The sequence below is a fragment of the Dryobates pubescens genome, chromosome 30 (assembly GCF_014839835.1).
Source record: "Dryobates pubescens isolate bDryPub1 chromosome 30, bDryPub1.pri, whole genome shotgun sequence".
NCBI lineage: Eukaryota > Metazoa > Chordata > Aves > Piciformes > Picidae > Dryobates > Dryobates pubescens.
The window spans coordinates 3216351-3360529 of record NC_071641.1 but is presented as its reverse complement, the minus strand read 5'-3'; the positions used below and the strand labels follow the sequence as shown (position 1 = coordinate 3360529).

The window sequence follows — 144179 nt, the reverse complement described above, 5'->3', positions numbered from 1 at the left end:
GGCATGTGCCCCGGCGGCGGCGTGGGCTGTGTGCGGCGGTGTCGGGGAAAGCACTTGAGGACGGTCTTGAGTCGCCTGTCCGGGCTGTGGGGGAAAGTCGCCTCCCCGAAGTTGAGCCGCCTTTTCCTCCTCACGTTATTCTGCCTCTGGAATTTCTGCCTCCGAATGGATCAACACGTGCTTTCCTTTCTGCGGGCCGAGCGGGATGTTTTACTGCAACTTGGATGTCAGCGAGCGAGCTCTGCTTGGTGCTCCCCATGTTTGGGGGTCTCTCATAGAGGGACTGCAGCCCAGGGGAGCAGTGGATGTGGTTGAGCATCACTGCAGAGATGCTTCCCAGCCTAACTCGGGCCGTCGCACAGCTTCCTGTGGTGTCTTGCGGTGGTTTTCACACCTGGGATGTGTGAGGTAGCTCATGGTGGTGATGACTTGTGCTATGAGGCTTTGCCAGCTGCGCTGTGCCCCTCAAGGGGGGTCTCCAGCACCAAATGAGAAGTTTTCCTTGCTGTGGAAAGTGTTCTGGCAACCGAGTTGTCGTATACAGTCTTTAAGTCTTATTTCTTCATTCAGTGACATCATGTCATTCCAATTGTACTGTGCATGAGGTCTTCACATATAGCTGCATGTGAAGATTCCATTAATAAGGGTTTTCTCCTCAACAATTTTGAGATTTGATTTACTTGATGGAGACAGGGAGTATGCAGCAGCTTAGTGCCTGTCCCTGGGCAGTGCCACTGTCTCTCTTGGTGCTATGTGGTCTCCCCAGACGCTGGTGTACCTTGCCAATGCATGCCCCCCCCCCCGCCTTAGGAAATCCTCTAGAGCAAAAACTCAGTGTAATTTGTTACAAATCAGGCTGATAGACCAAACTTCAGCTTGTGATTGAAACCAGATGTGCATATTTTCCTTTCCAATCCTCAAACAATAATAAAAACTCTGTTTTGACAGATTAAAGACTGATTAAAGACTACTTGCAAATTGCAGAGGTAGCAGCGTCAGGCGAGAAAACATTGGAAGCGGGGAGGGCTGTGAGCATCTCTGCTTGCCTCTCTCCGGCATTGGGTATCCTGGAGTGCAGGAGGCTGCTGCTGCTGCCGCCGTGCCTCCCATCACAGGTTCCCTCAGCCTGCCTCTGACACAGGCAGAAATATTTATGAGGGCTTGGCTGAGGGCTGGAAATACAGAACCCCCAAAACAATGTAGATAATGTTTCTAGAGAAAATATTTGGGGTGGGACACCAAACAAGATTAATTAGAGTGATAGTAAAACAAACCGTGAGTTTCAGAGTGGTTTGCTCTGTCCTTACCTGTCAGAGAGAGCTTCTGATTTATTTCTTCATTTTAAAAAGTCTTCCAGAGCCCGAGGATGCTTGTGGTGGTGAGTGTGCAGCCAAGCTCAGGGGTGCAGGATTAGGGCTGTTCACTCCACGTTGGAGGCACTTTACTGGGAGAAGGACCCAGCCTTTTTGCTTTCAAAAGTGAAGGGGAAAACCCAACCATAAAATGCCAACCCAAGCAACCTGCCATGGAATTATCTCCTTCTTTTTATTTCAAAGGAGATAAGGACACCCCCACCAAGCACAGCCCTGCTGGGCATGGCCACACGTGTCGGTGGTTTTGCAGCTGAATCCCTCAATCCAGATTTTCTCACTTCCAGGTTAAATCCAGAGGAGGGAGGGAAACTTTGGCGACTTCCAACTCTGCACAGGGCCAAAGTCTTCAAGAACCGCTTCAGTTATAGAAAGCAGATGGCCTTTGAGAGGCAGATCAGGAAGAGCTCAGGCTGTTAAATGCAAAACTTTGCATGGAAAATCAGGGCAATTCAGTAGATAATTGACTCCATGGGTGAGATCCAAATATTTATGTATGGAGATCAAGCAGACTGTGGGACAGTCAGCTCTGGTGTAGGCCAATTTTTAGGTATGGATACCTGCATAAATAAATAGGTGTGTATAAATATGCACACATGCAAATAAGCTAACATACTCCAATATAAATCCCCAGATCCATTTCAGTTAATTATATGTAACATTAAGTATCAAAGGCTTGCTTCACTTTCAGCAAAGGTATAGGTGGAACGAGACCTACAACATTTTGCTGAAACACATTTTGTGGACTCATCGATGGGTTGGGTTGGAAGGGATCTTAAATATATGTAGTTTCAACCCCCCTGCTATGGGCAGGCACACCTTCTGTTAGACCAGGTTGCTCAAGGCCCCATCCAACCTGGCACTGAACACTACCTGGATTGGAACCTCCACAGTTTCTCTGGACAGCCTGTTCCAGTGCCTCACCACCCTCATGGGGAAGAATTCCTTCCTAATGTCGAGTCTAAATCGAGCTTCTTCCAGTTTGAAGTCATCACCCCTCATCCTGCCACTCTGTGTCTTTGTGGAAAGTCCCTTTATATCTCTTCTCTAGACCCCTCAAATACTGGAAGGCTGCTCTAAGGTCTCCCTGGATGAACAATCCTTCTCTAGGACAAACAATACCTACTCTCTCAGCCTGTTCCAGCCCTCTGATCTTCTTCATGGTCTCCTCTGTGCCCTCTCCAGCAGTTCTGTGTCCTTGTGCTGAGGGCTCCAGAGCTGGACTCTACTCCAGGTGGGCTCTCACAAGAGGGGAGTAGAGGGGTACAATCCCCTCCCTCGACCTGATGCCCACACTGCCTTTGATGCAGCCCAGGCTTTCTGTGTAGAGCAGGCACAATGGACCATGTGCTGAAGGTGGATAGAGTGTAACAAGGTTTATCCAGTTTGTCCATTTTATAATTACTGGTTAACTTAGGATTTCTCAAATGACAGCTGTGTGGCTTGAAGCTGTTCTTTCTTGTAATGTTGTATAGAGTTTCTTTTCTTAATCTCCATGGGGACACAGGTAATTTGTGCTTCCCTTGTAAAATCTCAGGCAGAAAGGAGACAGCCCAGGTTAAAAGGGCTGAGTATGGGTTTGTTCCCTTACCCCTCTTGTGTCACGTAGTTTACAGAGCGATTTTGCTGGGAAAAAGTCCTAATGAACGTTAATCTGCAACAGAGCAGACTTTGGACCAACAGGCTAGGGCAGGGCAAGGTGCCAGCGATGCTCTTAGGAGAGCTCAGCCTGGAGGAGTTGAGTCTTCTTCCCATGTCCTAGGAGGGGGAGAGGGGAAGCAGGGTCTTTTCATTAGGTCTTCCCTCACCAAAACTAGGGTTGGAAAAGTTGAAAATGCCTCATTTTATTCTTTATTCATTATTATTAAAATGCCACATTTTATTCTTGTGGCCATGTGGGACCGGGTTGGTAGAGGAGGTGGGGAGGTAGCTCACTGGTAGCTCCTCAAGCAAGATCTCTTTGTAGCTGACTATTTTTCTCTACTTTCTCTCCCAAAATGGGGAGGAGGAGGAAGAGGAAGCAAGCTTGCTGACGTGGGGAAACAAAACAAAAAGAAAGAGGTCTGATGGGTGGCAGAGGGCTGTGACTGTTGACAGTCTCACGTGCCTGGTCCACGGTGGTGGTGGAGCGAGGCGGTGATGGCTGTTTCTTGGCAGCCTCCCCCAGCACGCCACAGTTCACGTTGCAGGGGTCCCTGTGGGGCCGTGCAAAAAATACCACCAAAACAACAGCTCTTTGGCACGTCTGCTCCCTGGAGAGCTAAATATAAATTCATTGGGTGAAGAGAGGGGAAATTTCCACCATGCTACTCATCTGTGCCTGTGAGCCTGCTGGGTCATGGATTCTGATGGTCTGCTCCACCCTGGGGAACCCTCCCTGCCTGAGCCTGCTCCCCGGCACCGCATGAGTGCCGCCACTCTCTTTAGAGATGGCATCTTCTATAAATTCCTTGAAAGCTGTCAGAGCAGTGGCAGACCCTGAAGCTCTGGTTCTGCACTCAAGTATCCCTATGAGCAGCGGCTGTGTTAGAATTCTGAGGAAGGACTTCTGCAAGGTCACACAACGCGTTCACAGTCGCTGCCCGCAACCCAGCTATTTGCTTAGAGCAGCAATGCAGAACGTAGCTCTGGTACAGTGAACAGATCCTCGGGCTGTTTTGTTTTTCCAAACTTTTTTGAGTTGGCTGCCTTTAGGGAGGGAAAAATTCCCAGGCAGGAGGTTATTTCTGATGACCTGCCAAGCTGGTGTGAGCTGTGATAGTGAAGGCTGTGGTGGTGTGAGCTTTTAGTCATCCACAAGTGAAGTCAGTAGTGAAAATTAAAAAGTATCATCACACATTTAATTTCTTGGCTTTGGGTGGTTGATCCATGAGTTTTGAAGTCTATAACATTTGATATCTCAGATATGTAAGGTGTTACATGATATGGGAGATATTGTCCCAGTAGATTGAAGCTTGAGGAGGGTAGATTTAGGCTGGATATTAGAAAGACATTCTTTACAGTGAGGGTGGTGAGGCACTGGAATTGGTTGCCCAGGGAGGTAGTGGAACCCTCCCTGGAGGTGTTCAAAGCTAGGTTGGGTGAAGCCTTGAACAATCTGGTCTAGTGGAAGGTGTCCCTACCCATGATGGGGATGGTTGGAACTAAATGATCTTTAAGGTCCCCAACACAAATCATTCTGTGCTTAAATAAGATTTAATACGTTAGGACTTTGTATCAATGTATGAAAAGAGGAAACGGTTAGACTGACCTGGAGGAGCATCAAAGCCTACATGAAGTGTGGTTGCTGATGGCACTGCAGGCTCTGGGTCCCCACACAGGCAGGTGGGGGGTACCCAGCTGTGTTTGGGTCCATAATCACTATATTTGATGAACAGTTTAAGGACTGGTTGAGTGAGTGCAAAACCAAAAAAATCGGTTCTGGAGCATTTGGTTTCTATACTCCCCCTAAAAAACTGTGCCCAAGGGAGACTGTCAGGGTTTTTACTTTTAGAGGATTAAATATAGCAGCAGCATCGGTGTCACTCCTCTGTAGTCCATTTGAGGCATCCCTTGGGTTATATAATTCCCTACATTTGTGGATCCTGGCCATAGCTTTTGGTTTCAACAGCCAAAGCTCAGGGCTCGTGCTGTGTGGTAGGTATGAGACCCCAGCGAAAGAAGAGTTCTACTCTGTTTCGTGCTTAGGCATCATTACATCTCCTGTGAAAAATGAAATCTGGAAAACTTCAATCTGGCAGCTGGAAAACCTGCTCTGCTCGAAACCAGCCCTCAGAAGGAAGGATGAAAAAGCCTTTTGATGGTAGAGAAGCAGGATGATGCTCCTATCAAGATGTACCTGCAGCTTGCTCTGGTGCCAGCAACTGGTCTGGAATGAAAGGGGTTAAGAGATATGAGGTACTCCTCATGCTGTTCCTAAACCCAGGGTATCCTCAGGGATGAGTTAATGCACTTACTTGCTTTTAAGAAATTCTTTTTTTTGTCCTATGACAAGTCTCACAGTGGCCTGAGGCAAGTCTTGGTGCTCCTCTGCCTCAGTTGTCCCGTTGTACAACTGCTGTTATCATTCTGCACTGCTAGGAAATTTGAGGGAAGGAAAATGACATTAATTAAACCCACCTGGATATGAACCTGTGCAGCCTGCTCTGGATGGCTCTCCATTATTATGGGGGTTGGACCAGATGATCTCCAGGGGTCACTTCCAACCCCTACTATTCTGTGACTCTGTGTGGTTAATGAAGATGACTGTTCTTGTCTGCAGTTAGGCCAGCCTAGCAGCAGTGCAGTTAGGCCAGGCAGAGGTAGCAATTTCTCCTTGTCAGTGATGTGGGAAAGTCAGAATAACTGAGTGTTGTATTTGTGTGCTTACCTTAACGTTACTGAAAACAACCTCCTGGTGTGCTGGGTAGTCCTTGTCAATGCTTTAAAATGACTTCTAAATAATATATATCATTACATATTTTATTAGCCCACTTATCACATACTTTTTTCAGTCCCAGTCGTTACAAATGAACATTGTGTGTTATTTTTGAAAGGACAAATTTTAATGCTATTAAACAGAAGCCAAAAGCTACAATTGTGTCCTGAAGCTGAAGAGCCATCACAATTATGAAGATATAGAAAGCATTAAAAAAAATCCACATCTGGTTTTGTAGCCTCTCTGTTAATTCAGGAAAGTAAACAAAAATACTCTCTCTTTATTGGGCTATCAGTTGTGTTATAATTGAAATACAGTGCCATGGGTGGTACTTCTCAGAGCAAAAGCATTGTGGTTAATGAAGATTTACAGTTCCTGATAGCTTCATTTAGAAACCATCACCCACGATTTCAGTTCCACACGGTTTATGTTGTTGGTAGAAGATTGTATCTTTCCCATGGAGGGACCTGGGAACCACGCTGGGACATAAGGGCTTCTGGGCATGGGGGTGCAGCAGCTTGCTTGCAGCACTGGACACTGAGCCAGGAGAGCTGCACTCCTGGAGACTGCTGTGTCCATCACCAGTTTTAATATTTTCCCAAATTAATTCTTACTGGAGCATGTCTTTTAGAAAAGACATTCAGTGCAGAGATAAAAATGTAGCAAGGATTGAGAACCCACTGCAGTCATTTATGATGCCAGTATCTTATTGCAATGGTTATTGTCCTTGCTGCTCAGGAAAATATTACACTTTGCCCTTGCTCTGAATCTGCATAGTTTCCATTTCCTGTAGCACTGGGTGGTGTTACGCAGCTGGTCTGCTCGCTCTGAGGGACCTGCTCTGCATCTTCATCCTTCTCTGAAGGTAGCCAGGTCATTCCTGAGCAGTTACTCCTCCATGTTTTCTCAGTTTTGCCCTGTACCCATTTCTTCACATCTCTCAGTTCCATCTTGAGTCTTCTCCAGACCTTAATCAGACATGGCAGAAGGCTCCAGATGCCTGTAGTGGTTGTGGATTGCAGACCACAGAGGCAATACTCTTTTCTTCATGGAGGTCCCCAGTTCATCCAGTCCAAAACTGGACACAGTATTCCATCTGTATTTAGTGCCTGCTGCTGAAAATCATTTCAGGTTACTCTTGACAAACATGACTCCATCATTTTGCTCTCTTCTGTGTTAAAGTACATACTAACCACCTCTCCCTTTCCTGCATCGTGATTCATCTTTCTGACTCCAGAGTAAGACTGTCAGTGGAGCTTCTAGTCCTTCATGTCTATAAAAAAACCTCTGTGTCTTGTTTTCTAACAGACCCTGATGTTTAGCTCACAGTTGAATGCATTTTAAGGTGGTGGTGTTATTTTAGGGCCTTCATAGTGATTTACAAACTGAAGGATTAATTCCGTCACACATTAATGTGTCAAGTTGATACACATTTTTCCATGTGCTGAAGGTGGATGTTTTTGCTACCCTGTTTGTACTGAGCAATCATTCATGTCTGTGCACCGACAAAATACCTGGCATGATTCCCTTCCCGATAGCCTGCTGCCAGCTTTGGAACCAAGATGAGTTACAGCATTTAGGTTGGTTCTCCTCGGGATGCCCTTTTGTGTAGGGGCTTCATGGTTCACACTGTGCTGGTGCTGGGACCCTCCTCTCTGTCCTTTGGGCTTCCCATTTCCATAGCACCAAGGAATCTGTTTTCCCTCCTGCTTTTCACCTGTGTGCTGGGAGGGAGAGCAATATATGGAGAGTCTCCAGATACGGAGTGGAAAATGCAAATTTCTATAATTTTTTTCCCCTTTACTGCATGTTCACACTCTCATAAATGAGCTCAAGGAAGGCTGGGCAGCATGGTGTTTCTGCCAGCCCAAATAAAAGCATGGACTGTTTTCATTTCCACTTCCTTTTTTTCCCTTCTCATCTCCGAGACAAGCTGTGAAATCTGGGCTTTTCTGGGTTTCAAGCTATAGTGGGGCTCATCCTGACCTGGTCCAGCCACATGAGAATTGGGCATCCCCAAGGGATAAATCATCCTAATGCCAGGAAAATTGTCCTCTGGGCATTACTTCTCCATCTGGGTGGGGCAGCTCACTGCTTTGGGGTAACAAAATCCAGCTCACGGGAGCTGGACTCAGGCTTGCAGCAGCACAGGGGGAAACGTTTCACAGCCCAGCCCTTGGAAAACCCCCAAAGGAGGCAAACCTGCAGGAAGTATGGACTCTACGTGCTTCTGACACCTTGCAGGAGCTGAGAGTGTGTTATAGCAACAGATTGTGTATTATTCCAGTCTCAACAGCGTCCCCCTGTGATATTCAAACTACCATGTGAAACCCAAGTCCAAACTCCATGAATGACTCTGTGGAAATGCTGTCGGGCGCGTTTCAGGGCTGTCTTGGCTCTGATTTCAATGAGTAAACATGGTGAGTGGGTGTTTGCTTTGACTTCTTCCTCCTAGCCAAAGACTTGCTTTGAGGGAAGGTGAAGCCTCCAGTGCTGTTCACAGCATCAGATTGTTTTGCCCATGGCTTGGTGTTGGCAATGCCGTTGCTGCGTGCCCAGGCCCTGTGCTGCCAGGCTTTGCCCAGCAGCAGTGGGAAATCCCTGATACCCAGAAGTGTGGAGGAGTTCACAGGTATGAATAGCCCTCACAGAGCCTGGTTTCTCCATCTGGATGCAGCATGGTCACCCCATTTGGGGTGATGCTGCGTGGCATCCTTCAATTTTGAAGGCATCTTCCCCTGCTTGTCCCACACTCTTAAGAGCTGTTCCCCTCAAACCTTCCCAAAATCACTTTCCAACTTTGGATGCACCATTTTTTTGCATTAAAAATAGTCTTAATGTTCAGCAGGCAGTTACTGGAGAATGCAGAGCGGGTGCAACCTGTACTCTCCTTGCCCTGCTGTATTAGGAAGAGCCCCCCTCCCCTCCTTACACATTCCCCCATCTCCAGCAGAGCCATCAAAGCTGGCTTCTTGGCAGCCTGTGCACGTAGGCACTGTCTTCTGGTAACAGATTGTTATGTATTTAATGAACCTGAGGAAAACAAGAAATTTGAAAGCTGCAGGGCGATACAAGTTTGCTGTTCAGTCTGCCAAATTCACACTAATGCAGACAACTCACAGACGTTTGGCTCCTCATTCGTTCAAGAGATTTATGGAGAACGCAGGGCTTGGATATTTCTTGTTGGTGTACCAGAGAGATGAAGGTGGCAGCACGGGCAAAGGCTTCCCAGCCCCACAGGACTCCTTTCCTCCCTGCTGCCATGGCTTCCTCTTGCCAATGTTGATGGCAACAAATGGACAAACAGCAGAGAAATGTACCTTTCGGTTGCTAGGATTAATAAAGGCTCTAGGTTCATCTTTCAGGAGCCAAAGAGCTCTTTGAAAGCTATTTCTCAGCTGAGGAATGAATCTCAGAGATTGCCAAAGAGTTGAAGTACTTTGGTCTAATGCAAACAGGGTTTGCAGACGATGGCAGACACCTGTGGTACTCTCTGTTGGCACAGAGACCATCCACTGAAAGCTTCTGAAACTCTTTAAATTTTGTCTGCCTAGTTCAGGTAGATAATTTCAGTTTTTGGAAGGTTCTGAGGAATCATTTTGCTTGGCTTCACATGAGGGTTCTGCAATCTTAAGGTATTTACCCATAAAGAAGTGGTAGGGGGTGATGTGAAGTCTGGCAGTCTCAGCATACATCCAGTATTTCCCTGCTTACATTCAGACATTTCTTTAGGGACCATTGGTTTCTACTGATTCTCCAGCTCAGCCTTGAAAAAGGGAGAAATCCAAATGAGCAGCATCCAAATCTGCTCTGAGAGTACTGATGGTGTTCTGGCACTTGATGAGCTTTCCTCCATTACACTACAAGATGTCCTAGATCTTGCCTGTGCTTGGTCCATGCGGTGGTTTTTGGTGGTGACTGATGAGCAGAAAGCATTGAAGTCAGTGTTGCAGCACTGAGCTTGCTTTGCAGCTCCAAGACTTGCTTCTTGCAAAGATCCCAAGAGCTCTGGAGCAAGCAGGGAATCCTGGGTTGGCCAAGAAGCCCCTCTAACCCTCAGATCATTAATATCTGTTGGATCAGGTCCAGAGGAGGCCATGAAGATGATCAGAGGGCTGCAGCACCTTCCCTATGGAGACAGGCTGAAAGAGTTGGGGTTGTTCAGCATGGAGAAGAGAAGGCTCAGAGGAGACCTTACAGTAGCCTTCCAGTACCTGAAGAGAGCTACAGGAGAGCTGGGGAGGGACATTCTACAAGGGCTTGTAGTGATAGGACAAGAAGGAATAGATTTAAACTGGAAGAGGGAGATTTAGACTGGATATTAGGAAGAAATTATTTACAGTGAGGGTGGAGAGACACTGAAACAGGTTGCCCAGGGAGGTGGTAGATGATCCTTCCCTGGAAGTGTTCAAGGCCAGATTGGATGGGGCCTTGAGAAACCTGGCTAGTGGAAGGTGTCCCTGCCTGTGGCAGGGAGGTTGGAACTAGATTATCAGTTTGGATTATATATGGGAAAAGAATGTAAGGAAGGAACAGGAATTGGTATTGTGTCTGTTTACTAGAGCAGCACACTCCAAGCAGTAATTAAAAGTAAGCCTGGGCTCTGCTGGCTTGTTCAGCATCTCTAGTTGTTGAGATTAAGCAGCCAAAGCAATCCTCAGTTCAGCAATTCCTCAGCTTTTGGGAGCATGGCCAATACTCACAGTGTCTCACAGACCATTGCAAATTCTTGTAATAAATCTCACAATTGAGGGAAAAAAGCAAAATCAGAAAGGTAAGATGGTTTCTTAGACCAGCTGGCTGGATTGCTGCTGCTGCTTCAGCTCTGCTTCCCCAGAGACCACCTTTTGTTCAATATTTCCAATATTCCTTGGAAATAGACTCAAAATTAGCAGCAGTCCCCTAGTGAGCAGACTAGGCAATGATCACAGGTTTGCTTAAAGAGAATGTGACTTTTCTATGGTAGCTGGGACTAATGTCCTGCAGGATATGTCTATATGGTCCAAGTGGTGCAGGAACACTGGCAATGTCTCTCCCCAAGCCAATGTAGCTGCTGGGAAGACTTCTGTGGGGCCAGTCCTGCTGGGGAAAGAGGATGCTGGGCTTGTGGAGCTGAGCTCTGCCATAGCAGGTCTGGGCTAAGCTGGCCACAGCATTCCTCCTTGGCCAGGTGATATGCTGGGGGTGCACCCACAAGCTGCACATGGCCAGCTGAGGAGTGATCCCTTTGAAGGTCTGATGCTGCTCCTTTGTGAAAATACGTGTGCAGGTTGGACGTGCAGCCAGGAGTTACTGAGCCCCATATTAGCTTTTAAGTACCATGCATGAGTTTTTGTGCAAGGGAGCTGGGCCCTGTATAGGCGCTTTGCACTTCGAACTGGCAGCTCTCCACTGGAAACCAGCACCTCGCTCTTGCTGGCTGCTGTTTTGCAAAGACTGATTTTACTTTCTTCTTTTCCTTTTCAGTTGCCAGGGAGGAAAAGGCAAAGTCACTGCCAGCACCATTTTCTTCAGAGCTAAGATGCTGAGACAAAGCACCTCTGCCCCTGCCCTTTCCCTTCAGTCTTGTTCCATCACTCTTGTGTAAGAGAGTCCTTCCCCTGCCACTCCTATTCCCTAGGAGCATGGGGGCAATAAACCTGATGTGTTTTCCTCAACTAGCTGCTGTGTAGTTTTCCTTAACTGCTGTTATTTCATTTTGGTGAGAGCTTGCACACAGATGAGGTCCAACCATAGCATATAGGTGTGGGTATGAGCTTGTAGCTTGAACTTCAGGATGTCCCTAAAGGCTGGAGATATTTGGATGTGTGTTTTGGAGCTAAGAATCCTGAGGACCTACTGCCTTGCATGACTTTGGTGTCAGGTTGAGGTAGTGCCCAGGCACTTGGCCTGAAATTAGAGATTTTTCTTTTCTTCATAATGAATTTATGGTTGTGGACCGTGGTAGCAAGGGTTGTTGTTATTCCTGATGTAAGGGTTAACCTCAGACATCCTTAAGCCAGGTGAGCATCTGTGGTGGCTGCACATAATATTTTCAGTTCCTACTGTGGCCTCTTGAGACGGGTGCCGTTGTAGCAAACCGTGGGCCCCTTCTGGCTGCGAGTTTTGCTGCTGTGGCTGTAAAGGTTGGCTCCACCCGGGCTGTCCTGTGCCGGCAGGAGTGCTGGAGTGCATTAGTGAGAGCCTCCATTTTTGCTTGGAGCTGTTGGTTGTAAGCAATGAGGTGGTCTGGTTCTTAAAGTCATGCAGGCCTATGGAGTGATGCTCATCTTAAACACAACCCATTACTGCTTTCCCCTTTTGCTATGCCAGCTGTTACAAATATTAAGTGTAGGCAAGTGTTTTACTTATTAACACTATCTTGTTAGCCCTGGAATAGTCTAGTCTAGCTGCAAGCAGGAGGCAGAGAAGGACATTTCTTCATTCCTTTTCTTTTGCTGGTAATTTCCAACTGCCTTGAGTGACATCTTTCATATTTATTGAAGGCTGTTACCCAGTAAATAATCCCTGATAATGATGCAAAAGAGTGCCAAAGCATGGGGAGCAAGCTGCCCAGAGCTGAGCACCTCTGAGCCCTGCTGCAGAAGGCAAACTATTGCCCAAGTGAGAAAATGAGCCCATGCCTAGCTACCTGCAGATGACAGACTTCAGAGATGTTTCCAAATTCGTAGTGGAATAAATCACAAATTTGAGGTACCTCATGGTGTTGTCCAAAGCAGCCTGTGCAGTGAGGAGATTCAGTGCAGCCCCAAATCCCTCCAAGAGAAGTGGAAGGATGGAGAGGGGGCCATGTTGTTTAATGTGGATTAAAATTGCAACATGATGCTCTGGGTAAAGCCTTAAACCCCACAATTTTCAACTGTGGTAACCAGTTTGGGCTATTTCCTCCAATTGCTTGTAAGTCACCTGTAACGTTGGGAGAGGATTGGGCTGGCTGCCATGTGCCCAGGCTCTGCCTGCATGGAGAAATCAGGATCTGCATGGCAGGAGGGCAATTTCTGTTTAATTGGTGAGAGGAGGAGGGTGGTGGTTAAACCTTAAAAACACTCTCAGAGTTTGGCCTGGAGGGATTAGGTTTGGTTCTTCAGATGTGTGGATCTAAACTGAGTTAAGTAAACTCTGTGATCAGGGCGGCTCTTTGCCCAGCCTGTCATTTTTCCACTTGGAGGAGGTGAGGTCGGTGTTTTCCATTGCCAAGCTGCTTTTGCTGCTTTTCCTCTGGGAGAGCTGTTTATATATGTTTGGTGGAGTCACCATCTCTGGGGGTGTTCAAGAAATGCATCAACGTGGGTTAATGGCCATGGTGGTGTTAGGCTGATTGTTGGACTTGATGATCTTAGAGGTCTTTTCCAACCAAAACAGTTCTATGATTATATATTGAGCTGCTCTATCTGTCCTCAGTCATATTCATTGATCCTTTGGTGGTATTTGCAACTTGTACACCGGTGTTACTGAACCCTCTTTCCCTGGGATAAACCTTGGGGCAGTGGCTGCCAGAAGATGGGCTGAGCCAGGAGACTTGCCTTGCTCCAGCCTTGCCTCCCAAAGCACCTTGTGCCTGCATGTAGCCTCAGTGGTGGCTCTCCAGAGCTTACAGCCAAAGTTTGCATTGTGGTGATGGGAATATTTTTTACTGGGCCAAAGTGTGTGCTTGGTTGCACTGTGGCATTTGGGAACGATGTTCATTGCAAAATTGTTTCCAAAATACATCAGATGGTCCACTGTAATAAACTGGAAGAGAAGCAGGCTGATCTTCAGTGGATGGGCTTCACCAAAAGGGTTGTCAAGCGTTTGAACAGGCTGCCCAGGGAAGTGGTCAAGCCTCCATCCCTGGAGGGTTTCAAAAGACCTGTAGATGTGGTGCTGAAGTGGTGGCTTAAAGTGCTGGGTTAATATTTGGACTTGATGATCTTAAAGGTCTCTTCCAACCAAAATGATTCTGTGATACTTCTGTGGCAATGGAGCCAATCCTGCAGCTATGCTGAGGATGAAGAATAGGCTTCAGTGTTTGTCCTTCCTCTTCTTTCACTGAGTTTGGGAGGAATTTGGAAGTGGCTGGAAATCCTCCACCCAGAGAGGGACAGGCAGCTCTCAGTTCCATGCAGAAAGCCAAGGTCAGGAATGCTTCCCATTTCCTCTTGCAGGTGTTTAAGAGAACTTTCTGTGCAGTATAAAGGCTGCCTGAGTATTTCTTCAGGGACCAGTGCTGGGGTGTGGAGTAGGGAGCAAGGTCCTACATGGGTTGTGGCTTTGTCACTGAAGGCTTTGAACAGCACTAAAAAATGGATGAGGGCAGATGTTTTCTGTGCTCTGAGTGGTCCCACTGTGCTGCTCACAGGGTATACCAGTGAGTAAAATATGGCCCTGACTCCTCATTCCTGTGTGCCCTTGCTGCTTGGAAATAGATTTTCTGTCAGTGTGTGTACCTGGAGATGGATTATTTGGGCTGGACTGTGATTGAATGGTTGCTGTACAGAGGATGGTGCCCCCACAACAAGTGGAAATCTGTGATGCAGGTCCTCAGTTGTCTTCACGAAGAGTAGTGCTGAGGGTCAGAGGAATGGGTATATGATACTGATTGCTCTTCAGGCTCCCTCCAGCCTTGGCAGAGTACCCAGCAGAGAGTTTTCTAAATCCTGAGTGTTTTTCCATACATTTCAGTATAGCAGGTGAATGAGGTGCTTGGAGTCCGCTGTGGTAGCACCAGTTGTGATGCAGGGAATGGAGCTTCCTGCAGGGAAGGGCTGTTTGCCCATGGTGAGCAGTTCTTGGGCTTTGCTCCTTGCTGTAGATACTCCTTGCTTGTAAAGTACCATGTGAAGAGCTCATGTCTTCACAGACTTACCTTTCAAGTGTGTGGGTGAAAGTTGGATCATTTGCCTTACTCTTTGTGCAGTGTAATTTTTTGCCAAGCCCAACATTTGGTTGCTGTGATACTGCCCAGAAAAGAACTCTGAGGGAAGCCTCTTTCCACCTTTGCAACTGCAAAGATCACAGAGGCTTCTACTCTGTATTTTGAAGGAATACCTACAGAAAAAGCACAACTTGCTAAAACTTGGTGGTTTCCATGTACTAATGCTGCTCACGAGTGCTCCATGCAGCTCAGGAGATTACATTGATTCCAGTGGCCATGGTCCAAGTCTAAACTTAACCTTGACAGAGGGATGGAGATAGTTCCTTTATCTGATTGCAAATGAGGAAATGCATTTCTTAAAATAATTAATGGTCCCTGAGGAGTATCTTTTTATTAGCATGTGTGTGTGTGAAAGCCTCCAGTCTATAAATACATCATAGTTTCCTCCTCAGAGGCAATAAAGAGAACATCCCAGATCTGCCTAAGCGTTTCTGTCCCGCTTGTTGTAGGACATGATGGGGCAGGAGGACCAGATAGAGTCACACCATGTGTCAGGAGGCTGGTGAAGCAGGATGGGGGGCCAAAGATCACATTTCACTGGGAAGTTTTCCTTTTTATTGCCGTGTCTTGGTGGGGATGATTTCAAAACCCAACCAAGCAGTAGATAAAAGAGCCCAGACCTACAAGCATGCCTCAGACCTGATGTTGGGTGATGTGAACTGCCAGCTTACTGCTGGTTTGCTATCATTAGGGTTGTGTTAATTGCAGGAGATGCAGTGGAGCAGGGAGATGGGCGGTGCAAGGAGCATCTGCCTGTACTTGCACACTGCCACATGCCTGGGTGTGTGTAGGAGTCTGCTGCAGCAACTTTAACCATTACCTTAGGGAAAGATAATTATTCCTGAAGAAATCATAGCCTGTTAACAAGGAACTCTGCTTAAGTGCTTTCATGCTGTTCTCAATGCTTCTTTGATCTTTGTATCCCATGCTGCCAGCAGTGGCCCCAGTGGCCTCCCAAACACAGTCTGACCCCATGGCAAGCATCCCTGTCTCTGTGTTGGGATCAGTGACAACAGAGATTGTGGCAGATCAAAATCATAGAACTGCAGTCATTGGGTGAGTTGGAAAGGACCTTCAAAGGTCTCTTGCAGTGAGCAGGGACATGTTCAACTGGATCAGATGGACATGCTTATCTAGGTCAGCAGTTGGTCTCGATGATCTTAAAGGTCTCTTCCAGCCTGAATGATTTTCTATGATTCTTTGGGAGGTTGCTGGCCCTGCAAGTTTGGCAGGAAGGGATTTTTTTTCTGTGGGGAATGAGAGCTGTATTCTGGCAACCAGCTCAGATATCGTCGAGGGCAGCCACTGCCCTGCTCCTTCTCCTCGGTCTGCAGCTCGACCGTGGCAGCTGATGGAGCTGGACTTGCAGGGAGAGCACTCATTAGAAGTAAAAGGAGATGAGGTATTTTGCAGCTGCCACCACTGCAACGTTGTGCTGCTGGGGCCCTGCACTGGTGTTGGAGATCTTGCTGTAGAACACCAGAGGCTTCAGCAGCAAACATGCCACCATGTTGTTTATTTTCCCCTGTCCCACTGTTTCCATGTTACTTGGTTCTCACTGCCACACATCTTGGCAGTGCTGGGTTAACAGTTGGACTTGAGGATGTTAAAGATCTCTCTTCCAACCAAAACAATTCTATGATCTTCCATTTGTCCCCATCTGTTCCCTGTTCCAGCCCTTGTGTTTGTTCAGCACCTGGTGTAAGCAGCCACCCCCCCTGAACAGGACCTCTAGGTTTTGCTGTGTACCACTGTATTTAATGCAAGGACCATTAAAATGAAGAGATGTAAAGCTCTTCTGCAGCTTGATAATGACCATACAGCAAAACTGCTTGCTCCTGGAAAGCAGCTTGATGTCCTCAAGCTTTCCCCAGCAGAGGGCTGGGGGAGCCTCCTGAGCATAACTTTGGGGTTCCATATGCTATAACAAGGTGTCTGAACTACCTCCAGGATCACTCAGGGTTTTGCAGCCCTGTGTTTGTGGGGGCATGTGGCTGTGTTAGTCAACTGGTCCTCCAGCCACCTCACCCTCCTTTATGTTGTCCTCTTCTTGCATGAACCCAGACTATAGTATAAATATATGATCTGAGGCCACAAAATATGTTTCATTGTGGTGGTCTGAAGTGCTTTGCTTTTCTCTTAGACTGTTTCCATTTGGTCTTTGGGTTACCCAGAGGTTTGTGGTGAAATTACCAGTAAATTGTACATTACAAGACCACTAATGTGCCCCAAGAAGCTGGAGACTGCACCAGGTACCCCTGAGAACAGTAAATCTTTGTAAAATGTATTGATTCCCAATCCTGGCTTGACACTCTGGATGAACTTTGTCCTCACAAAATAGTAGAAGGTGATTTTTCTTTACCAGCCAGCTGGCCTTCAAGTGAGCTACTCAAAACACCATCCCAAGCTCTAATCCAAGTAAACACAGAAAAGATGATTTAGTAGTTGGGAAGAGAAGCCCTATCAGCTCATAGGGAGGTTTAATACTTAGCAGCCCGTTCTCAAGTGTTGTCCCTAAATATCGCAGCTGGGTTTTGATCGTGTGTTACAAGATCAGTGGTGTATGCTCTTTGGATCATAATGGATGGGGCTTTGGTCTCTTTGGATCATAATGGATGGGGCTTTGGTTGTCTGCACTAATTGCAAGACAAGAAAATAATGAAACAGGATTAGAGGAGTGGCTTGGGGAAAACACTGATTTCTATAATCAGATTTGAATTGCAATCTGTCTGCTGTTACACAGGAGTAAGTTTATCAGAGAGGATGCCAGGAGGTGAGGCAGAGCTCATGGTCAAGTCTGTCTGGTGCCAGATGAGCATGGCTGGCTGTTTGTTTTTTAATACACACTCCTTGTTGTGCAGCTTTTAGCTTTTCCCACTTAAAACCACCTAAGAAATAGGTAAGGATCAAGAGGCATGGTGTGATCCTTAGGATTTTGGGGCAGGGAGCTTTCTCCTTCCTTGAAGGCAACTCTTTGCCTTGTTTTTTCCCCCAAAGGACTCTTCATGGATGAGGAGTAACTAGGGTGGGATCTCACAGCCTTAGTCATGCCAGAGCAGCTTTTTCTGGTGGACATCTGCTCCCAGTTGTACTGAGGGCAAGGGCTTCTGTGAGATCAACCTGGAGGCTTTAACAAGTCCTTCTTTCAAAGCTTTGCTATCTTCAATGTAGTCCCCTTTTTCACAAGGAGAATTCAGAGGAACCTTCAGTTATTGGTTTATTTTATTTAGTTGTTTATTATACTTCTGTGCTTCTGGATCACCTTGTGTATCTTACATACTTTCCACAGCTCGTGTGAGTGCCATGGAAGACCTCTGTACTGATGGGTACAGGGGCACACCACCACTACTGAAGAGTCTAAAACAAGTAGTCTCCTGGGCTAACCACTGTTGGGGGGTTTTTGGAACAGTGCTCACCCCTTGGCCACTGCACCCACCCTTCATCCTGCCATCTCTCTGGGCAAGTCCTCTCAAGCTGTTTCTCTCCATGCAGGGAGTTTTCTGTGCTCAGAGGCGGTTCCTGCACATCCCCCTAGGAGCTGGTGGGGCCAAGCCTTTCCTGGGGAAACATGAATTGAAAGAGGAGCTTCACCAGACCACAGCTGCCAGTACCCTTCACCTGGACCCCAATGGACTCCAAGGCAGGATTGCATTACCATGGTGATGATCTTAACCAGAACTGGGAATAACAAAGGTGCTGACTCTGTAACATGTGGGACTGAGCTGGTAAGCTTCGTGAAGTCCTTCTTCACAGCTCTTTTGCTTGTAGCTTTATGATGAGAAACTTTTATGCTGCAGGACTGTATCTTTAGATGGTTTATAGCACTGGTTTCTGCTGAGCTCCATTAATATCCAAGGAGCAGGTGATGAGGAAATGATTGGAGTGCTGTGGGTTTTGCATATGTGAATTTCAGTAAGCATTCAATGGAATAAAAAGCAGGAAAAGATAAAACTAACGCCCTGAAAAACAGGAGTGAGAAGTTGCTTCACTGACAGCAAACAGATGCTCCTCATTAATAGGAGGATGAGCAAGCAGGGAGCAGGATTAAGAGGGAGATGGCGAAGGGCAGTGCTGTGGTACTTAACAGGCTCACTGGCAACCTGGAGAGATGTAAATCCAACCCTGCAACATAAAAACCCAAATCAAGGGCAGCAAACAGACTAAATCTTGCTGCAAGGGGTGAGAAAGGGCTGCATATATCTACTGTAGTAGCAAATGAGGGGCAGTGTCTTGTCTGGGATCAGTGTCAGAGCAGGCAAGGATGTGGAACAGGAGCAAGAGGAGGAGATGTGGGACGATGGAAAGATGTCTTAAAAAGCCCAGAGCAAGTCTGTTTGATGTTTACTCTGTTCTCCAGAAGACATGGTCATAGTCTGAGAACAAATTAGAATGAAAATCTGTTCCTTGCAGGGTTTGCTGAGAGTCTCAGATAAGGGTGTACAGGAACACAGCAGGAAGCATCTGGCAGGATTAGCCATAAATGGGAGTTTTGAGCAGAAGAGAAATAAAAATTGTATTAATGCCTAAATTTGAGGATGACAAACTGTCCAGCTGGGCTTCCTGGGCGGGTAGCAGGGCATGCTGAGGTGAAGGCAGGCTGCCCTGGCACTGTCTGGTGGAGGAGAAGACCAGAAAGCCAGAAGCAGCTTTAAATCCTACCTTAAAAGGGTGCAGTTTGGGGAGGAAGGTTATTGATATGTTAGAAGAAAATCCTTGGTTTAGTGTTGGCTCCTGCTGTAAAGGCAACATCTCCCCCAGATGGGGTGGCGAGGCGGGAGCCTGAGCGTTCAGTGCCAGCCATGGCCTCGGAGCTGTGTGGGGCAGGTGGAGGGGAACTTGCTGCAGAGAGGTGGATGAGAAGTATTTTGTTCTACTGCTACAGGAAGGGATGGGCACCCAGGCTGTCTGATGGCAGGGGAAGGGGTGGGCACCCAGGCTGTCTGATGGTGGGCAGTGCAGATGCAGAGCTGGAATGTGAAACTTTGCCCTCGTGTGTTTGCCAAGTGCCTCCTGCAGCCCTGGGCTGCGTCAGTAGTGCAATGATAGTCTTGCTTGCACAAGTTGAATTGCTGGGTTGTCTGGGCTGTTAAATTATGGCAGATGTTCACAAGAAGACTGAACCACTGAAGAAAGCAAGAATTCTTCTGTTGGCTATCATAGGAAAGGCCAAAAAGCAAAATCTAAACAAAACAAATGTCTGAGCAGTGGGACACTGTCACCTACCAACACCTAAGAGGCTCATTTGGTTTGGTTCCCAGAAAAACTCTTACAAATTGGTAATGATGTTCAATATGGGACATATGTCACCTAAAAATGTTCCTCCCCATTCTGTTGGTAGTTGGTCTCTGAGGTTGGCAGATGTGTAATGGGACAGCTGCTGCCTTCTCTGGGGCATGTCCCACTTCCATCACTGCTCCACTTCGGCCAGCTTTTGGAGACCACTGCTTGTCCTCACTGTCTCCATATTAATTCTGTCTGCTGATTCATAAGGTGGGCTTGACAGATAAATATATCCTTACTTCACCTAGAAATGTGATGTGTGCTCCAAAGAAGGTGACCAATACTTGTTTACCTTGTGCACATCTGCACCTCATCTTTGTTTTCTGCCTCCACATCCCTCTGTGTTCAGTCTTTACAATATTCTGCATATGAAGTGGGTTCCTTTTGTTGGATTGGTCTGTACAGGCAGGTGCCAGCATTTGGTTAATGATGATGATCATGATGATGATGATTATGATTATGTGAGGAGGCAACAAGTAAAACATGGATCAGGAGAGAAGATGATGTGAATGTGGTGGCCTAATGCCAAATAAAACACAGGTATGGCAGCAGAGATGAACGTGAAGGCCATGCTGGTGCTTCCCTCAGTTGATGTCACATCTCAGTCAGATGGGATGGTGTTGCCAGGAAAGACACTTCAGAAGCTGGATATGGGTATTTGGGGGGATAATAAAGGGACAATTAGTTTGAAAGTATGTTTTTGCAGACATGGCTGAAATGGCCTTTAGCTGCAGATGACATATTGATTTAGTGTGTATAAAACTGTCCATGCCCATTTTTATAAGTCTGATGTTGTCTCTTAATGCTGGAAAAGAGGGAAATTCTTAGGAAAAAAAAAGAGTTTAAAAAGCATTTTGTACCCATACAGTGGAGGTTTTCCCTATTTTTAGTGTAAATCAGCACAGTTTGAATGTGAACTCCCTAGAAGTGCTGGAGGGAGGGCATCTTACCTTACAAACACATTATATGTTTAAAGAAAACCCCAGCAGCCTCTTTATACCTAGATAGAAGGCTTAATGGCCTTGGATGGATTCAGATACCACTGATACCTCTTTCTTGCCTAGTCCAGAATTAGCATTGAACTGGAGCTCCCAGTTTAGTTTCTGTGGTGTTTTGGGTCCTGGGGCTGGGGACCTCACTGCAACTATTCCTATGGGTCAGGGCTAGCTGCAGGACTCATGATCTGCAAACTCGAGTCTCACCACCAACTCTCCACAGCATTTAAGTAAACTTGATTTCTTTGAGAGAAGGTGATGGGATCTGGCCCTTGGGTCCTGCCAAAACAGGACCATCTTGGTGCTGGAGGCTCTCCTCTCTGCCAAGTGCCATGAGGCTTTGCCAAGGCTGGAGGCAGGGTGGTTTCTGGTGCCCCTGGTTGAGTCTGCGAGAAGTGAATAGTTTTTCTGGTTGTTTGCAGCACACTCCAAAGATGAGTCAAGGATCTACCCTCTTCTCTTGTGGCGTGATGGGTAAGTAACAGACACTTCCATCCATATTTACTCCACTTCTGCTTCCACTTCCTTAGAGAATGAGCAGGAAGATGCCCTGAGTAGTTGGATCTCTCACTGCTCTCTTGCAGACCTAGGATGAGCGTCCACCCTGCACAGCAGGAACAGAGGGGCACCTGCCCCACCACCTACTAGTGGTGGCCGTCTTGCCTATGCCACCCTCCTTCCTAAAGGTGGTTGTCCTGATCTGTTGCCATTGCTGAGTTCCTTGCTTATCTCCTTTCCCTTCCCCTTCAATATATCTGCTTATTTTTAGGGTAACTCATACAGTTGAGATTGTCAGGATTTTGGAGGATGTGCTGTTACATTGTGCTCTTTGGGTTTTGTAGGAGGAAGGCAGTCACTACATGAAGTGTCAAAGCCTAATTAAAACTGTAGGTCAAGTTTGAGCCAAGTTACTTGCCCTGAAAGCTAATACTTGACAGACAAAGAGGCTGCCCCTTTTCTTCGTGGGCACAACTCTCATTTAGCGTTAATGGGAGCCAAGCACATCCATTGACAGGAGGTATTTCCCAAGCTCTCTGATAACTCCAGTTATTAGGGGGGGTTGGGAAAGATGGAAAGCATTTGGATTTTTTCAAATGAAAGTCACAAGCTTCAAAGTCCAGAAGAGTTAGGGACAGCCCATTCCTTTTCTCCTGCCTGCCAAACGTGAGTGAGAAACAAAGAAACACGATCAGATGGTGCTGTCTTGTGCTGGGGGACTGGCTGGCTCTTCAGTGGCTAGGAAGAGCCTACACCTAATTGAAAAGCCTCTTGTCCTTAAGAGCTTTTACAAAGCTGTCTTCCTAGTGCTGTGCTGGTCTTGTTTGGCTGCCAAATTAACCACTGTCCGAGGGAACCTTGCAAGGTCACCTCCTGGACCACAGCTTTCCTTGTAATGGTCTTTGTCATGCTCAGGCAAGGGAAGCCAGTCTCGCCAGCATGCAAAGGCGTCAGCTGGCTTGGGTTTAGTTTTAGGCTTCTTTCCCAAGTGTCCTTCCTGATGTCTCCAAACATGGACCATGATTGCAGACTAATCCAGTGTCAATACTTGACATTTTAAATCCCATGGTTATAGTGGCACCAAATTCAAAACTAGAGTGTTTCAGATCAAAGGGCCAAGTCCCTGTTGGTGGAAAGCACTGAGATAATTGAACACAGTGACGTTTGGACTGGCAGTGCAGCCGGTGAGAGGCAAAGACTCACAGTTCTGTGTCCAGTGCTGGGGGATGGAGGGACATTGGCTGAATTTTCTGGGTTTTTAGACAGAAAGGGCTGTCTTAGCACTGGGTCCTCCTGGTTGCCTTTGAGGATGAGGACAGCCAACTGAATATCAGCAAGTGTGTGCCCAGGTGGCCAAGTATATGTTGGGGAAGTTGCAGCCTTGGGTCTTGTCGTTGCACACCTCTTATCTGGAAGGGACACATTCAGGTCATAAACTCTTAACAAAGTCCTCATGTGCAACCTTCCCCTCATCAGATGAGCCCAGTCCAGGGCATGAGGCACTCACAAGATGAAGTCCTGTCCAAAAAATCAAGGAGTCAGTCATTCTACACCTTGTCACTTACAACATGGGTGGTAGAGGAGAGCAAAGAAGCCAAAAGAAAGGCCAGCCCATAAGGGGCAATGCCCCTTGATTACATCCTGAAAGCAGCTGCAGGGCTTGCACGCCTTCTGGTCTTGAAGCAGGATTTCCTGTGACTTTGAGGATTTTTTGGAAGGGCCACCGGCACAGAGTAGCATCTTTGTGCACGTTCAAGTGCAAAGAAGAATAGCCACAGAGGGAAAGCTGGCAAGGCATAGATGAAGCAGGGAAACCTCACCGGAGGATCATGTTGAAGAGCAGGACATGTTTCACTGCCAAGGTGGGGAATTTCCCTGCCTCGTGCAGGCTGCTGGCACAAGGAACCCACAGCCCGCTGATGTGTTTGTTCTCCAGGGGTAGACTTGGGAGTTGTTGTCTTCAATTCCCATGGAAGCAGAGCTCCATGCATTGTGTTTTAATCTTCTTTCTGCAGTAGGAAGGCTCTGTAGCACTGCCGTCAGCTAATTACAACCATTACATTTGTTCCGCATTTAGAAATAATCATCTCCTGAACGCTGATGTGGGGCAGTGGAAAATGCAGACTGGCTTTTCCCCTGTGCATGGGCACCAGGAGCCCGAAATTCAGCTTGAACAACATGTGAAAAAGGGAATTGTATGCACACCCATGTGAAGACAAATGTTTGGGTTTGGATCCAAACAGAATTTATCTGCCAAAAAGGAGAAGAATTGATTGAAACCCATAATTACTTTACAAGTTGCCGTAATAAATTATGTATTAATGTAAATTATTTCAGGGGAGAAGAACGTAGAGAGGCAACTTGAGCAGAAGGATCATGCATTATGTATAAAAAAGAACTGTTAAAATATTATAGCAGCACATTTGTGGCGCTGTAGTTGAAGTCGTGTCAGCGTTTTGGTTTTACACCCTTCGCTGTGGCTATGAACGCGGTCATTAAAATTTACTGTGTCACCAGAGGAGCACAGCACTTGTTCAAAAAGCCTGCAAGGTGCCTGACATGTCCATGCTCTACTCCTGCTAAACCTGGAGCTCAGCATTGGGAAAACTGGCTGCGGTGCTCTGAGGCTGAATCCTGTTCTCTGGGGGGTTGAGAAAGCTCTCAGGGATGTTTGGACAGCACCTATTCCCCTGATTTTTGGGATGTGAGTTCAGGCTGCAAGTGCCTCATGTCCTGGCCCGCTGGGCTTGTTCGAGGTAGTGAAAGTTGCACCAGAGAACAGATGGACCTTGTAAGGATTCACAGTCACTCAAAAGTGAGCGTCTTGGGTTTATCCAAAGGAACTTCAGGAACAGGTAGTGGTGCTGATAGTATTTGAGTGTGATGATCCCAGCATGGATTGGGCTGTCCTCACATGCTGATGGCCTCTGTCTCATCCCTGAAAATAGGAGAGGACAGGAAAATAGAAGATTAGAGGATAGTCTGGCAGCCAGAACCTGGAACAGGCTGGGGCTTGTTGCCGCATGCCCTGCCTGGCAAGTGGAAAGCAGGTGCTATGGCTGGCAGCAAGGGCCACTCTTCACCCACACCTTGAGCACTGTGCCTGTTTGACACCAAACAGCTCCCTCCTGGAGCAGCTGGGTTGGCCCCCACTACCTTGGGCTCAATGACTGCCACCAAACACTCCTGGAGGCCAGGCAGGGTGGTGTGAAGGCACACAGGCTTGGGACAGTGTGAGAGCTGGGGCTCAGATCACTCTTTCTGGGGCAGAATCTGATCTAACTATCGCAGCCTTGCAGAAATAGTTTAACTTTGAGCTTGGGTCCTCCTAAGGCTGGGCAGTCTGGGAAGGTTGCAGCTGTAACTTGAATTTCTTGTTGCTTCATATGCAACTTGCAGCAAGGCTCAAGATCCTGCTGCCACAGTCAGAGAGGGCAGGACAAGAAAGCCAGTCATCCCCAGGCTCCCTTAGAGTCTTGAGAGCTGGAAAGCTATTTCACAACCAAAGAGATGCCAGAAAATTCGCTTTGTGTTACCTCTCCCTGGAAATGTAGATTTGCAGATCAAAATGCCTCAAGAGAAATTTGCAGCTGAGTGACTTGGAGTGGTGGGTTTTGCAGTTTCAAGTTAAAATCCCAACGTAAGATGCAATTTCATCCAAGGACACTACCAACCAGGAAAGACTGGTTTGGCCAGGGGAAGAGCCCTTCATGCCTTACGTACATTGTGCTAAGGGAGGTTTAGATTGGATATTAGGAAGAATTTCTTTACTGAAAGAGTGGTCAGGCATTGGAAGAGGCTGCACAGAGAGGTGGTGTTCAAGAAACCCGTGGACATGGCACTTGGGTGTGCGGTTTAATGGGCATGGTGGTGTTGCGTTGACAGCTGGACTTGATGATCTTAAAGGCCTTTTCCAACCTTTCTGTGATAAGTGTTCTCCTGTTGTTTTCAGAAAAAGCAAAGGAGAGTTTGCAAGCAAAGCAGCTTGCATGTGTACTGAGGGGTTCTCACGGTGGGTTTTATCCTGGAACAAATTAGTGCCTGAGGGTAAACCACGCTGAGGTTTGTAATTTAAGAAAACGAATACATATTCATTTAATACAGGCTTAACTGCAGCCATACTAATGGCTCCACTGAGATTACTGACAGCAGCGTGCCCAGGATGTGAATCTTAACAAAACTGAATGGAAAAATAACAGAATCACAGAATGGTAGGGGTTGGAAGGGACCTCCAAAGATCATTGAGTCCAAACCCCCTGCCAGAGCAGGATCACCTAGGGCAGGCTGCACAGGAACATACCCAAGTAGGTTTTGAAAGTCTCCAGAGAAAGAGATTCCACAATCTCTCTGGGCAGCCTGTTCCAGGGCTCAGTCACCCTCACAGTAAAGAAGTTTCTCCTCAGGTTGAGGTGGAGCTTCATGTGTTCCAGATTATACCCATTGTTCCTTGCTCTTTTACTGGGCACCACTAAGAAGAGACTGCCGTCTTCATTTTGACACCCACCCCTCAGATATTTACAGACATTAATAAGATCCCTGCTCAGCCTTCTCAAGACTAAACAGCCCCAGGTCTCTCAGCTCAAAAAAAAAATAAAGCTTTCCCCAGTCCTTTAAGGGTTGAGACAACTCCATGAATTTGTTTTGGAGCAAGCAGTTTTCTTTTTGCAGTGAAAAAACCCCCAAACATTATAGAGGCTATCAGTAGTGTGGGACCAGTCAGTCGTTCTGGGTAGTTTGGAGGGGACGGTTGTGCCAGGCTCTTCTCCTTGCCCTGCCTAAGAACCATGCTGCAAGGGGATAACAGGGAAGTTACTATTTTCTTTGCAAGATTTATGTTGTTTGTGCCAAAGCAGGGGTGAAAGAGGAAGGTGTCCCGTATCCTCCTCGCCAAGGCCTTTTGTACAGTGAGACGTCTCCAGCCGGAGAATCATGGCAGCTTGCCATGAAAAATCAGCTTCTATTTCTGTTTCTTTTGTCTGCTGACCTGACCCATGAAATCTCTCTGCTGGCAGCAGAATACAAAGGGAAAAATAATAAAGATCTAAACATAGATGTAGTTGTTTAGTGCAGACTTCTCACTATTCATTGTGTTTATTAAAATGAGGACAACAGCAGTTAAAATGTCCTGTGGTTATTGAGGGCAGAGACAGGCTCTTTATGGCTGGAGCTGTTATGGCAGCATCTGGATGCAGTGAGAAATGAGAAAGCTGGCCAAGAGTGGCGTGAGGGGCCTCCTGACATGGAAGCTAAGCTTCAATCAGAAATATTCTGCACCTTTCTATCTTCTCTATTAGGCTGGTACCTGCAGCTGCGGGCTGGGTATGGCTTTTAATTCATCCTTCAGCTGCCTGAGTGGAAAACCCCCAAAATCCCCTAAAATATATTGCATGATTTAGATATGATCACATGAAACTTGGCAGCAGTGGTGAGCTAGCACCGTTTGCCCTTCTGTGCAGCAGCCAACAACAAAACCAGTCACCAGAGAAGGTCTGCTGGATGATTACTTTTTTCCATTGCAGCAGCCAGTGGGGTTGTCCTATCATGGTTTTCCTGTTGAGGGTAACTGCAGAGCCCTGTTCACCTGCACTGTGGAAAAAGACCTTGATAACACTTTGCTTTCTTCTCTCATTGTCAGCAAGACCATGTGCAGGAATGACCCTTAGTCCTCTCTTTCACCTCAGCCATCAGTGGGACTTCTGAACAGAGATGTAGCTGAGTTTGCAGTCTTCCTACGTGGAGCTGCCCATACCATATTTGTTTGAGCCTGTGGACTTTGGAAGTGCAGGTTTCTTAGAGCTTTACCCAAGTACCACAAAGCCCATCTGGCAAAAGGAATTTCTTGATGCTGACCCCTAAACCGTGCAACAGGTCACAGCTATGTTGTTTTGTGCTGCTTTGTAAGACTATTAATCACAGAATGGTGGGGGCTGGAAGGCACCTATGGAGATCATGTAGTCCAACTCCCCTGATAAAGCAGGGTCACTGAGAGCAAGTTACCTAGGATCACAATGTTCAGGTGTGTTTGGAATGTCCCCACAGGAGACACCACAGCCTCTCTGAACAGGGGCAGCTTGCTCTAGGAAGTAAGTTTCTCCTCATGTTTAGGTGGAACCTGCTGGATTCCAGTTTGTGCTCATTTGCCCTTGTCCTGTCACAGGGCAGCACTGAAAAGAGTCTGGCCCCATTCTCTTGACACCTGCCCTTTAGGTATTGATTAGCATTGAGAAGATTCCCAAGTGCAAGCCAAATTTGCAGGAGGATCGAATTCCCATGTCAACAAGCTGAATGAGAGGGAGAAAATGTTTAAAAGTATCTTTTAAAAAATAATGGACCTATTAAGCAATTTAAATCACAGGATGGTTCAGGTTAGAAGGGGCTTTTAAAGGTCATCTAATCCAACCCCCCTGCAGTCAGCAGGGACATCTTCAACTGGATCATGTTGCTTAGAACCCTATGCAGCATGACCTGGCATGTTTCCAGGAATGGGGCATCTATCACCTCTCTGGGCAACCTGGGCCAGTCTTTCACCACACTCAGCATAAAAAATGTCTTCCTTCTTTCCAGTCTGAATCTCTCTCTCAGTTTAAAACCATCACCCCTTGTCCTGTCACAAGAGGCCCTGCTAAAAAGACTGTCCCCGTGCTATATTTATTACAGAAATGCAACAAGAAGGAGATGGCCTCACAACAGGAACTTAAGAACAGCACCTTGCAAAGACCTGCTGGAGTGTTCTGTGCATCTGTTACAGCAGCAGCTATCTTAAAGCTGATTATGTGCACCAACTTTTGTTAGACAAAGTATTTTTGGGTCAATCAGAGATGCTCAGAGCCTTAGTGGGAATAAGCTGGTTTCATTGGAGCAATGCAGCAGCTGCTGAGCAATGGGGTTTGGAATGATTTTTATTGGGATTTCTGTGCTGTGACAAGCAGCTTGATGCCCAAGGTCACTCCCCTTTCTGTTAGGACCATCCTAACTGCTGTCACATCTCCTTTCTGGCATTTTGTCCTCCACGGTCCACCTCACCCCAGCTTTGTGCTCTTGACTGCTAGTTTTTGTAACCTCTCAGGTAATTGTTGCTTGTGGAGCCCAGGACAAACCATAAGCATCCCAGACAGGATTTAACACAGAGATAAAGCAATGACCCTGCCATGTTACATTGCTGAATTTCCCTTAACTACTGCAATCTGAATATCAAAGGCAGGGTTTTCTCCTCTTCTACCGGTTTTGCTCCTGCTGCAATTTTCACTTTGTCTCTCTCTCTGTCTCCACTGCAGCCACCACTCTGATGGCAGTTTGGAAAAACCATATTCCAAGAGTTAATTAATTTGTACTGGAAAACGTCCCATATGCTACTCTTTGTGTTTGTGGACGTCAGAAGCGAATTGCAGAATTAATTAACGCTAATGCCTGTGTGTGTGTCTCGGTTGTTTTGTTGGGTTTTTTTTCTCTCCTTTCTGAACCAGAAAATGACAGATGGAGAGATCTCAGTAGGAAATGTCCACTTCAGCTCGAGCAGCCAGGCACCAGCATTTGGGACTGTTTGTCGGACAAGGGCAAAGAGGCCTCACGCTGGCCGCGGGAGACAGCCAGCACCTGCTCCGTCACCAACCTGATCAAAGACCTCAGCCTCAGCGACCCCCACGGTAACCCCTCCGCCCCCCCCAGCAAGCGCCAGTGCCGCTCGCTCTCCTTTTCGGATGAAATGTCAAGCTGTGGGACCTCGTGGAGACCCTCGGGCTCCAAGGTGTGGACCCCGGTGGAGAAACGGCGATGTTACAGCGGGGGGAGCGTGCAGCGTTACTCCAACGGCTTTGCCACTATGCAGAGGAGCTCCAGCTTCAGCCTGCCGTCGCGGTCAAACCCGCTCTTCTGTGAGCATCCCACCTTCAGCAGCCGGCTGGGCTGCCAGCCGCGGAAATCGGCCCCCGGTGGGCACGGAGGAGGCCGGGTGGACATGCAGAGGTCGCTCTCCTGCTCGCACGACCGCTTCTCTTCCTCGGAGTACTGCCCGCCCTCCGCCAGCAGCACGCCTGCCTCCACGCCGGAGCTGGGGCGCCGGGCCGGCGGGCTGGCCCGCAGCCGCTCGCAGCCCTGCGTCCTCAACGACAAGAAGGTCGGGGTCAAGCGACGGAGACCCGAGGAGGTTCAGGAGCAACGGCCCTCGCTGGACCTCGCCAAGATGACCCAGGTAAGAGGCGGCAGTGCTGTCCCTGCCAGGGCCCTACAACAACCCAGCAGCAAGGTGATGCTGTTTTCTGCTTTCCTAAATACCCTGTGGGCTCCTCCCGAGGCAGGTCTGTGGCGTGCAGAGTAGCCTGAGTATCACAGGGAAGTGTGTCTTCCTGTCTGAGCAGAAATCCCCTTCCCCTCCAAATGGATTTATTTAATGAACTTCCACATTGCTGGCTTGCACTGATTTTTGCACATCAGCTCCACCATGGTGGTGCTTCCTCCTGGCACATGTTTCAAACAGGAATATGTTAAACCCCACGCTTTTGAGTTCAGGAGAGAAGAACTCCAGGTCTGCCATGGTAAGGTGAAGGCAACAACCCAAGGCACCTAGGCCTGGCTCCATTAGGAGCCGAATTCATACCACTACAGGCCATGCACGCTCTTATCCTCTGTAATTTTCCACCCTGGAGATGTTATCACATTTCATTTTCACTTGCAACACAGAGCACAACCTCCCTCTTCAATCTGCTGCACAAAGCCAGATAACAGATCTGAAGTGCAAACCAGGGAGGATTTTGTCCCCCAGTCCTCTCCCAAGGCCAAGTGACTGGGGTGATACCAGGGGAAAAGCATGACGGTTGCTCCTGTCTTCTGATAAACCATGCCAGCAACATTTAATATGCTAAGCTTATTTTATTAGCTAATAAACTGGACAGGCAGTAAAAATAACTGATATGTGTTAGTGTATTTTACTAACCACAGACTGGGATAGCAAAATTGCCCCCTCCTAGTTCCTTCTCTACAAGCATCTGCTGGTTGCTTCAACTCTTACGTGTAGTGCAGGAGTTCCCCAGCGAAACAAAGCCTGCAAAAGCCCCAAACCTGCCTCAGAACCAGCCACAGGGAAGGTAAGGCTTTTGCCTTTGCAGCCACACACTGATAGCCATAGCTTTTCTTGAGTCTCTGTTAATAACCCACAGGTGGAGGAGGAGGTCAGGAATGGGCTGTGGAAATGGGCTGACCAGTCAGAAAACCCATGGCGCAGAGTGGCTGGGGGAAAGAGGAAGACATTTTTTACACTGAGGGTGGTGAAATACTGGCCCAGGTTGCCCAGAGAGGTGGTAGATGGGAAGGGTGTCTGCAGGTGCTTTTTGTGCTGATGTAGAAGGCTCATGGAGTAGATAGAAAAAGAGTGTCCAGGCTCTGGTTTTCACCTTTTGGGAGCAAAAGGTCTGAGGCGTGATGCAGAACTGTGACAGTGGGCCAGGAGCCACACATGGTGTTACCCTCAGCGCCCTCATAGCTCCTTCTGCAGCCTTGCATTCCAGCCCCATGTGGAGCAGGGGACATGATGAAGAGACAATGATGCAGGACCTTGAGGCTTGAAGCAGAGCTCACAGCTGGGATCAATGTTTTCCAGCATCTCTGTCCTTCAGCTGCTCCCTCGAGGCTCCATTGAGGCTTTTGGAGGACACAGATGGGCACCTTCACACAGAGACAGGAGACACACATGCATTCTGCTTGTAGTAGATGTGCCTGAAATAGCTGCATTACAACTGCAGAGCTAACATTTGGTTATCCCAGTGGGCCCAGCTAAGCACTTCAACAGGTAGGCTGAGCTTAGCCAACAAGCTTTGCAAAACCCAACTGTATCAGGCGGCAAATCTGACCAAAATATTTTACCAGGTGGGATCCTTGGGGCAGTGGCACTGGTGCTCCTGGCACAGCACTGACCTTCCTTGCCTTCTAAGGGTGCTGTGGGACAAAGGAAGCTTCTTCATCACATCAGACCAAGGGGAAGAGTTTGTTGGCTGGGAAACAAAGGGCTTGGCTGAGAACTGGGAGCTTCCCTTTCCCTGGAGTGGATTTTGAGGCCAGGCACACATTTGTGATTTGGATAGCCATGGCTTTGTCATGGACAGGTGTCTCAGGGATGACAACAATCTAATCACTGGTACATTCAAAAGCAGCTCGGTCCACATTCCTGGAACAGCTTCAGCTTGAGGAGTAGTTGTGTTTTCTCTGGCTACTGCACAGCAAAACATCTCTCAAAATGAGAAAGCAGAACCTGAACACCCTGCATTGCTCAGCTACCCACAAGCATGAGTTTAGACAAAAATAGCTGTTGGGGGTGGTTTGTCCTCTCCAAGAACCCAGACCATCAAGAAAAGGCCATGAAGCCCCTTGCTGCAAGGCATGAGCACTGTAGAACAAGATAGGGATTGCCTGGGTGCAGCATCTCCCTCTCCCATCCTCTTCTCACCCACTGGTCCAGGCTGGGTGGCCAAGGGCCCAGCAGTTGCCAGCACAACCAAACACCACCATCAGCATCATGTAATTCTGCAGCTGGGATCCAGCCCAACCATGAACTCTGCTTTAAGCCTCAAGGTTCTGCTCATTGTGTCCTATGGAGCATTCCTGGTTTCCAGGGAGGAAACCCAGCCAGGTCCAGACACCCATGGCAACAGGTGGATTCCTGAGGCAGGGACATGCTGCTGGGTTTGGGGCAGTAGGGGTTTAGCAGAGTGGGAAGAAAGCAGAGCCAGGAGCTGTGCAGAGGTTTCATAGCTCTTCAGTTACAAAAAGCAGTGCTGGCAGGCTGCTCTGGCGTGGGAGGACTGGCACAGAGGGACAAGCAGGATTAGGCAAGTTATGATGAGCATTCTTGCCTTTGGTGGGGCGGGCTTGCAGGGCAAGGGGAATGGTCAGAGCCCCCCTGCCAGGATGGGAACACCATGAAAACCATCTAGTTGTGCTCAGTTAACGGTTGGACTCGATCTTAAAGGTCCCTTTCAGGCTGAACAATTTTATGGTTCTCATTCCTGTGGGCAGTAGGAGATGGGGGATAAGTGTTCTCAAGGAAAGCCACAGGTTTGGGTATTCCTTCAGGCTGCTTTTAATGACTTTCTAGGAACAAGACTGGAAAGGAAAGCGATTTCAGATGAAGAGCTGAAATAATGGCAAGGTGTCCACGTGGCTGCACACGTGCCCTAGTCTGTTGGTACAAGGTGCAAATAGCCTATGTGTGGTAGTCTTTGTGATTCAAAGACAAGGAAAGCCAAATGGTCCAGACTGAGCTTTCCAGTAGACCTCAGAACATTTGCTTTACAGATGGGGAAACTGAGGCCTGAGGCACACTGTGAGTTACTGGGAGCTAACGGCAGAGCTGGGGATCAGCACCTGGCTCTGGGAGCAGACTGGTTAATTTTGTGCTTGTTCTGGTAACCACGTGTGTTCATAGGCCTGAAACTCCCTACTGTCATCAAAATAAAAATACTTTGACCTGAAAGAAATGTTTTCTTCATACCAGGAGGGATATTTAGGCCAGGCAGGAGGGGAAAGAGCTGCTCCTGGAAGCAATTACATGGCCACATAACTGGGCTAATTAAGAAAGAGACTTAAATGTTAAAGTTGTGCTGGGAGGAAAAAGTACTTGGGAAAACATGGCCTTTAATTCCTCAGGATGCTGGGTTTGTCTCTTCTCTCTGCAGTTCCCATAGCTCAGAGAGGGGAGGTGAGCCTAGATTGCTCCCCTTCGTAGTCACTCATATGGCACCAAGGCAGAGAGACTTCAACTTCAGGCACGATCCAAACCCTGAACGTAGTTGTCGTTGGTGTAACAATTATTAAACCCACAGCACCATGAAAATCTTTTTTCCCTAGTATGGGCACTAGGGGAACTGTTTGGCATTTCCAACAACCCCCTTAAACCATCAGCCATCCTTTCATTTTGGTGCAGGGCTTGGGAATGCTTTCCAGCTTTCCATGTGAAGCGCAAGCCAAAGGAGGATAATCTCCGACCTCCAAAATCCCAGCAGTTGTTCTGACAGGATGTTAATTAATCTAGTGGCAATGTGGTCTCCTTACTAGGTCACTGCTCTCAGTCTCACAGCTCCAGGGACCGTGTCCATACCAGCAGGATGCAATCAGAAATGGCCAAGATCAGATTTTTCCATGAATCAGAAGGTTTCTCAAAGAGCTGGTTTGCTTTTTTTTTTTTTCCTATCTAGGTACAGCTCAAAAAATAAGGGAGATGAGCAATCTTGCAAGGGGGAAGGGAAAGCACCCTTCAGAAGGAAAACCTTCTTAAAGAGTTACAGAGTCCTGGGGCAGGCTGCCCAGAGAGGTTGTGGAGTCTCCTTTTCTGGAGTCATTCCAAACCCACCTGGACATTGTGAGCCTGGGCAACCTGCTGTGGGTGATCCTGCTTTAGCAGGGGGGTTGAACTAGATGATCTCCAGAGGTTCTTTCCAGTCCCCACCATTCTGTGATCCTTTGGGCTTGGACCCCAGCTGTCCTACCAGCTGGGCTGTTTTGGGCAAGAATGGGTGGTCTAACCCTTTGCAAGACACCAGAGGAAGCTGTCTGGGCCTGTTGGGTGAGAAAAATGAATGTTCTAAAAATGACCCAGATTCTGCCAGAGATGCTATGTGACCTCCTTGGTTTTCCTCTCCCATGGTCTGCTGCAATTCTTCTCCAAAGGGCACCTTGTTCTGCAGTGACCTGGGGTTTTGCCATTTCCCACCACCACCTCCACTGCTTTCCAGCATCTCTGTGAGAACATTCCTTGCCAAAGCACCTCACGGCAGGAGCACACTGGGTCCCTTGGCTTGGTCTGAGTCATCCATCCACGGGAAGCCGAGCCATGGGCCAGCCCTGCTGTTGGCATGTGTGTGTGCTGGCTGAGCAGATTGCTTTCCTTCACACAGGCTCTGGGGAGCTGCTGGGGGGATGTAACGTGTCTGTCACAGAGGCGGCAGCCGCCCCTCCTTGGGAATCTGCAGTCCTCCCTGGGCAGGGTGGTGAAGCCAGCCCTTGCTATCTCCTGCCCATTCTGTTTCCTGCCTTGTAACATTCTGATAGGGCTGGTACTGAAGAGTGGCATTTGTGCTCACGTTTCCAAATGCAGGCATCCTTCTTACAGATGTTCTTTAAGTCCAACAGAGGGCTACGAGGATGATCAAGGGACTGGAACATCTGTCTGATGAAGAGAGGCTGAGAGACCTAGGCCTGTTTAGTCTGGAGAAGACTGAGAGGGGATCTTAATAATGTTTGTGAATATCTGAAGGGTGAGTGTGAAGAAGGTGGTGCCAGTCTCTTGTCAGAGCTGCCCTGTGATAGGACAAGGGGCAATGGAACACAGAAAGTTCCACCTCAGCATGAGGATAAACTTCTTTACTGTGAGGGTGACAGAGCACTGGAACAGGCTGCCCAGAGAAGTTGCAGAGTCTCATTCTCTACAGGCTTTCAGGACGTGTCTGGATGCGTTCCTGTGTGGCCTGCCCCAAATGATCCTGCTTTGGCATGGTGATCCCTGGAAGTCCCTTCCACCCCCAACATTCTATGAGTCTGTGATTCTGTGACTTCTTTCCACAGCAAATTGTATCCAAACACTACAAGACCATCCTCCATTTCCACCCAGACTCATAGTATCCTAGAATATTTTGGATTGGAAGGGACCCTGCAAGGTCATCTAGGGCAACCCCCCTGCAGTCAGCAGGGCCATCTTCAACTGTATCAGGTTGCTCAGAGACCTGAACAACATTATATGGAATATTTCCAGGGATGGGGTATCTATCACCTCTCTAGGCAACATGGGCCAGTGTTTCATCACCCTCAGTGTACATTTCTTCCTTCTATCCAGTATAAACCTCCCTCTTTTACTTTAAAACCATCACCCTTTGTCCTGTCACAACAGGCCCTGCTAAAATGTCCACCCCCATCCTTCTTATAGCCCCACTTGAGTATTAGAAAGGTGCTCTAAGGTCTCCCCAGAGCCTTCTCTTCTCCAGGCTGAACAACCCCAACTCTATCAGCCTGTCCTCACTGCAGAGGTGTTCCAGCCCTCTGATCATTTTTGCAGACCTCCTCTGATCCCTGTCAATCAGGTCCATGAAAGGCACAAACATCTTTGTGGCATGTAAGCCATAATACTGTTGGCAATAGTTGTCACACATGGTTCCTGCCAGCAGGGCTATGGTCTATGCATAGATAATAAATGAAGCCTTGGTTGTCACCTGTGCATCGTTTCTGATGGGTTCACAAGGTTTTGGCTTCTCTGTGAGCTTTCAAAGCATTTGCAGTTTGAAGAGCTGCATCTCTCATGCCAAATACTGTAGTACTGATGTCTTCTGCTCCTGAGTTTTCTCTGGCATCTGTTGACTTTCCTGCAAGGGTTGTACCCAGGAACGCTGAGGAGTCTGAGGCAGCCTCCAAGCTACTTCTCCATGAAGCTTCTATTTAGAGTCACAGAATCATAGAATTGTTTAGATTGCAAAAGACCTTTAAGATCATTGAGTCCAACCAGTAACCTAGTGCTGCCAAGTCCACCAGTAAACCATGTCCATAAGCATGTCTAGACATAGAATCATAGAATTGTTTCAGTTGAAGAATACCTCTAAGATCAACTCCAGCCCTCCATCGAGCACTACCATGGCCATGTAGCAGGGCATATAGTACATGGGACAGAGACTAGTTGCTGTAGAACAGACTGACATACCCATGCATCTCCCCAAGGTTCTGGAGAGCTTTGCATGGTCATGAATCCACCATTAGTAGCTATCTGCCTTGTGGGTGGGCAGTGCAGGGTGGGTGAGGGGGTACTGGCATCAGTGGACACCAGCTGAGAGGGTGGTGAGGATGAAGTACAGGGTGTGCTTAATAAGGAAGACTTACAGAGAAGACTTTTTGCCTGAAAGTTACCTGTTACTGGAAGGGAGCTGATTTGTTGGAGCCAGGAACAACAGGACTATTCAGGTTGCTCTCTGACAGCTCTGGACAGTGCCATTGATGGGGTGATTTCACTGTCCTCTGAGGAGCACGTGCCTTTGCAGGATGGAGTCATCTGCACTGGCAATCACAGGAGAGTCCTCCTGAAATATGGGTGGTGGTTCTTGTGTTGTTCAGGATTTTCAGCTTCAGCCTGGGCTGGACATCCAGAGGAGTGGGGTGTGCAATGAGGTTCCTCTGGTGGCTGTCAACCAGGCTGTCCTCTGCCTTGCTTTCCCTTCCAAACTAAGGAATAAGGGCGGCTGCTGTGGGGACCCACGCATGAAGGAGCTCATACGCTCCTAAAGCTGACATAAACAGCTCACCAGCTTGGAAATGCTGACTGAGGAGAAGTTTCAACCTGCAGGATGGGTGAAGTAGCCTCTCATCTCTGACCACCTAGCTCTTTCATTGAGGGGCAAAATTATCTACATTTTCATACAAGAAGAATTTTTTCTTGTTTTAATTTTAACAGCTTGCAGGCGAGGGCAGGAGGGGTGGCAGTGAGCTTGCTTGGTGCCAGCACCCGCTCGAGTTGGTGCAGATATTGCACAAAGGTAGTGACAGGCAAGAAAAACCCAGAGGTGTTTAAATTCCAGACGTAGCCCAGGAAATAGTTTGCTGTTGATGTAACTTCTGAGACAGATTCCAGCCTCCAAGCCCCAGTGCTTTTTAAATAAACACGAATCAGATCCTGCAAAGGTCACTTTGTGGCTTGGTGGGAAAAAGCCCTTGGTTCAGGATCAAAAGAGGTTTGGAGGGTGCAGAGGACCTCAGAAGCTGGCTGGTTTTAACTTTGGTCAGACTGTTACACATGCCACCATCCTGATTCATTGTTCTGGTATTTTTTTATTTAGAAACACAAGTAGTTGAAAGAAATTCAAGTCAGTATTGAAGATGAGGTTCATAATGATGTTTACTTCTGGCATGAACTGTTAATGGGGATTTTTTTCCCTCCCTATTCCTTTGACAAACTGTATTCCATGGTAAGTCTAGCAAACCTCATCTTCACCAAAGCAGGATGGACCCAGTGGCAGTCATTGAGATTGCCACTGGTGTGAGCCCATGTTGCTGATGCCCTCCTGCCTGTGTTGCCAAGGAAGGTGCTTGCAGGCTCTGAGGAGCTTCACCCCTGAAGATTTCCATTGCTTTCAGAGATACTTTGCATTCATTTTTCTCTATGCTGTGGTTGAAACAAAAGCTCTTGTTGGACATCATAGATTGGCCTAGTCAAAGAGTTTTACCAGATCCATGGCATTGGCTTATCAATATCTAAAGGCTGGGTATCAAGAAGATGGGGCCAGACTCTTTTTTCAGTGGTGCCTAGCAACAGAACAAGGGGTAATGGGCCCAAACTGGAACCCAGGAGGTTCCATTTGAACATGAGGAAAAGATTCTTTGCTGTGAGAGTGCTGGAGCCCTGGAACAGGCTGCCCAGTGAAAGGCTGATCTGTTGGTGCAGCTCTCGAGTGACCATTTCAGGCAAGGTACTTCAGTAGTCAGAGGACACTTGTAGGAGGTGATTTATTGTCACAGGCTCTATTTTAGTTACCCAACAGAGCTTTTAATAGCAGGGCCCTGTAATGCAGTGACATCCATTGTTTTGATTTTACAGCCAAAGCGGTCCCATCTGCCCCACTGAGAAATTTGTGAGTCACCAAACACAATGGGCTGAAAATAAATTCAGCTGTGGAAGCAGAAATGGGCCATGCCCAGGGACATGGGTGTTCTGCCATGAAATCACTTTCCCAGTGTGGGCTGGGATTTGTGCACATGGATGGGCTCCTCTGGCAGCATCCCTTGACTGGCTGAGGGAGGTCCAAGTACTGAAGGGTCCTATGGTACCTGGGGATCATGACCTGCTACTTTGTGCTCCTGACTCCATCCCCCACTCCCAGCTCTATCCCCTGCTCCCAACTCTACCCCACCACAGGGCCCAGAGATGTAGAGTTGGGGTTGTACTCTTGTTCATGCTCACATGGTAGGACAGGGCTGGAAACATGAACAAAGCTTGGCAGTGTCTGTCCCAAAAGCAGACAAAATCCAGTTGTGTCCCCAGGATGCACATCTGATTCACCACGTGCTGGTTAACCCTCCAGTCCCCAGGCTCAAACGCTGTGTGGACCCAAAGAACAGCTTTTGTAAAGCACAGGGATTCATCCTTGAACCAACTGACATGCTCAGAAGTAGCAACCAACAGCAGCCCACCCAAATCCCAGCACTCCAGGAGATTTGCTGCTCCCTCCCTGGTTTAGGTGGCTGCAGCAGCATCAGGATCTGCAGACAGTGGTCAGATTTTTCTCCTCTTGAGGGTGCTTCATTGATCAAATCTTCTTCTGCCAGAGGATTCTGGAAGCATTTGAAGCATAGAGCAGGGTGCAGATTTTTAATCTGCAGCTAAACACAGCTCCTCTGGGCATGAGGTGATGTGGCTGTGGCCAAGCAGGCAGCCAGTGATTTTGTAGAAAACATTTTTCCATTCAGAATTTCAGTAGTGATGGTCAGAAGTTACTTGGGAGCCTCCTGCCTTGCAGAACTCTCCCAGAACATTTCGGGAAGCAGGAGGGAAGTGCAGCTTTCTTCTCAAGAGAAGGATGCTCAGGGTTAGCTTGGAATTGTGACTGTGGCAGAAAATACATTTGTTCTTGGCAGAAAATAAGGATTTCCTCCAGTTATCATTAGGAGTGGGAATGGACCAGGAGGCTGCTCTAGGATCAAGTCCCCATGGATAGGATGCTGTGCATGGGTGGGAGCATTGCTGTTGTCCGATTCCATGCATAGCTGAGCCTGCTGTATTTCTTCTGGGATTTGTTTCTCCAGCATCTCCCTGCAGCTTTGTAGCACCAGAGGGATTCCTGTTGGTGGGTCGTGGAACCGCTTTTTCTTTGGCATTTGTGGAAACTCACTAAATGTCCTCACTCTCACTGGGACAGCTCGAGAGTTCCAAAGACAAGAGCAAAACTGAGTAAAACCAAATTAACTCCGAAGGTAGGCTCCGAAGGCAGCATTGGGCTCAATGATCTTAAAAGCTGAGGAAAGCATGAGAAAAAACTGTACTGAAAGTGTGATGGAGCACTGGAACAGGCTGCCCAGGGAGGTTGTGGAGTCTCCTTCCCTAGAGACTTTCAAGACCTGTCTGGATGCATTCCTGTGTGCCTGTCCAAGGTGATCCTGCTGTGGCAGGGGGCTTGGACTCTGATCTTTGAAGGTCCCTCCAGCCCTTACCATTCTATGAAAAGCTCTTTCTCAGCCTGAATGATTCTAATACTAATGACTTAAAGCTTCCTTCTTGCTTTTTAGTTTGGGTTAGTCTGTTTGACACTGTGGTGTGAAGCAACTCCGGAGGATAGTTGGTATTTTTGAGCCTGCTCATGAAAGCTGTTTTCCACTCAAAACAGGATAAAAGCAAAATTGTCTGCTAAAGCTCTAGACTTTCAATGCCCATCCAAGCACTGGTGCCTGTTACTGCAAGAGTGGGATTGGGACTATGCAAATATGATTATTCTTTAGTGGATGAGAATCCCAGCATCATGGGGATTAAAAGGGACCTCTGGAGATCATCCAGTCCAACTGCCCTGCTAAAGCAGTCACCCACAGCAGGTCACCCAGGATCACAATGTCCAGATGGGTTTGGAATGCTTGCAGAGAAGGAAACTCCACAACCTCCCTGTGCAGCCTGCTCCAGGGCTCTGGCACTTCAGAAGAGAAGAGATGAGAAAGCAGACCCTGAAAACAAGGGCAGCGTCGTGGTACCCACTGTGAGGAGGGCAGGGAGCCATCACCTCCATCCAGGGGCTGCTGCTGCAGGCACGTTGGCCTGACAGGATCCAAGGGTGTTTGCAAATTGCTCAAAGCCTCCATAGATAAAATTTGAAAAAAAAAAAAGACACTGCATAGGTTTGAGCTCCCTGAGATGGCAGCACTGTGCCTAACCCAGCGCCGGCTTTGTGCCAGGCACACGAGCTCTGTTTGCATTTCGTGTCCCCCATCACTGCCTCCGGTGTTCTCCTTCTCAGGTGTTCCAGGCGTCGCTTTCCCAACACTTCATTCATTGCTCAGAGGCTCTTTCCCTTCACAGGGGCCGTGTAAGACCCACAGCCTCTCTCCCATGCCAATGTTGATCCTGGCAGCTGGTGCTGCTGTTGCATGTGGCAGCCGTTGCCAGCTCTGCATCTCCTTGTGTCTGGGGAGGCCAAACAGCAGGGAGCGAGGTGCTGGTGAGACTTGTCGGAGGCATCTGCTGAGCTGCAACTGTGCTGCAGTCTGGGCAAAGCTCCTGAGATGTTCCTCTTGGTTATAAGGAGGAGAGAGGCTGGCTATTCTAGCCTCAGGACTGAGCAATGCCTGGTGCAGCAACTTCCCCATCTTCATTCGTGAGTGATGTGTTCCTGTGTCCTGCCCTAGGTGATCTTGCTTTGGCAGGGGGTTAGACTCGATCTTCAGAGGTCCCTTCCAACCCCTACCATTCTATGATTCCTCCCCTTCCTACTCACTGGGAAACCTGTCTTGGGGACACCAGCCTGGAGATGGAGTTGGAGAAGGTTGTGGGTGCTTTAAAAGTGGTGGAGAAGATTGAACCTGAGTGATGTGTGTGTGTGTGTGCCCAGCCCAAATAACAGCAGATGCTACTAATGGAGCTCTGCAGAGCTTTAAAACCAAGGAAAGCCATTTCCCACTCTGAAGCATCTGGCCATTCTCCTTGACAGCATGAATAAGTCCTTTGCATAACATGAATGGCAGGTAGAATCAGAGAATTGTGGAATGGTTTGGGTTGGAAGGGACCTTTCAAGGACATCTAGTCCAAACCCACCACAGTTAATAGGGACATCTTCATCTAGAGCAGGTTGCTTACAGCCCTGTCCAACCAGCCCTGGAATGTTGCAGCATCTACCACCTCTCTGGACAGCCTGGGCCAGTGTTTCCCCACCCTCAGTGTAAAAAATTTCTCTTTAGTCTAAATCTGCCTCTTTTAGGTTAAACCCATCACCCTTGTCCTGTCACAACAAGCCCTGCTAAAAAGTCTCTCCGCATCTCAAGCTGTGCCAGGGGATGTTTAGGCTGGATATTAGGAAGAAGTTCTTCACAGAAAGAGAGATTGGCCATTGGAATGGGCTGCCCAGGGAGGTGGTGGAGTCACCATCACTGGAGGTGTTCAAGAAGAGACTGGATGGGGTGCTTGGTGCCCTGGTTTAGTTGATTAGGTAGTGTTGGATGATAGGTTGGATGATGAACTCAAAGGTCTCTTCCAACCTGGTCTGGTCTATTCTATTCTACTCTATTCTTTCTTACTGGCCTCTTAAGTACTGAAAGCCACAATAAGGTCTTTCCACTTCAGCATTCTGTTCTCCAGGTTGAACAACCCCAACTCTCCCCACAGCAGAGGGGTTCCAGCTCTCTGACCATTGTTATGGCCTCCTTTGGACCTGCTCCAACATGTCCATGTCTTTCCTGTGCTGAAGACTCCAGAGCTGGACCCAGCACTGCAGGTGGGATCTCACCAGAGCACAGTAAAGCAGCAGAATCCCGTTCCTCTACCTACTGGCCACCTGGCAGGACGTTGTTGTGATGCTGATAAGCAAAGTGACAGATAACAACCCAGGCTGAAGGTGTTTTACAGGAGATGTTTGCCTCAAAATGTGCTTTTACCTCAAGCTGGGCAGAGAAGCCCCCAGCAGAGGTGACTTACTGACTGGAGCTGGGTGGGGAGGTCTAGCAGAGGCACATTGTACCTGCACGGAGCAGCACTGCTCGCCACCCGCTTCCCACTTTCCTTCTGGCACTGGGTTATTTTCAGCTTGCTGAAGCAACTGTAGCCCAGTGTGCTAACGGGAGGTGATGACAGCTCGGGAGGTAGGGCCGGTGGCGCTGACAGCTTGTAGGTTACACCTTCCCCAGGAACATTGCAGCAGTCACCTGGCAGGGTGGAAAAAAAAATGTTTGCTCAAAAGCTGTGGTAACGGCAGGGATCACACTCCTGCCAATATTGATTCTAGCAGATCCACCGTGTTTGCAGGGACGGCTTGCAGGGACAAGCTCACAGCTGGGCTGTTGTATGAGGGGAAGAGTTACACCAGAAATCATGCTGAGGGATTTGTCTAGCTTCTTCACTTTAAGGGCTGCCAGCCTCTCCTCCCCGTGGGGACACAGCTCAAGGCATGCAAAAACCTATGGAAAAGGATGGATGCTAGGGATGGGTTAGCTCCTGCAGCTTTCCCAGCTTTTAGTGTGTGGGTCCCTGCACCCTGCAGAGCATCGTAAGAGCCCTGCAGGAAGGCAGCGTGGCCTGAGCGTGGCCATCGGAGGGTGACTGGCAGTGTGTGGCTCATTCCACATGGCCAAGGGTTTCTTATCTGCATTTTAAGAGGATTTTTCAAGTGCTTGCTGTTTGCAACATCGCATTTTCTTCCTCTGCGTGAGAGATGCTGGATTGCTGAAGCTTCAGGGAGAGTTTGGGGAAGGAAAACCAGCACCTTGTATTATAGAATCATAGAATGGGGTGGCTGGAATGAACCTTAAAGATCATCTAGTTCCAACCCCTCCACCATATACAAGGACTCCATTCCCTGACACCAAATGCTCAGAAATGGGTTATTGTGGTTGTGAGTGAAGGTGTTTGGGGTGGAAAGTACATTTTGGAGGCTCCCTGTGTGAAATCAGGATGGCCAGAAGCATCTCCCAAAAGCCACCTGTGTCATATCTTGAGGGTATCTGCATTCCCACAGTTTCCTTGAGACCAACAGCATTTGAGATGCCTGATGTCCCTTTCAGCCTGGTGCCAAAGGACAAGGTTGTGGAGAGGCTCGGAGGGGGCCCAGGGCTGCCTGGCCATGGGGAACAAGCACAGCATTGTGCCACCAGAACAACTCTTTGGCCGATGTCAGTAGAGGACTTGACTGCCCAGTTCTGCCAGCTCAGCACTTCAGCACATGCTAAATTCACCCAATAAATAAAAAAATGAGCAAAAACCCCTTGATGGGCTGAGAACAGACGCTGCATTGATGGTGGTGGCTGATCTACTACTGCTCCACAGCCAGCTCAGGCGATGCTGGCTCCAGTTATCACCATCCTGGGAGGACCCTGCCCCAGTATGTTCCTCCTTTTGAACCTTTGCAACAAGCTGGGAAGGTGAGGCATGGGATTTCGTGGCAGCTGGTGCCTGTGAAAACTTGTTTTGCCAGCCAAGCAATGGCAAACCTGCGTCAGGAGTGCCTCCACCCATCACTCGCACGTGGCCTTCCTCTGGCAGCAGATGCTGCAGTTCTGGAAGTAATGGGATCATTGGAGAGCTTTCCCATCCTCTTCTTGCAGGGAAAGCAGAAATGTTACTTGGGATGACTGAAGGCTGTACATGGAAGATGTTGGGTTGCAGTATGTGTGGAGCTGAGCAGGGAAAATGAGGCTGTTGGCTTATCTTGCCAAAGGAAAAGTTCCCTGAAAGTCATAGAATCATTCAGTTTGGAAAGGACTTTTAAGATCATCAAGTCCAACCATTAACCCAGCACTGACAGGCCACAGAATCCCAGCGTGGTCAGGGCTGGAAAGGACCTCTGAAAATCATCTAGTCCAACCCCACTGCTAAAGCAGGGTCACCCACAGCAGGTTGCCCAGGATGTCAGTGTCTGGGTGGGTTCAAAATCTCTTCAGAAGAGGAGACTCCACAACCTCTCTGGCAGCCTGCTCCAGGGCTCCAGCACCTTCGAAGCAGAGTCTTTTCTTCACATTTAAGTGGAACTTCCTGTGTTCTAGTTTGTGCCTATTGTCTTTGTCCTGGCACTGGGCACCAATGAAAAGAGTCTGGCCCCATCCTCAAACCTCCCACTCTTTAGCTATTGATCAGCATTGATGAGATCCCCTCTCAGTCTACTCTTCTCCAGATTAAATATCCCCAGGTGTCTCAGTCTTTCCTTGTCAAAGAAATACTCCAGCTCCCTCATCATCTTTATAGTCTCTGCTGGACTCTCTCCAGTAGTTTCCTCTCTTCTCAACAGGGCATCCCAGAACTGGATACCATACTTCAGATATGTCAAGTACCTTCATGGATGTTCTCTGAAGCTTGGAAATGCTTTTCATTTGGATGGGAAGAGTGTTTGGTTGCTCTCCAGGTTTCATCTTCTTCATTCTTCATTACAGACATCACCCATCTCCTTCTCTGAAATGCTGCAGAGCTTCCTCCATCCTGACAGGATGCTGTGGCCCACTTGCCTGTACCTGCCAGTACCCAGCACGCCGGTGCCTGGGTCCTGAGCCCAGGGAAGCACCAAAGCAGGCGATGAGCTCACTTAGCAGCAGGAGAAAACCGAGTGTTGTCGGACGTGCCAGAGTTTTGTTTGTAGAAGGGATTTGCACTCCTGAGAGGGCTGTTGACTTTCAGGAGACTCAGGCTTTCAAGTGCCTAAATAACTGCTGGAAATACGCTTGCAGATTTTTGTAAGCACTTAGAAAATATTTCTCCTGTGTCCTCAGGCCTCCTCCAAGTGCAAGTGGTAATTACGAGTTGCCCATTAACCACAATGTGCAGATCTCTGTTTGAAACTGTTACACATGCAGCACCTGGAAGGTAGACCACAAGAAGGATGACATGGGGACTGGGTGCAGCTGCATTTTGGAAGGACAGGTGTCTTTTTTTCTCACATGGGCTTGGGGCTTGTGAGTGTTTGGAAGGTTGCAGAGGCTGAAGGACGTGTGAAATGTAGCCTGGGAAGTGGGCAGCTCCTTCACGGGCAGCAGGAGCTTCTTTCAGATACAGCAGCACCTGTGTCATCTCCTGCAATGACTAATTGTACTGTGGTGTGTCACTGAGTGCAGCACCCAAAGTCTCTCAGCAGTGTGAGGTCAGCACAAATACCTTGGAATTCTTAAGAAATGGGAATAGACTTGTTTTGATTGGAAGATAATTTTAAGATCAACAAATCCAACCATTAAGCCAGCACTGCCAAGTCTACCACTAAACCACATCCCTCAGCACATCTTTTAAATCCATCCAGGGGTGGTGACTCCACCACTGCCCCAGGCAGCCTGTTCCAGGGCTTGATAGCTCTGTTGGGAAGAAATTCTCCCTAAGTACAACCTAAACCTCCCCTGGTTCAGCTGGAGGCTGTTTCCTCTTGTCCTGTCACTCACTACTTGAAAGAAGAGACCAACCCCCACCTGTCTACAACCTCCTTTCAGGGAGTTGTAGAGAGCAAGAAGCTCAGCCTCCTTTCCTCCATGCTGAGCAACCCCAGTTCCCTCAGCCACTCCTCACCAGAGCTGTTCTTCAGACCCTTCTCCAGCTTCGTTGTCCTTCAGTCATGCTCTAGCACCTCAATGTCCTTCTTGTAATGATGACCCCAAAACTGAACCCAGTCCTCCAGGTGTGGCCTCACCAGCGCTAAGTACAGCAGGATAATCACTTTCCTGGTCCTGCTGGATGTCCCCCTGGTGGGGCTCACGCATTTGGGGGCCAGGGTGGCTCTCAGCTCACCTGGTGCAACTTGTAGCCCAGCACAGCTTCAGAATTCTCTGCAGTCCCCATCCCCACCCCTCCCTCAACTGCCTCTCTCCTTTTGCCTTTGCAGAACCGACAGACTTTCAACAGCCTTACCTGCCTTAGTGCCGCAGACGAGGACAGCTCCCAGCGTCTCCTCGGCCCTCAGCCGTGGACCCCCCGCTCCCCGGAGGTGATGCCAGGCAGAACACCCGCCTGCACCCCAGTACCGGAGCCGCCACCTTCGCGGGCCGACGAACACCGGACCAGCAGGGATGACCTCTCCTGTGAGGAGGAGGAGGAAGGTGGTGGGAAGGAGGACAGGGCAGCATGGCAGAGCAGTGGGACAGGCTCTGAAAGCCTCTTCCAGCTGGATGGCGAGATAGATATTGAGCAGATAGAAAATAACTGAGGGAGTGGTGGGTCCTCTCGCCCTGGGGTCAGGAGGCTGCCAGCAGAGCCGTGGAGGGATCCCCACTGCCAGCACTGGGTGTGTGGGGTCCTGCCACCGCTCTCCTCCTGCCAGCTGGAGGGGACGGAGCAGCGTTGCCAAAATTTCATCAGGTATTTAGAGCAATTTGTGTGCGTGCGTGTGTAAACCTGGAGATTTGTAGTAACTACTGTAGCCAGAGATCAGCTTGTCAGAGGAAGCTCCCTGCCTGACTGGGGAAAGCCAGCACTGGGGCCACCAAAGCCTCCCATTCAGCGAGTCGTCGGCTTTCGCTGACATAGGCTTGGAGCCAGTGGGGCTGGCTGCGCTCTCCGGGTCCCAGCTGCATTTGTTCAGACAGAAGCCACCACCCCTGGGACTGGAAACAAGGGGGAAAACCTGGAATGTTGAGCCTTGCAAAACAAGTGCTGGCTGGTGGCTGTGGGGGCAGCTGTGGCTCCTCTTCAGCTGCATCCATGTGGCCTTGGCACCCTCCTTACTCCCCATGTCCGTGGCAGTGCCATGAGAAGGAAATCACAAGTGAAGTGTTTTGTTTAACTTTGGTAAGAGATGGGGTTTTACTGCATTTTTTTTTTACTTGACTTCTCCTTTCCCTGATGAGGAATTAAAGGGATCCCTGGCCCACGCAGCTCCAGTCTGGGGCAAACATCCACAGTGGCACTCAGCAAGTGCTGCCCAAGGATGCTCAAATGCCTTTCTCTCCCGTTTTTATTCTTTTTCCACTCCCCTTTCTCAAACTTGCTGGGGAAAAGCCCCACTGAGGCTCAGTGCCAGCCTTGCTGGGCTCCCAACTTCCGGTTTGGAGCAGGGCTGGGCTGCTTGCCCACTTATCAGCGGCCGTGCCCCTTCTGCTACCCAAGGCATGGCTGCCACCCCCATGTTTTTTGGCTCTGTCTTACTGTGAAGAGGCTGCACGCCCAAGGCACACCATGGGGTTACTTGACAAAGTCAGCTGATGAAAGGCTGAAAACCTAGGTAGCAGCACTGAAAGCTTTTCCTCTTCCTGTGCCTTTCTAAGCACAGACAAAGTGGTGATCGTTAGGTTTGTATGATATGAGTTCTCCTCAGCAAAAAATAAGCTGTCCACTTGCTAACAGGTTTAGAAGGACAAACACACTTTTTGTTCTCCCTGTCTTTTGTTGTTGTTGTTTGTTTAAAGCTCTAGGAAAGCTGTACAGGTGGCTTCCAGCATCTTCTGCAGGTTCCCTCAAGCTTAGGGTTTACTTCCTGAGCTCTGCAAAATTGATCAAGGAAAAGTCATTGAGACCAACAGTGATTGAGGACATCGCTTTTTTAATGGGGTGCAGCACCCCCATCATTGGACCTGTAGGAGTCTGCAGCTCAGAAAGGCCTGGGAGCTGCTGGTACAGGTTTTAGTCATCATTTCTGGTTATGTTAGTGCACTTTTTTCCTGTGGTGGTTTGGGATGTGTATGACATCTCCCATCACAGTGGAACCCATCAGCTGTTATATAGCTTTATCCTGGCACCGCAGAGGTTTTGCTCACGGCAGTGGCCACATCTACTCCTTCCAGGCTAGGCACAGGCAGGACCATCCCCAAATATCTGGGGAAGGGCTGACAGAGATGTATTTTCATTTTGGGGAGCCCTGCAGCTCTTTAAAGTGTCACTTAATGCATTATAGAAAAATTCATCCTGGCTTCATTTTTAGCCCTCCTTTAGTGGAAGGTGCTGCCCATCTCAGACTTTTTGGGAAGGTTCAGCCATGCCAGCATTTCCCCAGCCCACTGCTGATCCGTGACACAGCCACAGCATTGTTCTCAGCTTGGAGTCTTCCTCATGCTCAATACTCATCACTGACATGTCCCTGATCTCAGGGTGCACAGCTCCTACTGGCCACAGGCACCTCTTCACCTCCCAGCTGACCGAAAAAGGGTAAATTCACTCGAATCCACGTCGCAGAGCTCTGGGTGGGCTCTCACATGTGCATCGCCGGGGCTGTAATTCCTAAGGGCTTTTTTCTTTCCAAGGGCTGCTACCGGTGCCATGCTAACCCCATCCTGGTAGGAAGGTGACCAATGGACCACTCACTACCCAGCTGTCCTCAGCGTAGCCGTAGCATTCAGTTTACATACAGCACAACCCACTTGCCTTACTAAAGATGCTTCTCCAATGAGTCATGGCCTTACACTGGGCACGTTCCTGTAGGCACAGACTAGTTAGCGACAGTTTATGAGGCCATGGTGGTGTTCTCTTGGGTCTTTCGTTGTTGGGTTTGTATGATTTCATGTACTTATTCTCAGTTTAAGAAAGCCTTACTTTCCCCCCCCTGCCCCCCCTCTTTTTTTTTTCTCTCTCTGTAGAGGTAAAAATGTGTGGATTTATATATATATATATATAAATAATTAAAAATATTAAATATAATATAGTATGTGCCTCAGATTCAGGGGACATCCTGTTGATTGTAAAGTCAGAAGTGGCGTTACTCCCCAGTATCAGGAGATCCATACCTTACTCCTCCAGTAGCTGAGCTGGGCATCCCCCCGGGGGTCGCTGCTCTGGGGTTGGAAAGGCCTTCACCTATTACACAGATGCTTTGGGACCCCCACCCCCCACCCCCCCCCGGTAAGTTCCTGCCGGCTGCCAGAATGTGATATTAAAGTAATATGCAGACAAGGGATGTTGTTTCCTTGGTAGCTAGCTCAAACAGGCTCATGATTGTGAAGAGACTCAGTGGCTTGCCCCAGCATGGCCAGCAGCCATTTCAGGACGGCAGCGAGCTGTGTCCACAGCAATAAGGGTTCATCATCCTGGAAGAAGAGAAGGATTTTAATAGGAAAAGTCTCAGCACGTGGAGGGGGAGTTTGCTGTGTGTTTGCAGGTGGCTTTTTTAGCCTGTTCTATGAATGATTGCATTCAAGCAAAACAAAACCCAGTTATTTGTAAAATAGATTGTAATTTTTTCCCACGTTCTAGCATAGCCTATTCTTGGGCCAAATAAAGTTGTGTTTCAAGTGCATTGTTTCAAAAGCTCCTGGCTGAACGGGCTGACAGATGTATGTAGGATGTTCTAGGATTGTAGCAGTGCTTCACAGCATCCATGGGTTCGATGTCCAAGGGATCAAAAGAAGAGGGTGGCCAAAAAAAGAGTAAAGTAGAAAAGAAGGTTAAAAATGAAACAAAAGCCTTCTGAAGCTATGAGCTGTAGTAGCCAAGTCTCGCTGGCACTTGCACAAGCACGGCGAGATGCACCTGTCCCCAGGGAGGGGCTGCCCGAGGTGGCCCCACCAGTGCCGGCTGCCCTCTCCCCAAGCGGGCGAGGAGGCTCCCGCTCATCCTCCCCTCCATGACTTGATTGCACTAGAGCAGCTCAGTCTCAGGAAATTGCTTGTTACTTTTACTGTGTAAATAAAGCTTCCTGGTTCAATAACCCCTGGATGGTGTCTTGCCTCTCTGTTCTGTCCTCATGGCTGGACACTGCTGTGGGCTTGGGGTCACCAGGGACAGCCCTGGCCCTGGGGATGTGGCACTGGTTGGGGTTTGATGGGGCAGAGCTGGATGTGGGTGCAGGAGCCCCACATGCCTCTCCTCTCCTGGTAGTGGGTCTAGCTGCACCTCCTTGACATCTCCATGGACGCTGGGATGGGGAGTGTCCCAAAAATGGGTGTGGGTGGTGGTTTCCCAGCCTTGGATTGCACCAGAAAATGGGGATTTTGTGATGGTCATGGACCGCATCCCTCTGTGGCGGGGGAACAGCCCATGGTCCTCCAGCTGGACACTGGCTGTTGTTTAGCTCTAATGCAGTCAGAGAGGTAACAGAAAAATGCATGGGAAAATTTCTTCCCCCAAAAGGGTTGTTAAGCCCTACAGCAGGCTGCCCAGGACAGTGGTGGGGTCCCCATCCCTGGAGGGACTGAAAAGCCATGGAGATGTGGTGCTGAGGGACGTGGTTTAGGGGTGACCTGGCTGTGCTGGGTTAGTGGTTGGACTCAATAATCTTAAAGGTCTCTTCCAACCAAACTGATCCTACATTTCTACAATTCTAGGATTCTATTTAAGTGCCAGGTGCTTAAGGACAGAGAGAATGCTCCAACCATTAAAATCCAAACTCAAGGCAGGAGGCCACATCAGGGTGAGGCCATATGGTGGGGGTGAAATAAACTGGGGAACTGGGATGACACCTCCCTACAGCCACTGTAGAGAGCAAAGACAGTGGCTGCGTTTCCTTGGGCAAGCAAACACTGTATGAAGTTTTCATGACAGATGGCAGGATGCTTGTCTGCCTAAACTTAGTCAGATTGCAGTGATAGGTTTAGTGTGCTAGAACAAGAAAGGAAGAATTACAGGATAAAAAAGAAATCCTCAGTGATCCATCACAGCCCTGATGTTCAAACAGCACTGGTGGCATTCTCCACGTGCACGCGGATACACACGGTGCTGTCCTGTACACTTTGGCTGAACTGCTACCCAGAGGATAAAAAAGCAGCCCCCAAAGTTTGCACTAAGGTCATTTTCCCAGCTGTGGTTTATTTTGTTAGAATTTAATGCCTAGCCCACTTTCCCTTGGTGTCCCCAAGGGGTGCTGTGCAGCTCAGCAGCCAGCTGGTAGCTCTGAAAAACGTGTTTCCAATGCTTGGAGCATCTCTTTGGTGTCCTTCAGTGACCAGGGTCATCTTCAGCTGCTGGAAACATCTACCTCCTGCTTGAGAATGGACTAAGCAGTGGCTGAATGCAGACAGTGGCCAGAGCAGGCTGCCTATGTATCTATAAATACATGTTACACATACAGAACTGCACACTTTTCCATGGTCCTGTGGGAGGTCTGAAGCAGGTTAAATCCAAATAGTCTCCGTCCACTCCAGTCTAAAGCACAAAGTCTTGCCCAAAAGAGTGCAGAGTTGCTGACATGGTGGTTAAAAAGAGACTTTTGCCTATAAAAATGTGACCCTTGGTGAGCATCAGTGAAAGTGAACAGCCCTTGCTTCCCTTTGGCCAGAGGACATGATGGAGTAACCCTCACTCTTTAATTCTTCTCTCTGGTTTGAGTCCCTGCTGCTGTCATGCTCTTGCCACATGCAGCATGTCTAGCTGTTAGCACGCACACTGCAGAACTGTTGGGTGAGAGAAACTAAAACCCCCATGGATCTGCTGGAGCACTGCAGTGCCCAGTGGCAGGGAGCAGCTCATCTAAGCAATGCTCATTCTGGTTAGAAAAAAAAGGCCAAATCTCACATCCACCTCTGCTTAGTAGAGCATTGCTTGGCAGCCCTGCGGGTGCTGAGAGCTCTGGCAACAGGATGGGACTGATCAGAGGCTAGAAGGATGAAGCAGGTGTTTGGTGGGCACATGTGGCTGGTGCAGGATCAGTCCCAGAGGATATTTGGTGAGCAGACCAGATTTGTCCCAGTCGGGTAGCTACAGCCATCAGGGACGTGGTGGATGCCTCGGTGGTTTTGGTCTCCGAGGGAACTGGAGGGAAGTTTAGGAGTGGCTTCCAGAAAGGAAATAAAGTGGCTGAACACTTCCACATAGTGTTTCTAACACAGAATTTGTAGAATTGTAGAATTGTTTAGGTTAGAAAAAAACTTTAAGATCACTAAGTTCAACCATTAACCCAGCCACACCAGCAGGACTGCTGGAGCTGCTGCTTTACTGAGACTGGAAACTTAAAGCCAGGTGCAGCACAATTGGCTGGAGCCAAGCTGCCTGTGCTGCCCTTCATAGCAGTACTAAACATATCATGCCATGCTGCTCCCCACCAAAGCAACCACTGGTGGGTGGGCCAGAGCTGTGTGGAGCTCAAGGATGAGCACAGCCCCTAGATGGAATCTTAATGAGAAGGGGCAGGAAAGCCACATGTCCCACCCCAGCCACACTTACCTGTAAGATCCCACATGGAGAGAAGGAAAACCTATCAGTCCCCAGCTTATTCCAGTCAGAGAAAAGCATTTCAGATCCCCTGAGCATCCTTGGCAGCACTGATGTGACCAAACACAACACAAATGAGCCAGACTCACAAGATGAGATTTATTCCCAACAGGACAGTGTGATTCTTCCATAATGTGTTGCAGCATTACCAGACCCTCAAGCCCTAACCCCAGGTGGTGCTGGACAGGGGCTAGTCTTGGCAAAAACGGTGGTTAATGGCTTGCCAAGGGCGCGAGGGCTGTCCCGCTCCTCGGGGTTTTCATGCCACCCACAGCGAAAGGCACACAGAGGACCCAGCCCAGGGCTTGGTGGCCTCCATCACCCCTCAAGGAGATCCTCCATCCCATCTCAGGCACCTCAAAAGGCACAGAAAGGGTGAGTTAAACAGAAAAGTCCAGATGGGAAGAAATTGTCGCTTTTGGGAGAGCTAATTTTGCTCCCTGTACTGGCAAGGGCACGGCACCAAGGGAAAGACATTCAAGACATGCTGGAGGACAGCAGGGTTGGTGTTCACTTTGATGAGGTCAGTAGTACTGTAAGCTAATTAATCAGTCACTTAGTACTGTTACACTAAATATTTAGCAACACTGGGTGTTCACCACCCTGGGAAAGTCTGGTTCTGGGTTCATTAACGTCAGATGGAGGTAAGAGAATACAAAGTTGCCTCACAAAGCTGCATGTGAGAGATCCTCCTCATTCCTTCCGACCATTCACAGTGCCACTGGCTTTACATCTGATGGAGGATAATGTCAACTGCTTCAGCGAGGTTGTTCACGTAGGCATCAGGCTTCACATCGGGGTGGTTTTCATCACAAGGCCTGCAAAGGAGCCAGAAGGGAAAGGCTGAGCAAGGACAGGCTCCCAACCAGCTCCTGTATCACCAGCTGTCATAGCGTGATTTGGGTTGGAAGGGGCCTTAAAGATCCTCTCATTCCAACTCCCCCACCAAAGCCCCATCCCCCTGCCAACCTTCCACTAGAGCAGGTTGCTCAAGGCCACATCCAACCTGGCATTCAACACCTCCAGCTTCCCTGGGCAACCTCTTCCAGTTCCTCAACACACTCACAGTGAAGAATTTCTTCTGAATATCCAGTCTAAATGTAACCCCTTTCTACCCCAAAGCCATTCCCCCTCACCCTGTCACTACAAACCCCTGTAAAAAGGTCCTCCCAAGGGGACCAAGTGGCTTTTAGGAATACAGAAACACCTGTAGAAGTACTGTGAAATACTCATTTCTTTGTAATAATCCTTCATTAGAGAGGAGATCTTCAAAAAGCAATGACCAAAACTTCTCTCCATTTTACACCCTCAAATGTGTTTCTTTCCTGGCTGATACATAAGAGAAACATTTGGGAGGCTGCTTGAAACAAACTTCTAGAAGAAATCTTCAGTGATAGATCCAGCACTCTTTGATCTATTAAAAGGATTTGGTGATGGCTATCTCTGCTGACCAGACACAAATCCACCTGTGTACCTCAGTTGTTAGACACCAGTCAGCAAGGAAATGCCCTGGATACACTAAAGGTGTGCTGCAGAAGGGGTGGGTGGTGTGTATACACATGTGTGTGTGTATGCACTGCAGGAAAGCAAACTAGGAAATGTTATTTTTACCCATTTGTCCAAATAATGTGTGGTGACAACACACAGACTGCCCAGCCACCTACTCCTAGCTCCAGTGAGGTTAATGTTCAAACCCTCCTTAGATCCTGGGCATCTACAAGTTCACTGCTGCATATTGCCCAGCCACCTCCCCACTCCAACAATATTGCTGGAGTGCACCTGGGCTTCATTTTTATCTGCTTTACCCCTATCCAAGCCAAATTACTTCTCTTCTCCTTTGCAGTTTGATGCCCAACAGGGTTACAGTCCTCTTCTGCTACCTGTGGTGGAGACAGATGGCCTCACAACTCAAGGGTTTCAACAAGACCCTCAGTATATGCAACTATATATAAAATACCCTCCCCCTCAGCAAGTTTGCACATGACACTAAGTTGGGCAGGAGCATGGATCTGCTTGAGGGTAGGAAGGCGCTACAGAAGGACCGGGACAGGCTAGATCAACTTGCCGAGGCCAATGGCACTGAGGTTCAAAAAGGCCAAGTGCAGAGTTTTGTGCTTAAGCCACAAGAGCCCCATTGAACCCACCAGGCTTGGATTAAGGTTGAACTTGATGATCTTAAAAATATCCTACAACCAAAATGATTCTGTTTCTAATAATACTTTACCGGTTATCCAGAAGACAATGAGAGGAATACACAGCCCTTACACAGCAGACATCTCCCCTCAGAGCAGATGAGGCGCAGCAGAGCCCAAGCCTTCCCAACCCATCTCCAGCCAAGACTTTGCATCACTCTCATGGCAGGGACCAGCACCATGACACCACCATGTCCCCACACCAACAATCCCTACCCCTGGACTTCATTTCAGCCTATGGCAGTTCAGAGTTCTACTTCTGAGACAGGTCATATATCACCTGGAGCAGGTCCAGAGAAGGGCCGCAAGTATGACCAGAGGGCTGGAGTGCTCCTACTACAAAGACAGGCTGAGAGTTGGCACTGTTCAGTGTGGAGAAAAGTAAGCTCTGGGGAGACCTCACAGCAGCCTTGCAGTACCTGAAGGGTATCTACAAGGAGGCTGGGGAAGGACTCTTTACAACAACTTGTAGTAATAGGACAAGGGACAGTTAGACTTAGGTTGGACACTAGGAGGAAGTGCTTCACAATGAGGGTGGTGAAATACTGGAACAGGTTGCCCACAGATGTGGTGGAGACCCCATCCCTGGAGATATTTAAGGTCAAGCTTGATGGGGCCCAAAGCAACATGATCTAGTTAAAGATGTCCCTGTTCACTGCAGGGGGCTTGGAGAAGACGACCTTTGAGGGCCCCTTCCAACCCAATGCAGTCCATGATCTTAGATGACCTATATGCTCACCACTGCCAAGTGGGGGGAAATGAAATAAATAAAACTGTCTGAATTCTAGGAAAAGAGAGAACTGGCACAAAACAAACTTCCCTTCTCTCTTGCCTTTTTCCAGGGCTGTGCCAAGGAGCTTTTCTTCCTGTCAGTGCCACCCCAAGAGCTGTTTGATGGGGCCTCTTCCTTTGTCTTGCAGAACAGTTTGTAACTCTGTGCTGGGTTACACCCATCCTGGGGGGTGGGAGGGTTGGGAGAGCCCTGCTTCCCTCAGGGGACAAAGGAAACCTGATCCAGGTGGACTTGGCTTCCCTCCTCCCCAGGAGGAGGGGTCCCCCGGGTCTGAGCTGGTCTGTTCCTCTTCCCCTTCTCCTACTTCCAAACCGACTCCAGATTATTTTTTGGTAGATTACACTCCAGTTAAGGCTTAAACCACCACAAACTCATGCAACTGCACACAAGTAGCCATGTGATGTTTTTTCCACCCCCCAGTTCAGCGTTGCTCTTTTAAGCATCTGTTGTAAGGAAGATGCAAGCAGTAACCCCCAAACACTAATGTCAAGAAGGGACACTCCAAATGTAGCAAGCAATTCAGAGGACCCAAGACTGGGTGCCAGATTGGGGCAGAGAAGAGCTGTGCCATACAAACTCTAGGCAAACCCAAGATGCTGGAAGATGAAGTTTTCTTCTGCTGACCAGAGGGAGCAGAGCCCATGGCTCCACACCAGCCTCTCCTCCAGGGGATTTGGGATGTTTCCCAGGTGAAATCCCTGGTTATTAAGACTTTTAAGATACCCTTCATTGAAGCACTGCTCTGGAGCTCAGCCCCCATGTCCTGAACATTGCTTCTGTGCATCAAAGCCTCTATGGACAGAGCAGAACAGATGTTGCTCTTGTGGTTTCAGCTTGGCTTCTCTTTTGGCGACCATGACCCCTGCTGCATTACACAATGACAGACAGGTCCCAAAACTGACAGTGGAGGTCATTTTTTAGTGCTTTTCTTTTCTGTATTCCAGAAATAAACCCCCCAAAAAAATCTTACATTTGCTAGGTCGGTTGAGGAATAAACTTGCACTGAGCTAACTTTAAAACAGACTCCTTGTGCTTTGGATTTTTCCCACATGGGACTCTGGCTACAGAGAAGATCATAAATCAAAATGACAGAAAATTGTATCCTGTAGCTGAATATTGAGCTGTCAGCAGTCTTGGCTGGAGCACAAGCTCACTTGTGAAAAATCAACTGCAGCCTTGGGAGACACTCTTCTCAGCAAAGCAGGGCTCCTTAGAGTTGCCGAGCACCACAGCCTGGATGGTCTATACAAGGAACATCTTCCAGCCCAAGATGGCTATGACAGCCATGACAGCCATGAAATGTGGCACTTCATTTCTGTGCTGTCTCTTGGTGGCCACCTTGTTGGTGTACAAAGTGATGAGGGAAAGGGTGGGCTTAGCGCAGGGAACCTCTGAATCTGGGGTGATCCTTCATGCTTGCTGCAGGGACATATGACCTGTAGCCACCCCTCTGTGCACAGAGCAGCATTGGAAGAATACATTCTTCAAGAGAAAAACCACCCAAAATGATCTGTACTCTACAATACATTAGAGAGATGAAATAGCTTTAGCATAGACAGACATCTTGAGCCTTGGTAGTTACTTGTGTCTGTCAAACCATCCTCAGGAGATGACTAAACATCCTCCTCACCCAGGGACCATTTATCAATGTCAGTGCTGCAGAAGCTGAGCAGCTATCTATAGTCCCATGTGTTCTGAGCCAGATCCTCCACCCATACTAAACTGGTTAGTTCAGATCAATGCTTCAGCTGGAGGCATCAAGGAAGCAGCAGGCTCCTGCAGCAAATTGACTCTGCAATTTTAACTCTTCACTTGGTCACTTGGTAAGAGAAGTTCCAGCACGGTATGAAGGTTACTGACCAGCAGAAAGCAATAGCCTCTTCCTGCTGAAGCACAAAACCAAATCCCAGATCATAAGCAGCAGCAAAAAATCAGCTTCTGCAAGAATGGGAAGGTTCACTTATTGTCTGGGTCAGATTCCCACTTGGATGGGCTCTTTCTGACAAGCTAAATTCCCTAGCTAGGGCTGGCTATCAGTAATGGCCTCAAATTACCCTGCCCTGCTAGGTCATTTTCTGTGATAGTTCACCCAGATGCAGGCGACTATCTGTGAGGGATGAAGGGATCTACACTGGTTTGCATCATCCTCTGCAGGAACTACTGGAGGTTTTAAAGCAAGTGAAGCAAATACATGCAGAAGAGAGTATTGCTAGGGACATCATACAAAGATGTCCTAAAAAGCACAGACATTGAGTTAAGCCTTTTCTTTCCCATACTGGCTGGGATTCTGGGTTTTGCCTGTGGTTCAAGGCGGGCAATGGATGCTGTTGGCAACTGGCTGTGAATGTCACTGTCACAGGGGACCATTTTGGCAAGGGGAATTGGAGCTTCAGATCATCTGTGAAGAAAAACTTGTGTCTGGGTGCTGAAGATGTCCTGCCAAGCCAGGAACCAGTCATGCCACTGAAGCAAGGAAAGGGCATCTCAGCACCGAAGCCTCACATCATGCTGTCCCAGGAAACAGGAAGGAAGTTCTTTACAAGGAGAGTGGTGGCCAGAGACGTGGTGAAGGCCCTATCCTTGGAAACATTCAAGGTCAAACTTGATAAGCAATCTGACCTAGTTGGACATGTCCCTCCTTACTGTAGGGCAGTTGGACAAAATGACCTTCAAGGGTCCTTTCCAACCTGATGCATTCCGTGATTCTGTGAAACTTCGCATACCAGTTGGAACAACTCTCAGTGCCTCACTTGAGCTCATTTCCAACAAAACATATGGAGTATAAAAAAGGAAACAGCTGGATTACTGCAGGGACAAAACATTTATCAGATAAAAGTCTAGGGGGAGGCAGCTAACATGGAGAGTCATGGCCACAGGGATGGAAACAGCCCCGGAATCCAGCTGAACCCAAGACCTGCTGAAACTTGACTTCAGGGAACCAGAGCATGTGGGGATTGATCAACACATTAATCTGTGTTGATCATCACAAGCTAAAATTAGCTTTTGCATATTTCTTTAAAAATAGGGGTGGGCAGGAAAAACAGCACACAGGGCCAAAGCAAGGCACCAAAGTTAATTTGAAAAAGACAAATGATGTCACATTCCAGCATCCAGAGCTGCAGTCATTTGGCAAACCTGATCTGCAACACTGCATGTCCCACCACCAACGATCTTCCCAGCTTTCTGCATGGCCCCAGCCCACCAACTCTCCCTCTGCAGAGGTATCTATCTGGGTCACCACACTGACTTCCCACTCACTCCCCAGTTAAATACCATATACTCCTGCTACATAAAATCAGATGTCAAAAGCTTGAAACCCTTTCTTCTGGTGGTGTGTTCTTCAGGGACTTCTACCATGGCTGTAAAACACGTGAGACAGTTTAACAAGATTTTCTTCATGAGGAATGTAAGCAGACACTGTAACCTTTGCTAGCTGACTTGCACAGATGCAATGCTTTTACTTGGTGCCACAAGTGAAACTCTTGTTCTTGTGAAATGTGCAATTTAATCAGCTTGGCACCAATAACCCAAATAAATCAGAGTGACTGACAGCACGCTGATGGGCAGATGATGAATGGCTGTAGAGCATGTTTCCTGACGTTACAATGAGAGACAAACCTGCACCAAAGCTACTAAATGCACCCAGTGCTGGAGCAGCTCCCAGAACTTCAGGGAACCACACACCTGGTCCCCATATGTCATAGAATCGTAGAACAGAGTTATAGGATATTGAGATTGGAAGAGACCTTTGAGATCAAGTCCAACTGCTCTCCTAGAGCTCACAGTCCCACTGCTACTGCTATGCTACTACCACTAAACCATGTTCCTAAGCACCACATCAACATGTCCTTTAAATAGCTCCAGGGATAGGGACTCCACTACCTCCCTGAGCAGCCTGTCCAATACCTGATAACCCTTTCTGTGAGGCAATTTTTGAAACTATCTATCCTGATCCTGCCCTGGCACATCTTGAGGGCAGCTACAGACAGATCTCCCTGCAAGAGGAAAAAGAGGCTGTTGTGCTTAAAAACACCAGCTTTTAGAGAGCTGCTGTGACAGCATGCGTGACTCAGGGCAGGTCTGTCCTCACAAAGCAGCTAGCACCTTTCCTTGCTCAGAGAGCTGGCTACCATCAATAAAAGCTTCTAATCACAAGCCATGCAGCTGAGAGTGCTTTCCACATTGCTGCAGAAGTTGATGGCCTCTAGAGACAACCTTGCCATGCCACCTTCTCTTGGCCTCCAGACCATCAAACCCATATTACAGATCTCCAACAATCTCCATTACTCTTTCCCTTGCCTCTCAGAACTGCAAATACAGCTTACTGTGTTTAATTGCAACTCATTTAAATTCAAGCATCCACAAACAGGTAGAAATTAACAGCATAATTGTTTGCTGACACCTGAAGGAAGTCTGTAGGCTTTCTTTCCTCTTAATTGTGCCTATTTATGTTAAGCTGCTGCAGCTTTAACTGAGCAGAATAAACCATCTTAGGTACAACACCTCCCCAGGCAATGTACCTCAATATACAGGAAAATATGAAGATTGAGGGGACAGGGGTTCTCTTTCTGCATAAATCACCTTAAAAACAAACATTAAAAACTAATAGAAACCTTGGCAAATGTTAGCAAATATTTCCCAGATCCTTGTTTTTCCGAATTTCAAAGTACTTCCCAGGGTGAAGTCCAAATGTTCGTGTGCTGAAAGTTTAATTTGGAGTTTTGTGCTAATTTGTTTCTAATCAGTTGGCTGCACAGTGATGCTCTCATGGGCTCACAGGCAATTCCAGAAAAAAATTACTTAGAAGAGGATGCTGAGAGTGCTGGTAGGGCTAAAATAAGGGCATGGGGCATGCTTGGCCTCCCTGCTGCAGTTTGCTCTACCAGGTGTTCCACTAGGTCTTTTTAAATAGACAGTTGCTAAGACCTGGGGTAGGATATCACACTACAGAGCAAGAAGGTCAGAAATGGAAACTGTAACTGCAGATACGAGGTGAGGCTCTGTCACAATAAGGAAGTAAAAGGAACAGCAGTGACCAGGACAGATCACAAGAGAGAAGCTGGCAGTGTCAAGTTTCCACAGATACTGTATGTAAAGCTTGTGAGATGGTCAACACAAATATCTCCAACACTTCTTTTCACAGTCATAACCTTACACCAGTTACAAGTTATCCCTCGAATAATCCAGACTCCTGCCACATCTGCAGGATGCACCACGCCACCAGCCCTGGAACATACAACACCGAGGAAGCAGTTGTTTTCCTCCACCTATCCCTATTTATTTTCTCTCTCAGGAAACACAGGACATGTGAACACCACAAATTAAGAGCTTTGGAGATGGGAAGTCATTAAATTCTTCATACAGGCTGTGGATTGGACATACACAGATTCATCTTAAGAAATGCAGGACAGTGATGAAAAGACATGATGCTAAGAGCTGCTTTGCAGACAGAGAGTACTGATGGCTAAATGCTCTCATGTGATTATGCCAGAGCATGAGATTACTAGAACTGACTTCTTTCCACCTCTTCCAAAACCCCTCATGCAAAAATGCACTGGCAAGTCAAGCTGGGTTGAACAAATATTTAAACAAGCAGAACACTGGCATTGAGGCATCTGGGCAGCAATTTTCCTTATCATAACTGCAGAGCTCTGTCATCTTGTAAAGGAAACACAATTTGCCAGGGGCCAGGCATTAGAAGTCTGTGCTACGGTGGAGAGGGAGCAGCACACATGCTTGTTCTGCTTTTGGACTGGTTCCCAGCCCGTTTGTCCCCACATATGGCCTGTGGACAGCTGGTTGCTATCAGGATGGGGGGACACTCAAACAGCTCCTTTTGCCACACAGGGCTCTGGTGCCTTCTCTGCCCATGCTGAAGGCATCATGTGTGCTCTCAGCTAGGATCTCCTGCGGTCCCATCCAACCCTGATTCCAAAGGTTAAGCCATCATGGTTTAAAAGCCAGTATGGCTCAGTGCTTGGGATGACACATACTTGATCAGACTCCTGGGAGAAGAATCAAGTGGAAGAGGGTTACTGTCATCCTTAAGCTTCTGGACACCATTTTAATTCATCTCATGCAGTGAGGGTATGCACTGATACTATTTGTGCAACACACATTGTTAGGCCAACCAACAGCTGAAGCAAGCAAAATAACGTCAGACAACACAAAATGTGGGTTACCCCTGTCACACTGGCCCAGACCTGTATCACCCAGCACTGTCTGTCCAAAAGCAAGATTCTATTCCCAGGCTGGTCACCTGAACCTCCTCAGAAGCCTTTTCCTCATGACAGACAGATCCTGCTGAGGTGAAAGAGAAGAGTATTCATAAAATCAATCTATAATTGCTTAGGTTGGAAAAGACCTTTAAGATCAGGTCCCACCATTCAACCAGCACAGCTGTTAACAATCTTGGAGGTCTCTTCCAACCTGGTTGATTCTGTGATTAACCTATCACACAAGCAAGCATTCATCTCATGTTCATCCCATCTTCTTAGATAACAAGTCTGGATAGGAAATATTCTCTGGAAGACATGATTTTTTTTCCCCTATTGACAATTTAAATCAGATGACAAGCTCATACCCCAGAATTAGTTCTTTGACAACCAGGGCAAGGTGTAAAGAATATGGTCTAACTTTTAACTAGAGTTTAGCAGAAGCTAACCATGACTAATCTTACCTCTTGCATTACTGCAGTCTGTGAGCACATGGTGGAACCAAACCATATATTCTTGTTAAGTCCAGCAGCCCCCTGGTTGGATGGGGGTGGACTGAGAGATCAGAAGCTCTGCACATATGGATGCATCCAGTTTGTAATGCAAGCACAGCACAGATGTTTTCAATAACAGCAAGTCTCTCTCTCTCCCTCTCAAAAGTTAAATGTACATTTGCTGCTTGTTGAGAAAACCTGAGAAATGCCCATGCTTTGCCAGACCATCCCGTCTGACAGGGTGTTTGCAAGCACCCTGAGACTCAGCGCTGCCTGCCTGGATTAATTATTGATGACCTGTATGACTGTGCCAAATGACCTTACTCAATTCAGTAGAAAATAATTTTAAATGCCCCTGAGAAAGAATTTGGACATCAATATTTTCTTTGTGCGCACAGATGAACAGATGTGCATCTTAAATGCAACTGATGCATTAATGGGATTTAATAGTCCCTCTCGTGTAAAGATTACGTTTCAAGGGCTGAATTTGAAGCTCAGTGGTGCTCAGGCATCTTACTCTGCTAGGTATTTTTAAAGACCTTAACCTAAGAGAGTATTTTATTGCTTTCCTTTAGTACATTGCTTACAAAATCCATATGAAATGTGTAAAATTAATGCTGGCTTATGCCCTTGCAAAGCATTGCACGGAGATTTAAGTTGCATCCAGATACTAGCAAGAAAGGAGCTTTGCAGATTATAGAAGAAAGAAGTCTTAAGATTTCAAATGCTGTTTGGAGAAGTTTAATTTAAAAAGTATTAGGCCAAATCCTCACCAATAACGTAACCCTCCAGACAAGACACTCCGAGACACAGCATTAAGGCTCTCTCACCAAGAAAGAATTTGAGCTACTCTAAGGAGAATAATATTTATCTTCAGATGGTGTTCACTACATCAGTCTTAATTTTAAATGAGACTGAAACTATGAGGTATCTGTGCCACTCCCAGGAAACCCCAGCAGACAGGCAGCCAGCTCTCCACCCAAAGAGCAGGAACAGCCAATGCACACACGGCTTAGGAACCAGCACCTCCCTGCTCCAAAACTTTTGGCAGATGAGAAACCGAAAAAGCACCTACATGGCAAAATTAAGACATGCTCCACGTCTTTGGCTGCCAAATTTCTCAGCCTGGGCAAGGCAATGACATGGTCATGTAGCAGGACCTGTACACAGGGTCTGCCTGACTTCTCCTCCTTCCAGGCCAGACAGGAGTATTACATTCAGCCTCACCACATTCAAGGATATCAGGAACCTGTTTCTAAATAATCTCATGCTATTAACTGATATAACAAAGGGAATACACATCTGCACTAAGACAAGAATTCAGCCTAAGCTTTAAGTCAGTACTTGATTTGTACCTTCTGAAAGAGCTCAGAGCCACGTGAGCACCCACAGCCTGCCCAAACTCCAGTGGGCTCCTCAAACTTCTGCCCCTTTCAAAGCAGAAACTTTTCTACAGCTATTCCAAATTCTGGCTTCTTTGCTAAAGCCATTCTGTAACTGAGAGTGGTTTAAACTTCTGTCTACACTTAGCCTGTATTTGAGGCTAAACCACAGCAGTCGCTCTATCACCCAGTGATCTCTCCCCAGCAGAGGAGGACTGGGCAAAGGAAAGAAGACCCATAGGTTGAAATGCAAACAGATTTAATGAAACAACCAAACTAATACCAATTTGAAGTGTATAAAGTCACAAGCCCAGCAAAGGTACGATGATGAGAATAAACGGAGTCAGTCATCAGAAGCAGAAGAAACAAGAAGAGCAGGACCAATAGGAGACTGAGCAACAGTGCAAGCACAAAACTCACCTCTCTTTAACAAACTTCACCCTTTAAGACTGAGAGGGACATTTATTATCTGAGATATACCTGTAGCCAACTCAGGTCAGCTGCCCTGGCTGACTCCAAACCGCTAAAGGCCTGCAAACCATGCCTGGCCTAGGATGCTGTCCCAGCAGAACCAGAACATCTCTTTAGAAGCTTGCACACTTTAAATGCCTGCCTACCTTTGCTAAGCAGATGTGATTTTATTCACCTAGGAAATACTTTTGCAATATCTACACACTTACAGGTATATCCATACAGCACCATTTGCATGAAAGCAATGAGCTTTTGGACAAGGGAGTATCCTTTTCTATCTGCATGAGGCCTAGGGCAATGGTGATGTTGAACTTCTCCTACAGTATCTTTTTCTTCTTTTAAATAACACATTTCCATGCATTATTCTGAACTCTTTCCAGCCTCTGCCAGCGGTTTTTCTAGAGTGAGGATTGCATGAGCAAGGGAAATGGCTCCATGCACATCACCAGAAGAGGAGCTCTTCCAAATCCTCCATCATACAAATCCCCAAAGGTGGGAGCCCACAGAGATATTTATTTTTCAGAGCCTGCATTTGCTGTTCCAAGTGGTGAAGCTAATCAGCAGCTTTGCTTTTTGCTTTGTTTTTGTGATGAGAACACCAGGCCCACCTGGCTGCTGGGCAGGTAATGAAACAAGCCTTGTGCCATGTGCCTGCAGCTTCTGGGCTACTGTATGGAGCTGCTGGGAAGGGATTTTCAAAATCCAAGAGAAAACAAACCAATCCTGTATAGACCAGCAATAGGAAGCCCACCTTGGATCCCTTTTCTTTTTTTAACTGGCAACGGAGAACTTAGGCTGGGCTGCCTCCCGCCAGAGACACACAGGATGTCCTCTGCTGTTTACATTCACAAAGAAGGGAAGCTGTTCAAAGAATGACATGCTGCCTTTATGGACTATGTTTCACCCAAGTGTCTTGAGCTCTTTGGAGGTGTAGCAGGAAATGTGCAGCACCACTGCCCCGCTGCTCTGGAAACGCACTTACTGCAGCCACGCAGAGGTGGCCATGGCATCTTCCTTCTCCTCCTGGCTCTCTTCCACCGGGTCCTCACATCAGGAAGGATAACAGGGCTGAGGAAAGCTAGCTAGCACATTTTTCAAGGTGTCAAACCACATTTACATTTGTGTTTAAGAATGGATTACAGAAAGTATGCTCAGCTAACATTGTTAGCACAAGTATTAAATCCTCAGCACTCCTGGCGTTCAGCCCTCTGCCTGAATCAGGAGAACAGCCCAAGGCTTATACCCACTTCCTTCCAGCTTTGAGTTACAGCTCCTCAGATGAAGGCTGCTGGTGTGTCCAACTTGCTGTATGCTACAGCACAGATGTAGTACAGACTCAGCATGAACACTTAACCCCAGTGAAGCCTTCCAGAGTTGCCCTAGTCAAGTCAACAGGGATTTTCCTCTACGTTGTCAAATCCCCAATTTGATCAAATCCCCAATTTGAAACAACTGAAGAGCATAGCCAGAAGGTCAAGAGTGGTTCTCTTCCACCTCTACTCTCTCCTGGTGAGGCCACATCTGGAGTACTGTGTCTAGTTCTGGCTCCCTAGCTTAAGAAAGACAGGGAACTACTGGAGAGAGTATAACAGAGGGCCACAAAGATGATTAGGGACTGGAACATCTCTCTGACAAGGAAAGGCTGAGAGACTTGGGAATGTTTAACCTGGGGAAGAGCAGACTGAGAGGAGATTTTATCAATACTGATCAGTACCTAATGTGTGGAGGTCACAAGGATGGGGTTGGGCTCTTTTCAGTGGTGCCTAGTGACAGGACAAGGGGCAAACAGGAATGCAGGAGATTCAACTTAAACATCAGGAAAAATTTCACAGAATCACAGACTCACCAAGGTTGGAAGAGAACTCAAAGATCATCACCACAGACCTCATGACTAAACCATGGCACCAAGTGCCACATCCAATTCCCTCTTGAACACCTCCAGGGATGGTGACTCCACCACCTTCCTGGGCAGCCCATTCCAAAGGCTAACAACTTTCTCAGTGAAGAACTTTCTTTCCTGAGAGGGTGGTGGAGCCCTGGACTAGGCTGTCCAGAGAGCGAGGTTGTGGAGTCTCCTCCTCTGGAGAGATTCCAGACTTACTTATATGAGTTCCTGTGCAATCTGGTCTAGGTGAACCTACTTCAACTGGGGGCTGGTCCCTTCCAACCACTGCCATTCTGTGATTCTGTGACTTGGTGAATACTCAGGCTGGTGCAATCAAGAATTTGGGACACTTGGTTTCAACTCAAGGTGCTGTAGCCCGTAAGCTCTGCACAGGTAAGGTCTGTGTCCTGTTCTGAACTTGCACAGCCTCCAGCACCGTCTTCTTCATCAGTCTCCAGCTGCCATTTTCATAAGTGGCATAACTGATAAACACTGTGACCACCTCTAAATAGATTTTTTAAAACAGATTGTGTGGGACTGACTAGGTACTTCCCATGGCAGTTTATTACTGACTGTTACACATGCAAGCCACAGCTTGTAACCACAAAATCATCAGGCCTCTGGTGTTACTGGTTTTGTACTGCACACAGCATGCTCAGAACAATGGGACCAGGCACTATCACTGCCATCACTTTGTTTTCAGACCCTACCACATTCATCCTCAGAAGGCCAAGATGGTTTCTGAGTCAGTCCTACACAAACTCCGATACCTAGAAGTCAACAATCAGGCTGTGTAAGGTGCCCAGAAGAGCTGTGAATGAAAGGAGGGAATGACACCTCCACCTCTGATGCAACACACAATGGAAGCTTTCTCCATTTTATATATTTGACCTCTCTCAAAGGCAATTGAAAGTCTGCAGGCCACAGGAGAGATGGGAAAGCACAGAACTGTATTTCTAATGACAACCTCAAAGCACCAGTAAGGTGCACCAGTCCAGTTTTCAATGGTGTACTACTTGCTTAGGGATGGTACTTTTCTTACACATTAAATCAATAAAAAAGACATACAGGTTAAAAACAGAGGAGGAGAAACCCCACATCAGCAAAAACAGTGGCATGAAGACTACTTTACCTTCTCAGTATCTTAGTATTTGCTTTACCTGAGCATTTATGTGGAGACTAGATTCCTACCTTTGCATCAGCTTCAAATGAAGAGCAATCCTTTAGAGAATGAGAGGCTCATAACACTGGTTTTAGCTGTGGACAAGGTGCTTCTGTAACCTAACTGGGCTTGAACTGAAGTTTATTTACATTGCTTGCATGATACCTTTGAGAAAATCTACTACTTTAAATAGTTTAAAGGAGTGTTTTGTACCAGTAGCAGAACAGCCAAGCAGACTGCATTCTCTGCACCTATTGCTAAATTCTTGCAAGGCATCTTAGGGTGGAGACATTTATCTACAAAGTTGAAAACAGCCCATCAAACCAAATCCCTTTCCAGCTACATTTAAGACAGCACAAAACAATCTCTGGAGGGCTCATAAATCCTTTCTGCTCTTTCTTCACAGTCTATGCTGAAGCAGCAGCCTGACATGGATGCTTGGGGTGTTTATGGAAGTATAATAAAGATACTTCTGAAAAAAACCCACCCAAGCCCTTGTGTGGAAATGACTTAACTAAATCATAAAGAGAGAGACTTCATCTTCATTAAGTAAAACATTAAAGGAAATGTTCTAACTTACAGCACTACACATTAATGCTCAGCAGTGTAAGTGGTTTAATTGCCTGCTGCTTTCCCACCATAAATTACAACCAGCAGCTAATGGAAAACCTTCCTCCAGACCTGTTTATGGACCTTCTCTCCCATTTTATATGTTGATGCTGGATGGAAACAGCAGGGCAGCCTGAACTTCTCCAAAGTCCATACAAATGGGCATGTCTTGAGAAAGCAATGAACATTTCAGAATACCACACATTTGGTGTAAGCTGTTTTGGAGGAGCTCACTACATATGCAACACTCTGCAGGTTTTATGACTGTTTATATCTGTATTTACTGACTAACCAGTACAGGCTGAGTATGTTCTGTAGTGATCTATACAACAGTAGAACAGAATATTAAGGAGCATCTGAGGGAACTGGAGTCATTTAGCCTGGAGAAAAGGAGGCAGGGGGGAGACCTTCTCACTCTCTGCAAGTCCCTGAAACAAAGTTGGAGTAAGGTAGGGGTCAGCCACTTCTCTCAAGCAAAAAGAGGAAAAGGCCTCAAAGTTGCACCAGGGAAGGTTTAGGTTAAATATCAGAAAAAAATTCTTCCCTGAAAGGGTTGTGAAACCCTGGAACAGGCTGCCCAGGGAGGTGGTGGAGTCATCATCCTTGGAAGGATTTAAAAGCCATGTAGATGTGTTGCTGAGGAACATGGCTTAGTGGTGACTTGGCACTGCTGGGTTGGACTCTGTGATGATCATAAAGGTCTCTTCCAAGCAAAATGAGTCTATGATTCTGTATCTATTAACCCTGCTTTTTGGAGCTGAACAATATTCACATCCAAATCCATTTTTCACTTCCAAACACAAGATTCTTCCTTTAACCTTCAAACTCCACCTCTGTCTCATAGAATTATAGAACCATAAAACTGTCAAATCACAGAATCATTTCAGCTGGGAAAGACCTTTAAGAACAAATCCAACTATTACCTTTACTAAGTCTGATACCAAACCATGTCCCTCAGCACCACACCTCTGCATGTTTTAAACACCTCCAGAAATGTGGAGTCAAACACCTTCCTGGGCAGCCTGTTCCAGTGTTTGAGAACCTTTCAGTGACCTCCCTCCTTATACATCTTCATGTGCTTTAGAACGCTGCTTAAAAAATGCTCACGATGTGCATGTGACCCTAGAACAGATACAACCTGGTGCCTGCAGGGAGGCACTGCTGGGACCATGCTTTCCTCCACATCCCCTCAAAATCCAAGCCCTGACTTGTAACAAGTTCCAGCAGCAGGCGTCACTGCTCTGTAAAGTCAGGTGTGAAATCCGTTCACACAAGAGCACTTAAATCCCAAGGAATAGTGTTAACACCAGCCCAGGCTAAAGAACCTCAGCTTGAAGACAAAGCTCTGAAAAAGTGCTGCCTAGGCATCCTTCTGCTGCAAAACCTAACAAAATATTGATTCAGCTTCCAAAGAGGAGGCTAAAACCTGCCGGCTGTGCAAATCCTAAAACCCACAGGTCTGGCAGCTGCCACCTGCATGACCCTGCACTGTGGTTACACTTCAAGAAGTCGTGTTCCAACCTCCCCTTATGAATGTCTACAACACTAGGGTAAAACCACCTATATCTTAAAATATCTCTGAAGTCACCAGGAGGATAAACTGAGTTTTCTCCACTATTTAGGAGGTCTCTTGGTTACTTTGGGTATTCTGGCGCAGGGCTCTTTTCCACTGCCCTACACCTGCCTTCATTCTTTGCCACCAAACCCCTCTGATTTTTTTTTTGCCCAGTATAACATCACTAAACCCATCTCATGGCTGATGTGTACTTCAGGTTTCCACAGGTGCACTGCTTTTAGCATTTAGATGGCATTTGTTTGACACTTATCCCTCAGGCAGTGCTGGGTTGCCACTCCTGGCTGTCCCACGGGTGTGTATTTACCACGTGCCTGTACTCAGAGCCCTGGATTTCTAGGTAAGGTACTTGTATTAGGGACTCTGACATGATTTGTTGGTAGTTATCTATACTTGATTATTTATTAATATTCAGTAAGATCAGACAAGCTCCTGAGGCACCACAGGCAAGGACACTAGGGCAAGAGACTGCTGCTTCCCATCTGATGGGAGCCATGAGAAATAAAATCCTCAAGGTAAGGACAGTTATTTACAGGAGAAAAACTTGGCTGGAATGCAACCAGGTTGGCATGAGCCATCCTTAACACCTTACAGAACAAACAAGAAAATAACAACAACAACAGAACACCCAAAGGCAAACCCGGGCTTGTGGCTTGGGAGAGCAGCTGCCTCTGTTGTACCCCTGGTTTTAACTTGAGTTATAAACTCTTCCAGATTTGCCAGAAGACTTCTGAGACTGGTAACAACAACTTCACTTGGGATCATGAAGCAGATCACTTGAAGGAGGAAGAAAAAATACCCACCGGAGGGACACAGAAGTTTAAGGTGACATTTGGACCTGAATTTCACTACTCTGATCTGGGAGATGCTATTTACACTCAGACCAAACCCAACACACTGGAATCCCAACCACATTCCCAAAGGATTAATTATGGGCTCCTCCTCCCAGCCCCCACTCAGAAAATCTGGCTGTAAACTAAGTAACAGCAGCTGTTTACCCCATTAAAGCCATGCAGTACCTAAGGACATCCTCCTAGAGCTTCCCACAAATTTGGGCAAGATAAACATCTGTTATAAAGCAGGAGCCTCTCCAGTTTTATTGACAGAGACAGAAAGTGGCTACAACCTCCCTTCAGGCAGTTGTAGACAGCAATAAGGTCTCCTCTGAGCCTCCTCTTCTCCAGGCTAAGCAACTCCAGCTCCCTCAGCCTCTCCTCATAGGGCTTGTGCTCCAAACCCCTCCCCAGCTTTGTTGCCCTTCTCTGGACACATTCCAGCAACTCAACATCTTTCCTAAACTGAGGAGCCCAGATCCGGACACAGGACTCAAGGAGTTGCCTAACCAGTGCTGAGTCCAGGGGCAGAATGACCTCCCTGCTCCTGCTGGCCACACTGTTCCTGATACAGGCCAGGATGCCATTGGCCTTCTTGGCCACCTGGGCACACTGCTGGCTCATGTTCAGCCTACTATCAACCAGTACTCCCAGATCCCTTTCTGCCTGGCTGCTCTCCAGCCACTCTGACCCCAGCCTATAGCTCTGCATGGGGTTGTTGTGGCCAGCATGTAGAAGCCCGCACTTAGATGTGTTCAATCTCATGCCGTTGGACTCTGCCCATCTGTCCAGCCTGTCAAGGTCCCTCTGCAGATCTCTCCTACCCTCCAGCAGATCAACTCCTGCCCCCAGCTTGGTGTCATCTGCAAACGTACTGGTGATGGACTCAATGCCCTTGTCCAGATCATCAATAAAGATATTAAAGAGCATGGGGCCCAGCACTGATCCCTGGGGAACACCACCAATGACTGGCTGCCAGCTGGATGTGGCACCATTCACCACCACTCTCTGGGCACGGCCCTCCAGCCAGTTCCTAACCCAGCACAGAGTGCTGCTGTCCAAGCCACGGGCTGACAGCTTGGTCAGGGGTTCGCTTACTGCAGGGATGTTGGACTAGATGACCTCTAGAGGTCCCTTCCAACCCAAACCATTATACAAGTCTACAACCTATGACTCTGTGGTTAGGGAAGCCTCCTGAATGCTACCCTGCAACAGGTTCCCTTCTTTTGGCTTGAACTCACTTACACAAAGAGCAAAGCAGTCTTTTTTCAAGCACGGGAGACACATGGGGCCTGTGCATGGATGCTGTGGAGCACCTCAGCTCCCTTGTGCACCATGGGCTGGGGTCCAATCTCATGTTCCCCCGGAGAGCAACACCCATCTTGGCCAGTAAGGCAGTGATTTATGCTGGTGGATGGAGGCAAGATTGGAATCACATCTTTTCTGCTGGCAAGGTATTCCATAAAACCAGGGGGCGACTCACGTCATCAGCCCATCTCCCTAATTAAAAGCTGCACGACTCCAGCTAGGTCCAAGCGAGCGATCAATCCTCTCGACACAATGTGCCTGCAAGAGACGTTTGCAGAATGCATCTGACACTGCCCAAGGCTTTGTTCCCCACCACCACCTCCTTTCCCTGAGCATAAAAAGCTACAATTGAAAAGTGCTGGTCCTTGGAGGGAGCACTGGTTTTTATCAGATGGTAACGATGAGTACATCATGAAATCATTTAATAGTTCTCATTAAATGCATTGCTGGAGAGCAGGCCTGATTTATGGAGGGTATGCTGGGGGTATAAATAAGCTGCACTTTGCTTGTAACACAGCTGGGCAAGAAAATTAATGTTTTGTTTTCCATAACCTTTGTACTCTCCCTTCCTCTGCTACCATGGCAAAGCTCAAGGAGTGTAACTTGATCGCTCTCGGGAAGAGGACACACGGCCGGATGCCTCACAGGGGCTCACCCCAGCAGTGGAAAGGCAGGATCTCCTAACAGCCCTGCACTCCTGCTTTCCCAAAGCCACCACCCTTACACATGGGTACACCTCCCTGTTTATTTCAAACCAAACCCCAAAGAACATACACACAGACCTGCCTCTTTTGCATTCCTGCTGGAAGTACTGCTGGAACAGTGTATTGTGGCGAGTTCAGGTCCAGGAAACATTGTTATATTTAGCCTAACTTTCCATCTTTAAAAGCCCAGTATTCCTTTTTCTTTTGAGCCCAGGGAATAGGACAAAAGCCACTCAAACCACATGAACATCCGTCTTTAGCACAGAGGAAATTCAAGGCCACTGCAACACTTTTCAGTGCTCTTTAGTATTAACCACGGCACCTAATCCTAAGCAAACACTTCATCAGCTGCATGGAGTTTTTTCCAGAAAGGCTTTTTAGTCCCAGCACGAGGTGTAAACTGCACTTCCAGGTTAGACAGATGTTGAGGAGGCTTAGGAGAGAGCTGATTTATCCAAGGGCTTTGCAATCATATGGCTCACATCTGGAATCTGCAGGCATGGTAATTTTATAACCCTATCCTTACAGTTCTGCAGCAATGCAACATCCTCCTTCCCTTCATAGCCTAAGTGATGTTTCATTGCTACTGCAGGGACAGGGCTGCAAGAAACATCCTCATGTGTCTGACAACTTCATGGGACACGCATCATGTTGTAAAAAAAATAGTGGGGAGCTTGCAGAGCCCATCAGGTGCATATGGGCACTTGTATTTCACAGGCATTAAAACATGAAGTCTTAAAATCAAAGAGCAAGACCCAGTTTCAATTTGCTTCTGCTCACAGCAAGTCCCTTTATACCTCATTCAGAGACCATTCTGGTTTCTTTTATGACAGGTATGAGCCTTTCTTCATAAAACCCGCTTTCTAGTGACTTTATATATTTCTTTTCTGGTTGAAACCAAGAAACCTCTTAATCAAGCCACCATTTTTCACGTGTACATAATACACGAGGCTGCAAAATCATTGCAAGGAGAGATTCTCAGGCAGGAAGACTCAGAGCACTGTGACAGCCAAGAATAAAACAATGTAAAAATCACCTCCAAGCAGAGCAGGAAATGTGGAAAAGATGAATGTCTTTCAAAACCAATGTTTTTACATTTCCACAGATGTAACCCCAGCATGGTCACGGCTGTGTGCATATTCCAGCCACTAACTCTGTGCACGGACTCACCATCTGCCTAAAGCCAAACCTCTGCTATCATCAACCTTAGCTTAGCCACATACTTGGCATCTAAACCCCAAGAAATTAAGAACATTTCCTTGGGAGGCAACACAGATTTTGGCAACTGCTGCTGAGTTTTCAATGTTTGAAAGTAATTGCTAATGCACAAAAAAGCTGGAATTGAGGAGAATTTTCCCCAGGTTGGAAAGCAGCGTTGGTCTCCGCTCCAGCAGCTCTTGGAAAGTCGGTCTCAGTCTAACATGCCCTGCACAGATGTCAGCACCATCCCCAAAACACAGACACACGCAGATACAGATACGCGTTTGCGTTTCAGTTACTCATTTGGAAGGGCTGTTTCTCTGTAGATGAAGACAATTCATCTCCAATTATCTTCCTTTAAAACGACACATAAAGCAGGAAGACAACTTCTTTCACAAGGGAAAATTTATTGGACTGATTTATAGGGTATATTTATTCATAAGACAAATTTTTGCTAGGCCTGGTGATGTATTAAGATGAATCTGACCTAAAGACTCTGGTTCTTCTCTCCTACTAGTTCCTGTCTCAATAATTAAGAAGGATTTAATTATTTCTTGGAATTCAGTTACACAAAAATACATCCATTATGCAGAGGTCATTAACTCCAGGGTTTCCACTGAGCCACAGTGACTCCAAGGTTGGTTATGAGTTGATGCTGCTTCACATCTCGCTTTTCCTGGTATGAATCAGTCTTTCATTTTATTGCTGTTTGGGTTTACAAGAGAGGCTGGGAAGGAACAGAGGACATGGAGAACTGACTCCTGCCTCTCACGCTGTCCTGGTGTGTGACCTCAGGTACATCACTTTGCTTTTCCATGTATTGGCTTCCCCAAGTGAACCATAACTATAATCAGCTCTATTATGTAAGCACTTTGAGACTTCATTATGAAAAAGCCAGACACAGTGAGGTTTTCCAGTCTCTTCAAGATTAAGTGGAGTTAAGATTAAGAGTGACAGATGAATCTGTGGCCAAGACCTAAAGAAAGGGCTGGAGGATGGATCAGTCCCAAACTGTTTGGGATGATGCCCTGGCTAGCTAGTGACTTCTTCCAACACTTCCAACACCTCCAGCTTCCCATTGGAGTCCTTCTGCAGATCTCCTTCCTCCAGCCTCCAAAGGACCACAGCTAACAGTCTGACAGTCCCTGAAGGAAATGGAGGCTTTGGCTGATAAGAGATGTCCAACCCATCCTCGAACAGACCAAGACTCTTCTCGCCCCAGCAAGTGAATCACTACGAGCAGCCACCTCATGAAGAGTTAAAATGAAGAGTTCTGCTAACACATATTACAAATATTTTCAGTTAAAATAAATTATTCAGGAGATGTCATCCTCCCATCAGCACCATCTGAGCTACATTTTTAATAGTTCTGGGAGCTAAACACATTCTGTCAGACTATCAGTGATACCAGGGCCGTGAGACAAAGAAGGGGGAAACACAAGCCCACTGCAGAACATGAAAGACTGAGCTGCTTTCTCTTTAATGGCCATGAAACACATGCTGTTCAGGGCAGAGAAGAGATCACTGGTGTTGATTATGTTGTAGAGGAAACTAAACAGAAATACAACGTTGACTTCAGGAATCACAGGAGCCTTTTTGTTTTCCCTCAAAACCGCTATCCTGCCCAACAAAAAATTCACTCACCACCTTCCACTTTCTTAGGTCTCATTTGCTGTGAACGAAGCCACACTGTGACTCTACCAGATGTTTCCAAACCTAAGATGGAATCAGCATCTGCCCTCAGGATTGTACAGATAAGTCTTCTGCTCCATGGTTTAAGGAATAAAAAAAGAGAGCATTTATCTTTGACCCAGATAATCACCTACCTGCCAACCAACCCATGTACTCATCTCTTTGTCCAAACCACAAACCACATGTAGGGAACAAAGATAACCAAACATGTTTACAAGCAACTAAGTCTGAGGATAACATATAGTAGTATGTTGCATTAGTTCAATGCCCAAATGTCCATCTGCCTACAGCAAGGACAATAATTATGATTATACTCCAGAACATGATGCTGAAACTCATTTGCATTTGTAAATACAGTGTGTACTTTGAGAGGCATGCAACACAGGGGAGGAGACTGCTTCATCTCCATGGATTCAATTGTGTTTCATGGTCAAACCTTCCTACCCTATCAGTCTAGACAGAGAAAAAGAGTGAAGGATCCCTGAAGAAGACAATTAGTGATCTTTCTTTCTAATTCTGCAGAGCTTCTACATATCCCAGTCATGTACACTGGGAGAAACCCTCCTCCTTCTTGTCCATCTTTCTGTCCTAGAACATGGAGGAGAGGAAGAGGACCACATTTCCCACAGGGAAGCAGTCTGGAGCAAGGTAACTCCAAGAGAAGAGCCTCTCAGCCTACCAGTCGAGGGAGACCAGCTGTTGTGGAATGACTCACACAGCAGAGGCTACAATTATGGCGAGGGGACTGCAGCATGTCTCTTATGAGGAAAGGCTGAGAGACCTGAGGCTGTTTACCCTGAAGACAAGACTGAGAAGACATCTTACCAATGCTGATCAGTATCTAAAGAGCAGGTGTCAAGAGAATGGGGCCAGACTCTTTTCAGTGGTGGCCAGCAACAGGACAAGGGGTAATGGGCCCAAATTAAGTTTGAACGTCAGAAAAACTTCTTTGCTGTGAGGGTGCCAGAGACCTGCAACAGACTGCCCAGAGAGGTTGTGGAGTAGGAAAACCATTTTGCCCCCATTTTTTATTGCCTGCACCTTCAACTGGATCAAGTTTTAGCTAAGAAGACACAAGAAGTAACTGCAAGGCCCCTGAAAATCAAAGGACAGAAAAGAGATGGCAATATGTGAGATCCTCAGGCTCACCCAGCAACATCAGCATCAGGCTTGCAAAAGCACACATTAAAACCAAACTTTGGAGGAACAAGCACCACCTGTGTCTTCTCTCATCTCAGAAATGGGAACAGCTGATGACACAAGGGTAGCCACAGGTCAGTGTGTCTGTTTTGCTCTTAGGCATAACTCAATAAGGTTAACTGAGGGTGGTTTTCTACCTGGTGGTTCTCCTAATACAGAGTCAGAATTAAAAGATGGCTGTTCAGGAGCAAAAGGCTGCTATGGAGGATGGAAGAAAGGGCTGAGATTTGGCAGAGGTTATGGAAAAGACTCAGGCTCTTGTTCATGACTCAGAGGTAAAGATGAGCACAAGGCGTGAAAGTGCTTGGATGCCCACAAACACTCCCACTATTCACCCCAGCATCTCCTCAGGACTTGAAAGAATTCTGCAAAGCAAAACAATGCTGTAGCCAGCTCGGAGTGGGCTCATTGAACAGCGAGCAAAGAAAAGCCATACGTGCCCGGGCTGGAATGAAGAACATTCAAACACAAATATACTAAAGGATCACTTGCAGAAGTCAAGTCCCCTGGAGAGCAGCAGAAGGGATTTTTGCCAGCACAGTGACTTCTGAGACTCAAGCATGTGCCCAAAAGAGAACTGAATGATGGCACCAATCCCAGACAGCACAGTAGGGGCATCAAAATAGACAAATCAGAATCATAGAAACACAGAATGCATCAGATTGGAAGGGACCCTCAAAGGTCATCTTGCCTAACCCCCCTGCAATGAGCAGGGACACCTCCAACTAGATGAGGTTGCTCAGGGCCTCAAGAATTTTGATCTAGGATGTCTCCAAGGATGGGGTCGCCACCTCAGCTCTGGGCAACCTGTTCCAGTCTGGCCCCATTCTCTTGACACCTGCTCTTTAGATATTGATAGAATTGATAAGATGTCCTTTCAGTCTTGTCTTCTCCAGGGTAAGCAGCCCAAGGTCTCTCAGCCTTTCCTCGTAAGAGACATGCTCCAGTCCCCTCACCATCATTGTAGCCTCTGCTGTGTGAGTCATTCCACAACAGCTGGTCTCCCTCAACCAACAGGACAAGAGGCTCTTCTCTTGGGGTTACTTTGTCCCAGACAGCTTCCTTGTGGGAAATGTGGTCCTCTTCCTCACCTCCATATTCCGGGACAGAAATGGACAGGAGGGAGCAGGGTTTGTCCAGGAGTATGACTGGGATGTGTAGAAGCTCTGCAGAATCAGAAAGAAAGATCATGAAAGACCCCAAGTACAAGCTCAGAGATGGCAATGCTCTCTACCACATGAAAAAGCAAATAGCAGAACCCTGACATGAAGCCAGAACTCCACCACTTTCTCCAATTTAATTCATGCCTGCTTCCGCAGCTGTACAATAGCTTCACTCCACTCACCTATGGAGGAGAGGTTTTGGCTGCCATGGTTTTGTATCTCCTGTATTTGGCTGAAAGAAAGACAAGCTGTCCCTGTGGTCAGCGACAGCACAGTTTGTAAAGGACAATCAGCATCCTGGAGAAATTACTTCCAACAGCAATCAATCTTCTGGATTGGACAGCAGAGGATACAAGTGTAGGCTGAAAGTCAGCTATTGTGTGGGTGCACCTACGGGGTTGGGGGGATGACATTTGGTGGAATAAGGGTAACAAGGAAAACAGGAAGCCTGAGCCTCTTTGCCCAAGGACAGTGATTAGAATAGTGTCTATCTTTATAGCATACAATGGACATTCCTGAAAGCCTGTCACGTGCCACAGGGAGGAACATCTGGAGAAATGTCTTTCTTTGGATGTCTGGGAGAGTGAAGAACTCTCATTCCATCAAGTGGGAGGGGAGCAGAGCACCAGAATGGAGAGGCAGGGCAAGGGTGAGGATAGGAGAGAAGGGGGAGAGCCAGCTGCTGTTTTTGGCAGTGGTGCTGCCCGAGGTAACTGAGGTCACTTCCCTTCTGTGCCTCTCACTTGCCCCATGGAAAAATAGTTTGTTGTCTGACATTGACGAAATAATCACTGATCTTTGGTGGCAGATGCCCCATCCCTGGACACATTCCAGGTCTGGTTGTATGGGGCTCTGAGCAACCTGATCTAGTTGAAGATGTCCTTGCACACTGCAGGGAGGGTGGAATAGATAACCTTTAAAGCTCCCTTCCAACCCAAACCATTCTACGATTCTGTGATTTTTTCCGGAAGTACCAAGTGGTGGATGGGTACCGAGATCTGCTGTGAAGAATTAATTCTATGCAGGACCTGGTAGTGGCTGTGTTTATGACATCTCCAGCAGCAGGAGTTGTGTTGTTTTCATTGAGATTTTTTTCCCAGGATAAAACTAAGCCCCTGCCATGCTCATCTCCTCGGGGAAAGCACATTGCTGGGTACTCTCCAGAAAGCTCTTCCTTTGCCTTGTCATATCACCACCCATTCACTCCAGTAGCCCCACTCTTCCCCTGGGAGCCTGAAGACAGTTCTAGGTATTTCCAGACCTGATCTGTGTTAGCTTGGGCACTGGAGGAAAAAAAATAAACCTGCCCATAGTGCAACAGCCAGAGGTCCAAATATGCAGTGACCTTGTGAATACTGAAGGCAAGCCCAACCCAGAGCAATCTGGTTTGCGTGGAGACAGCCTGGCAGTGGCTGCATTAAGAACGCATGGCCTTTAATGTGGAACATGTGTTTGGGGAGAATAATACAGCACCTGCGCAGGAAAGGTGGGGCTGTTGAGCCTCTCTCCCTCCCTCTTGTGGCAGCCTCCTAATTGCTTTCTGGTTGGTAACTCTGAGGGTGAGAACATGATCAAACAGGTGGGCTGAGAGATGTTGGGAGTTTTACCTATCCTCAGAAAGCAAACACCAAAAGTAAAAAGGATGGGTGGGAAAGTGACCAACAGCGATGAAAGCCGCGGGATTCTGAAACATCACCAAAGCTGGGATTAGGTCTAAGCTGGTGCCTTCTCTAGCTGAGCCCTGGGGTTGATTGAAACCTCTAAAATCAGTTGCTGCTAACCCCCTGGGCACTCTCTCAGGGCAGCTTTTGTGGACTATATGAAACCACATACATCAGGGGACTGGAATGTCTCACTTATGAAGAAAGACTGAGAGAACTGGGTCTTTTTCATCTGGAAAAGAGAAGACTGAGGAGGGATCTCATAAATGCTTTTAAATAATTAAAGAATAGGTGTCAGGAGGATGTGGCCAGTCTTTTTTCGGTGGTGCCCAGTGACAGGACAAGGATTAATGGGCACAAACTTGAACATAGGAAGTTATACCTAATCATGAGGAGGTGCTTCTTTAATTTAAGGGTGATGCAGCACTGGAACAGGCTGCCCAGAGGTGTCAGAGTCTCCATCTCTGGAGACATTCAAAACCTGCCTGGATGTCTTTCTGTGTGACCTTCTTGAGGTGAAGCTGCCTTGGCAGGGGGGTTGGACTTGATGATCTCCAGAGATCCTTCCAACCCTTACTATTCTCTGATTCTGCGGTATGATCATATAATATCACATATTGTATGATTCACTTCAAGAACCAGATGATGGCTGCAGCAATGGCTGGGAGGGTGTCCCTGTGCTCTGCCTGGGCTCAGCTGGACCTGCATGACTGTTGCTTGATCCCAGGAGATTTTGGGGTAAAGAAAGCTACATCTTGGTCCTGCTCCTCCCCAGGGAGATAACATTGTCCAAAGCCCTTGTGCTGGGAAGCAGGAAAAGCTATGCTCCACTTCAGGTGCCTGCCCAGCATGTGAAGGGAAGGGTTAAGGTGACCACAGCCCTATGCTTGTTTACCCTGAACATCAGAGAGGGACAGTTTGCTGTGAACACTTTGACCAATGTCTCCCAGCTGCCAGCTTAATCAGGATTAAGTGATCAGCTATTAATTTTGTCCTCTTCCAAACATTTCACCACTGTGTGAAAACATTTCCTCTGTCACAGACAAACTGACCTTGATATCCTCTAGCCACGCATTTCAAACGGACTTGAAAACAGATAATCCCAAACCAAAACACTAACAAGAAGGGCCAAGACCAACAATCTGGCTCTAATTAGAAGCTTTCCAGTGAGTGCCTTGCAGGATAAGGACAAAGCAACAGCAGGGGTATTTGCTCAGAGCCAAGGTGTGCTTGCCTGGTGTACAGAGCCAGGTGTGAGATAAAAGCTGAACAGACACCTGAGAGGCCACCTTTGAAGTCTTCAGGTGTGCAAATACAGCACCATGCAGGAGCAGGGAGTAGCAACCAGGTCCCCTTCCCAGACTATAGAGACTTCAGGGTCAGTGTCATGGAATTACAGAATGGTTTGGGTTGGAAGGGACCTTTAGAGGTCATCTAGTCCAACTTCTCTGCAGTCAGAAGGGACACCTTCAGCTACAGCAGGTTGCTCAGAGTCCTGTTCAACCACACCTGGAATATTTCCAGGGATGGGGCTTTGACCACCTCTCTGGACAACCTGGGCCAGTATTTTACCACTCTTACTGTAAAAAATATCTTCCTTGTATCTAGCCTAAATCTTCTCTCTTTGAGTTTAAATCATCACCCTGTGTCCTGTCACAACAGGTTCTGCTAAAAAGTTTGTCCCCATCTTTCTTATTGACCCTTTTAAGTGCCAAAAGACCACAATAAGGTTTCCCGGGAACATTCTTTTTGACAGGCTGGACACCCCCAACTCTCTCAGCTTGGCCTCACAACAGAGGGGTTCCAGCTCTTCCATCACTGTGGTGGCCTCCTCTGCTCCCCTGCTTCAGCAGATCCATGTCTCTCCTGTGCTGAGGACTTCAGAGCCGGCCCCAGGACTGCAGGTGAGGTTTCAGCAGAGCAGAACAAAGGGGCAGAATCCCCTCTCTCCACCTGCTGCCCATGCTGCTGGGGATGCAGCCCAGGACACAGCTGGCTTCTGAGCTACAAGTGCAATGTTGCTGGCTCATGTCCAGATTCTCATCCACCAGCACCCCCAAGTCCTTCTTCATTGGTCTGCTCTTCATCCCATCATCCCCTAGATGCCAGAGCAGTGACTGAGAACTGAGACATCTCCCTGTTTTGCAGGGACTTGTCTGGACAGAGAGGTGGCACCATGGCAGGAGAGGCTGTTTGACTGGTAAGGAGGCAAACCCTGCAGCCCCCCAGCAGCCACCCCTCCCAGCAAACTTCAGGAAATATTTTAACAGGCTGACTGGCACAGCCTGTGCCTCACCCACAGGCACTTGAATATTTATGTAGGTGCAAACTGCTTCACTTCTGAAACACATCCACCTTGGGCGAGGGGTGGCAGGCAGCCACCCGGCACTGAGCACAGCTCCGCATACAAACAGGCTGGAGCCATTCAGTCTGGACTACACCAGAGCTCTTTGGGATTGAACTCCCCAGGCTAGAGATGACAGATGCTTGCAGATCCACAAACAAATGACCACAGCACCACAGTTCTGAGGAGCCAGCTTCTGCTGCTTTGTCCTCTTTGCTCTAAAAAGTCTCCTGTTCTCATTGAGAGGGTGAGGCATGGAGGAAGAGGACATGTCTTCGGAAGACAGAGAGCAGGACACGCAGGTCCAAGCTTTGTAAAAGCTCTTTCTCTCGGCTATTCTGCCCATCGCAAAAGCACTACAATTTCTCCAAAGCAGGGACAACAGACAGGCCTGGACTTTCTTTCCAAGCTTCCTCTGAAATCACACTTGGCAGAGCAGCCCCAGCCTGTTAAAAGAGCATGGGAACGTGCATGGCAAGAGCTGCTCTCAGGTTGGAGCTCTCTGGGTTTTTCTAAGCCATCTGGGCTCTGATGTATCTTACAGAATAAGGCCTCCTAAATGAAAAGTCAGCTCCTAACCCAAGAGTTCAGCTCAGGGTCAATGGCAGAGGAGCAGCTGAAGAACTCTCTCATTAAATCCTCTGAGTTAATGGCAACAGGAACAGGCCTTTGCCACTGCAAAAGCAAACTCACCTGATCCTTTCCTGCTCCCCAGACTTCCCAACCCCATTGCCTCATCTAGCTGGAAATTTTCAGTACTATTTCCCATCTGCTAGAAAAGGATAGATGCAGAGCTCAGGCAGTTGATGAGTTTCCCAGTGCTGGGATACACAACCCTTCTTCTAGCCAGCAGAGGAAGGCAGTGTTTGAAATGCTGGTGCCCTCCACCCATCCCTGAACCCTAAGTCCCACATTGATTAAGTTTTTCACCACCAGAGAAGCACAGAAATGTTTTACTTGGAAGAGACCTTTAAGATCATCAAGTCGTTAGCCATTGGAATGTGCTGCCCAGTGAGGTGGTGGAGTCACCATCCCTGGAGGTGTTCAAGAGGGGACCGGACATGGCACTTGGTGCGATGGTTTAGTCATGAGGTATGTGGTGACAGGTTGGACTTGATGATCTTTGAGGTCTCTTCCAACCTTGTTGATTCTGTGATTCTGTAATCCATGTCCCTTACCACCACATCCACAGGGTTTTTAAATCCCTCCAGAGATGGTGACTCTACCACTTCCCTGGGCAGCTTGTTCCAGGGCTTGATGACCCTTTTGGAGAAGACATTTTTCCTAATATCCAACCTGTTGCAAGCTGAGGCCATTTCCTCTTGTTGTATCACTTGTTACCTGGGATAAGAGACTGACATCAACCTCACTGCAACGTCCTTTCAGGCAGCTGTAGAGAGCAAGAGGGCCTCCCCTTAGCCTCCTTTTCTCCAGGCTAAATAAGTGAAAGCCATGCCCAAATGCAAAACACCACCCCCACCACCATGCCCAGATGGCAATGGTGAGCTGCCTTAGGCCAAACCACCCCAGTGCAAACAGCATCTGCTGCTTCTCCTTTGTGTATATCTGAAGCTTTGTGAGATGGATGGACATTGCTCTCTCTCCTTTCTCCATAAGGACTAAAAAGAGGTCCTTGATGGACGGAAACTTTTGAACACAACTCGCCAGCTCATGTGAATTCTGTCCTCTTGGCTACACTATGGAAGCTATGAAGACATGGTCATAGAGTGGGGGAGCATGTCATCTTCAGTGACAAGTCTTTTCAGAGGAAACCACAAGTCTGTTATTGCAGAGCTCTGCTTCCTTCCACTCCACTCTGCAAAAACCATCTATAAATCACAAAGTGATATCTGGCTCTGATTAATAGGTTTAGATAGGATATTAGGAAGAAATTCTTTACAGTGAGGGTGGTGAGACACTAGAAGGGAAGTTGTTGCTGTCCCCTCCCAGGAGGTGTACAACACCAGGTTGGATGAGGCCTTGAGCAACCTGGTCTAGTGGAAGGTGTCCCTGCCCATGGCAGGGGCTGGGGTGGAATCAGCTGATGTTTAAGGTTCCTTTCAACCCAAACCATTCCATGATTCTATGTGCAGCACTGGGCCTCTAACCTCCCCACTTATATCAGGAACTATGTTGATAGCAACTAAACTGAAAAACTATTGTTCAAATTGGACCAAATGAAGCTGTATTGAGGCCAGAAGAGCACTGATTTGAGGGAGGCTGCCATGTAGCAGGGCAGGCTCAGATACCACTACAGGGCAGGCCAACTCCACCGTGGAGGGCTAAAAGCTTTCAGTGCCAGGTAGGATCATGGATATAATTATGCTCTGCCGAGAGTGGCTGCAATCCAGGTGACAGCCGCTACCCAGCGCTGCCTCTGGGAAGGTTAAAATAAAACTCTGCACTCCTCCTTTCAAGATCTGAGGGAGTTTTGCAAACATTAGGGAACTAAATCTCTCAGCGCTCCCAGGGTGCGATCTAAACCGTCTGGGATCTCCACTGAGGCAGATTTCAAAGTCCCAGCCACTCTTTCATTTGTTTTACTGAAAGGGAAACTGAGGCACCCAGGGAGATGAGCCAACATTTCCTGAGTTGAATGCCTCATGGTAGGCAACTCATCCACGTGACACAATCATTTACAATTTTTACAACTCTTTTTCTTCTTGCTTTTTATCAGATTAGAAGTATTGCAAGGCTGATCCCCTTCCAGACAGCTTAGTTGTGTTTCAGCACTTGGATTTTTCCCACAAAAAACACCACCAGTGCATTGCAGGAACTCAACCATACTTCTGCACGGGGTTTATACACACAGAGAGCCTTGAGAATGGCAACACCAGATCATTATTTCCTACAAACCTGAAAATTCCTTTTGAATGTTAAAGCTGTTGTATAAAATATATACTTAGTGCTGCATAATTAAAAAGCCTCTGCAACTTTAATGCGTATTGCCCTTGATCATGTGGAAGCAAGGAAGAACAAAATCATTAGGAGGCGAATTATTCTAGTAGCCTATTATCACAGTGTAATCTTATTAAAGAAAATTCATGCTGGTAGAGCCTCTTATCTTCTCCACTTACAGAAGAACCATGTGGTGTGTTTCTGAGTGCACAGAGATAATAAAATTACAGCGAATTATGCAGCCCGCATATGGAAAAGGGAGGCTAATTCTGTCCCTTCGAGGAGGGACACTGATTCCTCTCAGGGAGGCAAAACCAGCGCTACCCCGCTACTAAGCATAAAGAGACTATTCATTATTATCTGCAGACAAGCAATTTTGGAGAAGATCTAGGGGCTGTCAGTGCAAAAAGGCACAGCTTGCTGCCACGGCTCGGCCAACAGCCAGTGCTGCTTGCTGTCTTCAATGGCTTCCATCATGTCGCTTGGTGTGGGTGTCTGAACCTGCCCACCCAACAACATGTGGAGCACAGAGCCACCAACTCTGGGGTACTGCTGATGCATCCTCCAATACAGCAATACTCCTGCTGTGGTCCCTCTGCTGATCCCTTCTCCACACAGCCGGTCCCAAGCCACTGCAACATTTTGGTGAGCTCCCTCTCTGTGAATATTCCTGCAAGGATCCCACTTGGCTGACAGTACTAATTGAATTCAGAGACAGTGTGAACTTGCACTAATTGGCAGGGAGGAGGGAATCATAGAACTGTTTTGGTTGGAAAAGACATTTCAGATCACCAAGTCCAACTATTAACCCAGCATTGCCAAATCACCACTAAACTATGTCCCTCAGCACCACATCTACATGGCTTTCAAATCCCTCCAGGGATGGGAACTCCAACATTTCCCTGGGCAGCCTGTTCCAGGGCTTGACAACTCTTTAGGGAAAGACATTTTTCCTAATATAAAACCTCAACCTCCCCTGCTAAAAGTGGAAGCCATTTCCTCTTCTCCTATCACATAATACTTGGGAGAAAAGACCGACCCCCACCTTACTACAAACTCCTTTCAGGTGAGATCTCCCCTGAGTCTCCTTTTCTCCATCCTCCACAACCCCAGTTCCCTCAGCTTCTCCTCATAAGACTCTTCAATGCTCTAGATCCTTTGCCAGCTTGTTCACTCTTCCTGGACATGCTCCAGCAACTCAGTGTCCTTGTAGTGAGGATCCCAAAACTGAACACCGTATTCAAGGTGTGGCTTCACCAGTGGGATGATCTTTGCCCTAGTCCTGCTGGCCATACACTTTCTGATCCAAGTCTCAATACTGTTAGCCTCCTTGGCCACCTGAGTACATAGCTGGCTCATGTTCAGCAAGCTATTGACCAGCATTCCCAAGTCCTTCTCCACTGGGCATCTTTCCAGCCACTCTTCCCCAAGCTTGTCTCATTAATGGGATTATTGTGACTAAAGTGCAGGACCCAGGACTTGGCCTTGCTGAATCTCATACCATTTGCCTTGGCTCATTAATCCTCATGGTCTGGACCAACACACCATGATGCTCACACAGCCCTATCCATCTCAGCCAGCTGTTTGGGGAGAAGATGAGACATACCATGAAGCCATACCATGGGTTTTGGTGTCTTTGGGCTGTCCCTCCTAACCAACCTCTATAAACGGAGTTTAGCTGGCCATGACTTAGGGACACACAATATAAAGCTTGTAACCTTATTTAAACATCAGCAGCATGATGCAGAAAGGCTTCACTTCCCTCATCACCTGCTGTGAAGGACAGCCAAGCAATTAAAAGTTTTCTGTAAATGTTAATTACAGTGGACTTACTTAGCTAATGACCAATTGATCTTTTGATTGTATTAAGTTTATAAGTGTAATGAACTTAACTGAAGTATGGATTACAATCTTGTTCTAATTAAAACAAAAATGTGTAACACATACTAGCCATCAAAAGGAGTTTTAATGGCTGTTTGGAGTCAAACTGCTGGAAATACAAATGTGTTGTCTAAAGCCTGCAGCTCTTAATTAGACTCTCCATCCAAGTGGAATTTGTGTTACTTCAAACAATGCACCCAGATAAGATTTTGTTGTGCACTCAGAAATAGCTGGATACAAATCTGGATCCATGCTACACCTCTTCTCACGCCAGCTATAAATCCTGACTTCCTCACCCTCCTCTGGATCCAGCAGCATGGGAAAGAGATGAGGAAAACTTGTATTTCTGAACAAGTAAGGGCTGCATCACCTCCTACCCTGCTCTTGGGCACAAAGGGAAGAGTGAAGAGGTCATCACTATCTTGCAGTGGATTGACAGAGAGAAAACAATACATATTGCTACCAGCAGCCATGACAAAAAGGTGTTCAGGTCAGAATTGAGATGGGAAGGGCTTGCAGCTCTTGTCTGTGCCATGCTACAGCTCCACCTCTCGCCTTTGCAGCCCTAGGAGGGACTGACCTACTTTAATTCAACTTCTTAATGCCAAATGAAGAAGAGATTGGAAACAGGACATTCTCCCTGGAAAGCACTGGACTTAATTTCTTCCACTCTTTTGGCAGTACCTGTTTCTGCACTTCCTTAAGATGAAACACATAATCCTTTCTTGTATTCTGGAGGCTGCCCAAGGCAGGAGAAACCCGTTTGCTGGAAGTGGTGCCTCTACTCAGCTCCTACCAAGAAGTGACACGTCTGCAAAGTCAAAAAGTCACCAATCCTGAGGCCTCTCCAACCACCAAAAATACATTTTCAAGTAACTGTGATCCCTTTTCTCACATCTGTGAGCTCTGCCAGTCTTCAGTAACTCTTCCTGCAGGAGCTTTGTTTCTAAACAGAGCTGGACATGATGATACTCATGGGTCCCTTCCAACTCAAGACATTCTATGATTCCATGATTCTAAACCACCTGGAGATGCTTGGAAGAGCATGGGAGAAATGTAAACTTATCTCCAAAGGGGAGAAAGGTCCACAAACCATTGGGCAGACCTGGCTGGTTAGAGCATTGATAGGGTGGTGCCTATTTATTTAAACTCAGGGCCAGGGATTGCTTTTTGTGGAACAATCCAGCTGGTGTCATAGCTCCATGTGCTCCCATCATTGTCAGGCCAGACACACTGCTGGACACCAAGCTGCTCGCTCCAGAATCATGACAGGCTGGAGCACAGCTGGTGGAAGGAATTAGCTCTCTAACTTGGTTTCCCCTGGACAGACAGATGAAGCTGAGGGGAGAACGGGAAATGTGCAACTCCTTTCTGGTCTCCTGGCCATGAGGAATGGTGAAGAGGCTCTGTAAAAGCACCAATTGCTTAAAGGCAGAGCTGGGGAGGAAAACATGTAGGCTCAGGAAGAGCTTGTGGTTATGAGCCAAGGTGTCACAAAGCAGAATGTGAGGTGACATTTAGACCAGCTTGAACTACAGGCTTCCTGCCATCGAAATCTTTCATTTGAGTCACACTTGAAGCAAACCATGCTCAGCACAGCCACATAGCAACACCTCACCTCCAATGCACAACAGAGATATGCAACTTGTTGCAACAAGCCTGATAGTGCAAACTCTTACAGTCTTTGTGACACAGCACCTACATCATCACACCCACAACCAGGTCTGTAAGTCTTCCCTCAGACTGTGATACAGCAGCTTAATAATACTTTCTACAACCTCTCTGGTGACCTCTCTCAACCCAAATCACTGCCTCAGTGGTGGGGTCTGGGATCAGCAGAGCCCTTCTCAACACCCCCGTTACCACTAAGCCCTGTCATGGCAGTGTCACAACAGCTGTGAGGTTTTCAGCTCCAAGATAATCTAATTTTAAACAGCCTTAACTGGTTGTGTGTGTTAAACCAGTTAGTACCTGGTGTTTACCCAGTATGTCAAGGGAGGAGACTTGACACTAGAAATCAGAAGCTGATTTGGAAGTTGATTGGAAGTGGTAGTAACTTAGTAGTGGTGGGATTGTGAGCTCTGGGCAAGCAGCTGGACTTGGCTCTATTCCAATCACAACAGTTCTATGACTCTATGATTTAAAAGTATTGCTTGCCTGACGTACAGTTCCATGGGGCATAAGTTTACAAGCAAGGCTGAAAGGGTTTGATCCCAGTGACCTCCAGAGGTGCCTTCCAACCCCTGCCATTCCATGATTCTATGCCCCTCAGTGAACTTTCCTGGTACAGCCACAGATGAAACTTTTGTATCAATCTCTGCAAAATAAGAAATGCAAGTTACTTGAACTAGGCTGCAAAGCAGCATCCTCTCAGGGCCCAGGGCTCCAGGCAGGTGCTGTGCTGCCTTTGCTGGAACAAGCAGGTGAATTTTCCCCAAGAGCAATGGCCAAACCTACGAAAACATGAGAGGTGAGTCCTGCCATCCCATGAGACAGAAGCCAAATCTTGCAAGGACATAACAGACTCCCTTGCTGCCCTTCCATATCCTCAGCACAAACACAAACCCTTCTGGCCTTTCTGGTCATATGCATATGAAGGATGTGGAAACCAGACAAGGATAACTCAAACCGAAGCTACTGCTGGATGGCTTCCCTGTGGCCTTTGCAGAGCTCAGGCTCCTTTCAGCTCTTCCCATCAGACAGACTTTGCCTTGTGCCTGGGACAAGGCTTCTTCCTTAGCAATGAGGAGGATTCCCTCTGCCTTCCCCCAGCCAGCCCCCAGCTCTTGGAAAACCAGAAAGCAGGATTTTATTGGCTGAATATAAATGGTGAAATGCATAGGCTAGGAAGCATTATTTATGTATTCCTTCACTCCTCAGTGCATGCAAAGCCAAATCCTGTCTGTCTTCTGGGGCCAGCATGTGAGAGCTGAGGGCTGTGTACTGGTTACTGGGGTGAGGTCTGCAGGTACTGTTGAGTGGGTTGGTTTATTGTGCTAATAAAACTTCCTGAAGCTACAAATGAGGAATATGTTTGGGAGAGAGGGTTTATCACTGCATTGCAGCATTCTGACAGCCCACCTGTCCCTCCTCAACAAAATAATACTGAGATTTCAGGTGCCTGCCAAATCTTTAGGCACCATGTTATAAGGTGTTATCTGGAGGGGTCCTTCCTGTCTCCCATTTCAAGCACCCTTCTCAGCTTTTCAGCTCTTGCAACCAAGGATAACACCTGAGTGGTCCCAGGCACTCTAGTTTTTTTCTTGGAAAGCATCAGGTTGTTTTTCTTCCAACTTCATTCTTCTATTCCCCTTCTTCCCATAAGGCCTGTTCCTCAAGCTCTTCTCACCTCATTTCCAGAGAACAGGATAACTGCTAACAAAGTAACTGGCACCTCACATCATTTTTCCCTGGGAAGAAAACTCCCCAAAACTGTAGCACTGCGTGACCCTTCGCAGCACTGCGGTACCATCACACCTGGAGAACAAGGTCCAGTTGCACCCTGGTGAAAGGGGTTTAATCACTGGTGTTGGTGGATTTGCCCCCACTTACATCCTGGACTAAGTTTGTGCTGAATTTGGAGTGATCCCCTCCCTCACTTCTCTGCAGCCTGCTGTTTGCTTCCCACCCAAGTGAGAGGCTGCTGGTCGGCCAGGGACTGCCTCCCTTCAGCATCACGCAATGGGTCAAATCCTGCCTGCTGCTGGCCAAGGTTGCCTTCAGCAGGGAGGGCTGAAGAGGTAAGCCCAAGGTATATATGTTGTCTGTGACCTAGCAAAGAAGAGAAGGCAATTTTTTCTCTTTGAACTTACAAACAGAGCAGGAGACAAACCCAGCAGGAAGAAATTCCAGCTCTTTCCTTTTAATTGAAAATAGATCCATAAAATCCTGCTAAGTCTGCTGAGTAATGTGAGCACCAGAGGTAACTTAAATACACTTCCCAAGGGCAGGGTATGTTACAAGCATTACATTTAGAACTCACTGGGGTCTAAGTTTAAAAATAAAAACCACACATATGTTCCCTTCTTAACTTCAGCATGCAACTGCCTGACCTCCTTCTGCTAACACAGGGAGCCCAGCTTCAGACATGCTCCCAAAGAGAACAGAAATAATGGTGAGTTGGTGACTAGATTTTCAAGTGTGATATGTCAGTGATCAGACTTTCAAGCATGATGTGCCAATTCTGGCACAGTGGAGTCTTCTAGTGTGCTAAACCTGCTGATCATGGAAATTCCTAGATTCAGAGATGGCACTGGTTTGGAATGGCCCCTCTAAGGTCATGTTGTCCAACCTCCCTGCAGTCAGCAGGGATGCTTCCAACTAGATCAGGCTGCCCAGGGCCACATCAACTCTGATGTTGAATGCCTCCAAGGACAGGGCCTCAACGACATCCCTGAGAAACCTCTCCCAGTATTTCACCCTCTCATTGTAAACAACTGCCTCCTAATGTCCAACCTAGATCTACCCTGCTTCAGTTTCAAACCATTGCCCCTTATCCTATCACCACAAGCCCTTCTAAACAGTCTTTCCCCAGTCTTCCTGTAGGTCCCCTTCAGATATTGAAATGTAGTTATAAGGTCTCCTTGGAGCCTTCTCTTCTCCAGGCTGAACAGCCCCAATTCTTTCAGCCTGTCTTGGAGAGAGGTGCTCCAGCCCTCTGACCACCTTTGTGGCCCTCCTCTGGACCCGCTCCATCAGGTCCATGTCCCTCTTGGGTCAAGAGGCCCCAGAGCTGGACACTGTACTGCAGGTGAGGTCTCACCTGAGCAGAGTGGCAAAATCAGCTGGCCATGCTTCTTTTGATGCAGCCCGGGATGCAATTTGCCTGGCATTGTTGGCTCATGTTCAGCTTCCCATCCACCAGCTGGTACCCCCAAGTCCTTTTCTGCAGGGCTGCTACCAATTTTTAATTCAAATTTCAAATCTCTCCTGCTTTCAGGTGAGAACATGACTAATAGTTGAACATCAGCAAAAGACAGGAAGCAGCAGTCAGCCCACTGGTGGGTGGAAAACCAGGCCCCACACTGGCATATGACATGGGTCATGTCGCTTAATGCAGAAGTAAAAGAAAGATAATACTCAGTTTGTTTGTTTTAAGATCCACCTGCTTTAAGGAGCTTGCCTTTTTTTAAGGGATGTCTGCCCCAGTGCTGCTGGGCAAGAGGACTCGGGGGGGAACTGCCCTTGCCAGCCAGAGACAGGGCACCGAGGTGGGCAGAAGTTGTGGCTGTCTTTAATGCCATCTACTGGAAAGGTGCCTCCACAACCTGGAACTTGCTGCTTTGCTGGAGATCAAAAATTGATGGCTTTCTCCCATGAGGAGTTAGGAAGCAGAGACCAAGGAATGAGCAATGGAAATGGAGGGTAAAGAAGTGGGAGTCCCTGGCTGTAAAGTTCAACCTACAGGAGAATATGTCCTTCTTAGGAGGGATGAGAAGGCATAGAGCAGACACTTACAAGTGCCTCCATGGTCTGGGACCTGCTGTTTGATGGAGATGAAAAAATGGCTTTCTCCCATGGGGAGATGGATGCTGCAAGTGGGATGCAGGCTTGGAAAGGCAGTCTGGTTGAGGCAGTACTTCACAGGCCCTACAGATGCAGTGGGATTTCCACCAGCACAGCCCAGGTTTTCAAAACTGTGGTGTCCTGGTCCTGTGGGTCTTCCAAGGTTTTCAGAAACATGTTATGCTTTTCCTGCAAGCCTGCAGATGTCCAGGAAAACCAGGCAGGAAGGCAGAGCCCAAGGACTAAACACTGCCGTGGGAATGGAGAGCAAGGAAGAGGGAGTCTGGCTGTAAGATTCAATCTACATGAGATTATGGCCCTCCTAGGAGGGGAGAGGAGGGACAGAGCAGCCATTTAAAGGAGGAAGGATTTCCTCCACTTCCAGCTACAGCCCAGTGTGAGTACTGGTCTCTGAAATCAGACAAAGCTGGGCTGCTGCCCACTAATGAGGAGAGAAGCAAGATTTGGATGACATGTCTGAAATCCCTGGGATGAAACGAACTTTGTCGAGTCACTCCGCAGTGCCAATTAGGTTTTCCTTCCCACCCCCATGCTTTTCAGTGCACCAGACAGGCTTAGGACAGGAAAAGATCATTTCTCTGCTTATTTCACATTTCAATTTTTCTGATGCTGATGTCATTTCCTCCCTAACAGGCTGGTCAGATGCAACACGCTGCAACAGTCCCAGCACCCTCTGCAGTACCCAAATTACCAGAGGATGCTTTATGCAAACTGCTGAACAGAGAAGCAACACTGGGGTGCTTCTTTGAGTCCTGGCTATTTTAGGAAGGTGTTAAATACCACATTTAATTTCCTGGAGGGATTATTTGGGGCACTTTTGTGCCTTTGCTTTAAAAATTCCAGTAGGTAAGAATGAGACTGGTCCAGGGTTGACTTTTTGTTGTTCCCAAATAGGAAACCCCAGCCAAGTGTCCCAACTACACAGCATGTACTGGTTCTGGATGTGGAGCCAGCACTGACTTGGAAAGCAGGCACAGCAATCTCAGTATGAAGGACACTTCCCTCACACTGTCTTCTGAAACAGAATGGACAACACAGTGACAGCTGTGTAGCTTTCTGGAGGCAGTGGTTTGCCTTCTCCATAAGAGTCTGGCCACTTTGGAGTGTATATACCCTGCCCCAAGTCCACCTGTGCCTCTGGGTAGGTCCTTTTTCTTCTTGTTGTACAAAAGATACAGAAAATAAAGAAAGGACAAGCATCATCTGCCCCAGGGAAGCAGTAAAACTGATGGCAAACAACATTTGGCTGGTGCAGGAACTGCAAACTCAGAACAGATAAATTGAGAGAACAAAGTTTTCTGAAACCTCCTGTAATTGCACAAAACTTCCACATTATCTGTACAGGCAGCAGGGTGATCAAGACAGAGAAGCCTAAGCTGCCAGCAGATCTTCATATTTCCATGTTGGCTGGATCTCTAATTCAATAAATGCACAGTTCAACCAATCAGCCCACACCAAGAGGTTGTTCTTAACCTGATCCAGTTGAAGATGTCCTTGCTCACTGCAGGGGGGGGTTGGACTAGAAGACCTTTTATAGTTCCCTTCCAAGCCAAACCATCTTACGATTCTTTATCACTGTTTGTTGCTTGTGCACAGCTTATACATACAGCAGCACTGGGAGTTTTCAAAGGGCATAACAAACATGCCTGAAAAAGTCACTTACTTGGAAATCAAACTCCCGAAAACAACACTGGGAACTCATTTGGGGTTTGTGTGACGACTGTAACTCCAAAGCCAGGACCCACCTCAAGAGAGGACACTCACTGCTGGTGGGGGTCTTGTTCTGCAAACTGCAGGTCAGCTTTCTGCCATATGCTCCCCAAGAGACATTGCAGAGCACAGGACCCCCAACATGCTCATGCTCCTGCCTAGTCCTCCCTTCAACAGGCATGTGCAGCAAGCAGGGCTGCAGAACAGCCCCATCACATGCAACTGCCTCTTTTTGCTTCTCAGCAGAGAATGAAGCATAAGGAGAATGCAAGGCAGACACATAAATAAAGAAACAAGTTTTTAGAAGACAGAAATATGGGCCAAAGAGACAGAGAAGGGGGAAGAAATTAGGAAAATGAACAGATGAGCAAAGACTGAATGCAGAAAGGGGGAGCACTGACTGAGGGGGCGCAGGGGCTGGAAAGAAGATTTTAGCGTACTCTCTTCATGAGGCCACACATAATTGGGTTTAACAGGTTATGCTGCCTCCAGCATTCCCTGGGTGTCTGCCACAGAGATCTGGCCTGAGTCTCTGTATAAACAAATGGGATTGATTAAATTCTATTGCACTCTCAAGGATTTCTATAGGCATGTGTCCTATACATTTGCAACACAGGTCTGGCTGAATTCCCTGCAGAGTAATTGCTATAGAAAACTATTGTTTTACTGCCTAGTCAATCTTCTAGGGGTTTCCTATAAAGATAGCAGCTCCTGGATTTACCTGGCAATCAGCCATTTTCCAGATGATGGCCATCTAGGATCAAGTCAGTTTGCTAACTGGCTGAGACAGAGCTGAACACCGAGGCAGTTTATGCTTGACCCAGCTCCAGCCAAATCATAGAATCATTTTGGTTGGAAGAGATCCTTAAGATCATCAAGTTCAACCATTAATCCAGCACTGCTAGATCACTACTAAACCACATCCCTCAGCACCACATCTACATGGCTTTTAAATCCCTCCAGGGATGGTGACTCCACCACTTTCATGGGCAGCCTGTTCCACGGGACAGCCCTTTCAGGGAAGAAATTTTCCCTAATGCCCAACCTAAACCTCCCCTGCTGCAACTTGAGACCATTTCCCCTTGTCCTATTTTTCATCACTTGGGAGAAGAGACTGATCCCCACCTCACTCCAACCTCATTTCAGGGAGTTGAACAAAGTGAGAAGGTATCCCCTGAATCTCCTTTACTCCAGGCTCAACAACCCCAGCTCCCTCAGCTGCTCTTCACAAGTTCTGTTCTCCAGACCCTTCGCAAGCTTCTCTGCCCTTCTTTGGACACAGTCCAGCACCTTAAAGTCCTTCTTGTAGTGAGGGGCCCAAAACTGAACTGAAGTACTGCATGGCAACCTTCATTTTCAGAAATACTCAAGCAAGGCGATAGCAGTCTTGGTTCCTCTTTGTTTCTTGCCACCTCCTGCCATTTTAGGGGCTGATCCCATCAATACCCACTGCCAGGCTGCCTCAGGAAAGAGGAACTGCTGTAATTAAGTTGAAGAGCACTGAAAAGGTCAAGCAGAAGCGAGAAGCACACTGTTTCATGTTTCTGCTGTTTGCAGTGACCTTGCAGAGAGCTGTGCAATAGGATTTCTCTCCAGCCACCATCACAGGACCATGGGCTCTTCCATTCAGAAAACACTGGTGCACGTGAGCTGGAACAAGCACCACAGCTTTTCTGTATGTTCCTCCTTGAGCACAGCTCTCCTGGATAAAACCCACCTGGCTGAGCACATGGCTTTTGCTGGGGCTGCAGCGGGTCCCTCGAGCACAGGCTGGGCTGGGGCTCTGCTTCCAGACCCAGATCCCTCTCCAGCTGCAGAGCACAGTGATGGTCTGGTTTGATCTTCCCCCAAATCTCTCCATACACCTTTCCCTCAAGCTTGCTACATAGCCTCACTCCTCAGATAAAGTCAGGAGGGCAAATACTGCCCATCACCAAGTCACTAAAGGTTATGGCATCCTGCTCAGAATCCTGGCAAGCAATGTCTGTAAGATGTCCCCACACTGTCTGAAGGTGACTGCATGGGAACAGCTCAGGCATCAGCAGCAAGGAGACTCCAGCTCAGCAACTTTGACCTGTGCAGCAGATGATCTCAGAAGGAGGGCAGAAGAAGTACAGGCATGGACACAATGCCAGCAACAGAGAGGAGATTGAGGGAAGTTTTTTTATAGCTCTGGTTTTCCCAGAATGACTCAGAGATGATTTCTAGCCCCCAAGACAAGTCTGTATGATGCTGGGCACTGCCTAAAACCAGGCAGCCAGCAGCACACTGGCCTTAGAAGGCAGCTGGAGCTGCTGGCACCAGTGAAATGCTTACAATCACAGAATTGCCTGGCTGGAACAGACCTTAAGTTCATCAAGCCAAACAAAGCCTAACATCTCCCTGTACAAAGGGTGCTTGTGTGCACCCTTTCTGAACCTGGCAGGAGAAACACTCACACTGGGGCTGGGACAGAGGTCTCCACCTAGACCCTTCAACCATCAGAATTTGGGCTGCTCATGAATCCCCAACTCAAGCCTCTTGATACACAGCCACCCTGCATGACAGCACAATGACCATGGCCAGGCAGGGACAGTTGTTGCAATGGCACCAGGGGCTTGTGCTGCAGAACTGGAAGCTGCAAAGTCCAGTCCCACCAGACCCAGTGGCTTCTCCTGAACCAGGAAGCATCTGTGTGGATGAAACACCGCTCTGCATTATTTTTCAGCCTGGGTAAGTTTTGAACGTTTATATGGCAAACCCCACTGCTTCCTCTGAATTGTCGTCTTCTTTGGTAACAGGCTGTGCTTTGGCAGGGACAAAGCCCTTGAGAATGGCCATACTAATACACAAGTGTGTGGGAGGGTGTCAGAAGCAGCAATTTTGAGCTAAGTAATGTAGGCTGCAGCTGGAAAGGAGAGTTCAAGGCACTGACGGAAGGCAAAGAGGTTACACCATCCCACCCTCTGCAACAATCCTATTTAACATCTCCTGGAACACACTCCCCAAAACTTTCTAAGAGACTCTTAAAGCAAATTCTGAGAAACTCCATGTTTACATGACATGAAGACACTCTCCTGAGATGTGGTGTGGAGAATATTGCTTTCTTTTTTTTTTGCAGCTGAAAGTGATCCCAAGTTGGGATTTAAAGAACGCCCCTGCCTCCTGTGACTGGGGTATGCAAAAGTAAAAGTAATAAAAAAGACAAAACAGGAAGAAAGGGACAGATGTGGGATTTGCAAGACCTTTTTCAGCTCTTCAAGAGTGATGGGAAAGGCTCCCACCAACTTTGACTGCAGAGGAACCAGACCCATATGTGGCTCTCCAGCCCAACAAGGCTGCCGCATGCAGATGGGACATTCCCTCCTCCGCTGGAGCGGCCGCACAACTGCAGGCACAAGCCAGAAGCCACTCCTAAACCTGCTGTCCACTGCCAGATACCACTTGCATAATTTTTGATAATGCTGCATCAGGAAACAGATGAGATACAAAGACATCAGGAAGAAACTTTGCTTTCCTAGCACCTGAGCAGCTGTTGGCTCTCAGGTTCAATGACCTGCAGACAAAGGGGTTGAATGTGGAGTGGAGCTGGCACTAAGGGTACTAGCTCTGCTCTGGACAGGTGTAGGGTACACATTTTTTTGCTGCTTGCCCACCATTTTCCCAAGCACATGCAAAGATTTCTTCGTTTTGCTCATGCCAACTGTTTTACAGCTGCCGGGCTAAAAAGCTCTGATGTTCCCTACTGAATCCTTCACCATTCCAACACCTTTCTCAGAATCTTCCAGACTTGGATGTATGCAAAAATATGAGTCAGCCCCCAAGGCAAGAGCTAGGAGCACAGGACTGTGAAGCATCACAGAATGGTTTGGGTTGGAAAGGACACTTCAAGGTCACCTAGTCCAATGCCCCTGCAGTAAAGCAGGGAAATCTTCAACTAGATCAGGTTGCTCAGAGTCCCATCCAACCTGATCTGGAATGGTTCCAGGGACAGGGCATCTAACAACTCTCTAGGCAACCTGGGCCAGTGTTTCACCACCCCCAGTGTAAAACATTTTCTCCTTATCTCAAGTACCAAAAGGTCACAGTAAGGTCTCTTTCTCCAAGCTGAACAACCCCAACTCTCTCAGCCTGTCCTCAAAGCAAAGGGGTTCCAGCCTCCTGGATCATTTCTTTGTGTCCTCGGGACCCACTCTAACAGATACTACTTCAGCAGCCAAGGCACTGAGGCTTCCTGATGCACCCTCAAACAGACATTCAAACCCCTGTTCTCCTACTGCCTCCTCAATTCCCCAACCCAACTGGAGCTTGTGGCCTTCCTAGTGACAACACAGCAGTACTGGTGACAACACATCCCTCCTGCGTGCTCCTAGAGGCGGCACACAAGAGCTGCCACACCAGTTCAGACAGGCAGCCTGATCTAATTCTGTATTCTGCTTTCAACAGTGGCCAGTTTCTGAGAGTGGTTTAGGAGAATGTAGGAGATTTTTTATTAGAATTTGTGCCCTGAAGGAAAATTGTGTTTTGAATTTTATTAGTGAGAATTTGGCTTGTGTCTTGAAGCACAATAGCTTAGAGTGCTACCAAACCCCTTGGACTGAAACCCTGACTCAGAAGGATTCAAAGAACATTTTCCTTCTGTCTTCTTTGGACCATTATTTTCATCTTTTAGGGCTTGTTGTTTGGAGTTTTGTGTATGCTTATAACAACTCTAAAATCCCACAGCACTTTAGAGTTGAAGGGGAAATCAAGGCTATGTGTTTCAACTCCTGCAAGGCATGCTGGACTGGAAAACATGCTTACTTTCATGGTGAGAAAAGAGTAAATATTCAGCCAAAAAGCAGCCCAGCTCATAAACCCACAAATGCAGACAGGCCTAGCAATTATGAACTTGCTACTAAAAAAGAACAACTGTTAAACTCCAGTCCAGGAATTTTCCTCCACTATTAAATGATGGTGGCAAAAGGGCTTCCAGACCCACAGCTCTGCTCCTTTGCCTGCTTTCAACTGACAGAATTCCAGCACGGTGGGGGGATGGAAGGGACCTCTGGAGACCATCTAGTCCAATCTCTCTGCTAAAGCAGGGGCACCCAGAGCAGGTTGCCCAGGATTGTGTCCAGGTGAGTTTGGAATCTCTCCAGAGGAGATTCCAGAACCTCTCTGGGCAGCCTGCTCCAATGCTACGTTACTCTCAAAGTAATGAAGTTTTTCCTTCTGTTTAGGTGGAACTTTGCTTGTTCTACTTTGTGCCCATTGTCCCTTGTCCTACCATTGTGCATGCAACACTGACAAGACTCCGGCCCCGTCCCTTTGTCCCCCACCCTTTAGCTGTTGATAAGCACTGAGAAGATCCCCTTCTCAAACACAGGAACAGGCTCGCCAGCAAGATGATTGAATCCCCATCCCTGGAGGTGTCTAAAAGACAGAGATGTGGTGCTGAGGGACATGGTTTAGCACCACCCTTGGTAGAGTTAGACAATGGCTGGACTCTATGATTTTGAAGCTCTTTTCCAACCCAAATGATTCTACATTTCTATGGTTTGTCAGAGAGAAACTGCAGTCAGCTCTCCAGTTCAAACACGCACGTGCTACTACAACCTTCTCTGCATGGAAGACATTTCTGAATGCATACAGCCTCTCCTTACATGCAGGGAAAATCCCACAGATACACTGGGAAGAGAAAAATAGGCAGCTCCTGAAGGGGGAATGGAAGAAGCTTTGTTCCCTTCCCAATAGCACTGACGGCTAAACCTGCCTACGAGGGCCAGGTGCCCTGCAAAGCAAGTGCAAGAGGAGTGTTTTGGCTGGTTTTTGGCCTGTGCCTCCCTGCTCTCCCATGTGCATTCCCAATTCCCACGGCCTTGGAGCAGCGACAGAGAAAATAACCAGATCAGCCCAGAGGCCAGGCAGATGAACTCCCAACTATTTAGATGACTGAACTGCACCTCCATAAATCAAGCTGATCCTCTGGTGCAGGAAAGGGTCTAGGGTGTTAAATAAATAGACAGTAAATTTCAGAGGATTTGGTAAAATTAGGATTGTCATTACTTTTCCATTCCAAGAAGACTAATCTTGGTTAGAATTACCCAGCCCTTTCAATAGCTCCTACACTGATAAATGAAGCATTTGCTCTCACAAATGCCTCTCCTTCCCCTGATGGATGTGATGTGTTCCAGATGGATGGAGAAACCATTTTTGTCTTTTACACTTGCTTGAGCTATTCCCAGGCACCCAGTGGGCCAGAGCACCAGCAGGTGTAAGTCAGCAAAGCTCAACTGATTTACTCCACTCCTTAGAGAGGGTGAGAATCCAGCCCGCTGCTTCTAAACTTAAAATCCAGTATTGCACATCCCTGAGCAACCTCCCTGTAAATGAGGGCAGGAAACCCTTGGAAAACAAAAGATGGTAATTGTACAAATCACTTTGGGCAAGCAGCTCCTGGAAAATGCCACTTTAATTAGGCTGATTTAAATGCAGATGGCCTTTTTTTTTTTTCCCTTCCAGCTAAGATCTTTGAACCTGCTTTGTACACAGGGGAGATGGCCTCAAAGTCCTCCTTTAACTCCATCAGTAGGAACCACTACAGAGGGAAGAGCAACCTCCACAGAGCCTGTGTGATCTAGCCTAAAGGAGACTGGCATCTCCAACACCGAATGAAGGGATTCAGAGGTGTTTTTGAGATTAAAATGGTGAATAATCTCCTTCTGCCCAGCCATGTTGTTTCTCCACGATCCAGGCATTCCTTTGGGCATTGTGATGTCCCAAAAGCCTGCCTAGAGCCAGGTGGGAGCCCGCCTGCAGCAGGACTGAACCCACAGAGATGCCCCCACGGCATTCCCAACATACGTTTACACGGAGTGCTGAAGTACTTTCAAACGAAACATGTCAGTGATTGACCTCTTGGCCAGCCTTTGCTTTAACCTCTGTGCTTCTCATCCCTGTATGCACAGTTAAGGCAGGATATCAAATCAGAGAGTCATAGAACCAGAGTGGTTTGGGTTGGAAGGGGCCTTTAAAGGTCATCTAGCACCAACCCCCTGCAGTCAGCAACGACATCTTTAACTACAATAGGTTGCTTAGAGCCCCATCCAGCCCGACCTGGAATGGTTCCAGGGATGGGGCATCTACCACCTCTCTGGGCAACCTGGGCCAGTGTTTCAACATCCTCACTGTAAAACATTTCCCTTCTCATCTCTAGGTTCAATCTACCCTCTTTTTAGTTCAAAACCATCACCTCTTTTCCTGTCACAACAGACCCTGCTAAAAAGTCTGTCCCCAGCTTTCTTATAAGCCCCTTTGAGTACTGAAATTGTCAATAATGTCTCCCTGGAGCCTTCTGTCCAGCCTGAAAAACCTCACCTCTCTCAGCCTGTCCTCATAGCAGAAGGGTTCCAGCCCTCTGATCATCTTCAAGGCCCTCCTCTGGATCCAGTCCAATAGGTTCATGTCTTTCCTGTGATGAGAACCCCAGAGCTGGACACAATACTCAAAACTCCCCTCTGGAAATAAATGCATTAATGCTGGTATTTAGCTGCCAGAAAGACACTGCAGAAGAACCTCCATGGAAACCAGTGACTGGTGAGGGGAAATTGTTGGTCTGTAAGTCCCAGCACATATGAGGATGTGTCTGCTCTGTGAGATGGGGACAGAAGGATTCAGTGTGGGGATGGGAATGTGAGCATTCATTTCCTTACGGACTTCTCCTCCAGTTGAATGTACAGCAAGGCTGAATTCATGCTATACTGCTCTTTCAGCATGAAATATTTTTATCTGAATGCTGTTTGACAGCTTGTGCTACAGGCAGCAGGGCTGGTCATCACTGCGTGTCCACCAGCACCTCTGGCCACCATCTCACAGCCCCTGAGCCCACTCCTTCTTCCCAAGTAAGTCTTCTGTGCCCATCTCCAGCTCTGTGTGAGAAACCCAGGGATGACTGTCTAGGGACATGTTTTAAAGAGATGCAGCTCTAATAGCTCATGTGCCTAAAAATACAGCTTTGTGCAAAACTACTGTATCATGAAGCTCAGGGACTGCTGAGAGCAGTGTGATCAGTCATGCCAAAAACTGCAGGAAGGAACTTTTCAAAAGCTCAAGTCCATTTGCTTTGGTGAAAGCCAACTCCCCACCTCTCTACATAGTTTAAAGATGACAAGGAAGTTGAATGTTTGCTAGAACATCTCAACCAGCAAAGGAAAAACAAAGAGCCCTGTCTGCAAGAATAAAAGCCAGCTCTTCCAGTGTGTGCCTTGCTTTCATCGATGTCAGCTCCATTAATGCCGTGTGAAACGAGGGATCTGTAATGGAGCAGCTGACCTACAGTGGGACTGGCATCCACCAGCAGCCCACATGGGATTTATTCCAGCTGTTCAGGTTTAGGTCCCTGCCTTTCACATTGTAGTCCAGTTAGGCTGGACTCAATAAAGAATATCAGGGGTCAAAATCTAAGACTGTTCAGTCTAGTTGCAAACAGATTCAAACTTTCACACAAAAAGTGAGTAAAACATAGGAAAACTGTCTAAACTTCCAAACACATCACAGAGTCATTTCTACCACTTTTCTTTCCTTGGTCAAAAAGGCTCCACAGAGAGCCAAACACCCTTATACATTTTTATGGTTTCTAGGAGTTCCTACAGAGAATACCATGTTAGAAAATATCTACTCAAGAACAACAGCAGCAGGAGGAAGCTTCAGCACCAAAGCAGAGATGGTAACAACACAACCCAACAGAGAACAGGGAGACAGATAAGACTTTAGCTGAGACTTCAGAGCCTTTCTGGATGTTTTACCTCCCACTTTGCCCCCCAGTTCCACAGTTGTCTTCAATCCACGAGGTGCACGGCCAGTTCATCACCTACAACACTCCTGGACTCAGGAATGCCCTGCTGAGACAACCAAAGCCTGGCATCCTCAGTGCTGGCTCCTCACTGCATGGTAACCACTGCCAGCTTGTACCTGCTTTGAAACCACCATACTTATCCCTAGTATAGGAAGTCAATTCCTGACCCTGCCTGGGCTTTCATCTTCTCTCTCCGGGTTCACTCAGAGCCAATGAAACACCTTAGCAACTGTAGCCTGGTCATTTCCCAGGAGACTACCAGAAATATCCTCCTGCTTAGTCAGACAAATCCTGCCCAAGGGCTGAGAAAGCAGCTCATCTACACCTGTTGTGCTGGCAGATGTCTATACAGTGGCTTGTCTGGAGGAAGAGTTTCACTGCTCTGATGATCTAAGAGCATGAAAATCCCAGGAAGGGGCTCCCTGAACACTTCTCAGTCTCTAACCAAATCAATTGGTTTCATATTAGATTAGACACTGATATGGTATAACTCTTCTCCTTTTTTCATTATTATTATTATTGGTTAAAAATGCCCAGCAGGACACATGAAATCAGCTCTTGACACAGTGTTTACATAGCAACAGCACTTTTTTCCATCTTTATTTGGGACTCTGAGACCAAACACTGCCCACAGTTGTGCTTTAGGCAGCTCTGCTGCAACAGCATTATAAATACGTAATGAGAGTTTAGAAGGCAGAAGGAAAACAGATAATGGAGACACCCCATCTAAATAGCATACTTAGCTCTCACCATCTGAAAAGAGCTAGGAGTTCCAGTGTGCACTCATCAACACTGAGGTAAAGGTGTCCTTGCTAGAAGATAAGCACAGGAGTCACTTGGCAGCATCCAGAGAGAAAAAGATGTCAAGTTTCAGAGGCAAACTGCCTACTGCATTTTTTACATGCTATCATTTTTAAAGAAAATAAAGAAGCTTAGCACAGAAATGTGAGGAACTGAGTTCAAGCAATTTGGATTTAGAACAATGATAGCAGAGTCATCCATACTACCTGAGCACTGATTTGGGTCAAATCCCTGAAGGTTAGCCTGGGGAAAGCTGCTTTCAAGTATCAGAGATGAAACCAAGGAAGGTCTTTCAGTATCTGGCCACCTTTGATGCATCCATGGCCACTGTGAGCAGAATCCATGCACTGCAAGTCTGAACCATGCAGACTCAAACACAACTGTGACTAATATCAGCAGCTGTCTCTGGGTGGACTGATGGGTCAGAACCTCAACTGTATCTCACCTACAAGGAAACAAAACTCTTCAGTTTTGGGCCCCTTGGTACAAGGACATTGAGGTGATGGAGCATGTCCAGAGAAGATCAAGAAGGCTGGTGATGAGTCCTGAACACAAGTCCTATGAGAAGCAGCTGTGGTAGCTGGGGCTATTTAGCTTGGAGAAGAAAAGGCTCAGAGGAGACCTCATTGCTACAGCCTCCTTTCAGATAATTGCAGAGAGCGAAGTGGGGGCTGTCCTCTTCTCCCAGGTACCAAGGGATAGGAGGAAAGGAAATGGCCTCAAGTTGCACCAGGGGACATTTAGTTTAGATATTAGGAAAAATTTCTTCACTGAAAGGGTCATCAGGCACTGGAACAAGCTGTCCAGCAGTCACCATCCCTGGAGATGCTAAAAAGACATTTGGATGAGGAGCTTAGGGACATGGTCTAATGGTTGTACACAGGGAGATGTTAGGTTATGGCTGGACTCAATGATCGTAAGGTCTTCTCTAAGCAGCTGATAGTATGATTCTGATTTATGTTACAGGCTCTGCCTGAATGAGACCCTTTTTCCTCCCATCAGCTCCCTTTGAGTTATGTACAGACAATGCTTCCAACCCCCTTCTTTTGACCAGCAGCTCCAATCCTTCTCCTCCATCTTTAGAGCTTTACTTCCCCACTCCCTCTTTCCCTTGATTCACGGCCACAGCGAAAGCGCTGCCTGATTATCTGCTGACACACGCGTTGAACGCTCCTGCACAGAAAGCAACAAATTGGAAGCTTTTCCAACTTCCCCTCCAGATGATGTCATCCTGGATGGATGCCAAGCTGGGTTATGAGTGAAAATCCTTCACTTCAGGGTCAGTCATCCTCCTGTTTTCAGGCCTGATTTCAGCGACATGCAGCCAATAGGCGAGCTGAGCGGTGCACGTTATTCAAGTGCAGACGCCTGCTGGGGTCTGAACAAAGTTGGGCTTTGTGGCATGTGAAGGGGCTCTGCCTCACAGGAGCCCCTTTTCAAGGCAGGCAGCAGCTGCTTTGCTCCAGCACTTCATGCCAAGATGAAAACCGCTCCAGGCTCCCTCCCACCCTCCACAAGCTGCAACAGCAAATCCAAAACCCAGGGTCTGAATTTGATCTGGCACTGCGCAGCAGTTTCACTCAAAAAAGACTTCTAAGATCATCGAGTCCAGCTCCCACCTAAGACCACCATAGCCATTCAACCATTTCCCCAGGTGCGTGTCCACACATTTCTTAACACCTCCAGGGGTGCTGACCCCACCACCTCCCTGGGTAGCCTGTTCCAATGCCTGACCATTCTGTCAGTCAAGTAATTTTTCCACACATCAAACCCAAACCTCCTCTGGCACAATTTCAGGCCACCTCCTCCCATTCTATCACCTGATACTAGAGAGAAGGCAACAACCCCAACCTCATTCCAACCTTCTTTCAGGTAGTTGTAGAGAGCAATGAGGTACCCCCTCAGTCTCCTCTTCTCCAGACTAAACAATCCCAACTCCCTCAGCTGCTCCTCTTAAGATCTGTGCTCTAGAACCTGAGGTATTGAGCAGCCTACAGCCTGTGAGCTGGCACACACCCATCTGGCTCTGGTAACTTCATCACCTGGCTGTGCCTCCCCATTTCCTCTCAGATTCTCATTAGTGATGAAATAACTCTTTGCATTAATTTCCCTCCTTGCAACACATTGATCAACACATTGATGTTGTGCTTTGGTAATTGAGGCAATTGATGTGGGTAGAGCTGGTTCCCACCAAGCCAAACCTGCACAGGGGGCAGAGGAAGCTTCCCCAGAGCACATCCAGAACTACCTGGCCTCTGGAGATCATCAAATCCAACCTTCCCGCTAAAGCAGAGTCATCCACAGGAAGCTGTCCAGGATCACAATGTCTCCAGAGGGGTCTGGAATGTCTCCAGAGAGGGAGACTCCCCAGCCTCCCTGGGCAGCCTGCTCCATGGCTCTGGCACCCTCACAGCAAGGAAGTCCTACTGGAGGATTAGGTGCTTTAAAAGACAAGGCAAGCACAGATGGAAAGAGAAAAAAGCTTTTGCGATGAGCTGCAGGTCGATACGGAGAGTGACAGCATGTGCAGCAGCTGCAGGCAGCAGCCAGCCAGTGCTCCACATGGCCCCCAAGGACCATCATCATTTTTAGAGAGGCTGATGGCTCAACACAGGACACAGACCCCAGGCACCAGCACCAGCCCTGCATGCTGAATGAGCTCATCTTTCGCCACTCTGCAATCGCACAGGGATGAGGCACAACCACACATGTTGTCGACAATGGCTAGAAACCATGGACAAGAATCGTCATGGTTTCAGGGCAAAGTGTGAACATGAGTCACATCCCAGCCCCAGCTGTCTTCATCCACAGTGAAGAGCACAGCCCAGCACAGTACATGAGCACTCACACATGAAGCCATTGGAGTTCCCCAAGTGCTTGCAGAAGACCTAAAGCTGGCACTGTTTCTTGCTTTATTTTTAACACAGGCAAGTCACATCATGCCTCCTGAAGGGGATGAAAACCAGCCACCAGCCCAAGCCCAGCAGAAGCAGCTGAAGGGGCAGGAATTCCCATGTCCTGTGGCTTCTCCCATGGCCTGGAGCAGGCTGGCAGCTCCCACGCACCTCAACAAACACCCATCTGTAGCTGCTGCAAAAGCCACACACAAGCAGAGGGGCCCCCAGCGTGGCTCAAGGACCAGTCATGGTGGCTGGTGACCCTCTGAGCTCACCCCACCTCTAAGCATCCAGGTCCCCCTACAACTGTGTGGCTGTGTGCCCAAGCAGACATGAATACATGCCCTGCTCTGCATCTCTAGAGTAGATAACATGCCAGGGACTCTGGGTTTGTTGTTTAAACAACTCTCTCTTTGAGAGCCAACCTGGAGTACTGTGTCCAGCTCTGGAGACCTCAGCACAGGAAACACATGGACCTGTTGAAACAGGTCCAGAGGAGGCCACAAAAATTTTCAGAGGGCTGAAGCACTTCTCCTGTGAAGAAAGGCTGGAAGTTGGGGTTGTTCAGCCTGGAGAAGAGAAGGCTACAGGACTTTATTGTAGCCTTTCAGTACTTACAGGGGCTGATAAGAAAGAAGGGGATGGACAGTTTTAGCAGGGCCTGTTGTGACAGGACAAGGGGTGACGGTTTTAGACTAAAAGAGGGAAATTCAGACTAGAGAAAAGGAAGACATTTTCACACTGAGGGTGCTGAAAGACTGGCAGAAGGGGTGGTACAAGCTCCATGCCTGGCAACATGCCAGGTCAGGTTGGACAGGGTACTGAGCAACATGATCCAGTTGAAGATGCTCCTCCTCACTGCAGTGAGGGTGGACTAGGTGACCTTTAAAGGCACCTTCCAACCCAAACCATTCCACAATTCCATGATAAAAAGAAATGTCACTACACAAGCCTGCGGGTGACCCTCCAGTCTCTATGGGCCACAGAGCACAGGGTTGAAGTACAAACACATGGTTGTTTTCTGCTTGCAGGATGCCAGCACAAGGTACTGCTCCAGCACTCTGGCTTCTGAGCACGTTTACAATGTAAGCAAGAGCCCAAGCCAGAAGATTGAATTTCAGATACTGAACCATTTGCTCTGAGGGCAAATCAGCAGCTGACTTGGCCTGCCTCTCTTATTTGCTTCTGTCTCCCTTGGAAAATAATGCTCTGCCTGGGTTTTATCAGCCTCCCCTTCTGCCACCCTCCCCATGACGCTCACTGCTGGGCTCCATGCACCAAGCGAGCTGGGATGATATTTGACCACAGGGAAAAAAACATGCAGAGAAGAGGAACCTGTGGTGTGGTGCTTGGGTTTTTTTCAAAGGAAATCCCTGGTGGAACCACCGTTGTGCAGCTGTCCCAGCTCTGCCACTTCTGCAGCACATTTCAACACGCTCATTAGCATTTTTAGGGAGATGAAGTAGTTGGGGATGGGGCTGGTATTCATCACCGCTGTCAAATGTTGAACAAGCTAATACAGCTCAGCATTCTGCAAGTGACAAGTGTTGAGAAACACTGCTGAGCTCGGCCAGCTCCCACGACTGCTTCTCTGGGGAATTTATCTACCGCAGCCTTATGCTGGCGCTGAAAAAAGGTCCCTGAAGTTAAAAATGAGCAAGGAGCTGCTCCCTGCCCCATCTTGTAGACTGCGCTGCAGGGGCTTGTACCAGGGAGGGAGGCTGAGGATCTGACACGAGCTGCAGGTAGGCTTGTCCTACAATAAGCATGAAGGTCCCCTCAGACAGGCAGCTCAGGGGAGGCCACAGGAGTCTGCAGGGACAGTGGGTGCTCTGCAGGAGATCAACACACCCTGCAGAAACCATGGAAAGCCCCTGAGGTTTCTCCTTTCAGGCAGTGCTGCCAACAGCACCTCAGCTCATTAATTATGTATCTGCATGGAGGGGAGAAACACAACGGTGCTGCTGCCAAGGGCTCTGGTGTTTCTCATGCAGATTGCATGAGTGTACATGGCTGGGCTTGGGTGGACAATGGCTGCCAGCCCACAATGAAAGAGAATGTATGACCAAGACATTGAGGCACCAGAGCAAAAGAGAATGACAGCAAAATGGCCATTAGCTTTGGATGCTTTTCAGAGAGGGTCTGGAAGTGGTTTAGTCCTATACATCAAGCCCACCTGAGCCACATGCCATCCTAGGTCCCACTGTCTCTTGCTTCCAGTAGCAGTTATTGGTATCATCTCCTCTTTCAGCCCTTTGTAGAATCATAGAATGGTTTGTGTTGGAAGTTACCTTTAAGGGTCATCTAGTTGAAACCCTCCACAGTAAGCAGGGACATCTGTAACTATAGCTGCTCACAGTCCCTCCCAATCTGGCCTGGAATGGTTCCCAGGATGGGGCATCTACTACTTCTCTGAGCATCCTGTGCCAGTATTTCACTACCCTCAGTGTAAAACATTCTCTCCTTATCTCAAGTCTGAATCTTCCCTCTTTTAGTTTAAAACCATCACCCCTTCTCCTGTCACAACAGGCACTGCTAAAAAGTCTGTCCCCATCTTTCTTATTGGCCCCTTTAAGTGCTGAAAGCTCACAGTAAAGGTCTGGAGAAGAGAAGCCTTCTCCAGGCTGAATGTCAACTTCAGAAGAGGAGAAATGGAAACCTTTAAGGCAGCTGTCATTGCTACTGCATGTGTTGTCTAGATGGGAAGCAAGAGGGGAAGCAAAACTGCTGTTGTGGTCACTACTATCTTGATCTGCAAAATGCAAATTGCTTCCTTTTGTAAGTGTTTGAGATGTGAGGGTTGATTAGAGCAGGAATGGTGAGGAAAAATGGGTTGTTAGACAGATAGACACTGATGAGTAACAGTTTTCCCTCACTGATCTGGTACATACCTCCCTCATTTATCCTTGCCCCTGCTCTCCTTACAGACTGATCTCATTGTTTATATTCAGACTAATATTTTCAGAATTACATACAAGCATCCATACAGCACCTAGCATGGCTATGTCCTGAGTGCAGCCTGCTTCCTGGAGGTTTAATATGGTACCAAGGAATGAATTAACCTGCTCATAAAGAAAAGGACAAGGGCAAGGGGAATTTCTGTGTCTGGACACCTGAATGCACTAGGAAAACTTCAGGCTGTTATCAGCTGAGTATGCATATGGTAAGGCACTGCAGCATTTACTCTGAAGTTCCTCTCCATAGCTGATTCAGAGATTATGGTAACCAAGTTGTGGTCAAGAAATATATACACACATGTGAAGATCCTCACATGGTCAGAGCAGCCTGATTTGAATGCAAGATAAAAGGTGACTAAGACTATGCTTCAGTATTGCCTGCAACCAGCTCTCATGCCAGTATGAAACCCAATTTGCTGACACTAAGCTTTAATAAACATTGCTTAAGATGTTAACTAACACGGATTATAACACAGCTTTTCATGGTGTAAATATGGGTTGGCTGTCTTTCCACTTAATACTTGAAACAGCCTTAATTATCAGGAGTCTGAGGCCATCAGAACGCCTCTGGTTGTGTTTCAGCACAAAGGGAGTGCCTCTGCCTGTTGGTTCTCATTACACCCTCTGGTATGTTCCATCAAGACCCAGGAGATGTGAACAAACTAATAAAACTGTTCATCTAGGCTGTGGTTAGTAACACAGCCAGCAAGAAAGCAAGGGTGGGTGGAGGAATGCTGCTTCTCTGCAGAACTTCAAGATAGGACTATTTCATTGCAAAAGGTGTCATAAGCTTTCACAGAACCATAGAATGGGTTTGGTTGGTAAACACCTCTAAGATCATCGAGTCCAACCATCAACCTAAGATCACCACAGCAAATAAGCTATGTCCTGAAGTGCCATGTCCACACATTTCTTGAATACTTCCAGGGATGGTGACTCCACCATGTCCCTGGACAGCCTGTTCCAATGCCTGACCACTCTTTTAGTAAAAAGGGGTTTCCTAACTTCCAATCTAAACCTCCCCTTGCACAGTTTCAGGCCATTTCCTCTTACTCTATCATCTGATACTACGGAGAAGAGACCAACCCCCACCTCACTCCAATGTCCTTTCAGGGAGTTGTAGAGAGCAATGAGGTTTCCCCTCAGCTTCCTCTTCTCCAGACTAAACAATCCTTTCAATATACTTACACAGTATCACAGAATCATAGAATCACCAGGCTCCTAACACCCAATCTGAATCTACCCATTTCTAATTTTTTTCCATTCCCCCTAGCCCTATCACTACCTGACACCCTAAAAAGTCCCTCACCAGCTTCTTTGTAGGCCCCTTTCAGATACTAGAAGGCCACAATTAGGTCTCCCCGGAGCCTTCTCTTCTCCAGACTGAACAGGCCCAATTCCCTCAGTCTGTCCTCACAGGAGAGGTGCTCCAGCCCTCTAATCATCCTCGTGGCCCTTCTCCGGACACGTACCAGCACCTCCAGATCCTTCCTGTAATAGGGGCTCCAGAACTGGACACAGTACTCCAGGTGGGGTCTCACCAGAGCAGAGTAGAGGGGGAGAATCACCTCCCCCGACCTGCTGGCTATGCTTCCCTTGATGCAGCCCAGGATGCGATTGGCTTTCTGGGCTGCAAGTGCACACATAGAATCAATAAGGTTGGAAAAGACCTCAAAGATCATCAAGTCCAACCTGTCACCCAACACCTCATGACCACTACACCATGGCACCAAGTGCCACATCCAATCCTCTCCTGAACACCTCCAGGGATGGCGACTCCACCACCTCCCTGGGCAGCACATTCCAATGGGCAATCACTCTTTCTGTGAAGAACTTCTTCCTAACATCCAGCCTAAACCTCCCCTGGCACAGCTTGAGACTGTGTCCTCTTGTTCAGGTGTTGGTTGCCTGGAAGAAGAGACCACCCCCCACCCAGCTATGACCTCCCTTCAGGTACTTGTAGACAGCAATGAGGTCTCCCCTGAGCCTCCTCTTCTCCAGGCTAAACAATCCCAGCTCCCTCAGCCTCTCCTCGTAGGGCTTGTGCTCAAGGCCTCTCCCCAGCCTCATTGCCCTTCTCTGGACACGTTCAGGAGTCTCAATGTCCTTCCTAAATTGAGGGGCCCAGAACTGGACACAGTACATTGACCTTCTCATCCACCAGCACCCCCAGGTCCTTTTCTTCAGGGCTGCTCTCAAGCCAGTCACACAGCTTGGTGTCACCAGCAAACTTGCTGAGGGTGCTCTCAATGCCACTGTCCACGTCACCGACAAAGATGTTAAACAAGACTGGTCCCAGGACTGATCCCTGAGGCACTCCACTTGTCACTGGTCTCCACTTGGACATGGACCCATTGACAGCCACCCTTTGGGTGCAGCCATCAAGCCAGTTCTTTATCCACTGGATGGTCCATCCATCAAACCCATACTGTACCAGCCTGGAGCCCAGGATGTAGTGCGGGACTTTGATAGCTTCATTTAGAAGGTTATTATAACAACCCACTCTGTTGTTATCAATCCTTGACCAGTTGACAATGGCAGCCTAAAAGACTTTTCCCTTTGTCACAACTTTTGTCTTGGTCACATCTTGTCTTTTCTTGTGGCAAGTCCATTTCCTATAAATCTGCACAAATTGTGTACATTTTCCTCCGCTGGATAAGAGGAACACATCACAAGCCACTTTATTAAGAAAGTTGGGATAATTGTTCTCAGAGGGTAATTATAAAGTGGGGAAACTGAAGAACAGCAACATGAAGTAACTTGACCCAATTCTCCTAGAGAACAGTGGAGAGAGATGACAGCTCTCACAGACCTCTGTCCTTTTATCCTTCATCTCCAGCATATCCTTTAAGTCCATAACAAGGCAGCTCAGGGATGTTGCAGTACCAGCCCTGACTGAGATAAATCCCTATTAAAACCAAGAAAACCTCACATGGTCACTGAGAGGGGATGAAACTATGCTGCCAGGCTCTGAAACCATTTCAGACCCTACAGCTGAGCCGGAGCAGGGGGTACCACTGCCAGGAATATTCCTAGCTACCTCCATGCATCAGTGATGAGAAATTCTTTACTTACAAATCAAGACCTGTAAATATCAAGGAGGAGAAAGGGATAAGTAATTCTTCCACCCTGCCAAGAACCACCTGCAATCTGAAGCACTGACACACCTGAAAGCTGTTTCCGACTTTATGGGCAGAGAGTTGGAGAAGGCTCAAAGTGATTTTTCTCTGCTCTAACTTGCAAGCTCCAAAGAGGAATGAAGGCATTACACAGCATTGCAGAATCAATAGTTGTATTATTGGTTTGATGTCAAGGCCAATTAGCTGCAAGTGGAATTAGCACATTCCCTGAGCAAGAAGACAAGTACATGTTCTTCCTGAGATGGGAAATATGTTGGCTTTGAAGGGCCTCCACACAGATGTGCACAGAAGCTCTACAATCACCATCAGATATCCCAGTGCTGACATACCCAGCACCACCTTCTCCTCTTGGCACATGAGAGTCTGCAGCAAGGGCCTCCTGACAGGAGGTAGTAGCGATGTGGAGGCTGTCCTCTTCTCCCAGGCAACAAGTGATAAGATGAGAAGAAATGGCCTCAAGTTGCACCAGGAGAGTCTTAGATGGGATAGTAGAAAAAAAACTCTTTCCTGAAAGGGTCATCAGGTACTGAATCGGGCTGCCCAAGGAAGTGGTGGAGTCACCATCACTGGAAGTGTTTAAAAGAAGTTTGGATGAGGAGCTTAGGGATGTGGTGTAACAGTTATGTTCAGGGAGATGTTAGGTTATGGTTGGACTCAATGATCTTAAGTTTTCTCCAACCAGGCGATTCTATGGCCTCATCTGCTCTGTACATGGGACAAACGGATGGCAGGCAAACCTGTAGCCCAGACTGGCCCTCTGCATTTGGATTTTACATCTAAGAAAGGCTATACCTGGCCAATCCAACTCCTCACCCCATGTTAAATAACCAAGCTGACTGAGGACAACTCAAAACAGCACTTTATGCCTATACCTTCCAACTATTGCCCTGACTTGCACCAACAAGAAATGTTATTCCATGCTGCAGACATTATTTACTGAATTTCATGGCCTAACCTCTGCTCTTCCTGGTTTGGCTGATGAGAAGGAATTTGGCTCTCAAGTTGAAGTCACAGAATCACAGAGTGGTGGAGGCTGGAAAGGATCTCCAGAGATCACCTAGTCCAACCATCCTGCTAAAGCAGAGTCACCTAGAACAGGTTGCCCAGGATCACAATGTCCAGGTAAGTTTAGAATCACTCCAGAGGAGATTCTGCAACCTCTCTGGGCAGCCTGGTCCATTGCTCCATCACCCTCAAAGTGAAGAAGTCCTGCTGGAGGAGAGCATAGAAGTATAGCGGGAGGAGTGAGGAACATGTAAAGTTTGTTATGCTAAAGGAAAACAACTGTGCAGATTGTATTAAACTTTAAAGATCCAGAAGAAGCAAGACAAAGGAGTTTTCAGGACCTCCATACAAGGTGGTGTAAAACTGGTAATATTTCAGCAGTTTAATCCACACTTTGAAACTCACCCTGGGAGCAGCCAGTGCTGAGGAAGACCTTGCAGGAGCCAGGAGGGTGAGAGTCAGGGAGAGAGGCAGCCCCAAGGCTCTGCTGGCTCTGTTTCTGCTTCTCCTCTGGACCTTGACTCGCCTGCCAAGCCAATCACCCCCACCCTGCATTCACAAAACCAGTTCCTCAGTTCAGCAGGGATCTGGCACCCGTCACCACTGTCACTGAACAACATGGCACAAACACCACCACAGAGAACAGCTTCTGGTCCAGTGCAGGCTGAAGTCAGCTTCCTGCAGCCAGCTGGAGGCTGCTCACCGCACAGAAGACCTGTCTGCTCCTATCTACTGCTGAAACCTCTGCAACAGCAGCTCAACTTGTTCTTTCCATAAAAGGCTTTCAGGGACAAAGGGGACTACTTCTTTTGGCTTACTAAAGCAAGTAAGATCATAGAATCATATATGTTGGAGAAGATCTTTAAGATCCCAAAATCCAACCAGCATAGCCAAGTCCACCACTAAACCATGTTCCTCAGCACCTCATCAACACATCTTTTAAGATGTTTTTTAAGTTGCACTGAGTAACTTTGCAGCCTGTGATCTGCATGTGTTCAGTGAAGTCACTGTACAATAAGCAGTAAGGTAAACCATGGCTGTTTGTGTGTTGCCTTTTGTGCTATGGTACACACTTGGTGGGCAGCAGACCTGAAACTGCTCTACAAAAAAGATGTGAACAGGCTGGAAAGGGTCCAGAAAAGGGGCACAAAGAGGATCCAAGGACTGGGAAGATGCCATATAAAGAAAGACTGAGAGAACTGTGTTTGTTCAGGCTTTAGAGAAGAAGGATTAGAGGAGACCTTATCACCATGTTCCAGTATTTATAAGGTGACTACAAAGAAGATGAAGACTCATTTTTTTTACAAGGAGTCAGATGGAAAAGATAAAGGGTAATGGTTATAAGTCACTCTGGGGAGATTCAAATTGGACACAAAAGGGTGATTTTTCCCAATGAGAACAATCAACCATTGGAATCATCTCCCCAGGGAAGTGGTGGTGTCCCCAACACTGGACACCCTTAAGATCTATCTGAACAGGGTACTGGGCCATCTTGTCTAGACCATGCTTTTGATAAGAAAGTTTGAACCAGACAGTCCTTGATGTCCCTTCCAATATGGGACTCTATGATTCTATGTTATATCCATTGCTCCTTGTCCTGTTACTGGGCACCACCAAAAAGAGACCTCATCTTGACACCCACCCTTCAGGTATCTATAAACATGAGTAAGATTCCCTCAACAGCCTTCTTTTCTCAAGACTAAACAGTCCCAGTTCTCTCAGTTTTTTCTTCATCATTTGCACCAAACCCCTGACACCTTTGTGCTTTTCACTTCACCAAAAATAGCTTTAGCCTTCTATTAAGGTCCCGAAGCTGTGCCTGGGAGTGACATGAATGTACTAATGGTGCCACCCAGTGTAGCTTCGGTGTAGCACACAGCTTGGTGTCAGCAAGAGCTACTGTAGGAGTGAAAGGGAGGATCTATGCATAATCTACATCAGACTTCAAACCCACCATAAAATAACTACATTTGCTGTTATTTTTACTTTATCTCATCCATCAGCTTTCACTCACTGGTTTTTCTCCGTGTCTCTCAGTACTCACTGTGTGTTTGGATTTTCCACACACACTAAATCAGCCATTCTTAAAAACAGACACATCTCTGACCTCTCTCGGCCAACAAGAGGTATTTCATTTTACTCACAGCTGTTACCACCACCACCTGCTCAGTTTAGAGAGACACTCATCTGGATTTCACTGCTATAAATTATTTCAGATATCAGCAACCACACACTGAAACGGGAAACATAACAGTGAAAAACAAGCTTCTTTTTTTGCCCCATCTAGAAAGCTGGTGACTCCCTTTCAGCTGTGAAATGATGACTCAAACTTGACACAAGAAAATGTTTTTCCCTACAGATGATCATATATATTTATATGTGTGTGGATGAGGCTCTTAGCAATCTGATCTAGTGGGAGGTGTCCCTGCCCATGGCAAGGGGGTTGGAACTAGACAATCATTAAGGTCCCTTCCAACCCAAACCATTCTATAATCTACACAGTTTAAGTCAGTTGCCTGAACAGTTTGGGATGCAGCATCACCTGTGGCACATTTTAGGATGAGCAGATTCACAGAATGGTTTGGGTTATAAGGGACCTTAAAGTTCATCTAGCACTAATCCCCTGCCATGGGCAGGGACACCTTCCACTAGATCAGGTTGCTCAAGGTCTCATAAAACCTGGCCTTCAACACTTCCAGGGAGAGAGCATCCACAACCTCCCTGGGCAACCTGTTCCAGTGTCTCACCACCCAAATTATGTCTCAGGAGTTATTTTTTCAGTAGCAAAGGTCTAATCTATTTCTCTACACAGAGATAAAGAACTTAGGCATTTTACCAAAACAATATAGATGAGAGTGTCTTACACTGACACCTCTTATCTGCGTGACACTAAGACAGGGAGATAGTAAGATATTCTCACAAAGTGATCCCATTAATATCAGAGTAATACAACTGTTGAATCCTTCTTTTCTCCTTTAGGAAATTAATGGGATTACACAGATGTCAGGCAAATAATCCCAGTGGCACCAATTACAGACTTACTTTTCAATATTTTTTAATTTTTTTAGCTCTGTTCTGAAAGCTAACTGATTTTGAGATGTAGCCTCCACTGGACTCTTTCCAGTAGTTCTCTGTCTCCCTTGAACTGGGGAGCCCAGAACTGGACACAATACTCCAGACGTAGCTTCACTAGGGCAGAGTAGAGGCCAGGACAACCTCCCTCAACCTGCTGGCTGCACTCTTCTCAAGGCACCCCTTCCTGGCCACAAGAGCACATTGTTGGGTCATGGTGAACTACTTGTCCACTGAGACATCCATGTCCTTCAGGGCAGAAATGCTTCCAGCAGCTCAACTTCTAACCTGTACTGGTGTGTGGGGTTATTCCTCTCTAGGTACAGGACCCTGCACTTGTCCTTGTTGAAATTTATAAGGTTCCTTTCTGTCCAACTCTCCAGCCTGTCCAGGTCTCTGAAGGGCAGCACAGCCTCATGGGGTGTCAGCTGTTCCTCCCAGTTTTGTACTACCACCAGGCAATTCTGAACCATGCCCTGTTTGCAACAGTACTGAGGTCTCCTATGTGCAACTGCAGGATGGTAGCTCTTGGGTCACTGGGTCATGGAGACAACTACATGGAGAAGGTCTTGAGGGATCATTTGAAAAAGACGAGTGAGTCTGCAGAAGCCTCAGCTCTAATAAGATGAGAAGTGGAGAAACAGCTCTCATTTCAGACATCTCAGTGCTGAGTACATGTCTGGAGGAAACAGCAGACATATGGAGTCCTTCAGAAAGCTGTGAGATATGACCCACAGAGATCACTGGAGTCGACAGCCTAACTTTACAATCTTAACCCTGATAAAAGTTTCAGACACATCTCTTCTCAAACGTACAACGCTTTCACGCAGCAGCAAAACCCAGACAAGCCAAACCCAAGAAAGACACCACTTCTGAGCTCAAAAAATTAGAGCAGTAATTTAACACAAAATATTTTTTACAAGATCAAAGACAACATGTTTTCCCCTTCCTGCCACTTTCATGCACACAGTGTATTCCCCAATTATGTTTTGCAAATGAAAAGATTCATCATTACAATACCTGAAAGGAATCTACAGGAAGGCTAGAGAAGGACTTCTCAATAAGGGTATATAGCAATAGGACAAAAGGGAATGGTTTTAAGCTGAGGAAGAGTAGGTTTAGACTGGATCATAGGAAGGAGTTCTTCAGTGGTGGTGAGAGACTGAAATAGGCTGCCCAGGGAAATTGTGGATGACCCCTTGTGGATGTCCTCCCCAAGGCCAGGATGGATGAGGCTACCAAGTCTAATTGAGAGGCACCCCTGCCCATGACAGTGAGGTTGGAGTAGATGATCTCTAAGATCCCTTCCAAACTAAGCCACTGTACGATCATGCAGCCAAGCCTCACAGGTGCAAAGAAGGTGAGTGTTTAGACAACAAATACAAGTGTAGCTCGACTGCAAACCAGTGTCACCAACAGGAAAAGATCTGGAAGAGGCATGGAAAAATTCTGGTCTTGTGTATTTGTTTTGAACATGTGCCAGGCTCCAAACATTAACTCCTTTTCTTTCAGAAATTAGTGTGTTACAACCAAATCAGAGCACAGTGTTGTTTGGAAAAAAGGCAAATACAAAAATGGGCACCTACTGTTGATTGCCCTCTTTCTAGGATTCCCACATGATTTCCACGCTTTCCACAGAGCCCAGAGTGTGAGGCGTGCACTGACCTGTACTTCCCGGTCCGCACTTGCAGAGCTCTCATACCGCACCGCTGGGCACCTCCAACATCATTCACAATATCATCTCCAATCATGATGGCCTGTCAAAGCAATGAAATACAGAAAAAATGGCCTCAGGTGAGTTTTATATCTGCCATACCTCACACTCCTTGACATAACAAACAGCTGGATTTGATGGTTAATACTGCCATCAGACAAATTAAACAAGATAGTATTGTCGTTGTATTGATTAGAAGTCATCCTACCTTGAATATAATTCACCCTACAGCTCCTCAAGCAATGAACTAGTGCAGCACATACCTGAACAATTTGTAATCCATCACCGGAATCAAAGTTATTTGGCACAAACAAAATGTTGAGTTTTTTGTAGTTTTATTTCTGCTGTGCTCCAAGCAGTTTAAATTAAGCTTAACTTTTTTAACATCTCCTTAAAGCTGGTATTCTAAAAGCCAGTCAAAAGCTTAAAGCCAGTGATGACTGAGATGTGAAACTTAAAAGAGTTCCGTCCCAGCCTATGTTCAGGTTGATAAAGAAATCTGGAGAACCCTTGTGAGACTTAGTTCCTTTATTTCGGCACAATGTGATATGGTATGTATAGGCCTGACATGGTTTATGTTCCAGTCAGCTGAAGTCTAGGCAAAAACTAATAAAGTCCATTTAGAATACAAAAACAATATGAGTGAGAAAAGACAGTCTGGCTCTAAGATTAGTCTGAATGTTGATGAAAACATGCAGCACACACACGCATTTCTGAGTTCTTCTCTTTGTTCAAGATCTTTCTTAAATTGAGGCATATTAACCAAGGAGTCTCTCATTAACAGCTGCATCTTCAGTATTTCAAGTGTTTATTACCATCCTGAATTTAAAAAAATACTCCATTCATTTTATTCTTCAGATTTAAAAACAGTGGAGGGGGTTAACTTCACACTTCCAACATAAACCAGCACATACACAACCAGTAACATTCAAATAATAAGCAAAACCTCAGCTTTGAACCTTCCAAAGGCACTCTGGATTACTGTGAAGAGAACAGAGGCAGAACCTCAACCAGGGGAAACACATCAGCTTTGAAAATACATAATCTAGTTTTTAAAGTATGCTTTTGCACCTTCCATATCACCATTGAATTGTATCTAAAATATATCAATTAGTTGCATCTTCAGCCACTTGATCTTCACCTTGTTGACTTAGCCTCCTGATTCATCAACATAACTTCCAGGCTATCCCAACAATGGCACCTTACAGCTCTAGAAATTCCTGCCCCTTCCAAGTACTTTTGATAATTTTCACCCCTGCACATCAAACACACTCATGGTACAAACTGGTTCTTTTCTTACTGCAGAACGTGCCCTTACATTTTGTGTGGTTTAAGCTTTTTCTAGTGTCTCTCGTGACAGGTCCTTGTCTCACATATGGGACTTTGGAGGTTAAAAGGCATGTTTGTAAGGGGACAGGACTGCCTTAGATGATGGCTGAGTTGTTGAGAGCAGCACCAAGATGGACTCTGCTGGGCACACACAGAAAGCCAGCCCAGTATTTTTTTCTGTCTGTGAAGAACTGGCAAACAGGCCCTGGACAGAGCGGTCATGGGAATGAGGCACACACAGCAGGAGAGACTGACTTCTCCAGAAGCAGCAATCTCAGGAGGGCTGAGTCCTTTCATACAGATGCTTTAAGGTCAAAAACATACAAAAAGTCTGTTGCAGGAGCCACTCCAGTTACCAGCACTGCCCAATATAAAATCTTCTTCTTCCCTTGCCTTCATAGCGTGGAAGCATCTCTGTTTCACACAGCTCATAATCATACCAGAGTCAGTTCATATTCTGGGTCACCCATAGCTCAGTTCCCACTCTGTAAGCAGCCTGCTGGGCAGGCCTAAATCATACAGATTGAAGAAGTCTAAAAATACCAAAGCTCCAGAACTATTTTTATTAATCACTTAATTACAACAGAATCTTCTCCCATTTGTTACACAGCATGTGAAGGAAATCTCAGGATATACCTAAAGCCACAGCTGCACAGAAGATTTTCTAAGAGCATGAATGTGTGTATCTGGAGCAGCTTCAGCTGAGAAAAACTAAATCAGATGATCAAATAATTGTTTATGTTGAAAAAGACCTTTAAGTTCATGAAATCCAACTCTTAACCCAACACTGTCAAGTCACCACTAAACCATGTCCCTCAGCACCACATCTACATGGCTTTCAAATCCCTCTACCACTCCCCTGGACAGACTGTTTCAGGGTTTGAAAACCCTTTCAGGAAGAAATTTTTCCTGATGGCCAGTCCTGGTGCAACTTGAGGCCATTTCCTCCTGGGAGAAGAGACCAATTCCCATCTCCCTACAATCTCCTTTTCAGGGAGCTGTAGAGAGGTGATCCCCCTCCGGTGAAGAACTTTCTCCTCACCTCGAGCCTTAACTTCCCCTGGGAACCATTCTTAACCACTGGCTTTAATAGTCTATAAACTTCTCTTATAAAATTCCTCCCAACACCTCTCCAAAGGGGACATGGAACGGTCCCACAAGAAACATATCTGTTCTCTGCCACCTATATGCCCTTGCTCAGTCAGAACCCAGACATTCAGGATAAGATTTCTGAAGTAAAGACAACTTCGCTCCTGAGTTCTCAAACCTCTAAAAATGAATTTCCTCTGAGAAGGAAAAGGGCAGCCCAGGGCAGCCCACTAAGCACTCAGTTGCTTGCCAGGGCTGTATTTTACCCCATCCAGGCAAGTTTTCCTGCAAGATGCCTGGCAACTCTGCAAGTGCAGCTGCAGATGAGCAGCGATGCCTGTCCAGGCCAGCTTGTGGCATACGCATACAAAAATGTACTCCAGCCCCTGGGGATTTCACAGATTTACTATCGGTGAAGGGCAATAATCACTAAAGGAGGAGCAATTATTCCCAAATCATTTAGGATTTAAAAAATCATTGGCAAGAAGATAGAGGTCAAGAGGTGCACTGTCAAGGGAAATAAAAAAAAACCCTCTACCTGTCAAACCTGGGCTTAACTTCTCCTCTGACTGCAATATGGTAAGAAGAGAGAGAAAGATATAAAACTGAAAGGTCACATACCCACTGAAAGCAAGAATTAAAAGATCCTTGTTCATGTTCACATTTTACACAGGGATCATACCATTAATCCATTCAACTATTCTGTGGAAGTTACCTTTTTTTTTAGATTGGCTACAAATTTACTGAAAATGAGAGCAAAAATGCAGAGAGACAGCCTCTTGGATTTTAAGACAGATCATCAAAGAATCAAGATAAATGTAATTTAGATTTTCCTAAGCCATACAGACAGTGAGAAATGGGGGGTGTGGCTGTATGCATGCAGTAAATAAAGCACACGTGTGAAGCTACTGCTCTTGAAGATTGGCAGTGATAATGGAGGTGAGCATGACCTCTAAGAATTTGTGGGTAGGAAGGCACAACATAATCCCTACTGGACAACTGTCTGTGGCAAAGAGATCACCAAGAGAGTCAGTAATCTTACTGGCCACAGACCCAGAACTGAATAGAGGTGGGGAAGAAGTAGCAGTCAACACCAATAAGCCTTCAGAGATGTTGTTAGGGTGGTAAGTGGGAGCATTACATACTTTTTGTCTGCAAATAGAATTTTAGTATTCACTAAAAGCATAGGAAAATGTCTGAAAAAGAATCACAGAGTAAGCAAATACATGAGGTAGAAAGATAAAAATGCTCTGTACTACCCAGCTATGCCCATGCTGCAATCAAGCATTCACTAGGACAAGCTCAGGTATGGTACTTCGGAGTTAGAAGTCTATGGAGGATGCAAATAGATGCACAGAAGGCAGCATACTAACCTCAGAATATTTAACCCAGTGAATGCTTCCAGAGACAAACATATTTATGCTTAAACAGATTTTTGCTATAGGCTCAAAAACATTAATCAAGTTCAGTGTGCCATGGACCCAAGGAAATAAATCTTACACACATCTTGATTAATGGATTAAAACCCTTCACATAGTAAGCCAATGCATTTACTTTTCTCCCTACTGTTACTGTCCCAGCTGGTAATCTCCTAGGCTTCATGAGTTTGTATTACTGTTAATTATGTTTCTACTTTGGAACTACTTGCTGTGCAAACATTAAGCATATAAAGAGAATCACATATGGCCCCTAACATAGGGGAAACTGCACAAAAAGTCAGGTGAAAGAAAGAAATACATTAAACCTCCAGGGCAGACTTCCAAGGGCTGCAGGGCCAGCCAGGTTTCAATAAGCTTTCAGCAGGACTCAAAACTTCACTTGGCCACTTCACTCTTTACTTTGGAGATAGAGAATCTTCCCTCATTGTCACCAGCAAGCAGGGAGGGGATGCTGGTACAGTGGCAGGCCCTCTGTGCCACCCTGGGGGTGACCTCCTTCTGCTCTCATGCACCACTAACTCCCACCTGAGCCTTGCAGGTGGCAGAATTGGGAATTGGTTAACTACCAGTAGTTTATGCACTCCAGTATGACCAGCCATAAGTCTCATTAAAGCAGGACAATTTGCTGCAGAGAGAACTTTTTATGATTATATAAAACTACTGGAACCTTAACATTATTTAGGTTTTATTGTAAAGCTGTAAAAATCACCCACTGTTACAGCAGCCCTAAAACATACAAATTAGACATTTCAGTAACCTTTAAGATGTGTTATTCTTTGTCATATTACTGAATCATAAGATAGGTCTGGTTACCTCTAAGAGGTTTAAATTTCCAATCTATTACAGTAATACCAGCAATCTGTTATTTCTAGGCCATTGAGGAAAGGTTAAAATGAAAATTGGACTTCAGGGAGTTCCTCCTGTTCTAAGTGCAGGCTGAAAACATCTCAGCAACAGAAGGCAAAGTCAGGCACTCAGTAAGAAGCAGTTATCAAGGGAAATGACTGGTGATAACTTTATTGATTAAGGCAGCTTGAGAAATGTAAGGTTCGCCACTGCCTGGCGCTGCTGTGGTGAGACAGCTTTATTAAAATGCTATTTTTCATTAGAAGTCAGGTGAAAGAAAACACAGCCCATCTAAAATGGTTTAATGGTGGTATGGATTAAATGCACTCCACAGGTAGAATAAATTATTGGCCAACATTTTATAAGAGTGAAGGCAATTAAGACTAGTCCTCATCATGTCATTGGAAATGCAGAGAAGCAGAGCTCGCTCAGGAGACAAATCAGAACATCATACAGTGCATGACTAAGGACTCGTTGAACTGCACATGCTGAGTTATCATCATTATCATGTATGAAGGACTAAAAACCTACAAATCCTGCTCAAAAGAACATTAAAGTTGCAAGGTCAAGCACTGGAAAGTTAGGAAAATATGTCAGAATTAAGGTAGTTTGTTCTGCAGTTATTTGTTCCTCCTATGCATGTGCATCACGATCCACATTTTAATTCCACTAGCAGGGATTGTTTTTTCCATAGATGGAAACATGGAGAGACTGGTGCTAGCACAGAGTCAGAGAATCACTAAGACTGGAAAAGACCTTTAAGATCATCAAGTCCCAACCCTTATGCAGTGGTGCCTCTTTGGTCAGACATTAACTCCCTTCACCTTCAATCTCTCTGAAAGGAGAAGTTCCACCTTTAGACTAGACATACTACTACAACCATTTAACACCAGGAACTATATTGGGAAAAAAAAAATCTGGCAAAATATCAAGTTAGTCACCAGTGGCACCAGGGCAAAGAGCAGAGAATTAATATCTAAGTTGTGCTGGGGACCGTTACTGCTATTCTGTACACAGACCAAATCCTCTTGAAGTCAATGGGAACCACTCACCAAGGATCACTCTATTTTTGCCACCTTGGTGATGCATTAAATCATACTCGTTTTCTGGGGCAAGGTTTCCAAGACAGGAGTTCTGGTGAACTGTCACATCCCTGTAATGATCCCCTCCCTCAGTGCCATGGGCTGTCACGGTCCCATTATATTGCAAGCTGGGCAAAATAGCATCCGAGGACAACAGCACTGTCTTGCCTATGGAAAAGGGGAAGCAATGCCACTATATAATCATGGAATCACCATTTTGGTTGGAGAAGACCTTTAAGATCATCAAGTCCAACCATTACCTAACTCTACCACAGCTGGTGCTTAACCACATCCCTCAGCATCACATCTCAGCATCTTTTAAACACCTCCAGGGATGGGGATACAACCACCTCCCCGGGCAGCCTGTTCCAGTGTTTGTAGAACCCTTTCAGTGAAGAATTTTCATCTAATATACAACCTAAACATCCCCTGGTGCAATGAGGTAATTTCCTCTTTTCCTATCTCTTACTAGGAGGAGAGATTGACACCCACCTTGCAACAACCTGCTCTTGGAGAGCCTCCTTTTCTCCAGACTAAACACCCCCAGCTGCCCCAACCACTCCACACAGGACCTCAGAGAATCACACAGCAATCACAGAATGGCCTAGGTTGAAAGGGAACCCAGAGATCTACTCCAATCCCCCTGCCACGGGCAAGGACACCTTTCAACTAGACTTGGCTGCCCAAGGCCTCGTTCAATCTGACCGCCAGGGAAGGGGGCATCTACAACTTCTTGGGGCAACCTATTCCAGAGCCCTAGTCTAAACCAGCTCTCCCTCAGCTTAAAACCATTCCCCCTAGTCCTGTTGCTAGACACCCTTATGAGAAGTCTCTCTCCAGTATGACCTATTCTCCACTATGCAGGGTCACAAGGATAAAGGCCCCCAACAACTCCCTCTCCCCTCCTACTCCTGCACATCCATGGTTTCTGATATAAGTAGAAAGGAAACACAAACCTTCGTGCATCTGAGTTACACAAACAGTCTCCAAAGGCTGAGCTCTGTGGATTTGATTTTTTTTCCTATGTTCTTTCTTCCAGCTACATTTTTCTTGAAATGCCACTCTGTCTCTCAAATGGATTTTGGGGGTTGTTGGCTGGATGAAAGGATTGAGTAACTGCCATGGCAGTTCCTGTGGTACTATGTCCAGACTGAGCTATCATGTTACTGGGGAGATAGCACCAAACTGAAAGGAGTACAGGAAAGGGCACTGCAGTGGGTTAGGATGCAGAGGGACCAAATTGCAAGGGAAACACACAGTTTTAACATGAGACAACTACTGTGATGACAGCAAATCTGGAGGTACTGAGAGGGAGAACACTTCTAGGAAGGCAAGAAGTTATTTTGGTTGTTACCTGGACTAAAACTAGAAATAGACACATTTAAAAGGGAAGCATCCTGATGAATCTGAGAGAAATCTGCTTGCTCAGCAGACCTACTCAGCTGTGAATGATGTTCCAAGGCTGCTTACAGAAGCCCAGTTCTTTGGCTCACTAAAAACTACTTTGGACAAAACATTAATAAATGTGGAGCAAGGAAAACTCCTGCATGGAGAAGGAGATGGATTAGATGGCCTGCTAGGTCTTTTCCATCTCCCTACTCTATAATAGAGTAAAACCCAAGCACGTATTGAATTACAGGGCCATAATTTCATCTCCACGCTATAGGGACCTACAAGCCACCAAACTTCACTCCTGTTGTTTATAATGTCACCTAAACCCCCATGATGGAATTATTACGTTGTAATTCACCACTGCCTCTGAGTCATCTCATACTCATCCTTATGTCCTGTGTGACATAACAACAAATCAATCAAGAAAAGCTGGGGACAGCTACGGAGAGGGGAAAAATAGGATGTACTGAGTAAGCAAGAAGCATCATACATTCAGTGCCTCTGGACACCAGAGGAGTTTTAGGGTCAGTCAGTGCTTCCTATTCATCTAAATCAGCAACTATCCCTAATTCTGCCTTTCCCTTTTACAAAACAAAACAAACCACCAAAAACCCCACAACCAGCACCCACCAGTCAGTGTTGCACCAAAGGAAGTAAGTAACTTTTTGGGTGCAGTTTCACTACGCTGCAGCCTTCAGTTGGCAAGCAGACTGCGAAGCATTGGGGCACCTTGCATCTTGTGAGGCACATTTTCCATGATTCCTTGGGAAATCTAACTTTTCTCCTTTTGTACTGTTCTCTCTAGCCTCCAAAGAAAGAAGTTTCAGATCAGAAGTGCATGTTCTTTTCAACAACATGTTTTGGGAAGAAGGTAAGAAAGCACAACACAAGTAGAAGAAACCACAGTAGAGAAAGGAGGGATGGAACAGTAAATTTGGTTGAGGTATGGAGGGCATAAATGTGCTGCAAGGAGAGATAGACCCAGAGAAGGTAAATGGCAGGCAGTCAAGAAGAACCCTCAAAAGAGCAGAGAAAATAATGTCATATCTTTGAGGAGGGTAGGAAGTATCAAGAGGGCAGAAGAAATTCAACAGATAGTATTTACTCTCTTGGTTCTCAGTCTTCCTTTGTCTACCCCACACCATTTGATAGAATGGACAAACATTATGGTTTTCTTTCCTCTGTTCAATTTTTTTTGATTCTTCTATTTTTGTTTGTTTGGGGTTTATATTTGCTTTTTGTTTGTTGGTTTAATTCATGGAAGATCCTGAATATAAACATTTCTCTGCGCATGTATAACATACTGGGTTTGGGAAAAAATGTTTCTATATTCCCCCTAAGTTTACCATGGCCCCCTGGCCCCATTCCCCTCGTACTCTTTCGTAACTCTCCATGAAAGACAAGAAATCAGAAGAAAATGCAGCAGGGAGTGAAACTACACAGCACAGCCAGCAGTCACAGCATCAGAAATCTTACCTGATGTGGTGGAACTCCCATTTCTGCTAAGGCTGACTCAAAAAACTTTTTTGCTGGTTTTCCCACTACCTCAGCTTGAACATCACAAGCATACTGGCAAAAAAGAAGAGACAGACACACAAGAAGTGCAGATCAGAAAAGGATTTGTTCAACTCCACAACTCCAGTCACCTGTATAAAAAGTATGTGATTATTGACTTTTGCCCTTAAGTACCATAATGGATTAGCAGGTGAAGGAGAATATTGGAAAATTTGGGTAACAGAAGTGTTAAATGCTCTCTGGCAGGAAAGAAAGTCTTCCTGAAACATCTCAAGTTGCAAACCTTTTACATTCTCTATCACGAGAGCACTCTTCACACTCAGCTCCAGTATTGCTCATTTTTGTAAGAGCATCACTCTTAAAAATAGCAAATATCCTCTATATGAAATGATCAGAAGTACTGGAGGGTCTTGAAAGATGCACAGGATTTCTTCAACCATTCAGCATACTTTTAATGAGCCAAGTGCCCAGTCTAAGCTGAAAAGTTCTTATCCTCCTGACACCAAGTATCAGTGGTGTGCTGGAAATTTGGGGAAAATGAGGTCTTTCTAGCTTGTTCCTAGTCTGAATGGATATGGATATAAATGAATGTGCTGCAAGGAAAACAAAAAGGAAAGAAAAAAAAAGAAACTATGTTTAAGCAGCTTGTGGACCTGGCACTCAGGGACATGATTTAGTGTTGACCCTTCAGTGCTGGGTCAAGGGCTAGACTGGATGATCTTTGAGGTCTCTTCCAACCTGTGATTCTATGAAGTGCACATCACAACCACTGTCTTCCATGTTTGCACACTCCTCTACTTTAATCTCTGCATTCACTTTGTGTTTGTTTTTTTATCTCTGCAAGCCTATAAAATGGAGCATAATGATTCTCTCCTTCTTGCACCCTTAGGTTGGCTTATCTACTGGGTTCCAGTCCTGCATGGAGCTAAGCAAGCTTAAAAAACAGGACTGCACTCAAGTGTCCTGCAGAATAAGGGCCTTATGCTGTAAACTGCTAAGGGCAAGGGCTGTGTTAACAACGATACGCAAAACATAAAACGGGCCTTCGGTGCTCCTTTGGTATTCTGCAGGTGACATTCCATCTTTTCCTTTTCTGACTTCTTCTGGGGGCCTCACTCCCAATAAAGGCACCACAACGGTAAAGGCTCACATCATAAATAAAATTACAAATCAAGAACAAAGACAGAAAACAGATTAATCCACCCATCTCTAGAATGCAGCAAATGAGTTTCAATCTGTGGAAACTTCCTCCACCAAGGTGAGTAATTAGAGAAGATGACCCATATTTATGCCAGCTACTCTTTTAACAAGGTGTACAGAGCCAGTGAGCATAATGCAAGCTATAAAATACCTCTAATGCCTTCATATATGCTCCAACATCAAGTTTCAGACCATCGGTTTCCTTATAGTAGCGTCTGGAAATGAAAGTGATAAAGTTCCAATGAAATGGCAGTTAAATACAAAGAAACCACATTTTATTGTTTCTGTGCCTGTGCAGATGTCCATATGGCTGCAACAGAAAGTCAAGTCATCAGAAACTCCAGGGCCTTAATTTAACACCAGGAATTAAGTAAAGGACAGGCTCAGTGCTGTGCAACCCTGGAGAAAAGATCTCACACCAGATGCCCATCTGGCAGCTGGGACAACTCCATAGGTTCAAAGGGATTTCAGATAGCTTATATCAAGGATGAACTTGGCCTGTATTTTATTGCACAGAGTACTAGCTGCTCCAAAGGACTGCATCTCTCTTCCTTTAATCAATGATGGACCTCTTGGCAGACATAAGATGAGGGCTAGAACTATCCAGCAGCTGTAACACCTTCAGTATATCTGGAAGGGGATCTCAAACACCTAACCATCATTGCTTGTCACCAGCCTCCCACATGAGGAAAGCCAGAGCACTGTTTACCATAAACTGTGTAAGCCCTGCATAATAAATTTTGGTCCTTCTAAAAACTCTTCTAGAGCCATGAAGCTTATAAAAGGAGTTAGTATCTTTACGGTGGTTTTCTGCAATTAATGCAGGTTTTCCAAGCTCTCCTGATTAAAGCAAATGCCAGTTTCTATGTGACAGGATAAAAAAGGTAGGATGAGCAGACAGGTAAGATTTTATGCCTTATCCTTCTGCCATTTTTGATTATTCAGCACAGGCTTCCTTTAAAATGACCACTTGACCTTTGCCAGAACAGCCATTAACCTTCTATAGTCTAGCGTAAACAGCTTAATTTTCTGACAGTGGCATGACAGAAGAAATTACAAAGCCAATTCCTGCTCTCAGCCCAAAACAGATGCTAAATGTAAATCACTCCATTTTCAGGAGGAGGGCATTCTGCTTCAGTGACTCTGACACTTTTGTTTTCCATGGAATGAACTAAAACTTCAAGCAAAACCAACCCACTTGCCCAAGGCAGACCTTTTTTATCCAGAGTGTTAGAGGCTGGAAGGGACCATCCCTTGCTGAGGTCCACCCAGTTACACTGACTCCAAACATTCAAAACAAAGCTGGCTTGTGGCTGGTTTTTGTATATGGCCCTTTGCATCCATGAGTGAGGGAAACCATCCATCCCATTCACAATCTCCCTTCCTGGAGTCAGAGAAGTTACCTACCAGGACAACTTGTTCAGAACTCATGTTCATGTTACCTAAATGATTAATCAGTTGACAGAAACAGGCTCATGGTGAAAACTGATCTTAGGCTATCCCAACCCCCTGTATTTTTAATGAAAAATAATATTTAAAAAAAAAAAGTAACAGGTCTGTTTCAGAGCTACATCAATGAATGACCAAGTAAGCAAATATTTTATTACTAATGCCATGGTTTGAGCTAGCCAGAACTAATTCTGTTCAGTGATTTGACTTCTCAGATCAGTCCCTGCTCAGCGACAGCTCCTTCTGAAGTTCAGGGCATGTCTGCACAGCCAGTGGCTGCTTCTAGCAGTGAGAGCACTGATGGTCAGTTACTGGCAAGGATCAGGGTGCAGGCCAAGAGCACTGCTAAATCTTGTGTGCCACGCTGGGGTGCGGTAAGAAAGAGGCGGACGTGCAGGGAGAAGCAGACAGGACAGGTGACCCTAAACTGAGCAACAAGGGATTCCTTCCTATGGACATCATCTTCAAGATAAAGCTGAAGGATCACCAGGGTCAAGCTTTTTCTTCAAAAAAAAAAGGAGGAAGAAACAAACAGTGCTTAACTCACCCTCTTCCAAGGGAGAGCAAAACAGGCTTCTCCATCCCAATCAGAACTCTGAAAGCTTCATTAAGGTTTGCATAGGTGAAGTTTTCTGCTGCATCTCCAATAACCACACAGTTTGGGTTTGCTTTATCGATCTCTGCAAATTCAGGGACAAGATCTACAGAAGGAGGAAAAATGTAAATAAATTCATAAATCCTTTATCTTTTCAGGCCCTATTGGAACTGATGGGTTTGCCCCAGATTTGTGCTTCCTTTCATTCACTCCCCAACACATGAAAATAAAAGTAATAAATTCATGTCTCAATCAAGTCCCCTTCTACTTCTTCAGACCCCTCTACTCCTGCTCGTATCCTGCTATTCATTTGCCTTACAACAAAGAGCAAACCAAACCATTTCTTATCCTTGCCTTAGCTCCTGCCACCCATGTCTCAGTGGCTCATCATACCCAAGCACACAGGCAAACTCCTGAGTAGCTGAATAAGAATGCACAACAGCAAGGGCAACCTCCTTTCTCCATACCCAAACTCCACAGAAGAAAACACTTTGAACTTTGTCATGATAAAGAAAAGACAATGTAGTGTCCTGCACAGCACCTCACCTAACTCCTAGTACCTGTGATTAAGCAGCAGGCTCTTCTGTGTACTTGCTGACCCCCAGAACAACTCTGTGCTTTCACTGTGCCACTGCTATCATGGAGATCTCACCAAGACCAGTCCACTGAGGCATATTCCACAGTCTCATGACTAAAGAAAAAGCTTTCCCTGTAGGAAAACAACAGTTGGGAGCTCTTCCTCACACAACTTATGGGAATTCACTGCTCTGTCACAAATGCCTACATCTCTCTGGGCTGTCCCCCTACATGTCCCAGCATCCGCTGCAGCGTTGTCCCACCGTCGTGCACGAGCAAGTGCGGCCTCAGGCCACGCTCCTTCAACATGCGGCAGGCTGCTGGTGCTGGGGCGGTGACTTCAGCCACGGAGATGTCAAAGCCCATGCCCTGCAGCTTCTTCACAAACTTCTCCCGGGTTGCTTGGGTTTCGTTAGTGCAGAACCGCAGCTTCAGCCCAGACGCTTTGATCCTGTTGAGTAAAACCAGACATGGAAAAGGAGCAGAGCATCAGCTGTGCTGTCCCACTCCCAACCTGGATACTTACAATAAAAAATGCAAAGAGGAAATGCCAGAACAGGATCAGCAGCCTTCACTGTGACCAAGACACACTAAATATTGATTCTGGGCACCACAGATGCAGTTTTCACGTGCAGGGCCCTTGCTACAGCATGGTAAGGTGACCACGGCAGCAGAGGTGATGTCCACCAGCCCCAGGATACCAGTGTCTGTCAGGCACGCACATCAAAAAGCCTCAGATGCATTTCCTTTGCTTCAAAGGGGTCCATGGATGTAGACTCATAGGACCTGACGGCACTGCGCAGCCATGAGTGGAGCAGCTGCTGTGACACCACTGGCTACTAGCATTTTAACCTGGATTTTGCCCCTTCCACTTACGGATCACCTGCTGCAGTGATCTGCTGGAAGTACCAGCAAGGTTTTACACTTCTGCAGGCTCCAGGCAAGAAGCCATCTAGTTGCACTGATGCTTATATCAACAGTGGGGTGGCTTCAGCTACATTTATCACTTCATCTCTCGTTGAACACCTCTGCTGCTACTTGGTGGGTAATTCTGAGAAATAGAGTTCTTCAACTTCAATCACAAACATCAATAAATGTTTACAGGTAAATGGCTTCTCCAGCATTGAAAACATGGCCCCAAGTGCCCAGAGCCAAGGATGTGGTTCCTGTGGACCAAACATTCTGCGACCTCATGCAAGCCCTCTGCCTCTGAGTAACTTGTTGACCTACTGGAGACGTCACCAAAAGGCCTTGTCTACAGAGATGAGTTATCAGCTATTTGGAGAACCAATGTGTCTTAAAGTTGCCATGGAAAATCAGAAGCATAAAAAGGTATCACTATTTTTATAAATACATTTGCCAAAAGGAATGCCACTTAGCTCCTCAAATATATAAAAAGCTTACATTTTGTCAGTTTTAGTGTAAATTTGAACAGAACTATCTTTGAGGACCTAAGATTTGGATACCTAGGTAAGTTTGGGGCTAAGTTTATAAATTCATATTAAAACATTATTACTTTTCTTTGTGTTGGGAAGAAAAAGGACTTTTCCATTAGGAAAGGTGGGAGGCTGACCTGATGGAAAGAAGTTCTGAGGAAAAAGGCCTGAAGTCCTGGTGCAGGATAACATGAGCCAGCAACACATTCTTGTGGTCAAGAAGAGCAATGTCATCCTGAGATGCATCAAAAAGAGGGACAAGAAGGCTGAGGGAGGTTCTCCTCCCCTCCGCTCTGCCCTGGTAAGGCCTCACCTCAAGTACTGTGTTCAGTTAAGGGCTTGCCTGTTCAGGAAGGACAGGGAAATGCTTGAGAGGGTGCAGCAAAGGGGAACAGAGATGATTAGAGGACTGGAACGTCTCTCTTTAGAGGACTGGAACGTCTCTCTTATGAAGAAGGACTGAGGGCCTTGGTGCTTTTTAGTCTGGAGAAGACTGAGGGAGGATATTATAAATGCTTACAAATATTTAAAGGGTGGGTGTCAGGAAGATGGGGCCAGACTGGTGCCCAGAGAGAGAATAAGAGGTAAAGGGCACAGGAGATTCCATCCAAACATGAGGAGGAACTTCTTTATGTTGAGGGTGGCAGAGAACTGGAGCAGGCTGCCCGGAAAGATGGTGTAGTCTCCATCTCTGGAATCACTCAAAACCCACCTGGACACCATCCTGTACAACCCGCTCTAGGTGATCCTGCTTTAGCAGGGGGTTGGACTAGATGATCTCCAGAGGTCCCTTCCAATCCCTATCATTCCATGATTCTGTGAAAACCCCTACTCTGATTCTCAAGATAACAAAACAAGATGGCTTCCTTTTCTAAGGAAAATTATCCCAATCAGTTGGGTGCAAACACCAAAACCACCTCCAGGTGTTGTAGCTGATGATGAACTTTCCACCAAAGGGTTCTCAGAAATCCAGTCCTGGCCCAGAGAGCCCCTTCTGCTTGCTAAAGCCGCACGCCAGTGTCTTCCTCAATAACGCAGGTGATTCATTTCTTTCTTATTATTTGTCTTTCCTAATCATAGGTATGTGAATTATCAATTACACTTAGTGGTTAATTGCCCTTCATAAAGATAGCTTTTCTCTTTTAAATTAGGCAGTTAATATATTGTAACTAATAGCATCCACTTGTACATTATAAATATATCTTCATTGATTGGAGCAGCGAATGTGAGATTCACGCACAAGTTAATGAAGCAATTGAGTGAAGAAGTGCAGGGTGTACCCAGGGAATAATTATTGTTAATGAATTATGATGTGACCTTCTCAGAACAATGAACAATTGGTGTCACAGTGGGATGACAGTATTCCACATCTGTTATTCAAAGCACGGGCTTAGCTGTAGCTGAAAAGCAAAGCAGCATTTTGGAGATGTAGCAAAACATAACAGAGTGTGCCATGGTTAAAGAAATACCATTCTAAATGCAAAGCCTACCTGCACACCTTAAGAAAAGCCTGTGATTCACAAGTCCTGGAAGCAGACATTAGTTGAATAAGACCCCATTCTTCCTGTTCCTAAAGGTCAATGAAATGTATCCAAGAACAACGCTAAACACCAAACTGTGCAGACAAATGAGCAGTCAAGTGCAAGACTGTTTTCCTATACTGAAAAATTAACTTCTTTCTCAGAGTTTTAGATGAAAAACAGAGTTACATTCTGGCTTGACCAAACCAGAAGCTGTCTGGACACATCCTGGACTGCTTCACGCCTTCGTGGCCACCAACAGTTACCACCTCAACACAGGAGCTCAGTAAATCATGGAATCACAGAATCATTTTAGTTGGAAGAGACCTTTAAGACCATCAAGTCAATCATTATCTATCTACCAAGTCCGGTGTTAAACACGTCCCACAGCACCATATCTCTGTGTCTTTTAAACACCTCCAGGGATGGGGATTCAAACACCTCCATGGGAAGCCTGTTCCAGTGTTTGAGAACACTCTCAATGAAGAATTTTCTTCTAATACCCAACCTAAACATGTCCTTGAGCAACTTGAGGCCACTTCATGTTGTCCTACCACTTGTTACCAGGAAGAAAAGACCAATACCCACCTCTCTACAACCTTGTTTCAGGTAGTTGTGGAGAGCAAAAACATCTCCCCTCAGCCTCCTATTCCCCAGAGAAATGCTTAGGAACAAGCGAAGTCTACAAAGAGTTAGGGGAAGCTGGTCAGAAAATGAGAGTCCTCTGATGAAACATGAAAAGAACCTTCAAGAATATCCTGGAACATGAAAACAAAAAATATATCAACAAGAACTCCAGAGAAGGTTTATTTCTTCCAAAACACTTTTTCAGGGAAAAGACACCTCTTCCTTCAGCATCAGCATCTCTAGAGAGACCCTCTGCTAGCGTTCTGCCAAACCCTTGGATGATACAGCTGCATGACTGTACACATATTGGGATGAATCCATCTCTTGATGCTCAACACAGGGATGGTAAACAGAGCCTGGAGGCTAGCATGCATCAGCAAACAACTATTAGAGCATAAATAATTAGGGAGAGATTTTAACAACATGAGAGAAATCCTCTCTCTGCTTGTGTTTACAGCAGAACTCCTCTTCAGTTTTCATGGTCAGATTATGCACCAGAAGGAACTAAGACAGACCTTAAAGGTCTCTAACAGAGGCAAGATGATTTGCACAGCAAGTCAACGCTGTACTGGAGCCACTGCTGCTAAACTGACCAGATTACTGGGAAACCTTAACTGCTGAGCTGATCCAGCCACCAGTGCTCACATTTTCAGTACATGCAGAGCAAGTTAGAGTGATTTCTAGTGCTGGAAAGCATGAGGATGTTAGAAGAATAAAGCACAAAATCTGTAATGTGATGTCTTACAAGATAAAGAGCAAGGGATTAGATACCTGCAGCAAATACAGAAGAAAGAGGCTACAGCAGATAACATACACAACACAGATTTTACCAAGATCTCCAGTGTATTACAGATTTATCAGCACCTGTATTACAGACACACCCAGGAGAGACAATCAGAGCTTCAGCTGACTTCCATACATCCTGGCTGTGATAAAGATCCCACCCCAACTCCAGAAGCACCAGAAATCAATCCTGATTACAGCAGAAGCCAAGCAAAAAGACAGGCAGCACTGTGTTGCAGGGACTCTGCATGCTCCAGAGAACTGCAGACATCCCGAGGACATCTCTCACTCCCTGCCTGGGGACATCAGCTGGCTCACCTGCATCAGGTAAATCTGCTCCATTTCCAACACAACTGCTCACACCATTCCTAATGCCCATGAGCAGCAATGGGGAAAATTGGACTTCACCTGTGTGTGGGAACAGGTTGTGAAGAGAGAGCAGATTCTGACCTTCTGGAATGTCACAAATGCCAAATTTGGCTAAAAGTATTTCTGTGCCCAAAGAAACTTGTTGGAGCCCCTCTCAGAGAGGACAGCAGAGCACAGGGAGCAGATGAAAAGACTTGGTGGAGCAGGCAGCAGCTGTCCAGAGAGCTGCCACAGCACACAGACACTGAAGCAAAGGCACAAGTCACAAAAGAAACTTCCATGACCAAGATGAGCATCAAACCAGCGCACCAACAGGTGTTAAGGATACTTCTACGCCTTATGAGAGGAGGGATTTAAGACCATTCCAGACCACACCAATGGCTCCATTGCCCAAACAACCCCTCAATCTAAAAGTGGGGTCCTCACCTGGCTCCAGGCATGCCGTGAGCACACATGCAGGGAAGAGATGGAGATGAGGTTTTTAATTTCAGCCCTGAGCTGCCCCTCACACTATGCCAGCTCTTTGAACTGACCTTTACCTCGTTCTGCTGGAGCAGGACAGGATGCTGAGTGACAATGTCCCACAATGCAATTACCGTGCATCAGATGAGCCAGTCCCTTACAAATCACCTCGAACTTTACACATCTGCTGGCTGTCAGCATCTGCCAGGTTCACTCACCCGAAAATAATGAAAAAAACTCTCATTATTGTTCCATAACAGGTAAAGTGTTAGGACAATTATTAGACATCCTGACTGACCTTGTGCAGTCTTAACCAACTGCCCTCGCCCACCTTTATGGGCAGCCTTTGGGCATATGAAACACAAAAACTGTTCATTCAGATTATGTAAAGGTTGTGACATCAGTAAGGAAAAAAACACAAAAGGTCCTGGAATCTGTGCTGGAAGCCATCACTCCATCTTAAATTCATGCTGTCCTGCACATAGCAGAGCACCTAAAGACACAGCTATAAGACTAAACTTCAGACTTCCCATCTTTGGCCAGTTTTTTGCAGAGGGTTTTCCTAACATGGGAGCAGAAAGAGAGCCCTGCCTACATCCAGCAGGCCCTGTGCAGATGGGGCAGGGCAGCGGAAAGCAAAACCCTGGAAGATGCAACAAACCTGAGCTTGGAAACTGTCCAATACCAACTTCAAAGGGGTTTGGAAGAGAGGTTATGAGAATTCCCCAACTGTTTTTTCATCCTGCTTTTGGTTTTTCAGAGCCTTTTTCCTTTTTTTAATTTAAAATAAAAGAAAGCATGCTGTTTGACATATTTGCATCAGTGGGCAAATACCAGTGTGCTTCAGCATAACCTGTCAGCACTCTAATACAATCTCAGGAACATGAGAAAATACCACTATCACAGAGTTATCTGCCCGAGACCAAGCAACAGAGTAAAACCAGGACTCCTGCAGGAATGTCTTCCTCCCACCTGGTCAGAGTTAACATTTATGTATTGCCCTCTGCAAGGGCCAAAGTGCTGGTGCTACAGGTAAAATGTCTGCTGGCAAGAGGAGGTTAAACTGAGCCAAGAAAAAACGAAGCATAACATTCAAAAGTAGAATGACTTCTGAACATTGACCAAGGTCAATAAAGAAGAAAGAGTTTGAAGAGAAAATAAATTTATACCACTTCTTTAGCCTGGCTGGTAGAGAACCACAGCACACAATAACGTCTTAGCCGGAACCTAAAAATCACACCCAAAATGATGACTTAAAATCAGACCACCAAATGGTGAGAAATGATGACAAAGGCAGGTACCTAAATCATCTGTGCCCTCAGACACTTCTGATCTCCTGGTACTTCCATTCATTGATGATCCCCAGTACAGCCAAGATCATTACAAACCCCCATTCTCTGGTGGTCCAGCTTTCTGCTCCACATAGCAAGGCTGGCTTGACAAACCCTTACCTAGGGCACTTTTTGGCCCTGCTACCCCTTGCATTCTTGTGTCTGAAACTCATCTCTACATCTGCTCTCTCAGGAGCACAATTTCCTCTTCAGACTTATATGGCTCACCTCTCTCTCTATATAGAAGAGGGTAATTTGGAAGGAATCCAAAGGAGGGATTGCAAAAGGGATTAAAAAAAAAAACAATAGGAGGGCATTACCTCTGAAGAGGAATGAAGCAGATTAATAGGTGCATATGAAGGAGCCACAAGAAAAGAGGCCAGTGTTATTTAAGGGTGGGCAAGGGTGAAATAAAGAGTGTGCTATAAAACTAAAGACTCTGGAAATACCACTTTAAGACAGTGACCACAAAACCTGAAAAATCACTGAATTGTAGTTCAAAGCCAACTTATAAAACCTACCAATGCCTTTACTTGGGTATTTCAAGCACCTTGAATATTTTGGAGGTAGAAATAAATACTGGAAGCTGTAGATAAAGACAAACATGAAGTCATGCTGAACTCTTTTGTGCTGAACTCTCTATGAAGGCTGTCTCACTCTGATCTCTGGATATAGCTCTCCACCAGAATGACTGAACAGATTGCCTGATACCATAAACTACATTCCACCTGCCTGAACAGAGGAAGAGCAGACAACAGATTCATCTACAGATTTGTAGACAACAATATGCCACAAGAGTGAAATCTAGAATTAGTTAATAAAAATAATACATGCTTTGGAAGTGAATCTGCAGGAAATAAGCACAAAGTAGAATACAAGAAAGTTCTTTCTGAGCCATTATTTCAGTAGAAAGATGCATTTAGTAATTACAGACTACCAACTCAACTTAAAAAATTACTCCTAGCAGTCCCAGAGTTTAACCATATTGCAGGAACTTCATTGACACTTTTCACCTTGTAGTGGCTGACTGATTGTTGGATCACAGCAGCACAACACCCAGTGCAACTCCAACACATAGGTGTGTTCTGTAAAAAATTAACTTTGGTAGACAAAATACTTGGCAGCTTTCCACTTTGAAGCTGTCATTAAAAAAAAGATCTGCACTTTGATAATTCAGTTGGCATGAGCAAGTTTGGAATGTATTTATTTGCATTAAGCAAAACATTTATATGGACAATATAATTAATCAAACTACAAGAGTTTTCATTCTGCACTAATTGCAGTTTGTTGGGTTTGCCTCTGAAGCTACTAATTACACCATTAAACTTTCAGTCAGAACCAAGTTATGTTTGTCAGGTCAAACTCCTACTTTGTAGGCAGACAGCACCTGCTTGTAAATAATTAATTCTACCTCTCACAAGAAGAAAGTACATTTTCAAAAGGTTTCATTTAGCCTATTGTATAAAGAATCCACTCTCTTGTGCTCTGCTTTAGCTAAAGTATCACACTTTTTCACTACAATAGGTCAAAGACCAAGCTGTATTCCAACAAATGTATCCCCACAATTTCAGGAACACATTTTTTTTTGGTTATTTTTTAAATTAATGAACGTTGCTGATTGGGAAAGCAAATATGGGTTAGGAAGGTAAACTGAGGCGAGAGTTAATGCTACTGGCCAGAGTGGAACTGCGACAACACTGCACCCACTGAGGATCAATTCCTGCATCTCTTTTTGGATCTACCACTGAACAGCTACAAGACAGAAAAGAGCTATTTCATCTTTTTGTGCCTCTGCTACTTCAGAAAGGGTAGGTGACACCTAACCTTCTTCCATGGACAGAAAGTGCAAAGACAAATGGATATTTACACAAGAGTTTCGATAGTTCATTTGAACATCTTTCTTGAACAATAACTCTTTTGCTACCCCAGGTGCTGAAGGCATAGCAAGTTCTGAAATTCAGAACATCTGCACAGTCTGCTAAGCCACACAACAGTTACCTTCTGCAACAACAAAGATTTTCTCCTCCTTGTCACACACACCCTTTCAGATGGCTCTTTGTAAGCTCACAACTGTCCCACCCGAATCCCCTCACGCTGAATTGCTTTACGGTTCCAGTTCCATTTGTTCTCCTTGCAATTTTCTCCTTGTTAGGCTCTCCAGGTATTCTATTTTAACACAACTGTCCAGCTGCTCCACAGCCTCCCTGCGCCCCAGATTTCCGTTGTTCTTTTAAAGAACTCTGTAGAAAGTTGTGCCAACAGATGCACTATCCTGACCAAACAACAGGATGTTGTAAACATCCAACTACTGTGTGCTTTTCATATGGATATGCTAATGGCAACACTATCAGCACACAGCTGTAAATGCAAATAACAGAGCACAGGCTGAGCATCTTTTATTGGTGTTTAACCACCTCCTGTCTTGTAAGAGACCAGCTCCCTGCTATTTGTAAGATAAAAAGTGAATAGCTCACCTCATGTCAATGCTGTGTAAATCAATTAAGACAATAAGAGCACAGTACAGAGGCACTGTTCAGGCTGGCTCCAGAAGAAGCCTTTAAGTCATCGATGGGCTTTCTGATCTGCTCTGCCAGTTAACTGCACACACTCAGAAGAGATGTGTTTTGTCTCTGTTATAAGCACTTTTTCGAATGCACAACAAATGTATGTCACAGTAAACCAAAGAATCAAGAAATGTTATGGTTTAAAAGTTTTAAAGGGTCACATTATCTCATCAAGCTGCTTTTGGGTTTTCTAGTCAGCCACCACTCCAATATCCCCACTTAAAGTTAACAGTCATGGGCAGATTTAATGACTTTTCTGGTCCCCTGGCTTCTGGGTCAAACCAAGAGTGCAACAAGGCTGACAGTGTCCTTAGGTATGGGCATGCCTGCTTGTCATACTCCTGCCAAGTAACAAGAAGGATGTGGATTCACCTTATCATTGAGTGGAGAAGGAGGTCTGCTCTGCACAACAAATACTTCTGTGGTTCATGCTTCTGGCCTCTGATTCACCAGTTCCCTTTCAGTGCGCACTGATATTGTGCAGGTATGGTACAGATGTTGTACAGGTAAAACTCATCAAAGATATAGGTAGAATAGTAATAAATAAAGCATTTCCAGTTGTAATACTTAATATTTCTTCACAACTTCTAGCAACTTGTATAGTGTCTACTGCTGTTTTCCTCAAGAGGTTCTCTATGGCACTGGGAAGTGTGTAACAATGTCATTTGGTCAAGATGCTTCAGTGTCCATCAGCTTCATTGGTCATTTTTCTGCTCCATCTGACTCTACTGCTAGCTGAAAACAGACAAACAAGCGAACCTCCCTCCTGCAGGCATCACAAATATAAATCAGGCCAAATTCTACTGGCAGAAATTACATTCCTACTCTATCAAATAACCACACAGCAGAATTTGGCTGAAAACAAGAAAAATAATGCAGCAAATACAGTTTTAAGAGGCTGAAATGGCTTTAGTCATAGGAAACCAACCGCAAAAGAACATGTTTGCTTACGATTTTTATTGGTGTGTACTGTATGTTGTTACACAAAGTTAATTGCTGTAATCATGTGGGAGATGATGTAGCAAGACAAGCTGAAGAGAACAGGTCAGCTGTCATGTTATGAGTCCATATCTGTAGTGTTTGAATTATCAAAATGTTATTTAGGACTCCTATTGGACATATACATGCACTAGGAGACTCTAGACACCTCTTTTAGCAAAAGATCATATCAATTTGAATTAAAGTTCCTAACTATCTACAATTAGGACTTTTTAATTGATACAGAAATGAATTAATTAATAAAGAGCTGCTTTTAGTTTTAATCTATCTGCTTGAAACCAGTGAGCTGTACAATGATGCAGACACAAATATTAATGCCCAACTGGCAATTAGATAATGAGTCAATGAAGATTTTAAATGCTGTGAGCTAGAACAATTACCAACCTAATAGGCAGATAAATAAGGCTACTTAACTTTACCCAAGGAAAATGATTATTCTTAACCACTGAATGACCTGAACAAAATATTTTGGTTTTTTTTCCTTCCTGCCACTTCTCCTGCTATCCCAAATTTCTACAGCTATAACCACTGCTTCTCCATTGCTCATGGATATGAAGCTCCTCAAAGGCCACACATGCTAAAACAATGACTGTGTTCCAAACACGCTCCCTGGGAAATGAACCTTGTGCATGGAGCTGCAGAGAATCCCTATGACAGCCCACAAATTGCTGCAGTGTGGGGGACACAGCATGGTATGCGCCGGCACCATCGAGTCCTCTACCACTGCTCAACAGATCCTGCACAAATGAGATCAACTTCTCTTAAGAAGCCTGTTGCTGCATCCAAACACTCCTCAAATATCCCTGCAAACCCCTCCAGGTCAGACAGGCAGAGAGGTTGTACTAGCTGCTGAGTTGCAGAAACCTCTAACGAGGAAGTATCCATCTCCAGTATTTCAAGAAAAAGCCCATAATATCTGGTATTTAGCCCAAGGCCAGAGTTTTAATCCTCTTCCACCAGCATACTTGTAGCATTGCTATAAGTTAAGTTGCAGTTTACATTGCCTCCACACACAAGGTTTCAGCAAATGCAGTGACAAAAGTTATTAATTAACAACCTGCAACCCAATGGAAAACAAAGTTTAAAAACCTAGGAGAAAAACAAACAACAATATGTCAAAAGCATCTGATGAGTTACAATGCAGATATAATAGAATATGTCCTGGGTTTTAAAGGAATGGTCTCATCTCTGACAGCAATTATGTAGTTGCTGTTATTTATGTTTGTTTTGGACATGCCTGGAGACCTCACTGCAATCCAGGCTGTCCCATGCTACATGCTGCACAAACTCAGCACAGGCAGCAGAAAGTACTAGTTGCCAGAGATGAGAAGAGGTTTTAAGATTCCTTCTCCTGGAGAGCAGAAGAATGCTCTCCTTCACCAACAGACTGTCTGGCACAGGCTTCAGCTACAGTGTCAGTGGGAAGCAATATTAACAAGAGGATCTGAGCAAGACACAAAGGAAAGCCAGGGAGGTTCAGTTCTGGCAGAAGCCACTCCACATTGTCTGTCCCTTTGCAGTCAGCAACCAAGCTGCTTTACACATCCAGGGGCCAAGAAATACTTTAATTTTGCTACAAGCCTTCTCTTTGGGTCTCTCTTGAATCCTGAGCCTGTAGCACAGCTACAGAAAAACAAGAGAACAGAAACCATGCTGAAATATTGCACAAAGGGGACCTGAAGGAATGAGAACAGAAATCATACACAACCCCTTGGGTAAAAAATCACATATCACAATACAATGTCCCTATAAAAGCAACTTTTCCCTTTGCCCAATCTCACTGAATTCCCTTGCAATGCCAGCTCTCTCAGTGGCCACTTCGGCACTTGGAGGTCTCCCTGGCCAGCTGAGCAACACACACAAGGCAAGAGCCTCAATAAGCCTTAAACTTGCCTCATATGCTGCTTTCTGACAGTGCTGGGAGCTCTCACCCTGTAGCTGAAAGTAGACAATTCATTCAATGACACTTTATGTGCCCATTACATGTATTTCACATGAAAAAAGATCTGATACAAAAAAAGGAATTAAAAGCAGCAAAGATTTATTATGAATACACTTGCATCTTCTCCAGTTTTGCTTTTGCCAGGATGGTTTCACTTAAATGTAGGCACATATTTAACCAAATGTGATTAATGCTAGTGATTTCAATATTTTTTGCTGCATATTTCCCTGCTCAGTAAAAGCACTCGCCACTGGGGTGGCTCCAGAAGACAGAAGCTGCAGAGGTGTTCACCAAGCAGGCTGTCAATGAATCACACAGGCCCAGTGAACATTTAAACTATTTCAGGTGGGGTAGATGCAGCAACATGTGCCACCAAAAGAGACCTAGACTTTCCAGTGCAGGTTAGTGAAACACCACATAGAGCCAAAAGGCTCTTCCAGAAACCCACAAACTCCTCCACTGAGGCAGAGCCATGAATCAACACTTAGCTTTAAACAAAGACGGCCCTGAGGCCATTGCTCTCTCCCAGCCCCATTCTGCTCCTCTGGTCAGGCAGGGCCAATACAGACACACTGACAAGTGAACCTAGTTAATTACAGTTAAATTTTTAACTGCAGAAAAGGATGGTGAGGGAAGACCTTGCTCTCTACAACTACCTGAAAGGAGGTTGTAGCAAGGGGGCACCAGTCTCTTTTCCCTAGTAATAAGTGATAGGACAAGAGGAAATGGCCTCAAGTTGCTCCAAGGTAGGCTTAGGTTGGATATTAGAAGGAACTTCCCAGCTGAAAAGCTTCTCAAGCAGTGGAACAGGCTTCCCATGGGGTTGGTTGAATCCCCATCCTTGGAGGTGTTTAAAAGACACAGAGATGTGGCGCTGACATGGTTTAGTAGCGGCCTTAGTAGAGTTAGAGAATGGTTGGAATTAAAGGTCTTTTCCAACCAAAATGATTCTATGATTCTACAAATGAAATCACTGTCCCCTTAGCAGTGGTTACTTGGCCTGTTAAATGAATTGTATTACATGGTTGAAAATGAAAACATTTACTGCCTCTGGGGACTGGTGAGTAACTAGCCACAGCAATATTTTGCTTTTGAGTTGCATCTAAGCTGGACAAACAGTGCAGCACAGCAACTTTCCATTTCATTTGGGTTACAAGTTCTCCACAAGAAGTCCCAGCTAATTTAACAACAAAGCTCATCAGTTTACAGAAGCACCATGCCAGTGTGGCAATAGTTTTAAAATCACCACCGGGGGAACATACCAGACCTCTTATATATTGCCCACTCCTGCTACATGTGCTGCAACAACAGTAAATACAAGCTATGATTTCATGTGATCTGCCCATGCTGCTCCAGGCTCCTTTCCCTACCAGTGCAGGGACAGCAGATCCCCAAACGCTGAAGATTCCATTGCAGCTTAAATATGCCTGGAAAATACCAAAGTGAGCAAAAATAGGCCTGGAAAAAAATACCAAGGTGAACTAAAACGTCCATGTCCTGTCGCAGTCAACCTGACACAGCAAACCGGGGTAGCCGAGCATCCGGGGGAGTTACACCCCGACCCTTGCCAGCCTTTGCATGAGGCTCCAGACCCCAGGGCCAAGCCCACAGCGCGTATTTTCGGGTGCAAGCCTACACTACCATGTTCTGAGGTGCACACACACACCCCCCAGCCCCGGCCGGCTTCTCACTCCACTGGCTCCTCCTCGACATCCTCCTCCACCTCCTCCTCCTCCTTCCTCGGAGCAGAGAGGTCGGGACCGGGCCGAGCCATTCTCCACCGATCCCCCGGCACCCACCTGCGCACCGCCTCCACCGAGCCGGCGATGGGCACCCCGCCATCGCCACCGCTGTCGTAGAGAACCCCGCTGACATCCAGCAGCAGCCCCCGCACAGCCCGCGCCCAGGCCGCCATCGCCCCCGCGGCCTGCAGAGCCCAACCGCGGGCGCCGCTGGGAAACGGAGTCCGAGGAGGGCAGCAGAGGCTGGCGTTGGCGTTGGCGTTGGCGTTGGCGCTTGCGCAGCTTCGTCCACCACCGCACCCCCTCGCGCTTCATTTACTAATGTATTTTAAAGCAGGTGGATGCACAGTCCAGATGTGGTTTTCCCAGGAGATCG

The 144179-nt window shown here is 46.7% G+C and overlaps 2 protein-coding genes across 2 annotated transcripts in view; one reads left to right on the top strand and one right to left on the bottom strand.

Moving 5' to 3' along the window:
- The window catches only part of FAM53B (family with sequence similarity 53 member B), a 47127-nt gene extending 495 nt beyond the window's left edge, over positions 1-46632 (top strand). The window contains exons 2-5 of the mRNA XM_054174659.1: positions 18194-18426; positions 21399-21450; positions 28938-29662; positions 45972-46632. Coding sequence (XP_054030634.1) covers positions 18358-18426; positions 21399-21450; positions 28938-29662; positions 45972-46292 — 1167 coding nt within the window. The 5' untranslated portion in view covers positions 18194-18357 and the 3' untranslated portion in view covers positions 46293-46632. The remainder of the gene's footprint in view (positions 1-18193; positions 18427-21398; positions 21451-28937; positions 29663-45971) is intronic.
- Positions 46633-52457: 5825 nt separating this feature from the next.
- On the bottom strand, positions 52458-143977 carry LHPP (phospholysine phosphohistidine inorganic pyrophosphate phosphatase). Its single transcript, XM_009907156.2, has 7 exons — positions 143861-143977; positions 130292-130479; positions 129405-129558; positions 127560-127623; positions 126170-126262; positions 117468-117559; positions 52458-53037 (listed from the first exon to the last, which is right to left on the bottom strand). The coding sequence occupies exons 1-7, from the start codon at positions 143974-143976 to the stop codon at positions 52947-52949; spliced, it is 798 nt and encodes a 265-aa protein (XP_009905458.2). The 5' UTR covers position 143977; the 3' UTR covers positions 52458-52946.
- Between the last annotated feature and the right edge of the window lie 202 nt (positions 143978-144179).

What these genes read in the sequence shown, in the direction of transcription:
- LHPP (XM_009907156.2), bottom strand. Translation starts at nt 143,976, where the DNA reads ATGGCGGCCTGGGCGCGGGCTGTGCGGGGGCTGCTGCTGGATGTCAGC. An exon ending in GCACTTGCTCGTGCACGACG is followed by an intron (nt 129,559 to 130,291) that starts GTGGGACAACGC and finishes CTCCTTCTGTAG; the next exon opens with ATCTTGTCCCTGAATTTGCA. An exon ending in TTGCTCTCCCTTGGAAGAGG is followed by an intron (nt 127,624 to 129,404) that starts GTGAGTTAAGCA and finishes TTTCATTTCCAG; the next exon opens with ACGCTACTATAAGGAAACCG.